General features: G+C 40.9%; 2 protein-coding genes across 5 annotated transcripts; both read right to left on the minus strand.

Annotated features, from left to right (window-relative positions):
* Positions 1–439: 439 nt before the first annotated feature.
* On the minus strand, positions 440–25,756 carry vps11 (VPS11 core subunit of CORVET and HOPS complexes). Its single transcript, XM_073029886.1, has 16 exons — positions 25,573–25,756; positions 24,645–24,789; positions 18,972–19,110; positions 18,456–18,619; positions 16,966–17,210; positions 15,786–15,987; positions 14,588–14,739; positions 13,679–13,865; positions 10,459–10,602; positions 9,518–9,715; positions 7,682–7,843; positions 6,912–7,051; positions 5,644–5,846; positions 2,046–2,217; positions 1,181–1,403; positions 440–690 (listed from the first exon to the last, which is right to left on the minus strand). The coding sequence occupies exons 1-16, from the start codon at positions 25,722–25,724 to the stop codon at positions 523–525; spliced, it is 2,796 nt and encodes a 931-aa protein (XP_072885987.1). The 5' UTR covers positions 25,725–25,756; the 3' UTR covers positions 440–522.
* A 5,030-nt stretch (positions 25,757–30,786) lies between these two features.
* hyou1 (hypoxia up-regulated 1) lies at positions 30,787–85,367 on the minus strand. Of its 4 annotated transcripts, none has more exons than XM_073029889.1 (27): positions 85,242–85,367; positions 81,763–81,875; positions 80,644–80,697; positions 66,071–66,159; positions 64,985–65,078; positions 64,824–64,902; positions 63,872–64,026; positions 63,453–63,529; positions 62,348–62,529; positions 61,514–61,629; positions 59,857–60,043; positions 59,351–59,485; positions 58,850–58,932; positions 57,448–57,580; positions 56,816–57,000; positions 53,364–53,502; positions 52,929–52,989; positions 51,857–51,939; positions 50,249–50,425; positions 49,614–49,792; positions 49,181–49,268; positions 46,941–47,063; positions 36,880–37,013; positions 36,394–36,478; positions 35,531–35,804; positions 34,981–35,100; positions 30,787–32,795 (listed from the first exon to the last, which is right to left on the minus strand). In XM_073029889.1, exons 4-27 carry the CDS (start codon positions 66,141–66,143, stop codon positions 32,740–32,742), a joined length of 3,018 nt encoding a protein of 1,005 aa, XP_072885990.1. In that variant the 5' UTR covers positions 66,144–66,159; positions 80,644–80,697; positions 81,763–81,875; positions 85,242–85,367; the 3' UTR covers positions 30,787–32,739. The 4 variants fall into 4 exon arrangements, with proteins under 4 accessions (XP_072885990.1, XP_072885988.1, XP_072885989.1 ...); XM_073029887.1 differs by lacking the exon at positions 85,242–85,367 and adding an exon at positions 82,900–83,158; XM_073029890.1 differs by lacking the exons at positions 30,787–32,795; positions 85,242–85,367 and adding exons at positions 33,522–33,662; positions 82,900–83,159.
* Positions 85,368–103,862: the final 18,495 nt, after the last annotated feature.

The raw sequence follows: 103,862 nt of genomic DNA on the forward strand, positions 1-103,862 counted from the left end.
AGATGACCCCAACAGACAAGTGAACTATCACATCACCTGAAAGAATCACTTCTCTTCACATTGAGATTTGCAGTACTTCTACTTGCTCATTTACATACCCCGTAAATATTGTCTGATTCTACTCTGTGAATTGACCTTCATCTAATGAATCTCTGTTACCTCAGGTGATGCTCTTTGAGCCACTGGAAAAGCTGCTTTTGGTAACTCCATCCCATTGTGTTTAGAAGGATAAAGCAATGAATTGCAGGCAACTTCACTGTATTAAGCAGCAAGGTAACTGGTCAGTCTGAGGATTCTCACTACAGTCTCATGCACCAGGCCTCAAGACCTAGCCAAGGTAGTTGCATCGAATTACTCAACACATGCACGATGTTCATGAATGCTGTGCAAGGTTATTCATTCACATCCATCTCATTCCTGTACCCATCAGCTCATTAAGTCAGCTTATTGAACTTTAATATTACAGCAAAAGTTAGACACAAAAAAAAAGGAATTTGATGACCGTGAGGTCTTGGGGTCTATTTAAGTTGATCTTTTCGTGTGCATCAACAAGTCTCTCTGCAGTCCAGCATCAATGTTTGCAGTGGCTCCTCTCCCTGGGAAGGCGTCTGTGATTAACGTCAATTTATTGAAGACTCCACGTCCAAAATAGTCGGCGATGACTGAGAATCCATCCTTTGAACATTTCAACTGGGAAGTAAACATCAGAATGTTATAGTTCTTATAAACAGAGGCAATATAATGTAAAAGGATCAGTCAAACATAATTGATGGTAAAGGCTCCATCAGTACAGAGCATCGATTGTAGGCATCCTGGCAAACCTCAGTCAGAGTCTGACTGCTGCAACACCAACACATCAGCCTGAGGCCAAGGGAGGTAGCAGAAAATAAGGCAGCCAGAGTTCTCAAGATTGATTATTAAAACCTCTGACTCCTGCACAGCTGCAGGTCAGGTATCTGGATAAACTGCAATGGCTCCCATAGTCAAGCAGCATGTCAGCAAACCCCTCAACCTTGTCTCAAAGGTTCAGACCCATTACTTGGACCTCAATACAGGTTTAATTATCTGGAGGCCTTAATGCAATCCCATTACCCCAAATCTTCAGACATTTCATTCCTGCGACCCATTAAAAATAAATCTTCCGTTAACTCGCAACCATCAAGTGATACATTCCTATTACCTGGTGCTGAAACTTCTCATGAAGATCCTGCTTCTGCTCCTGTGCTCGGATCATGTCCATAACTTTATGGTTTTCTGGCATACAGGTCGGGCATTCAGAGTCATGTTCTGCGTAACTCTCAAAGCAATGCTGGTGAAAAGAATGTCCACAGAGGAAGTGGACAGAGGGAAGTTCCAGGGGGCTGTTGCACATGCTGCATTTGGATTTCTGGAAAGTCTTCGCACTATTAAGAGAAAAACTGTTACTCCCTGCATTAAAATTAAAGGTCATGGTACTACTGATATCAACACAAAGTTTGACAATTATATATGCAAATACTTAAGCATTCAATATGGGGGAAGGAAAGAATAAGAACAAGGAAAAGACAGAATGAAAAGAGTTAGATTGTGTATACAATAAGTGCAGAAGCAGCAGAGGATTTCAATATTTGGGGGATGAAATACCTCTAACTTTGGTAAAACTCAATGCAAGACACTACTAAAAAAAACTATTGTACCAAAAATCTGTAAAACATCAACACCACTGTTTGAATGTGCCAAATATTAAAGAATAAGTTAAGAGCATATAAATTCTGAGATGTTTAGATTCATTTCAATTTAATTTTGATTTGGTCAGATGCTCCATCATATATTGTTGAATTAAGGAACATTGGATGTTTCATGTTGTTCCACTCCATGCCTTGTGGCACATCGAGCGGCAACCTTACTGTTTCATTTAGCATTTGTCTGTTTTCACGAGGCCAAGTTGCTCACTCGAAAGTGTGCAAGGAGTCAGCCAAATTCAAACCCAGGACCACACCACAAAGTCTGGTGCAGATGCCACTATCTGGCTTATATGATGTTTCAGATCTCTAGTATTTGTTTACCTGGTCTCTAGTTCTTCGATCTCTTCTTGGATCTTCTTGGTTTCATCTCTGTACTGTTTGATCCTTCGCTCGTCTTCTGCAATATGGTCACTCTCCTGCTGCAGCTTGTTAATGAGGTAATCCTTAATAACCGAGAGTGTGGCTGTGGAGTTATGAGCCAAAGTCTGCACAACTGCGAAAAAAAGTCAGGAAACGGTTCCAATTGATGAAGTCAAAACAGAACCTTTGCACATAAAGTAGAATTATGATAGCTCAAGAAAGTGAATGGCATCTAACAGCAACTCTTTTGCTTGCATCTTCGGAAACAGCTCTATTTCCATCTTTAATATCTCTATTTTTCCCTTTCAGGGTTTTTGTGAAGATCCTGACCTGGAGTCACACGCTGACTACGGTTCTTTGCGGGAATGGGATCCGCTCTCAAGGTTTCATAACTGGGCATTGTTCAGCAAACCGAGGGCGTGGCTTCACACGCCTTCGGAGGTCCGAAATTTTGTGGCCCTGGAGACGGGGATATCAGAGGTCGATGTCCGGGCAGGAGTTTGGCATGTCGTGGGAGTTGGAAGATCTAAGGCTGTGTGCTCAGAGACCTGAGATCTTTGGCCATGGAGCTCGGAAAAAGTGATGCAACAGACTTTTAACATCGTAAACCAGTGAGTGGTTTGTTATGTCTCCCCTCACGCTGTGAAACAGAGACACCTCTTTTTACCTTATTAGAGAGAGAGAGAGAGAGAGAGAGCCTGTGATATGTCAATTACCAGGTGAACGAGTAGTCTTTGGAGTCCCGCAAATGTGTGTTTTTGCTGTTGCTTTGCTCACACTTGACTGCTCAGTGGCGGGTGCCGATGCTTATTTTTGCCGGAGGGGTGAGAGGGGATCGTTGCTGGCTGCCGCTTACGTGCCAGAGGAAGGGGAGCTGGAGGTGGGGGGAAACTTTGGGGTTTTAACATTTAACTGTCATTCATTCCTTGGGGCACACCTGTTTTTTGTGGATGTTTGTGAAGACAAAGCACTTTAGGATGTATATTGTATACATTTCTTTGACATTAAATGTACCTTTGAATATTTTTCTTCTAAACTTATATCCTTCAAAGGTTTCAAAGGCTATGATAAAAGCGCAAGGGATTAGGCCTGAAATCTTTCAGTAAGCCAGCAGAATTTCAATAGGCTAAATGGAAATGTTATAGTATTGTAGGTGAGAGGGCATGTTGCAATGAAATTTTGCATTCTGCAGCAGGATATTGACAAGTTGAGTGAGTGTGAGAAGATAGGAAGTCATCATTTTAAGAGAAACCAAGAGCAGATATAATCTACATGGAAAGCGCTTGTAAATGGGTGGAGTCAAGATAAATCTGGGTGTTCAAGCGCACAAATCACAAAAGTTAGCAGGCAGGTAGAGCAAGTAGAATGCTGGTCTTTCTTGCAAAGAAATTGAACTTTAGAAATAGAAAAATATTATACAGGGTGTTGGTGAGGTCACACGTGGAGTACTGTGTACAATTTTGGTCCCTTTATTTAAGGACAAACGTACTAGCATTGGAAATAGAACAGAAGAAATTCATGTAACCATTTCCTGGAATGAAGCGGTTGTCTTAAAATGAATGACTAAAGAAATTTCACTTGTTTTGCTTGGAGTTCAGAAGAATAAGCGGTGATCTTTTTGAAACATACTAGATCCTAAGTGACATAGCAAGTCACCTTATGCAAGTCACATATGCTAAAACGTTCCACTAGTGGGAGAATCTTGAACGAGGGAACACAGTTACAAGGGTTGGCCATTTAAAACACAGGGTGTTGAATATCTGTTATTCTCTTACCCAGATGGTTGTGGAGATTAAGAATATGGAGCTATTTATAGAGGAGGCAACAGGTTTTTATAAGATTGTGGAATTGAGGGCAATGGGGGAAGTCTCACAAAAGAATGGCTGAGGCCTGGAGTGGATCATCCATGAATGTATTGAATGCCAGGGCAAGACTGCGGCCCGAGGAGCCTCGTATTCCAATTTTCTTGTGTTATAAAACCATAGAATGATTCAGCACAAAAACAAATCTTTCAAGAGCCTGATGGTTGAGGGGTAATAACTGCTCTTGAATCTGGTGGTGTGGGTCCTGAGGCTCCTGTACCTCCTTCCTGATTGCAATAGTGAGAAGACAGCAATGGCCTGGATGGTGGGGGTTCGTGATGGATGCTGCTTTCCTGCAACACCACTCTGTGTAAATGTGCTCAATGGTGGGGAGGGCTTTACCCGTGATGGACTGGGCTGTATCCACTACTTTTTGTAGTCTTTTCCACACAACAACATCAGTGCTTCCATTCTGGGCTGTGATGCAACCAGTCAATATACTTCTCCATCACACATCTATAGAAGTTGGTCAAAATTTTAGATAACATGCCAATCATCTTCCCATCATCTCTCCTCCTATCAATACCACCACTAATTTTAGTGCCACCTGTAAGCTTACTAATCATACCTTCTCTGTTCATATTCAAATCATTAATGTATATAACACATAGTAAGGGTCCTAGTACCAATCTGTTCCTGTCTATGACTTAGTACACACCACTTTCTTAAGTGAACATACTTGAGTTGAATGCAGGATAGTTTATTACTTGCACTTGATAAAGAAGAAAGTGAGGCCACTTCACAGATAAATCAGCTATTTTAATGGCTGTAAGCCTAACAGAGCTCTTTTAAGTTTAATTGTCATTCAACCATACATGAATACAACCAAATGAAACAGGGTTACTCCAGGGCCAAGGTGCAAAACACAGTCACACATAGCACCAGGCACTTATAGCACATATAAGATAGCAGTAAAATACAATCACATAAAAAAATATAGTCCAAGTCCCTGTACCCACGAATGTTGCAGCAGTCTGCAGTCAAACATAATACACTTGTCTTCTGGTGAGTGAACACCGAGGGCAGCACCGACACCACACTACATTGCCTGCGGCACTCCGGTGGAGCGCCTGACGCTGACACCACTCCCTGGGTGACTTTTAACTGGTGACACCATGGCTCGAAGCCTAGTCCCCACACTATGCAGCTCCCCTGCCATGCACCAGTAAGCCAATGAATTGGACTTGCAATTCCACACCACTAATATACAACAGGGTCTTGCGATCACAAGAGAAGTGACTAAGACAATCACTCTCTGTGAGACTGCACTCCTTCATGTCACAGGCAGCATCACGGTCCGCACCGTCCAGCTCCTCTGCCAATGAGCAACTCAGTGATGGGGTAGAGCTGCAGTACTCCTTAAGTTCTTAATGCCCAGCAAGGTTTTGCAATCGCAATACATATGACTAAAAAAGACAGTAACACCTTTGGTTGACCCCGTAGATCCAAGCGCACTGCCATCTTACCGGAAGAGCTCATATTAGATAGTTGAACCTGCCTTTCACTAGTCTGAATGGGGGAATCTGAGACTTTGCTTTGAAGCTAGATGACCTAACCTACTAAAAAATTAATTTATCCAGTGTTGTTTGTGTGTAGGTCTGTCCTTGGATTGCAGCAGTAGGTTGGGGGGGGGGGGGGGAGAGAGGGTATCATATGCTGTTATCAAAGGTTACTGTAATTATAAAAAGCATCCTTACCCAGCAAAGGGGGCATGAGGTTGTTCCTGTCGATGTGCCTCAGAACGCTCATGATGTATTCTTTACAATCCTCTTCCTTTCGTGCAAAGTATCCGAGTGCTTGTTCCCAAAGGCAGGCTTCCTGCTCACCATACCGCTCACAGGTCTCAATCACTTTGGCATACTCGTCATTCTGCATGTGGTAATGCATTATCTGTTGATACCTGGGTCACAGAATGGGCTTGTTGTGAGGAATAGAGAAACATATGAAGCAAACATATACACAAACTTTCAAAGCCTTTGCCAAAAGCCTCCATGAAATTTAGTCACTGTTGCAACATCCATCTTCCACTCAAGATTCCCAGAAGAGCAACAAGGAATTTTCCAGACAATCTGTTTTACTGATGTTGATTATGATTGATGGACAAATATTGGCCAAATACAGGGGAAGAAATCCATTCATAGATTTTCTCTGACCTAACTGAGAGGGATTATCAGGTCATCTGAAAGAACACACTCGAGTGCTGCTAGCCTAGGATTTACACTCATAACCCTGGTGTAGGATGTGAACCCACAATCTGAGAGGTGAAACAGCTGAAACATTCTATCCATTTCCAAAGGCCTTATGCCTATCACACTCCAGGAATTTGGTCTTTGTAATTTTTCTGGAGTTGGCAATCTTACTTTTTAATCTCCTACAGCCCTGCAAACCTCAAAGTTTGGCATTCTTTCCATTCTAGTCTCATCGCACTATTCCCCCCCCCCCCACCCCCCCAATCCATGTCAAACCAACCCCACTTCTCTTCACTGTTATTTCTTGAAAAATCCTCAGCAGCCCAGATACGAACTGCTGGACTTTTTCCTCAGAAACCTCCCAGTGTCTCTCTCCCCTCTTTTAAGGCACATATTTAAAATCTACAACTTAACCAAAAGCCTTTTCTAAGGCCTTTTAACCAGGCTTAAGATGCAATGAAAGTATTTTTTTAAAAAAATGCATATCCAAGCTTATTTACTCTAAATACTTCAATCAAAACATATTCCAAATTTTACAAACTTACATTATTTTGAGGCAAATTTCCTCATTAGTGACTAGCAAACCCCAGTTGTTTTCTTGCTCTCTTGCAACAAACTTTCAAATTCTTAATTTTTTATTGACTGTGTACAACCTAGATAAATACCTGCACTCAATTAACCTGTGCCTAGCAATTGTAAAGTATAAGACAACAGAAATCAATTTCATAATTGACAGGATGTCGTGACTATTCAGGATCAAACAATTTTATTCTTACAGTCGCCCTTGCTCGTAGAGGTACAACACTCCATCTTTGAAATTGTGCATCTGACACAGTACCAGGGCCTTGTCAAATACAGTTTTAAATAATCCACTCTTCAACAGGCCCATTGCTTCTTCCTGAAGTTGTTTCTTTGCCTGATAGGGAAGTATAATGAAATTTACTGAGTTAATATATAGTACTTGATCGTAGTAAATAGATGCTCAAGCATTAACGTTAACAAGTTGTATGTACATTCATGTCAAGTGTAACCTGTCCTCCTACTGCATCATTCCTATTGATTATTGTAATTATCCAATATTTTTCAGTGGCAGGATTATCTATTAATTTAGCAACACAGAGTAGGCCCTTCCAGCCTCGGTGCCCCAGCAACCCTAACCCAATCACAGGACAAGTTACAATGACCAATTAACCAATCCAATTTGTCTTTGGACTGTGGGAGGAAACCCACAGAAGCAATATTGGTTATGAACTAAGCCAAGTTTGCCATCCAGGGTCCCAACCTAGTCTGTAATTATGGGACATAGTCATATACAGCACATGGTTAGAGAGAAATAGGTCATGTCCCCAGTAAATCGATAGTTTCTACCTACTGTTGCCTAGACATGCAAATACTACTCTGGACCATTTTGGGATGTTAGAGATGAAACCGGATACATTGTTACAAGAAACCAAGAACCCTTTATCCTAGGCACGTTTGCACTAGGAGAAGAAATACAGATGGAAACTGAAAAAATATGAATAAGAGTAAAAGGAAACAGTCCGACCTTCACGTTCTCCTCATGGGCCCAGTCTTGTAATCTGAGCTCAAGCAATGTGTCATACACACCCTGTGGAGAGTTGTTCTGCACCTGAATCATGTGCTCTAGGAACAACTTCAGTTCACGTGAATTGTTGGCAAAGATTGGGATAAATTCCTCAGAATTTGCCTAAAATAAGAAAAAAAACAAGGCAAAACAGATTAAAAGCAATCTTTCCCTCGATGTCAATAAAACAAATGAACTGATCATTCACTTCAGGAAGGGAGGCAGTTTACATGCTCCTGTTTGCATCAACAATGTCAAGGTCAAGAAGTGAACATCACCAATAACCTGCTCTGATCCAATAATGCAAATGTCACAGCCAAGAAAGCAGACCTGTGTCACTATCTCTTCAGGAGGCTAAATAAATTTGGCATCTTTTGACTTCCACCAGTTTTTAATAGATACACCACAGAAAGCTTCCAGTCTGGATGCATTGCAGATTATATGGCAACTGCTCTGCCTGAGATCACAAGAAACTGCATAGAGTTATGATATAGCTCAGAACATTACAGAAACAAACCTCCCCTCCAAGGACTCCGTCTGCACTTTTCACTGCCTCAGCAAAGTAGCCAACATAATAAAAGACCACATCCACCCAAGACATTTTCTCTTCTTCCCCTTCCCACTCGTCAGAATATACAAAAGCCTGAAAGCACCCTCATCAGGTTCAAGGACAGCGTCCATCCAACTGTTACAAGACTAATGAATGATCACCTAGTACGATAAATGAACTCTTTACCTCATAATCTGTGCCATTATGACCTTGCACCTTATTGCCTGGCTGCACTTTCTTTGCAACTTTATTCTTTTCACTGTCTTCCCCTTGTACTACCCTCAATGCTCTGTTACAATGAAATATGTATGTTTGGCATGCAAAACCAGGTTTTTTGACTGTACACAAGACAAAATTTACCTATTTATATGAAAGTTATTAAAAATTAATGTTAGACTCCAGCTGTATTACAGTGACTACTTTAAGAAAAATATCAAAACCTTGGAAGAAAGTCAACTTACATTTGCCAGGTTTTCAATGCATTGTGCTGCGCAGCAAAAAATATAATTTTCACAACAATCATACAATATGTACGTATGTCTATGACAATAAACTAACTTGAGAATATAGGAGCATGGTACAAGATGCAAAGAATTCTCAGATTTTTAGAAAGATTGGAAAAAAAAACATCAAAAGGAGCTGTTCTCCTTAAAGCAAGAAAGGTTAGTGGGGACATTTAATACAGATGCTCCAATTTTGTGATTTCTCATAAGAGTGAATAGGGAGAAATTGTTTCCACTGGCAGAAACCTTGACAAATAGACAGCAGTGAAACAACAAGGGGAAGATGATTTTTTTCTCTTTACAAAACAACTTGTGAATCAAGATACCTTATCCAAAATAGTGTTTGGGAGTAGATTGAACAGCAGTTTTCAAAGGGAAGTAAATTAATGCATGAAGGGAAAAAAAGGTAACCAGTAAAGAGTAAGGGATCGGAAAATCATTGGATGTAATGAACTGGGGACCGAGGCTTGGCTTGGGCCCTATTAGTCTGGTTCTGGATACTGTCGGCTTGCTTCTAGTGTTTGCATGGTGTGTGTTTTCTTCTCTTTCTCTGGCAATGGACTTTGGTCTTCTTGCTTTATGGCTGCCTAAAAGCAGACAAATTTCAAGGTATATAATTTATACATTGTTTGATAACATATCCACTTTGAATCTTTTGAGTTGTCTTGTGAATGAAGGGTCAACTGACCTAATGCACGATAGTAAATGAAAAAGGACGATGTGAGGAGACTGCCAGCGCCTTACCTTATACTCATATCTGCTGCTGGATTCTCTCTCCGCTGGAGGCTCATTGCTGGGACGGTAGTCCGTACAGAGGATCTTCAATAGCTCAGTGGTCTCATTTGGAACATGATGCATCAGAGTTTTCCCATATTTCTTCATGTTCCTTTCTGCTTGGTCAAAGGGCAGTTTCCCAATGTAATAGAGGGCTTGTTGGTAGTTCTGTGAATACAGGTTTTGAAATCCAATTAAGGTACAAATCTCTATGTCTTTGGGCTGTGGGGGGGAGACTGGAGCACCCAGAGGAAACCCATACACCCACAGTAAGAAAATACAGTTTGTTACAGAAGACATTGAATATGAACTTCAACTCTTATACCCTGAGCTGTAATAGCGTCCTGCTAACCATAACACTACCGTTGATCTGAACCTCCACTTCATTTACCCACTTTCCTCAGTACTCCATCCAAGAAAAATATATATTCCAATTTAGTCTTTAAAGCTCCAACTAACCACAGCCATCAAAAGCAATGACTTCTGGTGCAGGTATCCACTACAGTTCCTGCTTATACAACCAAACGGTCTGTCAAAAAATTTTTAAGACCGCATCCCCTTGCCTTAATGACCACCCCTTCCCCCCCAGCAATAGTTTATCTGTATCTACTTTATAAAATAATGGTAAAACAGAACACCATATTTTATCTGATTGACATTTTAAGCACTTCAATAAGTAATCAAGGCAAGGTTCATCTTCTATTTCACTTTCTAAACTCTAATATAATTCTGGTGAATCTGCACTGCATGCATATCCCGGCCGATACATCTTTTCTCACGTACAAATCCAATGACTTAAGTTGTAACTCCAGAAAACCATGGCTCTATACAAATGGAGCAAACTTTTTTGTATTTCAGCCTTCTCAAGAAGAACATTGTGGAAGAGCAGCCGAACATTGACAAAAAATTACCTTGATATCCTCGAGCTGTATTTTGAGGTACCACTCATGATGGCAGTGCTTATCAGCCAGGTAGACGGCATGATTGTAGTAACCAGCCTGACGAAGGACCCTGATGGCAGTTTCAATGTCAAAATGTACCTCGCTCTCACTGGTCTGGCATGAACAAAGATGCAGGAAAATTAACTGTCAGAGGTCAATTTCCCTCAGTCAGTGCTGCTTAAATTCTTGTTACACAACTGCTTAAACAACAGAACTTCAAAATTCAAATGATCATGCATTCAGGATTCCTACCAAAATGGATCATGAGTATTCATGCATTGTCAGATCCAAATATTAGTTAACTACAATAAGTAATTGTTTTTAAGAATGTTTTATGCAGTATATATTTACATATAGAACACAAAATGGCATATAAATTAATTTTTTAAATTATATCAGGTATATTAAAACATCACTGACAAAGTCTGGGATCTGTAAGCAAAATGATTCTGTATTTCAAATACCACTTAGTTTCAATGGTGATAAAACAAGTGTAATTTGTCTAAAACAAGATCCCATTAATAAGTTCAGTAATAACCCAGAAAATATGTCTTCTTCTAAGCGATGTTGGAGCAATACTGACCAGGTCATGGGGGACAAACCTCTGCCCAATGAAGCAGTGGAGGCTACCTCAGTAAATATATTTAAGACAAGGTTGGATAGATTTTCGCATAGTCAGGGAATTAAGGGTTATGAGGAAAAGGCAGGTAGGTGGAGATGAGTCTATGGTCAGATCAGCCATGATCTTATTGAATGGCGTAGCAGGCTCGATGGGCTGGATGGCCTCCTCCTGCCCCTATTTCTTATGTTCTTATGTAAACCCCTTTCTGAAGGAAGAGCTACAATGCACCAAAAACTTCACACTCGTGTACCCATTCTCTAAGCGATTTCCAACGGACTCCATCCACTCTCAGAAATACCAGGTTCAGTGCAAATGAGGAAGGAGGAGAAACTGATATTACTGAAAGTACCTGACATTAGTACACACTGAAGTCGACATGCCTGAAAATTGAGAAATCTCAAGGACTCTTCTATCTACAACACAAGTTCTGAGAGCAATGATTTTGGAGGTAGTGGAAGTTCTAGTCTGATCTTTCAAAATTCAGGAGAATATGGAATAGCTCCTAAAGACATAGGAGCAGAAATTGGCCATTCGGCCCATCGAGTCTGCTCCACAGCAAATGTGATTCCACTATTTAAGAAAGGAGCAAGAGAGAAAACACAGAATTAGCTGACATTGCTAGATAGAAAAATGCTGGAATCTATACCAAGGAATATGAAATCAGTACATTTAAAACATAATGACATGATTCAGAAGAGTTAACAAATTTGGTAAAAGAAAGTGATGTTTGACAAATCTACTGAACTTCTTGTGTATATATCCAGTGCAGTAAATGGGGAGGGGGTGTGGATCATTTGGATTTACAGAAGGTTATCAATGTCAATGAATTTGTTGAGCAAGGTTAGAATATGTGGATGTGAGGGTAATATACAGTTGCAGATCGATGGTTGGCTAACAGATAGAAAACAACGCATGGGAATTAATGTACCTTTCTTGGGTCGGCTGTTGTGACTAATGGGGTAGCACAGTGATTAGCATTTGGACTCCGACTATTCACAATCTACATCAATGAAGTGGATGAGTGATCAAAAGAAACATTTCTAACATTGCTGATAGCACAAAGCTAAGAGGAACCTGACCTGTGGTGAGGATCATGAAGATTTAGACAAGCTTATTGAGTGGACAACAGGACAGGTGGGGTAGCATAATGAAATAAGATGAGATGTTATCCACATTGGATACAAAAAAAAAACAGATACAGTGTGTACTTTTCCCATGGTGAGACTCTGGGAAGTTGATTTTCAGGTGGTGGTTGGTGTCCTTGTAAACAAGCCAGTGAAAATTAAGCACTCAGCTTTAAATGGCACACAATTATAAAACAAGATTAAAGATGTTGGTCTATTATTATACTGGGCCTTGGTAAAACCACACCTGCAGTACTGTATTCAGTTTGGGTCTCCTAACCTGATACTCGATATGTTTATTATAGCTGATGACAGCAAAGTTTTGCTCAACTGATTATGCTCTGACATGTCTGTTGTAAGAACAGAGATCGAACAGGTCAGGCCTCTATTCTTCAGAGTTTGTGACAATAAGAGATGGTTTCATTGAAGGTTAGAAAATCTTACTGATTTTTACAGCAAAAATACAGACATTTCCCTTAAATAGGCCATCTGGAATTGAGTGTTGCAATCTGAAAAGAAGGGGGAAGTCATTTTGGACTGAAGGAACAAGAAATAGCTTCATTCCAAGGGTGGTGAATTCTATATGGCAGAGAATGTGTCATTGATTTTACTTGAAACTGAGAATGATGGATTTGTATATATGAGGAATCAGGGGATACAGGGATAGGGCAATAAATCATTGAAGCAGAAAATCAGCCATGATTGTGTTGTATGCTAGGCCAGGGTCAAGGGACAAATAGTCAATTCTTAATGTCATTTCTTACTTTTTATTGTTCTCACTCAGCAATAAACTTTCAAACCCAGAATGCTTATCTCAAGCTGCCTTAATATACCAAAACTACTTAAAAATCAGTTGGCAGCTTGTGCTTTATTTTTAGGTGGATGGTAGTGAAAGCAAAAGTGAGACCAATAAGTAGTCAGTGGAATCTGATAATTGCAATACCTTCAATGATATTATAAAAAATCTTTTTAAGAAAAGGTTTGTTTTATTTGTCTCACATATAGAATATTGAAACACTGAAACAGTGAGTTGCATCATATGTGTCAAGGATGCGCTTGGAGCAGCCTACAAGTCTCATCATGCTACCGACGCCAGCATAGCATGCCCAGAAATCACTAACCCTAACTCAAATATCTTTGGAACGTGGGAGGAAATCGAAGCACCTGGAGGAAATGCATGCAGTCACGGGGAAGAAGTAGAAACTCCTTAGAGACACAGTGGAAAATGAACCCCGATTACAGCCGGTACCATAAAGCATTGTTCTAACTGCAACACTACTGTATTGATAGGCAGTCCTTTGTACTAAGCCCAACAACTCTTCCCAACTCCATCTGATGAAATTCTGAGTGCTGATATGACACCATTGAGAGAAAATGGTTTGAGAGCTTCTGGCATGGGACTGACAGGAGCTGGCAAGGAGAGAGAGGAAGGGCTGATGGTTACCTTAATGAACTCCTCCAGTTTGGAGCTATCCTTTAGTTTCGTGTAACAGTTGAGGAGAAGAGTTGTATGGTCCTCATTGGCCAGTGACTGTCGGTGCAAGGCCTGCAGATACGCTGTTAGATTGTGGATTCGCTGTGCATCCAGGAACTTTCGTATCACATAGGACGGCTCCAACTTCCCGATTGTCCTACGGACAGTGGGAAAAGGTTTACTGCTATAGCAGAACAGTCAGTCTGAAACAATTAGGTTGCTTATAACGTTGTGACTACGTGATTAGTTCCTCCCGTCAATGTCAAAGGCATGGCTGCACTTGGCTGAATGGGTAGGGACAAGGCTGTGGCAAGGAGGAAGGGGCAGGTGGCAAAGTCAAGTTCAGCAGGAAAGAACAGCTTGGAATCTGGAATCATCAACTCACTCACTTGGTCTATAGGCTGAGCCAAGAATCCCAGTGATCTAAAATGTGCAGGCAGATTCCAACCAGCACGCTGGTGTGACAGTCACCAGCTCATTTATCCCTGTGGTAATGCAGCTGGATTACTTCTTCACATGCACTATCAGCCCTGCGGTAACTTCCACCTCCATTTATCACAAATTACCTCCAAAAGATAGCTTGCATCTACAGCCTACTCACGTTTTAATGACATCAAAATCAGGTTTGATCTTGCCTGTTCTGTTTAGGAAGAATCACATGATAGTATTCAAGATATTCCCTGTCTAGCCCAGGGGTCATTCCAAGTAAGAGCTCTCACTCAGTAAGATACCAAAAGTGGTTCTATAATTCTGTACTGATAATGGATGATGTTTAAAGACTGTGATAAGGTCTGCATATTTATGGATCGTTAAGTAACTCCCAATTTCCAAGGATCCAGGAGTGTCAGGAAGCCTAGATAAGTAAATCTAATCACATACCGGATGTACTGCTGTATGGCCCCATCATGATCTCCTTTCACATACAGGTGATCACCATACTGTCGAAAGATTTCTGCTAACCCATCATTATCCAAATGTTGGCTTTTTGCCAGATTGATTGCCATTACAAACAGGTTCTTCTTAAACAACATCTGTCAAACAGAGAAGATTATCAATTTGTGTAATGTAAACATTAATAAAAAAAGGTAGTCTGCAAGTGTAATTAAAAAGCTTCCCTTTATATATGAGCTTTAACATAGCAAAACATCCTGTGATACTTTACAAGTGTGTTATTGAACAAAAAATGACATTAAGAGATAGTAGGGAAGGTTAACAGAAGCTTAGGTGAAGTAGTAAGGTTGAAGGAGTGCCTTAGGGGAAAGGTCGAGATGTTTAAGGAAGAAATTTGTCAGCTGAAGGTACAGTTACCAATAGGGGAGTGGTGAAAATAAATAACTATCAAAGACCAGAACAGGAAAGCACAGAGATCTGAAGATTTTAGACTCTTCAAATGCAAGGAAACAAAATCTCCATGGGAATGAAGATATCTTTCTCGGCTATTATGGCCAAATCATTACTATTAGCTGCCAATTTAAACATTTCCATTCCTAAAGCCCAAACAATCAACCAGGCAATTAATAGAAAATATGCAATCAATGCCTAGCTGAATTACATCACACTGAAAATTGCTGGAGGCATCCCTGGTCACAATATCTGAGCAGCACCTGAAGCCCACCACTGTCTAGTTATCCCCATATACAGAACAGAAATTGCGTCGTTTCAGATTACCACAAAATCTCATAAGATTTACACAAATGAATAAGCCAATCACACATCTTCAATTCTGATTTTTAGATTAATTTAATTCAAGGTTATCTAGAGTAATTCACATTTATATTTAACTAAACTGTTAATTATTTTCATTATTTTAATACATTTTAAAAATACAATCCCATTACTCTAGTGCTCAGATTTTGGGAGAATGGAGGTTGAATTGTCAGTGGGACATTGGAGCCAGGTGAAATTTGCTATCTTTTATAGAAGTGACCTCTAAGAGGACCACAATCATGGGATCCCAACTTAGACAGTGCAGTGGAACAAGTTGTGCCCACAATAGGGTGAATTTTGAAATTATAACATTTTGTTGTTCATTCCTGCTTGTCTTCCACTGACCACATGAAAAATGTACAACAAATACCTCCAGTTTTGTCTGCGTGTCCTTCTCCTGCAGAATACTGATCTTCCGATCGCTAGTCAGCACATAGAGGGAACCCCACTCTGCCAGTACATCAACAATATCATCAAATGCCGCTGTGTATGCAATGAACTTGTTATCCAGGTCATAGATAGTCAGTATCTGCTTCTCAGAAGACTGGCCGTCACCAGAAACAAAGTCTGTCCTGGGAAAAATAAAGTACTGAGGATTGAGATATAGCAAGGGCAGTTTGGTAGTTACATCATCAAGTGAACAAAACAATATAACTTAAAACAAAACATCTGCAATTTATTTTCTCTCTGATCAGAATCATACTCCTAACTGATATGTAATGTGTTCAAATGGCAGATTGAAGCATGAACCCATAACCTTAATTACTCCATTCTCTGAGTGAGGGCAATGGTGACCAAAGCAGCATGTGTTCCCCAAGTACAGTTCCATCTTAAGGTGGTGGTGTCGTGGTGACTTTTTTTTTTTAAACTACTGGTTGGACATTCAGTACAAGCAGCTCCATAAGAATGTTCAATATGTTAAAGTACCATATTAAAAACTGAACTTTAAAGATTCAGTAACTGATGTTTGGCACAGAACTGAAAAATAACATTAGGGCCTGGTTCAACAAGTCTGTTGAGCACAGGACTTTATGCAGCCATATCTGTGCTAGCTGCTTGCAAAAGATTAATGTACTTATTTTCTCATCTGCTATTTTTTGCCAAAGCACAGTTAGTTCTTCATCCCCAACTCCCTATCAATTCCCTTTTAAAATGATTGATGGAATTCATCTCCACTACCTTTTCAGGTAAAGCTTTCTAGAACTTGGCAAGTCACAGAATGAGAAGATTTCCTATCTTATCTTTAGGTCTTGGCACATTATTTTAAACTTCTACACTCTGGTTAATGAACCAGCTCACAGAGATAACAACTTTTCTCTCTCTCCATCACTTTCCATCACAAAGCTTTCCTGTACCATATTATAGATCAAACATAACTGTTCCAGCTTACAATATCTTCCAACTTGCAGACAAAATCCATTCACGGACATTGGTAAAATCATAACTTGTTCATTACCCGGGGATGCACTGCTAGTTTTTCTTTTAAGCATTTGCTGACTGTCCATTTCAGTAATAATAGCCCCCATATAGATACAAAACAACTTTCATACTTGGATGCCTTCTTGTCCTTTGAGACAATGATGAGATAGCCACGGTACCAGTGAACGATCTGCTTCTGCCCCTCAAAAGCAAAGCAAGGCCCACGCTCGTCAGGCTGATAGAGATACACACAGTCATCCCCTGCAACTATCAGCTGGTTGTCTTGCGAAGGGTCACATAGGGCAGAGCAGTGCAGACTGCAGCCATGGTTATCGAGCTCCACTGCAGGGAAATCTTTCATTGAAACATTGTACGACTGAAAGTAAATACAAAGTGAGACCATGAAACACTTGGACTCGTATAGCAGTTTTGCAGCCTCAGTCCAACTTGAAGCATTTTATATACAAATACTGGGCGACAAATGGGAAGCACAGTAGCTGATTTCAAAGTTCAAAGGTACATTTATTATCAAAGTATGTCTTCTTTATACAACCTTGAAATTCATCTCCTTTCAGACAGCCACAAAACAAAGGAATCCAATAGAGCCTGTTAAAACAACAGAAGACCATCGAACACCACACTAACATCCCACAAGTTGCAAACTGATGATTAGCCCTTGTCGCAGTTGCATTAACGTGGAACAGTCTGAGTCTGACGTGTCATGCACGATCACTCCAGGAGCTGTATCTGTATAAATACTTGGAGCAGTGACACCACTGGATAATTTACTCTTTGCTGGTCTGCAGGTATCAATGTCACACCACTGTTCTTGTGAACATGACAGACAGGAATCAGATCTGTATGGCTTGGCTCCTTCCATGCCATGTAGTAAATTAAAATTCAGAGTTCAAAGCAAATGACGTATATGTCACAATATACTACCTTGAGATTTGCTTTCATGCAGGCATTTATGAAAAAATAAAGAAATACAAGATTTTATGAAAAATAATAAATGACAAAATCTGACAAACCAATGTGCAAAAGACAATCTGTGCAAATGATTTTTTTTTAAAAGTAAATGACTAATGCCAAATTGTAGAGTCCATGAATGTGAGTCTATAGGTTGAGGACAGTTACAGACAGATTGGTGTTAATGTGAGTGAAGTTATCCACACTGGTTCAGGAGCCTGATGTTGGAGGGTAATAACTGTTCCTGAATCTGGTGATGTGGCACCCAAAACGCCTGTACATCCTGCCTGATGGTAGCAAGAGCATGGCCTGGATGATGCTTTTTGGAGGCTTTTCCATTCCTGGGCATTGGTGTTTCCATTCCAGACCATGATGCAACCAGCTAATTACTCAATTCAACGGTTTCCCTGTCATGGCAGACAATCATTTTGCTTGTATATACCTCACTAACCCACAGAGCAGAATCAAAATCATATTTATTATCACTGTCTTACATGACAGTTGTTTTGCAGCTATAGTGTGCCAGACTACTGTCAGGCGATAGCTTCAGTGGACTTCTGTATAGTGATGGTGGAGGAAAGGAAGTTCTAGTCTGGCTAAATAGACAGTACAAACATTTCCCATCCACACAACCAAACCAAATCAGACCTACCTTCACATTCTCTGTGGTAACCACAAAGAGGTGGGTCTGTTTACCAGATTGCTGGAACCCGAGGCCAGTGATGGGGTAGGTTCCCTCTGCTATAACATCAGTTTTGCTGTGTCTGTCACGAGTGATGTCTCCTTTTTTCAGGACAACACTACCATCTGTGAATCCTGCAGAAAACAGAGCAGCTAAGGTAAACAACATGGTCGCATTAAAGGAAAAGACGAACACATATATGAGGAATAAAGCCTCACATTGAGTGTAAACCCCAATGTGAATCTGTTTCACCAAATGGCTTGTTTAGGTGCTGTAAATTACATGCAACTTTATGTAATAAAAACAAGTTGCAGCTTTAGAAAAGGCAAATCCAAAGAAACAAGACATTTTTGCAAGAATTGATATACAGTAAGAGATGCCTTGCTGAGCAAATACATTGTCTAATGATCAGAACTCCACAGACCACTGCTGAATTGGAAGTCCTGGGCACAATAAGTAAATTCTGTTTCTGACATTAGCAATTACCGATTGCCATGTGGTTGAGGTTTTCATGGACAGTGAGACATGAGACTTCTGTAGGCCTATTTCCTGGAATTGCAGAAAATATCCTGGTGCAGAGAGGATTTCCGCTGCCATCTCGCTTCTCCAGATTCCAGACTTTCACCTGCAATGTAAAGAAACAAAATAAAACAGATGCAAGAACTGGCTTATTTGACCAATTTACATGCCTTCAGTCCAACTGGCAGCCCTGTTCAAGGTGGAATTGTTCTGAAGAAATGCAAAAACACCATCAAATCCAACTGTTTGAACTCTGCTATACCAAGACTGTCCTCAACTACCGATCACTCTCGGAACTGACCGTTCAGAATTTGTCCTATTTTAGCTGATCCATTAACTCCACATTCTCTCCAGAGCTAAGAGTGTATATAAACTTAACTTTAATCCTCTACCTTGCTTCTGAAACCTTTATCCATCAATATTCTGGCATGTTCAGACTCTCCTATTACAAACTGTTTGTATTTGGACCCTATGCCCATACATGTCGTTCATCTTTAAATCTGCAATCTCTTACCCTTTCACTCTCTTCTTGCTTATTTGTTCTTCCAAGAGGACCAGAACCTTGTCATAGGGTTTGGAGGCTTGTGTGCCTCAATGACCCAGTTATGTTGGCTAGAATCAAGGCCTTGTGCTTTGGCTCTTGGTAGGGTCACCTGTCCCAAACAGATCAAAGAGTAGAGGAAAGACTAAAAATAGTCCATGGGTCCTCCAGGTTCAGGGGTTCAGCTCAGGGCTAACAATCCTGACCAGTGAAACAAAATTGTTATGGAAACAGTAATGGAGAAAACTTTCATTGCTGCCCTAAACACAAGCACCGTAACGGGCAGTAAGTAAATTACTTATTTCTTGAGTCAGGCTCCCAATCTCTGTAACGTCTTCCTTTCTAATAACCTGCTGCTAAACACTGAAATCATTTCCATTTCCCCATATCTTCATTGCATCAATAGTTGGTTTCCCTTCAGACACCTGGGAACCACACTCTACTATTCAAGTTGCTCTTATTTTCATTCACCTTTGTTGCAGTGTCCTTTTTAGAAATATTCTAAATTTGTAGAGCACATTTTATGTTAAAAGAGCTACATAAAACTAATTCACTGTTGATATTTTTAAATAAACCAGTATCCATAGTGCCTGTGGTTACTCTGACCCAATTAGTACATGCTCACGGACAACAAAGACAGCAAAAACCACCAGCCTCCACGTCCAGCACATAATTCTCCGAAACTTCTGCTACCTCCAATGGGATCCCACCACCAAGCACATCTTTCCCTCCACCCCCCCCCTCCACTTTCTGCTTTTCACAGGGAAATCGTTCCCTATGCAACTCCCTTGACCATTCGTCCTTCCAGGCACTTATCCTTGCAAGTGGAACAAGTGCTACACCTGCCCCTACACCTCCTCCCTCACTACCATTCAGGGCCCCAAACAGTCCTTCCAGGTGAGGCGACACTTCACTTGTGAGTCTGTTGGAGTCATTTACTGTGTTCGGTGCTCCCGGTGTGGAACAGCTGTATATTGCTTAGACTGACATAGATTGGGTGACCACTTCGCCGAGCATCTAAGCTCCATCTGCCAGAACAAGCGGGATCTCCCACTGGCCACCTGTTTTAATTCCACTTCCCATTCTGATATGTCCACCTATAGTCTCTTCCACTGTTGTGATGAGGCCACACTTAGGCTGGAGGATCAACATGTAATATTCTGCTTGGGTAGCCTCCAACCTGATGGCATGAACATCAATTTCTCAAACTTCTGTTAATGCCCCCCACCTCTCTTCACAATCTCCCATCCCCTTTCTCCTCTCTCACCTCATCTCCTTCCCCACCCATCATCTCCCTCTGGTGCTCTTCCCCCTTTTCCTTTCTTCCATGCCTTCTGTCTCTTTCACCAATCAACTTCCCAGCTCTTTACTTCATCCCTCCTCCTTCAGGTTTCCATTTGGTGTTTCTCTCTCCCCTCCACCCACCTTTTAAATCTACTCCTCAGCCTTTTTTCTCCAGTCCTGCCAAAGCATTTCGGCCCAAAACGTCAATTGCTTTTTTCCATAGATGCTGCCTGGCTTGCTGAGTTCCTCCAGCATTTTGTGTGTGTTGCTTGGATTTCCAACATCTGCAGATTTTCTCTTGTAAGCAAAAATTGATACATCCACACATACTAAGAGCAGATAAAACAGTAGGAGTCGGCCTGCTGGCCAGTTGAGCCTGTTCCGCCACTCAATAAGATCACGGCTGATCTAGCCACAGACTTAGCTCCACCTACCTGCCTTTTTTCCCATAACCCTCAATTTCCCTGCTATGCAAAAATCTATCTAACCGTGTTTTAAATTAAACAAGATGGCTTCCCTGGGCAGAGAATTCCACAGATTCACTACTCTCTGGGAAAAACAGTTTCTCCTCATCTGTCCTAAATCTACTTCCCTGAATCTTGAGGCCATGTCCCCTAGCTCTAGTCTCACTTCTTTTTCTCCTTGGGCCCTTAGCTCCCAGTGGAGCATAGGCCAGTGATGACTTCCCATCTCCATCATCCAAAGTCAATGGTATGGTTGGAGTTCATTAATATTTTTGTCATCCATTTTATCCACTGTACAGGGAATTGACCTATACAGCAGTCTCACTTACCGGTGAAAACATTTCCTGCCTCTACCTTATCTATTTTTTTTTAATGAATATATTTCTATAAGATCCCCCTCATTCTTCTGAATTCCAACGAGTATAGTCCCAGGCCACTCAATCCCTCCTTACATACTAACCCCCTCATCTCCAAAGTTGACCTGGGTGAACCTCCTCTGCACTGTCTCCAAAGCCAGTGCATTGTTCCATCTTTCCTCAAGAGACCAAAACTGCACACAGTACTCCACATGCAGCCTTTCCAGTACCCTGTACAGTTGCAGCATTCCCCCCACCCACTCTTAAATTCAATTGCCCTGTTGACCGATTGTCAACGGAACTAAGTTATAACTCACTACACAACGCACAATTAATGGAAGCTTACAACTTATTGTCTCTGCACAAACAACAATGTAACTACGTTGACCCTGGGCCAACAGCTTAAAACACAAATTCTACTATTCCCTCTGTACCAATACTCACTCAGACCAGACCACTTTCCCAATTTATAACACCGTAATAGGGGATCTCCGTTGGCCATCTTTTATTCTCCCAGACCCTGGAGTGGGTTGAGAGAGTTATCACTGATAGTGTAATCGAAGTGTAATCCCTTTTGGTTAGTCCTGACGAAGGGTCTCGGCCCGAAATGTCGACAGCGCTTCTCCCTATAGATGCTGCCTGGCCTGCTGTGTTCCACCAGCATTTTGTGTGTGTTGTTGTTTGAATTTCCAGCATCTGCAGATTTCCTCGTGTAATCTAAGTGTCCACTTTTATATTCACTAACAATTCAAATATTGCATTCCAGTGTCATTGGCTGTAGATCATGTGTCTGACCTTTAACACCTTTTTATTGGCTCTGCTCCAGGCCAGCATCCATTTATTGCCCTCTTCCCAGCAAGTGACAATTGGTAATTTATGGCTCTTGGTTCTCTTCAGCAACCAGCTTGACTCGCTCCAGACAGGCACAGACCACAAAATTCACAAACCTGCACATTCTATTATATCAAGGAATACCTCACAAAAAAACAACTTATTTGTAAATGATCTCTAGTCCAGATTACCTGAAGCAACATTGTGTTTACTTTAAAACACAGAAATCCAAGCAACTTTATCTCACAAAATGGAGGATGTTGTAAAACAGTTCCAGAAAATGGCAGCCTTCATCTCCAAAGACATGGCACATACAAAGAAAATTGGTCTGTCTGCTTCTGCTGTCCTTAAGCCATTCGAGTTTGATGTTTTCTTCCATATTTTAAACTTTCTATGACCAACACTCCTAGCAATGAGTGTTGCCTTCTTGATAACCTGTTGTACCTGCAAACCAACCTTTTGCGATTCATGCATAAGCACTCCAAAGTCTTTCCATACAAAAGCAAGCTGCAATCTTTCACCTTTTAAATAATAATCTTATATTTTCTCTTCCAAAGTGAATGACCTTGCATTTATCAACGTTGTACTTCATCTGGCAGACCCTTGTCCATTCACTTAACCTATCTATATCCCTCTGCAGACTTTCCACATCCTTTGCACAATTTGCATTTCGACACTATTTGCAAACGTAGATACACTACACTTAGTCCTCTTCCTAATTGTTAATGTTTTGAGCAGTTGTGGGTCCAGCACAGACCTTCGTAGCACTCTGCTCACCAAACTACCAACCAGCAAAGAACCCTTTTGTTGCAACTTTCACCCTTCTATTGGTTAATCAATCCTCTATGCATGCCAATACATTACTTCCGGCTCCATGCATCCATCTGACGGATAAGTGCTTTGATCAGCAACTTATTGAATACCTTCTGGAAATCCAGACATACATCTACCTGTTATGCTCTATCCACTGTGCACATTATATTCTCAAATAATTCTAGTAAGTTTGTTCAACAGTAAGGACATGCTTTTAATGAATCTATGCTGTCTCAGCCTGATGGATCAATTCTGTCCAGATATCTCGCTACTTCTTCCTTAATGATAGCTTCAAACATTTTACTGAATATGGACGTTAAAGCTAACTGGCCTATAGTTACCCACTTTTTGCCTATATCCACTGGGACCTGCCCAGAATCCAAAGAATTTTAGCAAATTATCATAAATGCATCTGCTATCACTTCTGCCAATTCTTTCATGCATCCCATCAGGACCAAGGGATTTGTATACATTTAGATCCACTAGTTTGTGCATCATGACTTTAGTGACAGCAATTATATCGAGGTCATAGATGCATCCTGTACTGTGAAGCCATTCAAGGCCTCAACTATTTCCACTTTCACCAATATTAATTACATATTATTCTCTCCTTCCAAAGGACCCGTGTTCACTTCAGCCACCCTTTTCCGCTTTATGTAATTATAAAAAGTTTTACATTTTGTACTAGTTTTATTTTTATAATCCACCTTCCCTTATTGCTTGCTTAGAGGTTCTTTGTTGCTTTTTTTTAAAAAAGCTTTCCCAGTTTCTCACTACTCTTGGCGACTTTGTATGAGCTTTTGGCTTGATGTCTTCGCTTATTTCCTTAGTTTTCCAAGGCTGGCTCCCCCCACTCATATTGCCCTAGAATATACTTTGTTGAGCACCGCAAAAAATCTTCCAGTTTCACAACTGTCGCACAACATAGCCTGTGTTCCTCCCTCATTTATAAGCGTACAGCCCACTTTCTCAAGGTCATCTGGAAACAGAAGGATCTTGGCTTGAAACATCGACTGTTTACTCTTTTCCATAGATGCTGCCTGACCTGCTGAGTTCCTCCAGCATTTTGTGTGTGTTGCTTGGAGATAAACAACCAGATCTCCAGAAATGAACTTAATACAGCACCAGAAAAAGAAAATTTGAAAGGGTAAATTTCATTTTAAATGGTTTATCAATTGTTTTTTTTGAGGTAAATTGAACTGTTCCACTTTCTTTACTCAATTATCATTTTCAAACTGGTCAGCAAAGGGGACAGAAAATAGGTCTAGTGCCCTGATCGTTCACCATTGATTTCACAGGAGTGAGCCATTCAGTACCAGCCTTACTGGCTAACAAGGTTTAGGTCACTTACCAAAGGGTTGATTCCTGGTTCATCCTCTCCCACTGAGACAAGAATACTATGCTGTTTAAGTTGAAACAAGTGTGTAACTCGAAGCTTATAGGCCTGAAAGGAGGTGAACTGCAAAGTCCGAGTGAGGAACCAGATATTCCCTTCAATATGTATTCTAGTGTTAAGGGACTAATTTAGTCTTAGGAAAACTACTATAGCGTATCGGTTGGCGCGAAATTATTAAGGCTCGGGGCGTTTCGGAGTTCGGAATTCAAATCCTACATCGAATGAACGGAGTTTGTACATCCTCCCCCGTGTGGAATGCATGGTTCCCCCCTCCCGGGTGCTTCCGTTTCCTCACACAGTCCAAAATCCTACTGCTAGGTGAATTGGTCATTGCAAATTGTCCCGAGATTAGGTTATGGTTTAGGTTTGTCGGTGGTCGGGAAGGCGGTCCTATTCCGTGCTGTATCGCCAAATAAACTGAAATCCAACGGGGACAGGTTACAGTAATAACCATTACAAAGAAGGCATCAATAATCAGAATTAATCTGATCTGTATTTAAAGTTTCAAGTAACCTTTCAAAACTGACTGCAACTAGCACCACAAACATCAGCAGCAATCGAGGCCACTGAACTGAACGCGAAATCTGGGATACGAGTCACATTTTGGCAGAGAATTATGTTGAACGGAAGAGCGAAAGAGAGCAACATCAGCTTTTTGCTGGAGGAGGCGATGTTGAACGATGGTGAGAAAAAGGTGGAGAAATCGGATGAGTTCAAGGAGAGGTGGGATTCAATAACAGAACGCACGATGGTCAAGGCTGGGGCTCTGAGTAGCTACGCCATGAGCAGAAGTATAAACCTTGGGCTTTAACGTGACAGGGCCGAGTCGAGAAAGCAGGGAACCGGCGCCTGACTGGCAAGCACCGCCCAGCCTATGTAAAGGATATCCCCCAGTACCAGGCTGCCTCTGCCACTCGTGCACACACTGAAAGCCGAGTCTCCTGGGCAGCGGAATTCCCGGTCCGGTTGCCCGGGCTCCTTCAATAGCTCCTTGTCGAAGAAAACGAAACGCCTCCATTGTAGAAAAGCCGCCATCTCAAGCCATCACATGACCAGAACACATGATCGGTCCCTTGTATCACCTGACTCTTCTTAAAAGGGCCTAGCCCTCAGTTCGGAACCTCTGATTAACCGAACTTTCCGCACGTATGCTCTGCATGACCACCAGCAATACACACAAAATGCTGGAGGAAATAAGCAGGTCAGCCGCATCTATGGAAATAAATAGATGTCGACGTTTCAGATCCGAAACTTAGACTGTACTATTATCCCCCTCCCCCCGCCCACAGATGCTATCTGGCCTGCTGAATTCCTTCAGCATTTTGTGTGTTGCTTGGATTTACAGCATTTGCATTTTTTTCTTGTTTGTGATTGGACCCTTCTACATAACCTCAAAAACGGCTTTGTGGCATGAAATATCCCCGGGTGCTCTAGTTTCTTCCCACCGTCCTAAAACCTACCTGGCAGGTTAATTGGCCATTGTAAATTATCCCGTGATTAGGTTGGAGTTAATCAGGTTGCGGGGTTTGTTAGGATGCTGTGACTCGAAGGATTGGAAGGGCCTACTCTGTTGAATTGCTAAATCATTCGATCGATCCTAGGATGTTAACAGCGGATACGTTAGAGGCACAGCTCTCCGGGTTAGGACAAGGTTCGTTTCCTGATTGTGGTGAACTAGATATACCTGTCTGACTGCTCCTGTGGCTCCTCCCACAGACCCCTGTATAAAGGCGACTGTGGGCTGCTGCTCTCCCTCATTTTCCCCAGGATATAGTGCTGTTTATTCTTCCAGTCAATAAAAGCCGATATCTCACTTCCTAAGTCTCAGCGTGAGTTATTGATGGTGCATCACTGATAAGTGTTCGTACCCAAATATTTTCACGTTGGAAGTGAACAGAAACAGCTGTGGCAAGAGAGCGAGTCTGCTTAGCTCTCCCTGCTCTGTTCAGCTTGATGCAGTCCTCAATTGTTGTGGGGCGGGGGTGAGGAGAGAAGGCATATGAAAATGCTCCGTGGAAGATGCCTGCAGCAGCCAACATATGTATTCCAATCAGTTCATTCATATGTATAGACTGTACACAAGTCCAGTGTTTGTCACCCAAGAAGGACCTATACTTCATTCCATCAGCTGGCAATTTTGTGAAATGCCAAGCAAATGCATTTTGGTCGGAAGTGCTCTCTTAAAACAAAATGCTAATCCGACAATCCATCTCGGCTCTTTAACATTATTGGGAGAGAAAAACAGGATTTGCGATTCAAGTCCAAGGCCCTAATCAGAATCAGATTTATTATCACCAGCATGTGACATGAAATTTGTTTCTCTAGGCATGTTGTCTGATTTTTTAGGTAAAGACATTTCCAGCATCTGCAGTATCCTGATGTTTAAAGATGAATGGCTGAGTCATCCCCTGTAACTGACATTTATACCAATCTGAAAAACCTAGGTGATACCACTCTACTGCACTAACTGACATTTGAAAAATACTGTGATACAAAATCAAATCTTCTCACCTTTCCATCTTCCAGCCTAGGCCAAGAACCTGAAGAATGTAATTGATTTTAAATAATTTAGCATTCTTGGGTGTCTACGCTGATTAAGATAAACACTATCATTGTCTGTAGATGTCACCTTTTCACTGCCCCCCTCTAAGTAATTACTATAAGTTAGTTTACATATTACTCTCTACAAACATGCAAATTAGGAAAAGGATTAGGTCAGCACATGGACCAGTTTCCTTAGGAGCACAGAGCAACACATTAATATGGATACTTGTTCTACATGAAACAATAAGAAAAGAATCTCGTCCCCTGAACATAAATTGAACCACAATTCAAAAGTGTGAAGGAAATATGAAAAATTATTTCACGGGGAACGGGTACCAAACGCTGGACTTTGAATTTCATTCCAATGTCTTAGAATAGCCAGATGAATGTATGATGCATTGGTTCCATTAGAATAAAATGTAGTAGATGTAACTTTTTAAAAAATCAAACAGGAAGGTTAAAAAATAACAGAACAAACCAGTTAACTCAACAACTGTTGTAATGAAAATGTTAGAACCTATTTAAAGTGTTCACTTTAAGTTCAAAATCAGGCTTGAGTCAAAGTGGTTTTGTGAAAACTACATTTGAAATAATATGTACTGTGGATAAAGTAGTATAGATCGCCAGAAGGCACTGGATAAGGTACTGCCAAAAAAGGCTGTGGTGAGAATTTAAAACTCATGGTGTAAGAAACATCGCAAAGGAACAGGACACAAGGATTGGAATGAATGGATTGTCATCTTGATGGCAAAGTACAAGTTTCTGGAGGGATCACTGTGGGGGCCTTTGTTTATTTTTACACTGCAATAGTTTGGCATAAATAGAAGGGAAAGTAAATTGTGACTGAGGACATTACAAGTTTTAATCCAGAACAATTGGGATCTCATGAGTACCAGAATAGCAGATTGTCTGGATTGTAGAATGCTTCTTTTAATACCAAGAGGTTTAATATTTTAGATGTAACAGAATAGTGAACTAAAATTTCCCAAGGAACCCTCTGAATTTAAAGAAAGAGCAAAATAGTGGGCTGCTGTGAGTAAAAAGTGAGCAAAATCTGGATTACCAGAGTTTCACTGCAGATTTCGTTTTGGCTTCCTTAAGAGAGTAGGCAAACATCTGCAAGTGGACTGTAATATGGGAAGAGGGTTTTTTTTGGTAAGGAAATCATAAAAAAAATGGCAAGAGATTACAGAAGGATCTGAGTTAACATCAGTGAATCACATACTATACATGGTAAAACTAACACATTTTATAGGAACCCTTTAGAAAAGGTAGACAGGTTATTCCTCAGGTTAGCTCAGGTATTGTCAAGACCACATTTGCAACAGTCTTGGTTTCACTAAAGAAAGCAAATATTTTGGAAGCAGTGCTGAGAGGTTTACTGGACTAGAATAGGCCAATTGTCTTGGAGGGAAGTATGCATTACTGAGTTTTAAAAAAAGAGTATTAGGGAACTTGATTCAAACATACAAGGAGTCTAATCACAGTGGATGTGAGAGAGGCTCTTCTAATGAGAAAATGTGTAACTGTGGAGTGGGGAAGGCACTGTTTATAAAAAAAAAAATCCCAGCCATTTAATACAGTGAATTTCCCACCCTTCCAAACACCCTCTCTAAAAAGGGTTGTGCATCTTTGAAATTCTCTTCCCATAGCTTCTGATATCATTTTTTTCTCATTTATCTTATGAATGCTATGCATTGGTAACAGAAAGAACAAGTATACACCAGCAACGTGAGTAGTTTATTTGTAACCAACTATCAGACTGTAGATCAATAACTACTGGTACAGCATGCTTCCTGCAAATTGCATAATATTAGCCAGATTTTTAGGTCCAGTAATGCAATTGCCCTGAGCTGTTGAAACATTTTACCGAGTAACTTTAGAAACTAACATAATAAAACAAGTTTCTGCAAGTTGCAAATTTAAACCAAAGCTCTTATTGCCAGAATTTTCAGATGCATATTACCTATTTAAAAATACACGTGTATACTGCCCCAAGCCATAACAATCTGCATACCAAGTGCTACCAGACCTCCACTGGATGAACTAATGACCCAGGCAGAACAAAGTGAGGCCTTGTACTGCAAATGAAATTTTTTTTTAATGTATGTTTGCTGATTGAACTATTTCTTCACTCCCACTGTGGCTAGATGAAAACAAGAGGTCAATAATTTCAGGTTTCAAATATTTTAGGCAAACTTTGTATTGAAATTGCTCTGCACATTACTAGAAAAATACAGTATAAATTCTGTCAGCCAGCTTATTCAACTCCAACCTTAAAACACTTTTTCCTTCAAGTCATCTGGACACCTGATCCATAAAGCCACAGACAGACTGAGTAAAAATTCTTAAAAGCTGAAAGGCCCAATTACCTAAATATTAGTAATACTGTTCCACATAGTATCAAATCTGTGGAGTTGGGTAATCAAGGGAAGAGTAATGAAGCCGTTATACGCAACAGTTGAGGAACACCGGGAAAGCAAGCTGTCAAAAAAAAAAATCTCAATAACATCAAGTTTTCCTAATGGACAGGATGATTCTTTCAATTGGCACAGAATTGCAATGCTATACTTTCAAAGGAATATGCAATACTGGGCAGATGATATCCCTATTCTGCCCATTTCTCCATCTTGCATTGTAGAGCCAATTCTAAAAAGCCACAATCCCCTTTAATACAAACTATTTTACATTCATGTACAGCTTAAAACAGAGTATCTGCATCTCTCAGGCTTCTAATGCAAGCGGTAGTCCGTAGCACACAAGGTGTGATGAACTTCAGCCAGGCCAGGAAGAAAGGGCATAAAAATAGGCAATACATTACTTCCAATGATGGAGAACAATGAGAGTCTTGTTTTGGGTACTGTAGTTTGGATAGGTGGGCTATGTTTAACCCAGACTGAAGTTGACAGGAACAAGTCCCTTTGTTCACTGTTGGGTCATGGTCCTAATCCATTACAATTGATTAATGCACGTGTATAGGCAGATATTTGCAAGCAAAATATCAAAGGAAGAGGTCATAACCCTGCAAAGTTATAGAAATATTAGGGTTTTTTTTAAACAGAAGAATTCATTATCGTAAAATAGATTAGTTCACCCTAATTTGAAATATAACTTAATCCAAGTTGGCAAGTGTATATCCAACCCAAAACAAGTTCACGTAAACACTCAACATAATGCAAAAGGTTACTTAAAGGTAGATGATCATATGGGTTTGAAAATTAGTAATTTTAACTAAGATCGGTCCAACTTTGCCAAATAACTCCTTAGTTGCCAGACAGTGTATAAGTGACACATCCTAAAATTGGAGATACACAAAGTATCAGCTGGTATGTTGTCAGTGAAGTACAGTACAAGGTATGGGCTTATAGATTAAATAACTAAAGATATAATTTCCTGTTAGAAATGTCCAGGATAATGAACTCACACCAGAAGAACAAGGGGTTCAGCAAAGACTAACAAACATCTCTACCTAAGTTCAGAGTATTATACAATCTCACTGATAAGTATCCTCACAGCTTGGATATGAACAGAAAGTACAATGTGTAACCAGCTATTAATAAATTCATAAAATTCATTTTATTGAGAGGGAACAGTGCAGATAAACATATAGGTGTCTTGGTGAGTCTAACTGTTTTTAGAACATTCATTGCAGAAATGGCAGCCAGCAGATTCTCAAACTGGTCCCGATTTACTTTTGACTCCCCGCATTCAGGTTATACCTCAGGGCAGCACCAACTGGTGCAGAGAGATCTGCCAATTTTTAATTATTTTTTTTTGAAATTATTCATTCAATGCCAAGTGCATGAGGGAAATCCACCCAAAATGTAACTTGCAACACAGTGATGAAGCACTGAACCTTAGTCCAAACCCACTATAGTGGTACCACCATCCAGTCTCATCTAATGAGATTAGGTTTCAAGCCATCATTTTGGAGGAGGAAACTGGGTTACAGTAAAATTGGAGACGTTTCAACACTGTTGGTTGGGCAATAGGAGACCAGCCTCCAGTGACTCTCCTTCAGTAAACTAGATGCAGTTGAAGAAAACAACAAACTTCTGTAATGGAAAGGTGATGGACAGGGTACTGCTGAAGTGAACTTTTCCCTGTCTTAACAACAGTTGCCAGACCTCAAAGTAGACTCTGAATAACCTCAAATTATTAATTACTGAACACAAAACAGAAACACATACACAGGTTACTGACCAAATAAAGCAGCTTAATGGAACATATTATATCTATTCAGAGCTGGCAAAAGGCAGCACTCCAGCAGCAAAACAATCTTTCCATTGCTACATGTACTATAAAGTAGACTTTCAGTGAATCCACAACTTAGACTGGCAGTTCTAAAAATTCAGATGTTGACCATTAGCCCAGGGCTTCTTGACATCAGATCCATACAAGTACACTATTCAAACTTGTTTTACAATACAAATTAGAAGTGAACAACAAACAAGATAGATAATCCAGGGTGTTTTTTAAACCTACATAGCAACATATACTGGAAGTAATTGCAACAGGCTTCATTTTAAACGATTAACGTTAAGAGATTTATCTCCGAGTCAAACTGGTATTAAAAAATCAATCTCACACTGGTAACTTCAGGTGACTTGATGGACATCACTGGGGGGGGAGAGAGAACAATTCACAAAGGTTGAGAACAAATAGTGAAGCTGAGCCAGTCTTACTCCCTTTACCCACCAAGATTGCAACAAGCATCAAATGTCCCAGCATAATTCTGGGTTAATACATTGATATCAACATATCATTGGCCAGGTGCATAAGTTGAAAAGGACAGCACTACCGCTCTGATTCTATTCTACTGGCTGATATGGGACACACTGAAAGAACCCTGGGACACAATACTGTAAAGATCAGGCCAGTTTATGAAGCGTCAAGAAAAATACTCAGTCTCTATCCATGGGTTAGATAATAACAGAAGCATAGCTGTATTAAATAATGCCATTATCCTCACCTACATTAAATTGTCAGATTTTGCCAGCTTGTGGTGCCATTCATTTTTGTTTAAATGTTATCAAGTAAAATAGATCCCAGGGAAGCTGCTTTTTGATTTACTTATGCAGTTTTATACCAAACCCACATCCCACTCCAAGTTAAAGCAAAATTAACGTTCTATTCAGTGCAATAGGTTCAGTTAAAACCATTTTTTAAAAAAAGGCAGGAGAAAAAGAGGCAAAATGAACAAGAACAAGATACACACTAGTTTCCAATAACTCAGGTCATTTTGAAATCCCTTTGAACATCAAACATCCATTCTGCATACATTGCTTCCTACGTGTCCCTAATTGTGGTTTGAACTGTACCTGCATTACAAGTAAAACTCTCCAACAAAGTCTGTCACAGGGAAATCCAGTTCTTTTTTTATATAAAAGAAAAATGTACACCTCTGCTCCAATCACAATTCATTGTCTGTTAAATTATGGCAAAGTGGTCCATTACATAAAAAGTAATGTAATATAAATAGAGCTGCTGAAGGTCCCAGGTGGGGTTACAACTCATCAGGAGGATGTTTGTCTGACTTGCTTTCTGGTTTCTTCTCTGTATCTGGAAAAAAACAAAATTATTAAGTACACACGGTACTGCTCAGGTGAAAAATAAAGTGACTTATAAGAGAATGCAAAGTAGATTGACAAAATTGATGGATAGACTTTGGGTAGTTATGTGTTGAGTTAACTCACCGCAACATGCATAGCTTCTGACCTGCTTCTGGAATTGCTTTGTATATGGCGACTCAATGACAACACCAGAATAGTGATAGTGGGGGATACAGTGATAGTAATGCCATTGAATATACAGAGGGTCTTGGATTTTGCTCTGTTGGGTGTTGTCATTACCTTAGGTGACAAGCGACATTCATGCCTGGAGATTGTCCAGGTCTTGCTGCATTTGGATGTGGACTACTACTTCATTTTGAGTTGTGTGAATGTTGCACATCCCTACTTCTGACCTTTTAGTTGAAGGAAGGTGACTGATGAAGCTGAAGATTGTTAAGCTGGGGACATTACTGAGGAACACCTGCAAAGATATCCTGTGGCTGAGATGAATGACCTCCACCCATCTTCCTTTGCATCGATACGATTCCAATATGATTCTTCTCGCTGCTGCCATCAGGAAGTTGGTACAGGAGCCTTAGATCCCACACCACCAGGTTCAGGAACAGTTATTACCCATCAATCATCAGGCTCCTGAACCAGTGAGGGTAACTTCACTTGCCTCACTGAATTGATTCCATAACCTATGGACTTGGTTTCAAGGATTCTACAACTCATGTTCTCAGCATTATTTATTTATTTAATCAATTAATTAATTAATTTGCACTTTTTGTCTTCTTTTGCACATTGGTTGTTTGTCAGTCTTTGTGTGTAATTTTTCTTTGATTCTATTTGTATTTCTTTGTTCTACTGTGAATGCCTGTAAGAAAATGAATCTTAGGGTAGTATACAATGACAGGTATGTACTTTGATAATAAACTTACAATGAATAACCATTGGAAAAATATTTTGGAAAAGGAGGGTGGCATAGGATATAATCTGGAGAGCTATTTTGTATTATAAGCACTCAATACACATCATTGCTATAAACAAACAAAACTCTGGTGGAAACTTATAAAGTAAACCATCCAGACACAACATCAAGGTCAATAGGAACTTAGGAGGATGATTGTGCCTAATGGCAACTCCTTTGCTTGCATCTTCAGAAACAGCTCTATTTCTATCTTTGATATCTCTACCCCACCCCTCCCACCAAGGTTCTTTTGAAGACCCTGACCTGGAGTTACATGCTGACTTCGGTTCTTTGCAGAAATGGGACCCACTCTCAGGGACTCACAGCCGGCCTGTTTTCAATATGCCAAGGCTGCGGCTGGAAGACTAGCGTGCCTTCAGGGTGCTGGATTTTCGTGGCTCTGGAGACAGGCCGATTCCAGGCCACCTGATGTGCCGTGGGGGTACACAGAAGATCAGAGGCAGCAAGCTGGCTGTGTGCTCAGAGACCCAAGTTCTTTGGGCACAGAGCTCGGGAAAAGTGATGCAACCCACTCTTAACACCATAAATCAGTGAGTTGTTTGTTATGCCTCCCCTCTGGCTGTGAAATGGGGACACTTTTTCCCTTACTAGGGAGAGAGAGCCTCTGGGACGTTGACTACCAGGTGAACAAGTAGTCTTTGGGGTACTGCAAGTCTGTGTCTTTACTGATGCTTTGCTGCACACTTGAGTGTTCGGTGGGGGGGTGCCGATGCTTTTTTGCTGGTGGGGGGGGGGGTCATTGCTTTGCTGCTGGTTATGCATGGGAGGGGGGAGTTGGGGAGGCTTTGGGGTTCTAACATTTAACTGGCATTCATTCTTTGGGGCACTCCTCTGTTTTTGTGGACGGTTGCAAAGAAAAAGAATTTCAGGATGTATATTGTATACATTTCTCTGACATTAAATTTATCTATTGAATATTTTTTGAAAAATAGTAAATGGTAACATACAAGCAATTAGGAAGTAATGGAGGACAGAAAAACCAGTGTTTCAGGTTGAACCTTCTGATGTAACTTTAATTGCTTCCTGACCAGTCCAAGAGTTATCATTTTCTATTCACATGAGCATATTGATATTAAAGAGCAATCTTTATTTCTGATTCCAGCATTAGCATTATTTTAATTAACTATCTCTGAAACTGTGCAGCAGGAGTGCTGATATCCTCCCGGGTACACGTGAAGAGTCACAAAAACTCACTGATCCTCACCTTCACTAGATTCTACTTCTACTGGGTCGGGTAATGTGGTCTCGTCCTTAGAATTGGTTTCTTGAGCTTGGCTTGCCGTGGGTGGAGCCTCACCAGGTTTTACCTCTTCCTTATTGGCCGCTGAGAAGAAATATTTGCCATTAGTGAACATCACTGCCGCCTGTGCAAAACTAAACTGGTTAACATCCCACAAGTTCAAAACATTTTTCTTTGCTTTTCTCTGCAGGGCTAATTCTTACTCTAGTTCCTGATCAATAGAGCCAGAAACAATAACTTCCATAGGTCTACAGCATAATTCAGTAACTGATATGCATTTCAAGCTAATTTCCCACTAAACTATAAGATTTGTTTTCAATTCTCTTTCCTCTTAACGCTCTCCCCTTTTAATGCTAAATAGATTCAGACCTCATACCTGCCGAATTAGTGGGAGCAGAGGTTAAATGTTATTTGTGGCCCTTCTGCACATAACCCAGGGAGACCCTAAACAAGGGTCTGACCTTTCAGTATTGAGATTGAATAACACTCCTCCCCTACTTTCCAGTGAAGTCACCTGTGTCTTCCTCTGCTTTTTTCTCAGGTGGTACAATCTTATCACCATCAGTAGCTGTTGCATTCTTGTCATCCTGCGTTGCATTTTGCGCTTCTTGTGTTGTGGCGTTCTTTTCTTTCCGGGGCTTAGGTTTCGCAAACTTGGCTTTGTTAAGCAAGTATTTGACTTCTCGGTCCAAGAGAGCCAGCTTTGCTTCTATGTCTTTAGAAAGCAGGATGGGCATTTCTGTAGACGGCAGATTATTCTGCTCCTTTACAGTCGTGTTCTTCCATGTCTGAATGAAGAAATAATACATCAAGTGTAACAGAGCAATCCATCTCATAGCTTGTCTTAGAATACCTTTGGTGCATTGCTATTTTATGCTATTTCACATGCACTAACAGCTTCTCCTGATATTTCAAGAAATATGGTTTGAGATACTGATCCTCTCCAACCACATTTTGAGTACAATTTCAGGTATGTGACAGGTGCCTCATACTGGTAATCATTCTCTTTGCATGAATACAAGATGTGTTGACAGGCAATTAGTTAGTTACAGAATGTGTCAGCAGAGTCTGGTATCTCCTCACTGGATATCTACATCCATTATGTTTTTAATCAAAGTCACTGGACAGCAAGAAGGTTATTTGCCCTGATATCATTGGTCCTCTCCCTTCTTCCCAAGATCAAACACCTTATTAATCTAGCTAGCAGAACAGGAGTCAGGATGTTCAGCCACAACTAAATTTTGGGACAGGTGCACAAAGCTAAAAGTGGTGGATTTAAGCAATCCCACCAACGTCATGCAGGACAAATCAAACTCATTTTTTGAAGATGCTAAAAATGTAGATTCAGTATCTAGGTGGAGATTTAATTGCACTTACTGTTGTTTCTGTGATAACCTTTTCCAGAGAGCTTAATTCCACTTCTGTGAAAATCTGGTCATCTTCGGGTAAGAGTCTCGCTCCCCTAAAGACACAAAAATTACAGTCAACAAAAACAAACAAAAAAAAACTTTGCCTCCCCTACTGACCCACCTCCACTTGCTGGTGTGATTCATTCCTGAGAAATTTAATTCCCAGAAATTGCTGTTAATTTGAGCCATCCTACATCCTACAGGACAGGACATACAACATCAGAACTGGATAGAAATAAATCATCCAATGGCCCGCATATTAGGATGGAGAACACAAAACTGAGATAAAGTATGATTTATCTATACCCTAATCAACAGCAGATCACACCAATGCAAGTTAAGCCAGGTTTTAAGGCTTGGTGGCTAATGAAACCATTCCCCAATTGTGATCAATTAAAAGATCAGAAATGAAAGTATCGTTTAGTGCAGTTCCCTGCCTCACTTGAATACTTACTTCAAGAAGATGGTAGAGTGATTGAGCATGCTATCTAGTGCAGCCAGGCGATCTGGCCACTTTCTCCTCTCTTCTACTTTAAAGAAGAGCTCCTTGCACAGTTTGCGTAGCTCAGAAAGCTTTGTTTTCAGTTCCTAAATTCAGGAAACAACAACTTTACTGGTTTTGCTCAATACTGCATAATATCCCCATCTACAAACCAAGTACAACACCAAACGTTCCTCAGTGTTGAATAATTAACAAGACCATATCTGAGATACAAAGTAATAATACCATTCTGCTTATGAGATGGCACCAAACTATACACACAATTTGGTAACATGATTAAATGAAGCTGTAGTTTAGAATTCAGGCTCACACTTGCCTGTTTGTTTTTGCTCAATGTGCATGAATACTCTATGGATCAATACTGTCAGTTGGTGGATTAGATAACAGTACTAGAATATGCACTGGATTGCATTGAGGGAGAGTGTTTAAAAGCAGCAAGTGGGGCAATTGGTACAATTCCTAAGGAGGCATTCAGTTGCGCATAATTAGGCACTTGGCAAGATTCAATAACAACTTAAGTTTCAGTGGAGTGGGCATTGTGCGAATGGACCAACATTAGTGTGGACAGTTGCGGCTTTGGCTCATCAAGGCATAGGCAGTAGGTAGATATTTTTTCATTGTTTCTTTGTTATTGTTTAGAGCAGTAGGGTTCTAAGGCAAGATAGTTGAATGCTCCTCTTGTGGGATGTGGAAAGACAGGGAGACTTCTGGTGTCCCTGACGACAACACCTACAAGAGGTGCATTCAGCTGTAGCTTCTAAAGGAGTTGAAGCTGGAAATGGATGAACTCCAGATCATTCAGGAGGCTGAGGGGTGATGGATAGGACATACAGGGTGGTAGTTACACCCAAGCTGCAGAACACAGGTAAGTGGGCAGCCATCAGGAAGGGAGAAAAGGGGATAGGCAGACAGTGCAAAGTCCCCAGTGGTCATTCTCAACAACATGTATACTGCTTTGCATACTGTTGTTGGGGTGGGGGGGAGGAAATGACCTAGCAGAGGTCAGGTCTCTGGTGCTGAATCTGGCTCCATGGCTCAGAAGGGAGGAGAGACGAGCTGTAGTGATAGTGGACTCGTTGGTCAGGGGAACAAAAAGGAGGTTCTGTGGATGAGAATGAGATTCAGGGATATTTTGGATCGAGTCCACAACATTCTTAAGTGGGAGGGTGAGCAACCAGAGGTCGTGGCCCATCAGTACCGATGACATAGATAGGATGGGTGACGAGGCCCTGCAAAGTGAGTTCAGGGAGTCAGGTGCTAAGTTAAAGGACAGGACTTCCAGGGTTGTGATGTCAGATTGCTACCCATACCAGGTGTTTGTGAGGCCAGAAATAGGAAGATCATACAAGTTTAAAACTTGGCTAAGCAGTTGGTGCAGGAGGGAGGACCTCATTTTTTGGATCATTGGGGCCTCTTCCAGGGAAAGTGAGACCTGTACAGAGGGACCATTTGCACCTGAACTGGAGAGGGACTAATATACTTCTGGGAAGGTTTGCTCGTGCTGCATGGGATGGTGGGGGTTTAAACTGGAGTTGCAGAGGGATGGGAATCAGAGTGCCGGAACAGATAGTGCAGTGGTTGTGGAGAAAGATGTTGTTAGGCCTACATACATATTCAGGAAACGAAAGGTTGAGCACGATGGGACTAATGTTCTGAGCTGCGTATATTTCAATGCAAGGGGTATTGCAGGAACGGTGGATGAGCTTAGGGCATGGACCAGCACGTGGAACTATGACATTGTAGCCATCAGTAAGACTTTTTTGCAGAAGGGGCAGGACTGCTGCTCAATGTTCCAGGCTTCCATTGTTTTAGACTTGATAGAGTGGGAGGGATTAAAGGGGGCATCATTAGACAGGGAAAATGTCATGGCAGTGCTCAGACAGGACAGACTGGAAAGCTCACCTCGTGAGGCTTTACGGGCAGAACTGAGGAATAAGGAATACATAACCACATTAATGAGATATTATAGAGTCAATAGGATTTAGAGGAGCAAATTTGTAGAGATCAGACGGTTGCAAGAAACATATGGTTGTGATAGGTGATTTTAATTTTCCACATATGGCGGAGACTCCCACATTATAAGACGGCTGGATGGGAGAGAGTTTGTCAAGTGTGTTTAGGAAAGTTTCCTTAATCAGTACATAGAATTCCCAAAGGCAGAATGTGTGATACTTGATCTCCTATTAAGGAATTAGACAAGGAAGGTGACAGAAGTTTGTGTAGGGGAACACTTTGCATCTAGTAATCGTAATGCCATTAGTTTCAAAGTAAATATGGAAAAAGATAGGTCTGGTCCATGGGTTGAGATTCTAAATTGGAGGAAGGTCAATATTGATGGTATCAGAAAGGATATGGCAAGTGTGGATTGGGGCAGGCTGTTTTCTGGCAAAGGTGAACTTGGTAAGTGGGAGGCCTTCAAAAATGAAATTATGAGAGTACAGAGTTTATATGTACCTGTCAGAATAAAGGTAAAGATAACAGGTTTAGGGAACCTTGGTTTCCAAGAGATATTGAGGCCCTGGTTCAGAAAAAAAAGTGGAGGTGCATAACAGGTATAAGTGGGTAGGAACAAATGAGGTACTTGAGTAGAAGAAATGCAAGAGAACACTTAAGAAAGAAATCAGGTGGGCTAAAAAAAAAGGCACAAGGTTGCTCTAGCAGACAAGGTGAAGGAGAATCCTAAGAGCTTCTGTAGATATCTTAAGAACAAGAGGATTGCAAGGGACAAAATTGGTCCTCTGGAAGATCAGAATGGTAATCAGTGAGTGAAGACAAAAGAGATGTGGGAGATTTTGAGTACATAAGGCATCAATTTGCGGCAGTTTCATCTTTTAAGCGGCCACCAATCAGTATTCTGAAGCATGAGAAGACACAGCTCACCCACATTTGCTGATTGAGTACATATGGTATCAATTTGCAGCATTTTGGTGCTTTGAGCAGTAGCCAACCAGAACTCTTTGGTGTGAGATGACACAGCTCACTCATGTTCAACGATTGCGCACATATAGCATTGATTTGCAGCAATTTGGTATTTTGAGCAGCGGCAATCGGCGACCTGAAGCATGAAAAGACGTAGCTCACTCGGGTTCACTGACTGAGTACATAAGGCATCAATTTGCGTTAGTTTGGTGTTTTGAGCAGTGCCCAGTCAGAGATCCGAAGCGCGAGAAGACGTAGTTCACTCAGGTTCACCAATTGAGTACACAGGCATTGAATCATGATAGTTTAGTGTCTTGAGCAGCAGCCAATCAGCAATTGGAAGCATGAGAAGACACAGCTCACCCACGTTGGCTGAATGAGTACATATGGCATTGATTTGCAGCAGTTCAGTGTTTTGAGCAGCGGTAAACAGCAAGTGCTGTAACTCAGATTCACCGACTGAGTGCATAAAGCATCAATTCGTGCCAGTTTGGTGTTTTGAGCAGCCAATCAACGATCGGAAGTATGAGATGATGCGGCTCACTCATGTTCGCCAATTGAGTACATATAGACATTGATTTGCGGCAGTTTCAACTTCTGAACAGCAGCCAGTGTTCTGAAGCGTGAGAAGACGTAACTTCATTCAGGTTCACAAACCAAGTACATAAAGCATCAGTTCGTGGCAGTTCAGCATTTTGAGCAGTGGCAAATTAGCGACCTGAAGCACGAGAAGGCACAACTCACTCGGGTTCACCGTTTAAGTACACAAGGCATCAATTTGCGGCAGTTCAGCATTATGAGCAGCGGCAAATCTGAAATGACACGACGCAGCTCACTCACGTTTGCTGATTGAGTAAATAACGCATTGATTTGCAGCAGTTCAGCATTTTGAGCAGCAGCAAACAGCGACCCGAAGCACGAGAAAGGCATAACTGGCTGAGGTTTGCCAATTGAGCACATAAGGCATCGATTTGAGGCATTTTGGTATTTTGAGCAGTGGCCAATCAGAAATCTGAAGTGAGATAACACAGCTCGCTCATGTTTGCCAACTGAGTACACAAGACATCAATTTGCAGCAGTTCAGTGTCTTGAGCAGGAGCAATCAGCAACCCGAAGCGTGAAAAGGCTTAACTCATTCAGGTTTGCCAATTGCCTTGTATACTCATTGATTTGCAGCAGTTTAGGGTTTTGAGCAGTGGTCAGAGATGCAATGCATGAGAAGACAGAACTCACTCAGGGTCACCGATTGAGTACGTAAGACATCGATTCGCGGCAGTGCGGTATTTTGAGCAGCGGCAAATTAGCAGTCCAAACTGTGGCAATATGCAGCTTACACATGTGCGCCAAACTGAGTACACAAAGCATGGATTTGCGACATTTCAGTGTTTTGAGCAGTGGCAAAACGGAAATCTGAAGCGTGACGCATCTCACCCAGGTTTGCTGATTAAGTACATAAAGCATTGATTTGCGGCAGTTTCACCTTTTGAGCAGTGGCCAATTAGCAATCTGAAGTATGGCAAAACGTAGCTCACTTGGGTTTTCCAATTGAGTACGCAAGGCATTGATTCACATCAGTTTGGTGTCTTGAGCAGCAGCCAATCAGTAATCTGATTTGGGCCAAATTTGGGAACAGCTTCTTTCCAACTGTGATAAGACTGCTGAACAGATCCTGACCCGGATTTGGGCCGTAGCTTCCAAATATCCGGACTTGACTTGCACTACCTTACTTTCCCTTTTCTTATTTTCTAATTATGATTTATAATTTAAATTTTTATTATATTTACTTTGATTTGTACTTCAGGAAGCACGAAGCGCAGAATCAAATATAGCTGTGATGATTGTACGCTCTAGTATCAATTGTTTGGTGACAATAAAGTAAAGAGAAGGCGTAGCTCACTCAGGGTCACCAGCTGAGTACATAAGGCATCGATTTGCGGCACTTTGGTATTTTGAGCAGCGGCCAATCAGAGATTGGAAGCATGAGAAGTCACAGCTCACTCACGTGCGCCGATTGAGTACGCAAGGCATTGATTTGCATTGTTTTGAGCAACGGAAAATCAGCGATCCAGACTGATTGGCAAGAGCAAATTAATGTACGGCAGGGGCAAGCGTGCGGCCATTTTCAGAGCACCCATTGTTGAAAAGGAGAGTGAGAGAATGGGGATTTTTAAAGGCTTTAGCTCTTCGAGGCTTGAGTGAGAGAAGGCAAAAAAGCTGTAGGTAGATTTCTTTCCCGGTTATTTATTGTTTCCCTTCTTTATATTTACACAGTTAGAACAGTAGGGATACCAGACAGGATAGCTGAATGGTCCTCTTGCAGGATGCAGGAAGGCAGAGAGACCTCCACGTGTCCGTGACGACCACACCTGCAAGAAGTGCATCCAGCTGCAGCTTCTAACACTCCACGTTAAGGAGCTGGAGCTGGAACTGGATGAACTCCGGATCACTCGGGAGGCTGAGGAGGCGATAGACTGGACAGAGAGAGAGGCAGTTACACTTCAGGTGCAGGACACAGGAGACTGGGTGACAGTCAGGAGGGCGAAAGAAGTTAACAGCCAGTGCAGAGTACCCCTGTATCATCCCCTTCAACAGGTATAATCGCTTTAGATACGGTTGGGGGGAATGATCTAGCAGAGGAAAGTCACAGCAGTCGGGTCTCTGGTAGTGAGACTAGCTCTGTGGCTCAGAAGGGAAGAATTCAAAGTACATTACATCCCTGAGGTTTGTCTTCCCAAAACATCAAACCCCCAACGCACAAAATAAAAGAACAAATCGTGCAAATGGCAAGAAAAACAAGTGAAAAAACACAGAAAAACAGAACAAGTGAAAAAACAGAATACAAAACACCAAATCACAAAGACATGAAAGAATCCAGGCATATTCAGCTCAGCTCACTTCAATCCAACGCCGCGTCTCTCACTATCCTACAGGCTAGTCCGTCCCCATCAAAACACACAAAACAGTAACAACAACAAAAAAAGGAGCCAACCAGAGACACATCCATAATGTGAACTACAATCCACAAACAGCGACGATTACACCTTGCCCAAGACTCATGTACTCTGGCACCGTCCTCCGGCAGCATCCAGCGAGAGGGAGAGAGAAACCATTCATACAGTATGTAGGCAAATTTCTCCAGGAGCAGTGAGCAAGGGGGAGTGAGAGTCCGTTCATACGCAGGTAAACGGCGCTAAACACTCGCCCCTCCCATCATCACCGGCTTCTGCTCTCGTCCTCGTTGATTTCAATCTTCCTTATAAAGGGAAGGGGTGGGGGGTGGGGGGGAGAGAAGAGGTGAGCTCTGGTAATAGGAGATTAGGGGAACAGGAGGCTCTGTGGACAAGAACGAGATTCCTGGATGATATGTTGTCTCCCGGATGTCAGGGTCCAGGATATCTTGGATTGAGTCCTCAGCATTCTTAAATGGGAGGGTGAGCACGTCATGGTCCAATGACGTAGGTAGGAAGTGTGACAAAGTTCTGCAAAGTGAGTTCATGTAGTTAGATGCTAAGTTAAGGGCAGGACCTCCAGGGTTGTGATCTCAGGATTGCTACCCGTGCCACATGCTAGTGAGGCCAGAAGTAGGAAGATCATACAGTTTAACATGTGGCTATGGAGATGGTACAGGAGGGAGGGAATCAAATTTTTGGATCATAGGGCTTTCTTCCACGAAAGATGGAACCTGTACTGAAGAGACAGTTTGCCCTGAACTAGATGGGGACTAATATCCTAGCGGGAAGGTTTGCTAATGCTGCACGGGGGGGGGTTAAAACTAGAGTTGCTGGGGGATGGGAACCAGAAGGCCAGATAGTGGAGAGGTTGTGGAGACAGTTGTTGTTAAGACCGCAGTCAAAATCTAAAGGTTGAGCATGGTGTGACTAATGTTCTGAGCTGCATATATTTCAATGCAAGTAGTATTGTAGGAAAGGCAGATGAGCTCAGGGCATGGATCGACACGTGGAATTATGGTATCACTGAGACTCGTTTGCAGGAGGGACAGGACTGGCAGCTCAATATTCCAGGGTTCTGCTATTTCAGACATGACAGAGCGGGAAGCATTAAAGGGGGAGGATGGTGCTACTGGTCAGTGAAAATGTCGCAGCAGTGCTCAGTTAAGACAGAGGTGAGAACTTGTCTAGTGAGGCTTTATGGGTAGAACTGAGGAATAAGAAAGGTATGACCATGTTAATGGGGCTATATTATAGACCACCCAATAATCAGTGGGGTTTAGTGGAACAAACTTGTAGAGCGATTACAGGCTGTTAAAAAAAACACAAGGTTGTTAAACTTTCCACATATTGACTGGGACTCCAATACTGTGAAATGACTAGATGGGATAGAGTTTGTCAAAGGTGTTCAGGAACGTTTCCTTAATCAGTGCATAGAATTCCCAAAGAAAGAATGTGTGATACTTGATCTCCTATTAAGGAATGAGACAAGGCAGGTGACAGAAGTTTGTGTAGGGGAACACTTTGCATCTAGTAATCATAATGCCATTAGTTTCAAAGTAAATATGGAAAAAGATAGGTCTGGTCCATGGGTTAAGATTCTAAATTGGAGGAAGGCCAATATTGATGGTAGCAGAAAGGATTTGGCAAGTGAAGATTGGGACAGGTTGTTTTCTGGCAAAGATGTACTTGGTACACAGGAGGCCTTCAAAAGTGAAATTTTGAGAGTACAGTGTTTTTATGTTCCTGTCAGAATAAAGGGCAAGGATAGCAGGTATTGGGAACCTTGGTTTTCGAGAGATATTGAGGCTCTGGTTAGGGGAAAAAAAACAAAGAGGTGCACAACATATAGGCAAGTAGGAATAAATTAGGTTTGTAAGAAATACAAGAGAACACTTAACAAGGAAATCAGAAGGGCAAAAGAAGGCATTAGGTTGCTCTGGTAAACAAGGTGGAAGAGAATCCCAAAAGCAAAAGGACAGCAAGGGACAAAAATAGGTCCTCTGGAAAATCAGCATGGTCAACTATGTGCGGAGCCGAAAGATGGGGGAAGATCTAAAATTGATTCTTTTTTGCATCTGTATTTATTTACTCGGGAGACAGTCTCAGAGTCTGTAGAAGTGAGGCAATGCAGCAGCAAGGTCATAGACCCTATACAGATTACAGAAGAGGAGCTGTTAGCTGTCTTCAGGCGAATTAGGGTGGATAAATCCCCATGCCCTGACAAGGTGTTCCCTCAGACCCTGTGGGAGGCTAGTGCAGGAATTACAGTGTCGTAGCAGAGATATTTAAAATATCCTTAGCCATCAGTGAGGTGCAAAAGGACTGGAGGATATCTGATGTTGTTCCATTGTTTAAGAAAGGCTCCAAGAACAATCCAGGAAATTACAATACTGTGCAAAAGTCAGGCACATGTAAAAAATAATCTGTAAAACAAAGATATTTTCAAAAATACTCAAATCAATCAAAAAATCACTATATAAAGAGCAATGAAAAGTAAAAAAAAAACTAAACCACATCAATATTCGGAATGACCACCCTTTGTCTTTAAAACTGCATCATTTCTCTTAGATACACTGTTGTGCAGTTTGTTCAGAAAATTGTCAGGTAGGTTGTTCCAAGCATCTCGGAGAATTTGCCACAGTTCATCTTCAGACCTGGCTGTCTTGTTTGCTTCTGTCTCACCAGGTAATCCCAAGACAGCCTCTGTGATGTTGAGATCAGGGATCTGTGAAGGCCATACCATCTGAAACCACATAAAAATTCTAGGGTGCCCAAGACTTTTGCACAGTACTGTATAAGCTGGTGAGTCTAACATCAGTAGTAGGAAAGTTGTTGGAAGGTATTCTGAGGGACTGGATATACATTTATTTGGATAGACATGGACTGATTAGGGATAGTCAGCCTGTCTTTGGTTAGACATAAACTACCATGCACAATTGTATAGTTTTTCAGGGAAGTTACCAAGAAAATTGATTAAGGCAAGGCAGTGGATGTTTCCTAAATGGACTTTAGCAAGACCTTTAACAAGGTCCCACATGGGAAGTTGGTCAAGGTTCAGTCACTTGGGGTTCAAGGTGATGTAGTAATTTGGATTAGACATTGGCTTCACAAGCGAAGCCAGAGAGTGATAGTAGATGGGTTGCCTCTCTGACTGGTGGCTTGTGACTAGTGGTGTGCTGTAGGGAACAGTGCTGGATCCATTGTCATTTGTAATCCACATCAACGATCTGGATGATAATGTGGTAAACTGGATCAGTAAATTTACAGATAACATCAAGATTGGGGTGGCAGGAGGGTGTAGTGGACAGCGAGGAAGACTATAAAATCTTGCAGCGGAATCTGGACCAGGTGGGGAAATGGGTTAAAAACTGGTAGATGAAATTTAATGCAACAAGAGTGAGGTATTCCACTTTGGAAAGATCGACCAGGGTAAGTCACTGAGGAGTGTAGAACAGAGTGATCTGGGAATACAGATCTATAATTCCTTGAAAGTGGCATCACAGGTAGATGGGGTCGTAAAGAAAGCTTTTGGCACATTGGCCTTCATAGATTAAAGTACTGAGTACAGGAGATGCAATGTTATGAAGTTTGTGAGGTCTAATTTGGAGTATTGCGTGCAGTTTTAGTCACCTACCTACAGGAAAGATGTAAAAACGATTTTAATAGTGCAGAAGAAATTTACAAGGACATTGCTGGGACTTGAAGACCTGAGTCATAGGGAATGGTTGAATAGGTTCAAAATTTATTCCTAAGAACGTAGAAGATTGAGAGAAGATTTGAACGAGGTACACAAAATCATGAGCAGTAAATACAAACAGGCTTTTTCCACTGAGTTTGGCTGGGAGTACACCTTGTTAAGGGTGAAATGTTTAAGGGGAACAGGAGGGGTAACCTTCACTCCAACAATGGTGAGGGTGTGGAATGAGCTGCCAGTGTAAATGATGGATGCAGGGTCAATTTCAACATTTAAGAGAAATTTGGATGGGTGCATGGATGGGAGGTGTATGGAGGGTTATGGTCCAGGTGCAGGTCAATGGGATCAGGCAGTTTAATGGTTTGGCACGGACTAGATGGGCCAAGGGCCTGTTTCTATGCTGTAGTATTCTATGACTGTAAAAGCAACTAAAGAAAATAATATTAAACCTTAGTGGTGGCAGTATATCCATCCTCATCCAGCCAGTTGGAAGCCTCGCTAAGCTTGGCAGAGATTTGGTCACGTTCATCTTGGGTGGAGACTAGCTGATATTCCTCCTGATACAGCTTGTCCTGGAATTGGAATTGGTATTGGTTCATTAGTATCACACACATACAGGTACAGTGATCAAGGAAAGGTGGCACCAGTGAACCACGGCGACATTCAGCAGGCAAAACTTTGAAAAGCCTGTCCTACATACTGTTCATACAGATCAACTCATTGCTCACTAAAGGTCATAGAAGGTAAAATAAATTTTGGAAATCCTAAAACAAAAACTTATTATTGCAATTAGCTATCGCAGGATTAAATCAAATCCAAATGGGGTATCTCAGTTGCAGAAAGGTTCTAAAAGCTGCAGAAGACATCAGGTCTTTGTTGATGTAGAGGACAGTTGGAACAGAGCTGGTATGGGACAGAGGGTTATGGCAGTGTAACAATGAACACCCTTGCTGCTACTGCCACTGCAACTCGGCTCTCCCATCCCACCAAGCCTTAGGTCAGAGACTTCCTTTAGCTGGAAAATTTAAATCTTAATACAACATTAGTTCTAAGGTTGAGAACCTCCTCCTTGTTAAAAGTATGTCTTTAAAACCTTACCAAACACAAAACGCGGTACCATTCAATACAAAGTCAAACTAAAGGAGTTAGTGTTATCATTCTGGTAACATACTGGCTTACTTTCTCAAATTTATTCTGCAAGTGTGTTGAATAAGTGCACCTTGAATAGGAAATCAATTACTGTTATTGCAATTAGTTATAATGTAAATTGTCCCAACTAAATCTCGTTACTTTCCCCTTTTCCAGCTACCTTTTTTTAAAAAAAAAATTAAACATTTTCCTTACAAGGTCCAACTTACAGGACATACTATAATTACAAAACTGTTAATTGTTTTTAAAAGATTCACAAGACACCATCAACTCATGATTTGTAGTCTATGATTAACTGATAATACTGCTGACAATAATGCTATGTAGGATCCTTAAGGTTATGAAAGCTGGGAGTAGAAATGGGGACAAGCTCCCACTACCTATTAAATTCCTCCCTTCTTTATAGGGCCCCTGCCCCCTCCTTCTTCAGTCCTGACGAAGGGTCTCAGCCCGAAACGTTGACTGCTCATTTCAACGGATGCTGCCCGACCTGCTGAGTTCATCCAACTTGTTTGTACTACCTATTAAATGCTCCCAATGACATGTGCCTCAAATAGCCTCTGACAAACAAGTCCAGCTCCTGGCCTTCATGCGTGGCTTAACTACTAGGCCCAATAGAACCGTTTCTACTGACAGAAGGGACCAAGGTGGGTTACTGGCACCTTAAAACCAGTCACATCGGGTAGATGGGGCTCATCAGCTTTGGTTGGCAGCTCATCTAGGAGAAGGAAAACTCTGATCTCAAACCTCCGCTGCCTTGCCACTATACCCACTCATGGGGGAGGCTTTGGGAGTAAACCCTGAGGGAGAAATCCAGAGCTGGAGTCCCTATGGCAGTCCTACGTTGAGTTCAACGCTGATTGGCAACTCCTGTAACACTGCTGGTACCAAACTGTATGAATTTCTTCTGTTCCTTTGGGTTAATCAGATGCATGGGGGGGGGGGGGAAGAGGGGGAGCTTGCTACATGGGCAACAGCTTGCTCTCCATATCGTACTGCCCAGGCTTGTGTATCTGTACAGCTATGACACAATATCCAGGGTCAACTCTGACTGATGGAGGCCGCTACAGAAAAAAAAATGTAATAGACAGTGGCACCAAGGTCTGAAACATAAGCATGTGTAAAACAAAACCCAAACCACTTACAATTACTGGTACTACACTATTATAGAAGTGGAACTCAGCAGTCTTGAAGCTTGGTGAATTCTTGTGACATATTCAACGAAACATAGGCTATGGCAATGGATTTTTGAAACAAAAGGGAGGCACCTGCCAATTAAGGTTTGATTCTCGACAATTAGATGCATAAATGACTACCATGGAAACTGCAAATTGATGTAGTTAGTTGTGTGATTCTTATATTGGCAGCAGAGTTACCATCTTCTTGGGCTTCAGATGCAGACCGATCATGAAGCATGTCACCATGTCCCACATGGCTGACCAGAGATCAGTCCCTTTAAAAAAAAAACTGCTGAATATAGTGGATATTACATCTGTACATAAATCAGGACTACCTGTATGCAATCAAGAACTATACTTACCTGAGTTTCAAAGATGAAAGCCTCTAATGAATTAGCTGCTTTTTCATGTTCTTGTTTCTGGAAATCCCGATCTGTAAGATCCTGAAGCCTAGATATAAAATACAGGAGCTGTGAGTGGCTGCAGAATAATACGGAATCAGCCTTGAAGTTCATGAAGCTAAAACTGGGTTGACAGTTTTTATAGTGCAGTATATCCGTAACTGAGACAAGGAACAAGCTGGACTGGTCTCAGTTAATGGACATATTACAATAAGCTCCAAGGAAACACCTCTCATTAGAATTTTTCAAAATGCAATAAGATTCTAATGTTCAACCAGGAAATATACAGCCAGGAAATTACAGTTCTGAATGCTTTGTAACATTTGTAAATTGTTCCCATTATCTCACCGATGCAAAATGATTTTTAACAGCAAAATCAACAAATAGTCCTTACTTCTTTTGTGACTGACTCATTTCCTCTTGTGACAAATCAGGCAAGTCCTTTATTTCTAAATTAACAGTCACATCCTCACTAATCTTCACCCTCTTGGGTCCTTTTGGCTTTTTAACCTCCTCAGTTTTATTCAATTCCGGATCCTTTACCTCCTCCTTCTCAGCATTCATTTGCACATTCTGTACAAAACAAAATGGAACCCATAATGAATCACTTCCACATTAGAGGAACATTTATAGCAAAAACACAAACATTGGGCCAATATTCAAAGCAGATTTCAAAACCCCCAATCAACAGGATAAAAAGCTTTCTATACTAATTACATAAACATTTCAGCACTGGGAACACATGCACCAGAGATCACTGCATTCCTACTGTGATGGAAATAACTGGTTATGGAAATAAGAGGCACTCTTCTAGTTGTTGTACTGGAGAATTTGAATCCAAGTACAGAGCAAAAATAGAACAGAAGCTAGGCTTATATGAAAGAATAGCCCACCGAGATCTATTGTCTTGCCTCACACAGAACTGTCATTTGGAGAAATGCCCAGGGGCCATGAAGCAACCCAATAAAATTCTGATATCTAAAAGAAAAACAGAGCCAATATCTGGCCTAGAGCAGAACACATTCTTACTGGAGTTTCAGATTTGTTCTCTCCTTTTTCAACCTCATCTGGTTTTCTCCCGTTGTTTTTTTCTTCATCTTGTTTCTCTGGGTTGCTGCTGTCCTGTTCAGAGGGTGTTGCTTTACCCGGAATCTCAATTTCCTCTGGAACTTCTTTCTCACTTTTACTCGTGATCTCCTCTTCATCCTGCCAATAACCATAAAATCTCAGTAGCGACATTATATTTTCCTGCCCTTCACAATTAATCTTCAAATGCCTGTCAAATGCTCAGCAACTGAATGGATGGGGAGCTGAAGAACTCCTGCAGATAATTCAATGCTCATCTCCTGGAGGCTATTAGCCAATGACTGGCTTCCAGCCATGTGCAGCCTTATTTGCCTTCCCATAAACAAAGTCACCACTGTGTCACAGTTCTGCATGCACAATGTGGCTTATGCCATAATTATTCTCCAACTATTCCACTTCAGAACCAAGGTCTCGCCAACCTCAAAACTTTAACTGGCAGTGCATACACTAAGCTTTCAGACTAGAAAACACTCAGAAAATCAAGCTCCAACTTATACACTGAAGCACCAAGGGAATGGGCCTCACACCAAGCACCCACAAGTCACAGATCAATTAACAAGCTAAACCTACTGCACAACTTTCCCCCTCTATGAAAGGTCCATAATAAATACTCTGAAATTACAGACCATGCTCCTCATCTTGGGGGCCGCATTTCAGCAAAAAGACATGCCAATGAAATTCATCATCACCTCCAGTGTCAGTCTAGCCTCTGGCTGTCTGAAGAAGGGTCATGCAAAGATCAAAACTGAAAACCCTAAAAAGTTCATATTGTTCCTAGTGGCAGTAACCTCTGCTCGCCTATAAGTTTCAAAGACATGGACCTTTTACAGCTGGCACCTCAAAGCACTGTGCTGTATCTCTAATTCTACCTCTGCAAAATCTTCCAAACCTACTGTTAGAATGAGCAAGCTAATGCCAACATCTTCTACTGAACTAACATCCCCAGCAACAAAAGCAGCAAGGCTGATTAATATGGAGAGGGAGATGGTAATGACCTCCAATTGATTATCAGAAGTATAGGGAAGTCCAAAACTGGTGAAAGAATACATTACCTCTTGCACTGCAAACCAAATACTGCTCCATCCATAGCAAGAACTTACACGATGGCTTCAACCAAGTCGGAGTCAGGTAAATGGAAGTGGATACAAAGATCTTGAAGTATCAAGTAGTACCAGTTAACAAAATACAAGGTATACTTTGGACAATGAAGAAACGTACTGTAACTAATGTGCAAATTATAGACAATCATTTTATGTTGCCATATTTTCTCTGCCTGCTGACACAGAGGCAAACTGATGTATAGTATATGGATGTTAAACTAATGCTTTCATATGGTTGTAAACTTGAACATCACCTAGCTACCATTAAACACATCTTTACTTGACACGCACACTTTTCAGCAGAGATCAGGCGCGGATGATATTTTTGCCATGTCCCTTGTTAGCCTAATTGTCTCAGCTGAAAACAGAAAGATACAGAAACTAGAAAGCAAACCAAAAATCTTCTGATCTTTATGTATATGGATGGAAACTTGCTTAGGCGTACACTTACCTGCACAGATTCTGTCAAATTCTCCTTCCCATCTGTTTCAGAGCTTCCACCTCCAAACAAACTAGAAATGGTGTTTCCAAGTTCTGCAGTTGAGATCAGATAATAAGCACATTGTAAATTGACACCAGAAACAGGGCAATTTTCCAACAATAAAAAATTATTTTTTATTGCTGTGCCTTTTGAAGTGACCATACCTCACTGACCCTTCCTGTGACTATGCAAGGTTACAGTGGGAATTTTAAATGCCATGAACAAAATTATTAGTTCATTCAGCAGTAGAACACAGCACAAAGAACCAAATCCATCCATACATAGTCTCCTCCAAAAGCAAGCAACTACTGAATAGTGACTAGACATACAATTTTTTTTAAAATACAAAAGAAACACTAGTTGAGAAACTACTCCAGTTTAGACTGGCTATAACCGTACAGAATTAATCTCCAATGCAGTTGTGATGACCTCTTATCTTTCATTCACCAACTGGAAAGAAAACAGGCATCATGAGGGAACAGAGCTTGAATGTACAGGACAATGGGCAAGGGCCAAATGAATATTGTAAGTGGATGTTTTACATGTGGGATTTGGACAGAGATTACAGGGTCTTTTTTATTGCTCACTTCTAGTTGCTCAAGCAGGTAAAGAACCCTTGAAGTTTTGCAACAACTTTTTTTTTAAAAAAAAACTGTAGTTTGCTGGGCTCCTTCACAGGTATCAAAATTAGGTGGGGAAGAAGTGGACTTGCTATATATAAAAAAAGGAATGTCTATTTAAGACAGTAGGGAAGAAAAACAATAGCTACTCTTCTTTATGTTTCATTCTCTTCTTGTATCTAGACTCAAGTTCTGCAACAGTGTCATAGTTCCTGTGACTGCTTGGGGATATATGAATGGAAGTTGTCCTTGTCATCTATCACCATTCCTCACAAAAAAAATTTTTCAAATAAGAAACACAAGCCTGAATTTAGCAATTTACCATCTGAAGTATAAAGCCACCTATAAACACATACTGTATATATGTAGGATATATATGTTTAATGGTCAGGGATATCACTGATGCCGATTAGAATACTCACTGGTCAAGGTTGACTCTTCCTCTGGTTCTCCATCCTGCAGAGTCTCAAAAACAGCCTCTACCTACACCAAAAAAAAAGATACAAGTTCAAATAATCTCAATCTAACAAGCCAATGAGGGTAAATAACTATTATCCTGCTCATCAACTCCATTTTAACAGATTACTAAAATCCAAAACCTATACTGTTGCTGGTCCAATACTATTAATAGTCATTTGCAAAGCATTCATGAGTTTTAGCATTTAGTACACTTGATATTCACTTCCTTAGTTTTTGAATGTCCCTAGCCATTAAACATATATAGGACCAATTGTATCAACAAAACTTATCCAAAATAACCCTTATAAAGTATCTACAATTGTAAATAGGCCCATGTAGGCAAGCAAGTACTGACAAAGGAGGGGGGAAAAAAAACACAGGACTTTGTGCATACTTACTCTATCAAGTGCCAGTATTCCACTTTCATCCATGTTAAAATGAGCCTTAATACCTTTAGATTCAGCATTTGTATGCTTCTGGAAGCTTGAACCAACTCCACTCAATTGAACTTTAGTCAAGTTCAAAGATCCAAATATGCTGAATGAAAAAGACAGGAGGTGAATAATCGAACTCCATTTATGTATCACTAACTATATGAGGTCATGCTTACCCTCAGCCATTAGGCTCTATAATGAGTCAACCTATAGCCGGGGAAGTGATGACCCCCTCCTGTTAGACAGTTTGAGGCAACTTACTTTTTATTATTTATTACTTCTCTTCTAATATTTGTATATCTGTGCACTTGTAACACTGTACTTTCCTTTGGGATCAATAAAGTATCTATCTATCTATCTAGACATCCACAAAGGTAAGAGCAATGTGCTCAGTTTGCTAAAAACTTACAACAGCTTGGATCATGAACTCAGAAGAGCAAAATATCACTGACATGTCATTTCAATAAGATTCCAATTATTGTAGGTTAAAATGGAGCAGTAAATTCTCATGTTGACCTAATCAATATCCAACAGCTAACACCAAATGGAAGAACCCATTTAGGTCCTTGTGTGCGAGTCACTTGTGCAAATTTCTACCATATCTGTTCAAATAACCATGTGATACTCACATGAAATACAATACCTCATTTATTAGAAAAGATAGAATCCAAAGAAACAATCTAAAGATTGGTGGTTTTGTGGATAGCATAGATGACTGGCAAATGTAAAGAAACAGCACACTGTTAAGGTCAAGACCTTGAACAGTATTGATTAACAGAGCAACTCTGGGTTCCAAGTTCATAGTTCCTTGAAAGTGGCTACACAGATTGACAGGGTGGTTAAGAAGACTGATGAAATTCTTGGCTTTATTAGTTGAGGCATTGATTTCAAAAGTCAGGAAGTTACGTTGCAGCTATATAAAACTCGAGTTGGGCCACATCTGGAGTATTGCATACAATTCTAGACACCCCATTATAAGGAAGGATATTGAGACTTTGGAGAGGGTGCAGCAGTAGTTTATCAGGATGCTGCCTGGTTTACAGGGAATGTGTGATAATGAGAGGTTGGACAAACTTGGGTTATCTCTGCAATGACAGAGGCTGAGGGAAATCTGATAATATTTATAAGATTATGAGATGAATAGATAGAGGAGACAGATAGTATCTTTATCCCAGGGCTAAAATGTCCAATACCAGAAGGTATGCATTTACTGTGAGAGGCAGCAAGTTGAAAGGAGATGTGAGAAGAAAGCTTGCAAGTTGTGTTTTGTTTCCTTAAAAACACTGTGGTGGGTACCTGGAATGCGCTGCATGGGGTGTTGGTAGAAGCAGATACATTAGGGAATTTTAAAATATGTTCAGATAGGCATATGAATGTGAGAGAAATGGAAGGATATGGACATGTGTAGGCAGAAGGCATTAGTTTAGCTGGATATTTGATTACTAATTTAATTGGCTTGGCACAACACTGTGGGACAAAGGGCCTGTTTCTGTGCTGTACTGTTCTGTTCTATGAATGCGGCAAGTTGTATTATTAAGCCAATTTTGGATCCAAGGGCTAATGGTTGAATTACGTTGTCATTGAAAACTGTAAGGGTTCCTTCTGGGCTGGTACTAGGTTCATTTTCATTCTACTTGCTTCAATTTACAGGTAAGAACAATATTAGGTTTTGCAGACACCAAAAATTGCAGAGTGGCTGATTGCAGGCAAGGAAGGTGCAGGCCACTATATCATCAACCTATCAGTGGGCAAAATAGCAATGTAATTCTGTGAAAAGTACTTAATAATGTGCTTCTGCAGGGCAAACCATGGATACCAAATACAAAAGGAACAAGAGGGATCTTGAGCAACAACCTCCAAAGTTGAACAGGTATTCTGGTACTCAGGTTTCTGTTTATTTCATAACTGGGAACCTCAATTGCAAGGTGATCCATCTGCAATATTAACTCAATTTTTTCCCCCCCCCTCAGCAGACACCGACAGATCTACTGAGCATTTCCAACATTCTCCTTTTGTTTTGGTTTTCTTTAACATCTCTAACTTGCACTTTACAGCTTTTACATTTATTTCCCTCTGAAACAGATCACTTCACAAACTGTCCTGGAAGGCTACTTCCTCAAATGTTATCTAACATGCTGACTGTTTCCAGATTTTATTTAATTTACTTCAAAGATTCAAAACACATGTATTGTCAAAGTATAAAGAATACCACTAAGATTCGTCCTCCTGCAGGCATTTATAGAGCACTTTTCATACAATGGGATCAAGTGCAAACATAAAAATAAAAGTTCTACTGTAGGACTCCTGTTTATGGGGTACTTATTGGGATATAGAAAACAAGCTGAAGTCGTGCAAAAAAATGTATAAACCACTAAGTTAGGCCAAACTAAACTACAGTGTACACATCTGGTCACCAGAACAGAAAGGATGTGATGGTGAGGAGAAAGTTGCCAGAAGTGGAGGAAATTATTGAGAGAATCATAAGTAGCTCTTCTTTGGTCAACATGGACACCTTTATATATCAATGCATCAAGGTTCATTATATTCGAGGTACTTAAATGGAATATGCAATATTAGCATTCACTTCAACGGGACTAGAATATAAAAGCAAGAATGTGATGCTGAGGCTTTTTAAGGCATTGGTCAGACTGACAGAGTATTGAGAGCAGTTTTGGGCCCTTATCTAAAAGGATGTGCTGGCATTGGAGAGGGTTCAGAAGAGGTTCATGACAATGATTCCAGGAATGAAAGGGTTAACATATGAGGAGCATTTGATGTCTCAGGGCCTGTACATGCTGGAATTTCGAAGAACAAGGTGGTGGGATTTCATTGAAACCTATTGAATATTGAAAGGCCTAGATTGAGTGGACATGGAGAAGACGTTTCCTTTTGTGGGGAGTCTAGGACCAGAAGGCACAGCCTCAGAATAGGATATCCCTTTATAAGAGATGAGGAGGAATTTCTTTAGCCAGAAAGTGGTAAATCTGTGGAATTCATTGCTAGATGGCAAAGTCATTGGGTATATTTAAAGCAGTGGTTGATTGGCTCTTGATTAGATAGGGCATCAACGGTTACGGGAAGAAGGCAGCAGAAAGGGTTGAGAGAGATAATAAACTGGTGATGGAATGGTGGAGCAGACTCATTGGGCCGAGTGGCCCAATTCCACTCCCATGCCTTATGGAATAATTCTTTCATTAGAAAGATAATCATTTTTGCCCAACCAGATGTTGAACCAATTTGCTTGAACACCTGGATGGGTACAGACAGAGCAGGATTAGTTTAAGTAGTTCATGCTGAAGGGCACTCAGCCAGATTTGACTGAATATTGTTTCATTTCCACATTCTTTGATAATATTGGGGATATCTTTGTGAAACTTCCATTTTAAATGATCACCACCTTTCCTTTTCAACATTACCTGAGATCATGCTCACTGAGGAAATTTACATCCCCATAATTCACAAAGAATTCAAAGTCATCAGTGTAGCGATTGAAGGTGATAACCTTTCGTTGCGGATATGGGGACATTCTCTGGAATAGCACACGCTTGTTGTGTTTAATGCTTTTCACACCATCTTCTTCAATTGACCGGGTAAATTCAACCTAAAGAAGTAAAACACATTAAGAGGAAGTTTAGACTAGTAATTTTATGGTCTGGGCCAAAGGGCTTTTTGTTTCACTTGAAAAATACTAAGAAATGGGAAAGGAATTTCTTGAATAATGGCTTTCTCACACTGCTGTGTTTCCAACTTCAAAGTGACACATGGCCAAAATACATTTACAGATATCACACCCTCCCTACTTTCTGATCTCAGTACACCTACATCCATGGACTTTAGAGTTGGAGTCACTAGAAGCACAAACTCCAAGCTACTTTTCCTTAGATACTCCAAACAAACTTTTACACTCCACCACAATTCAAGCCAATCCAGTTAATTGCACAGATTGGACAATATCCAATTCTAGTTTGATTTATGACTCATTTGCATTATTGAAACTGTAACCTTCAGCAAACAAGTATGAATATACATAAAGCAGTATAAAATTTACCTGAATAGGATAGAGAGCTGCATCACGGATCAGGAATGGTTTGACCTTGAAGGCTTTGCTTAGAGCAGCAGCTTGATAGACTGCTCCCATTGCCGCTGCCTCATCAGCATTTATATTCTTGCCCAACTCCTTCCTGTAAAAGGAGAAACAAAACACTAGATACTGACAGACAACAAGAAATACCGAAGAGCCACAGCAAAATCCACCTTAACCACTTTCCATAATAGGTGGCAATGCAAATCCTCTTCAAATGACTGGTTCATTTCTATACAGTAAACACAACTAAGTTAATAGGACCAAAAAAATGGCAGTTTTCCTTTAAGGGGAAAACATTACAAGGAAATTTATCTCCTTTTTATTTCCCATTCAAGCACCACACCAATCTGAGATTTTTAGCACTTTCCACAAGATGTTCAAAATATTTCATATGTAGGATGAGACAAGACTCGGCAGCATGCCACAAACCAGCAGTAAGCTCAGTGCTAAAAGAAGAATGAGGTGTGCCAACGCAAGGTATTTAAAGATTCAAAATTAGGAAAATAATTATGCAGAAACAATTATAACTGAGCCATATAAGAGCAAAATCAAGTTTCAACAGAGGGTAGCAAAATCTGTAACTCGTGCTTCAGATACATGGTTGAGGGACAGCAATTTAAACAGCATGGATACATCAGTTACAAGTCCCAAGCAGGACAGCCAAGAAACTAGTGATTCAACAGTACAGGAATTGGCTTGTTAAAAAAAAAAATCAAAATAATCTATGGTTATCAATCTTCAGCCTTGTGAAAATGTCTCCCATTCAGCTAAATTTTTTTTGATAATTTTTAATCTTTTCTTTTTTTCCCCCCACCCTTCCCTTTCTCAATCGCAGTTTCTCTCATCTAACCACTAACAAAATCATTCATCCAAGAAGTACTTCACTTCTTTCCTAAGCTGTGATGTCCAATATTAGACACATTTTGCACATACCCCACGGAATCTATCTTTTAAACTTAATGCAATCTACAAATTTCAGTATTGCACCACTTTTCCAACCCCAAGTAGTCAATGTATGCAAGAAACTGTAGCCTAGGCACCTATTGGGATAATGAACAGCCCTGAAAAAAAGAAACAGAATTTGCCACAATTCTTTCCTAAGGCCTTTGACTATAAAGGGTTATGGCAGTGGGTACAAAATTACAGGGCATTAATTTTTATTAACATGAGTATTGTCTTTCTAAGTTTTAAAGTCCACAGGTACTACATGTAGATATCATCCACTTTCTACCTCAAACCTGGGTAACCAAATACAAATCCATTCTGCCTCTTCCTTACTGACAAGAAATTGTTACGGTAAGATTATTCAAAAAGAGAACAAAAATGAAGACAAGACTGGAATTTAAAAGTAAAATAGAACTCTTACTTTCCAACAGCTTTTAGCAAGACGTCCTGCACTTTGGGAACTCGTGTTGCTCCACCCACCAGAATTACATGATCAATCTCTTCCTATAAGAGAGGAGATCTTTCAGAAAATGAAGCACCAGAAAATTTATTTTTGAAATTCAGCTGCCACTGTGCCCTATAGCAGGAGTTCCCAACCTTTTTAATATGCCGTGGACCCCTACCATTAACTGAAGGGTACATGGATCGCAGGTTGAGAACCTCTGCCCTATAGGGAATCCACAATAAGTCGCTGTATTTCTAAGCTGCTTTTTAAATACTGAATATAAGATATCTTATGCAAGGATAAATAGTTCAAATCCCTGAGACTTGTTACGTGGCAAATGTAAAAATTCTTTTGGTAGAATGTCAAGCAGGTTACCATTGAAGAAAATGGCAAAACTAAGTTAAACCCCCAATTACAGAAAATCACACAAGCACGAGAAAGACCTTTGGTCACATCTGGTTGTTTGGAAGCACTCACCATTTGCATCTCAGCTGTTTTTAAAGCCTGATGTACAGGGTCTGTAACTTTCTCAAACAGATCACTACATAGTTCCTCAAACTTTTGTCTTGTTACTTTAGCCTTGAAGTCAATGTCATCAAGAAGTCCCTCAATCTGCAAGAAAACAGAAGACTTGTTAAAAGTTCAGTCACCATTGGATTGATTTAAAGTAACTGGCCAAGAGAGCCAGAGATGAGATAAAGAGAAATGTTTTACAGTTTATGTTATATTTAAAGGGTGGTGAAAGCATATTTAATGGAAACATCCAAAAGGAGACACACACACAGGTGGTAATATAGAAAATGCAGATTTACACTGATTTAAATCTATTCAACAAGCGTAAAAATTTGAATGGCTTTCTCCAACAGATTTCAGCATAGTGTACAGAAGATACACAGTTTAAAGGTGGATGATGTAAAGTCCTGAATGTACATCGAGGAAAAGCTACCGAGCCTTCCAGAGGTAGCAAAGCTAGTAATATATACCTGTGCCATGTGATCAATATTTGCACTCAGCACCGTTTTCAAACGATTTGCTTCTTTCCACAGTTTGGCCATTGCTCTTGGGTGTTGACGGACATCTTTGGACGTCTTCTTTTGTGCGTTGAAGAGTTCAGCAAGGTGGTCCCGCAGGCGTAATTCCATTTCAAGTCCACCCAGATTTCGGTTAAAACTAAGGGTACAAGAATGAAGAAATCTACAAAATCCATCTTCAACTTATGGGCCAGTAAGCCAGAAGATCGTGAAATAAATTACAACTCTCAGTGGTACTAAGGAAGCACTTCACTGGAGATATTCACATTTTGAGAGAATACAGTGCCAAATCCAACACCATTTACTGCTCTTCTCTCCATTGCTCCCTCTGATTAGCATTTCCCACAGTGGATATAAAAGGAAATATCCATGACAACAATGTAAAGAACAGGATATTTTTGTCATATCCCAAATAATATTTATCCATTACTAACATTATAGGACCACGGCACCTAGTTGCTTTGCTGTTAATGGGCAAATTAGCTGCCACATTACAATTGTAACATTTCCAAAGTACGTCATAGCACATCAAACTATTAAACAATGAAATTGGTATGCAATTAATTAATTTTTATATAAACGCAAGCTTGTTGTTGTAATCATCCAAGACCATCAAGAAATCAACTAGCTGATATAGATATACTGATAAAGTGCCAAAAAATCCATTCCACTTCATACTGCTACATATATTTATGTTACCACTACTGAGGCCAGATACTTTCTGGACCTAGATCTTAATAGGGAAACGAGTCCCCTACTCAGAAATGTGCCATCTACTCTGTTGTGGAGTTGCATTTATAGCATCAACTTAAATTACTAAAACTGATAGCTATTTGATGTAGAAAAATGAAAAAGCAGAAAAGTTTAAAGACTAGAGCCACTAGGGGTTTAATAACTAAAATGGGGATAAGTGAGCAGTGTATAGCACCCCATTGACGAGTAACATAATAAAAATGAGTGCAAAGTTGAGAAGGTTGCTGAACAATGAAGAAAGACTCCCCCCACCCCAACTTATACAGGGAGATGTTTGAACACAATCCTTTTACCAAGTCATTCCCAAGACACAAAAAACACTAAGGAACTGGAAAACAGAAATAGGATAATACTCCAAACTAAGTAGCCTACACCCATGACTTCACCTGTAATTTATGATTCTATGGAAAATCTAAGAGGTTGAAATCCTAAAAACTATTAAGCTAAATTGATGCAAGTGTATATATATCTGAGCCCACCTTGTGTTTAAAAGGACCACCTGTCCAAAGGTTTGGGTTTCCTACTTTCACAGAAGAGTCAGGTTAGCAAAGCCACCTACTCTACACTACAGTCTCTTCTCCACCCTTCCTCCCACCACCACTTCTCCGGTTAAAAAGTGGACAACTGCACAATATTTAATTCAGGAATAACTTCATTTTACTCCATAAAAATAAAATGAATACTAGACTGTTTTTAAAGTGTTTGATAGTAGTAGGGCCTTCATCTTCTGATGATCAACCTCATTAAAGTCCATATCTTCAGTAAATTTTTGTACAATAACATTCTTAACACAAAACCCACACTGCATTACATACAATAACCATCAAAAATAGAGGTTTTGACAATAGATATTTACCCAATCCCTCTGATTTGGAGCTGAGGTTGTGTTCCCAAATCCTTTGTCTTCGCTGTCACATAAGTAACAATGGTGGCAGTGGTGCTGCTTGAACCCATATCGTAAAACATCACATTCTGAAAAAGCATTAGATACCAGGCTTAGGCTTGTCTTTTCAGAGTACAGTAAATCCAAAAGGTAGTTCTGTTCACTTCATTCTCCATCACCCCTGTCCCCAATAATATCCTAAAAGACACCTTGTCAAAAGGGCCTCTTAAAATCCATGTGTGGCACATTACATTTTTCCATTCACCTTTTCAGTCACCTCACAAAGAAAATCCAGGTTTGTCGAGCATGTTCTTCTTTTCTAAAATCAGCTAGCTATTTCTCTTCCCATTTCATTTGAATGTTTAGTAATTTTGCGTTTTAGTTTGAAATACCTAAACTTTCTTGTACGCTAGTTCATCTATGATACAACTATCTAGATCGGTTCTATCATCCAGTCTGAAAATCAGCTTTGTTCACACAAGACTCATTAGAACTAGAGTTCAGTATCATAGCTGTCAATGGTACAGTATCTTAGCTGTCAATGTAACACGACAGTGCCAGCAACATGATTTTAATCCCTCAGACCGCTGCACCTTCTCCTCATGACTGGGTGGGTTTCCTCTCAGTGCTCTGGTGTCCTAAATTCCAATGAGAACAGGTTAGTAGTTTAATTGGTCACCTGGGTGTAATTGGGTGGTGCGGGCTCGTTGGGTCGGAAGGGCCTGTATCTCTAAATAAGTAATAAAATACATTTTTCTTGCTTTGCTTTTGTATCCAATCCTGCGTTGTCACTAGCATGTCACCTACCTGGGCTGTGGCATTAATATCCTTCCTCCGGAAAACGCCATAGTTCAGGGCCACAGCTGTGTTATCATTGATGAGTTGAAGGACCTTGAGGCCTGCCATCCGAGCAGCTTGCAAGACTGCTCTCCTTTCTGCTTGGTTAAAATATACAGGCACAGTGATCACCAGGTCCTTAATGGGCTGCTCTGCAGGAAAATGAGTACACCACAGAATATCAGCTATAAAAACTAACTAGCATCTCAAAAGCATTGATCCAATTACTGGAGAAACTTTGTTACAATCCTCAATGAACATACATGTCAGCTCCTTCAGTCAGGTTAGTGATTTAGTTTGTTAATGACGTACTTTGGCAGGATTACTCCTGAACTCTTCTTGAACAGGGATACTAGTTTGATTCAATTGAGATCAGTGAACACTGTTACATTGGCGCCTGACAGATATATGCATTATTCAAAGTACAAGAAAAGGAATCAAATTCCAAGTTTCACTTTTGTAAGGGGTATCTTCGTAGCTAGCTAATCACAGGGACAAAGCACAGATGGAAGTGATAAGAAGCTGTAGAGCTGGGTATAATTACAATGTTTAAAAGACATTTGGACAAGTACACGAATAGAAAAGGCATGAAGAGATAGACTAAACTCAGGCAAATATGAGGTCAACAAATGAACTCTTCTCCAGGTGCCAGCTGGGGACAGGTATCGACTTTAACCGATGTTTCAATGATAATTTCTATTGTAAAATACTTTCCCTGGAATGGTATACAAAATTATAATGGGATGGAGTTAGGATTATGATCAGATTACCAGGAAGCAAAACTTGAACAGTAATCTTGACTGTACGTGGGTAGCAACACACCACTGTTTATCCACGTCAAGGTACAGTTGCTAAATCAATAGAATAAGCCAGGAACAAAAGACTACAAATTCTGAAAACCTGAAAGGACAACAGAAAATGCTGGAAAGTTCAGATAGCAAGTATGGTGGGACAAACTGAGTTAAAATTTCAGGTTGATGACCTTTCATCAGGATTAACATGATGATCATTTATGATCCAGTACTTGCTCAACCCAAGGAAGGAAATAATTTTAGTTGTAGAAAATTGGACCAACCTGCAAAATCTTGAGCCAAACTTCTTGAGTAATTCAGAACCATCCCCAATATCTCCTCAGGGGAATAAAATAATTCACTATGAAGAGAAACAAATATTGTGAGAAATAGTTCAAAGCAATAAAACCACCAATAAAAATTCTCTCAGATACTTCTGACCAGATGAAGTTTGAGCAGGCAATCTAGATAGTTTATCATGCGAACACACCTCAGAACTAGGTTGGTGCATGCTTTTTAACAACAACCATAGTGTCAGCTATTGGCAACTGCTTAGAATATCAGTCCCAGAAGTGGGCAAAACGTTAAAAGGTTCAGAATAAAACAGACAATATAATGTTATAACAAACTGGTGCAGTTTGTCACTTTGCTGAGCATCTACAGCGAGGAACGCTTCACTAAATAATATAGAGTGAATACTTACTCAGACACTTTGTACAGAACGGTTCCTCGCTGCTCGGCTGCCATCAGCCAATGTTCAGGAAAACGCTTCTTGTACAGATTGACCTGTGGGTTTTCCAGCTGCTTTCCCAGAAGATCCTGGAGATAGCGGAATACAACCTTTGGGTTCTTCGCTGACTGTGTAGCACAACAAAACGATATGTTAGACTCTAAGTCAACACTGATTCACCCTAGTTGCAAATCATTCACTGATTAGACATTAACTCTAAACCTTATCTGCACAAAATTTAGGAAATGCACAGATGAAAAATCTATTAAGCACTTCATCATGTAACTGTGAGGACCTTGGGCAAAACATGAAACATAACAATTCAAAGCCTAAAGCATAAATAGGAAGGAGATACATACCATTTTGTATGCAAATATCTGCCTCAGTAACAAATGTAAAATCATTATCGTTCTTTCACAAGGCTGAGGCAAAATCAGAAGATAAGGCCCAAAGAAAAATTGCATTGCTGGAAAGCTGAAGGAACAAAAAACTCAACACATCCCTTTCTCAGCTCTGATAAAGATTTGCTGAACTGAAAATGTTAACACTGTTTCTCTTTCTACAGATGTTTCCTGACCCACTGGATACATACAGTATCTATTACCTTTTTTTATAAAAGACAATGGCTGCTTGGATGACAAAAATAAGGAATTGAAACAATTTAGCTTGGATTCTAACAAAGTCATTCTTTTTGTTTTATCAGAATCAGCATTCACAGTTAATGAACACCATCTCCACTTCCAATGGAAGAATATCCATGAATACAAGATACAAGAGAGCTATAAGACAAAACTTTCACATTATCACAAGCAGGGTGTAGGGCAAGAAGAGATAACAACCTTAAGATAGCACTCATTCTGTTCTATATATACATAGATCAATTTTAACTTTGTTTATTTAAGTATCCGATGTACCAAAACCTCACCATTGCCACTGCACTATCCCCAAAGAGTCGTTCATTTTCTTTTAAAGAAACAGCAACTGGAGTTTTCCTTCTTGACTCCCTGCAACAACATACAAAAGCTCAGTACTTTTAAGGTTCCAATCAGGTGTCCTTGGATGTTAAATTAGGCTAGGTGCACATACTTGTTTAATACGATCTCCATAGGAACCCCTGGTTTCACAATGGCAATTTTCATCCATTCACTGCCCAAATCAACTGACATCACTGCAACCGATTCTGTATAAAGAGCATAAAGGCAGTTAGACATTCAACAGCAAGTGAAGAGGCAGAGAAGAATCCATTTTCACATTCCTTAACAATAAACATCCTCTTGAAGACTGACCTTCATTGCAAGAGGGAAAAAACACAATTGAGGAGATTGTTGAAGTTGCAAATGTATCTAATCTTTTTCACATTAGTCAATGACAACCAGATATACCCATGAACACAATTCATAGCTACAAGGTTATTGAGAACTTGTCTATGTTCCAACATAAAATTGTAAGACAATGGTACTGTTTTAAAATAACCTGGAGAAAATTGAACAGTAACTTATAAGCAGGGTTCAGAAACAACACTCATCCCTTCATGCACAGTCAAGACCAAATATTTCCATACTGGCCTGCAAACACTGCGTTTGGATGACTCAGTTAAAAGCTTTGAGCAAACCGAGACCAAATCTTATTCCACACTTCATTCCATTCAAACATCTTACGTTGAAGCTCTTCAAATCATTTCTCAAAACGGGTCCCACACCTGGCCTCTACTGTTGAGTTAATATTTCATTGTTAATGACTTGCTGCACAGCAGGTTATCAATCACCTTTACTTTATAGCAGCAATCTGCATACTGAATCAACAGAAGCCTCTCTCAGAAGCATCAAAATATTAAACATGCATGGAATTCACAGCTTCAACCAATCACTCCCAAATTATTTCTAGTTTAAATAAATTCTTTAATTATTGTTAAGCTTATTGACAGCAAAAAAATTACATATAGCATGAAGCTAAAATGCTAGGAGTGCTATTCTTATTCAACCAAGTGCAGGTTACATTCAAAAGTACAAGAGGTCTGTTTGATAAATTTCATGACAGCATCACTCACCCACAAGAGATTACACCTCCATGGCACTTTGCATGAAATTCAATCATACTCCATAAGATGCATCACCACAGTAATGGTCATTAAATGCATCAACAATGAATGAATTCAATCCAAGTTAGACATACCTGCATGCAAGGCTAGGTGAGCAAGTGTGAAGCAAAGTGAAGCCCAGATCAGCAGCCCCATCTTTCTGTTCATTGCTAAAAAGGTTCACCTGCAGAAGGGAAGTCGGGGATCAAACTCGCAATTTACGAACAGATTTTCTTAAATTTATATTGATGGATCATGTAGTCATACAAAACCTTTTCACCTTCTATTCTGCATACACACAGAACATAAACATTGGACACCTCTCATCATATAAATAACAGAACAAGCAGAATTTAATAATCATAAGAGTTGAAACACTCAGTGGCCACTTTATTAGGTACACAAGTACATCTGCTTATTAATGCAAATATCTAATTAGCCAATCGTGTGGCAGCATCTCAATGCAAAAAAGCACACATACGTGGTCAACAGGTTGAGCTGTTGTTCAGCCCAAACATCAGAATAGGGAAGAAATGTGTCCTAAGTGACTTTGGTCATGGAATACCGGTAATTGTTGGTGCCAGATAGGGTGGTTCAAAACTGCTGATTTCCTTGGATTTTCATACACAACTTTGTAGAATTTGCAGAGAATGGTGCAAAAACAAAAAAAAAAATCCAGTAACCTGTTTAGTAGATGAAAATGCCTTCTTAATGAAAGAGGTTAAAGGAGAGAGGTCAGACGCCTTCAAACTTAGAGGGGGATGACAGTAACTCAAAAAAATGTGCTGCAACAGTGGTGTGCAGAAGATCATCTTTGAACACACAACATATTGAACCTTGAAGTGGACCTAAAGCATTGTGACACAAAGTATTTGATCTGCACTTGCTAGTCAGAGATCATACTGGTTTTGGAAATAAATTCACCCAGTTGATGCAGATTCATCATCCAGAGCCCACAGAACTGAGTGAAGTTATCCTCTTTGCCTCTGATCTGACTCTCAGCAGATTGCAGATCTCATTGCTCATCCAGGCCTTCTGATTGAGGGAGACTGTTCGATGATTTTGTGGAGACACATTTGTCTATAACTGTTTTACTAAAGACAGTAACAACCAGAGTAACACACACAAAATGCTGGAGGAACTCAGCAGGTCAGGCAGCATCTATGGAAAAAAAACAGTCGATGGTTTGGGCTGAGACCCGAATTCATATTCCAAGTATCTTCCTGTAATACTCCCCAACTCTTTCTGTATTACACTGACTCCCACCGTTATCCCGACTATGCCTCTTCTCACCCTGTCTCCTGTAAAAATGCTATTTCCTTTTCTCAGATCCTTTGTCTCTGCTGCATCTGTTCCCAAGATGAGGCTCTTCTTCTCAGTACATCTGACATGTCCTTCAAAGAATGGAGTTTCCCTTCCTTCACTATTGAAGCTGCCCTCACCTGCATCTGTTCCATTTTCCAAACATCCACCCTCACCACATCTTCCTCCCATCTTAACAGGAATAGACTTGCTCTTGTCCTCATCTACCACCCCTTGAGCCTCCGCATCCAGCACATCATTCTCTGCAACTTCCACCAACTTCAATGAAACCCTACTGAAACACATCTTTACCTCCCCACCCCCACTCTATACTTTTCACAGGGATCGCTCCCTCCACGATTCCTGTATCCATTCGTTCCTCCCCACTCATACCTGCTACACCTGCCAATTCACCTCCTCTCTAAGCTCCATTCAGGGCCCTAAACAGTCATTCCAGCCGAGGCAACACTTCACCTACAAATCTGTTTTGGATGTCCCCATAATTCCCAAAAGTCGGTCCATGGCCTCAACTGCCAAGAGGCCATTCTCAAGTTGGAGGAGCAACCCCATATACTCAATCTGGGAGGCCTCCAACCTTATGGCACGAACATTGATTTCTTGAACTTTCCGCAATCTTCCCCCTCCCTCTTCTTCAATTCCCCACTCTGGTCCAACCTCACCCCTTACCTCTGCTCTTCTCACCTGCCTATCACCTCCCCCTTGTGCCCCTCCTCCTTCCCTTTCTCCCATGGTCCCCTTTTCTTTCCCATCAGTCTTACTTCTCCAGCCCTTTACCTTTTCCACCCACTTGGTTTCACTTTCATCTTCCAGTTTGTGCGCCTTCCCCTCCACCGCAGCTTATTCAGGCTCTTACCCCACCCCACCCCCATTTTCCTTTCCAGTCCTGATGAAGGGTCTTGGCCCAAAACATCGACTGTTTATTCATTTCTATAGATGTGCTGCCTGATCTACTGAGTTCCTTCAGAACTTTCTGCATGCTTCTTGGGTGTATTGTGTACAGTTCTGATCACCTTATTAGAGGAATGACATGGAAGCTTTACAAAGGGTGCAGAGCAGATTTACCAAGGTGTTGCCTGGATTGGAGCATATTTTATGAAGGATGAGTAAACTGGGGCTTTTCTCTTTGGAGCGAAGGAGAATGATAGAGGTGATAGATGTGTACAAAATGATAAGAGGCATTGATATTGTAGACAGCCAGTGCATTTTTCCCAGGGTGGAAATGACTAATATGAGAGGGTATAATTTTAAAGTGATTAGAGGAAAGAAAAGGGGAGATGTCAGAGGTATTTTTTTTTAAACACAGAGTTGTGGGTTCATGGAACATGCTGCTAGGAGTAGTGGTAAGCACATTAAGGACATTCAAAGAAGCACACAGATGAAATAAAAATGGAAGGCTATGCAGAAGGGAAGTGTTAGACTGACTTTGGAGTAGGTTAATAGGTCAGCACAATATTGTTAGCCAAAGTGTCTATACTGTGCTGAACTGTTCTATATCACTTCAAAGGGGATCCACCAACCCATCCATTAAGTAATGGAAAAAGAGTCACCATTCAGTTTAGTTCAGAAAACCAATGAAGGTAGAGCAAGATCAAGGGGCTGAATGGCCTAACCTGATACTTACTTACACAGTTAATCTTCACATTTGAAACAGAAGTCATCCTTGACCCCATGTGGCCAAGAAGAGCAGCGATGGAAGCAAGCTACCCATTCAAGGCCCAAGAACCTGCTGCCTTCACTTTTGATCTGCATATCGTGTACATACAGATAAATTTCATCACTGATATTTAACCTGAAGCTGGCAGTTACGTCGTGCTTTCTTAATCTCCAGTATATCTGTCTGCTTACTCTTTCCTCATTTCTACTTTTCCTTCCCAGTACCAAGGCTTGTTCCAAAACCCACCTCACGAAGTTAGCAGATGCAGCAAGTAGCACTAAAACTGGTTGGTCACCCAGATAAAGTGGTATGCATCCCAAACTACAGAGACCCAAATTAAGTTTCCTATCCTTTCTCAGTCTAAGAAATGACATATTATACACCTGTCTGAAAAAGGTGAATGGACAAACAATCCCATCACCAGCTTGGTTTTTTAAATTGCTCTCTTTTTGCACTACTTATTTAATTACATACAATTCTTATTGTAAGAAATAATGAAAGGGAGACCATATGAGAAGCATTTCATGGGTCTGGGCCAGTGCTCGCTGGAATTCAGAATGATGAGGGGGAATCTCATTGAAATCTATCAAATGCTGAAAGGCCTCAAAAGAGTGGATGCAAAGAGGAGGTTTTCTATAGTCTAAGACCAGAGGACTCAGAAGGGACATCCATTTAGAACAGAGATGAGGATTTTTTTTAGCCAGAGTGTGGTGAATCTGTGGAATTTGTCACCACAGGCAGCTATGGAGGCCAAGCCATTGGGGAAACAAGGGGTGATTGATAAGTTCGTGGCCAAAGGTAGGAGTCAATTTTAGAAAACCTAGTACATTTATTTTTCAACATAGTCCTCTCCTACATTTACACACTTAGTCCAGCGGTCGTGGAGCATATGGATCTTGGACCTCCAGAAAGTGTCCACAGATGGGTGATTGATAAGTTCATGGCCCAAGGTAGAAGGAGATGAGTTATACAGCTCTCGTTACATGCACATGCAGTTCAACTCTGAGTGAGTAGGCAGAAAGTTTGAAGTAACTTTTGTGGTATTTCATTTTCAGATAATTGAAAATTGCAAGTAAGCACTGTCTAAGAAAATGGACAACATCGGCCTTCGTGCAGTCATCCACTACCTTGGTCTCAAGGGCTTATCACCCAAAGAGGTCCACAAGGACGTGGTGGCAACACTAGGGGAGGGTGAAAAATAAGTGTGCTAGGTTTTCTAAAATTGACTCCTTCTACCTTAGGCCAGGAACTTATCAATCACCTGTCGTACTTAAGACGGAGGTGATAGATTCCTGATTAGTCAGGGCCCAAAGGGTTATGGGGAGAAGGCAGGAGATTGGGGCTGAAAGAGAAATGGATTGGCCGTGATGAAGTGGTGTAACAGGCTGGGTGTGCCAAATGGCCTGATTCTGCTCCAATATCTTATGGTCTTATAGTATTTAAGTATTGTACTGTACTGCTGCCACAAAACAAATTTCATAACATTGTCAGTGATACTAAATCTGATTGAGTTGGTCAATTTAACCTGAACGCTAAAACCCTGGAGACAAGGGGTGGGTGGGAATTGAATTTCATTTGTAGAAAAACCCCATATTTACAAAAGGGTGACAGCACTTATTTCCTAAACCCAGATGGAGTTGTTTAATGTTGCAGTAAAGAAAGTCTGATTAGTAAAATTGGTGCCTCCTTTATTAAAAGGGACAGCACAGACAGGAAGGCGCTTAAGGGCCTAAAGCCTTAGTGAAAGGTTAGTTTAGACTGAGGAAAGACCATGATTTACTCTAGGAGACAGTGTTAGGACCACTACTATTTTTGAGAAATCAGTGACATGAAAATAGACACGCTGGCCAAACCATTAATATTTACAAATGACAGTGTGTCTATCACATAGCAAGGAAACAGACCCTCCAGGCAACAACCACCTGTTCTGGCCAGCAACTCCATGTCATACCCCGCACCCCCCCCCCCCCCGCCATTGATTCCCCTTACTCGCACCTCCACCCACCCCATCTCTCAATCGACCCTATTCTCCATCTCTCAACCTACCCCATTCCTCCACAGCCTCCCACCTCCACCCCATCCTTCAAATTACCCCGTTCCCTCACGGCTTCCCATATCCACCCCATCCCTCAACCAGCCATTACCCTTCCTCCCACCCAACTACATGAAATTCCCTACCAGTTTCCCCTGCTTTCACAATTTCATCCACTTCCACCTGCTCCTTCTGTTCCGGTACCCTAGTCATTCGCTTCCCACCGCGGCCGCCCACACACACACACAAACCTTCACCCTCTGCCTCCCGAGTGACGTGGTCGAATCGAGGGGCGCGCGCACACACACACACACGCCGTGTCGGGGTGGCCTGTGTTCACCAAGCAACCCCAGATCTCAAGCGCGGGAAGCCTGGGCTGACTGTGGCCCAGCTGATGCAAATAGGAACCCGACGAGTTCCGGCTCCTCACCCTAGGCAATAAAGCTGCAAACTCATTACCGAATACTCACCCGGTATCCGGGACGGAGCCTCAGGCCGCACGGTACCGGTACTCGGGCAGTGAGCCTCCAAACGGGTTTGCCGCCTCCTAAGTGATGGATCTAGATCGCGCCAATCTGCTACTCTCTTACGGCTCACGGGCAGTTTCACCGATTGCCGGATAATAAGCCTCTGGCCGCACGGCTCCAACTCCCTCACACCGGCTTCTCGTCGTGAAACGCCGGCGTGATCAGCTCGCAAGCACCACCCCGCAGGAACGCGGCGATCTCCTATTGGTTTACGTCACCGCTGAGCCTGCATCAATGTGCCTATTGATTGGGCCACGTCTTACAGGCGGGGCTAGCGCTCAATTAAAATGATTCGTCCAACAGCGTGGTGACTGGTCCACGTCTGTAACAACAAACGGAGGCCGGCATGGAGGATAAGATTTCGCCGTATTTTCATTCATTGACAAGTTGAGGCGGTGAAGGTTCTTGTATTGTCTTCATCTGAGATATTCAGCACCTCTCCCCCCTCCATAGTTACCCAATTTTCACCAGTAGTACAACCACTGGAACTGTTATTGCAACCATAGTGCATAATGTCTTTGACTATGAACATTCATTAATTATAATTGCTAGTCTGCATTTTGGCTAGAAACTTATGAATACAGACGTAGAAATTCGTTATCTCCCTACAATGAAGCAGCACCATGCAGATTGAGACCCGAGTACAAGCAAACACAAACATGACTACTCCAGACCGAATTTGAGCAACACATACAAAATGACTCTGGATCCAAAATGTCGACTGTTTATTCCCTCTATGGTTGCTGCCTGACTGGCTGAATCCAGCATTCCTGAATTTTCTAACCCAATTGTCCAAATACTGCTTCACCTAAACAAATACAGCATTGATGCTGCACATGCAATGTTTGGAATCATCCAAATTTATTTTTTATTCTTCTACTGCAGTTGCAGTTTTCCATACAAGTATCAATGGGACACATGTTTAAAGACAGACTAACTGTAATAAGTAGCTTCAACCCCTTCATCTGCTTGTGTATGCACTCCCCAAACCACATCCCCTTGGAAATGAGGATCACTCACCCTTCCTACAACGCAGAACCAGTTTGTAGCAACTAACAACTTGAGGTCTGAGGGCCTCCGTCAGGTAGAGTTGACCATACCTGTCTAGCTACACAAGCCCGGGCAGTACGATATGGAGAGCAAGCTGTTGCCCATGTCGCAAGCTCACCCTCTCCATGCATCTTCTGAACCCAAAGGAACAGTAGGGACGGATGCAGTTTGGTACCAGCAGCAATGCAGGAATTGCCAGTCAGCGCTGAATTCAATGTAGGACTCCTGCTCCAGATTTTTCCCTTGGGGTTTATTCCCAAAGCCTTTCCCATGACTAAGTAGTGGTAGTTTGAGATCAGAGTCTTCTTTGTCCTAGATGAGCTGCTAACCATGGCTGACAAGCCCCCTCTGTCAAAAGCAACTGGTTTTAAAGGCACCAGTAACCTGCCTTTGCCTCTTCTCCTGTGAGTAGAAACAGTTCTGCTGGGCTTATTAACACATGAAGGCCAGGAGCTGGGCTTGGTTGTCAGAGGCTATTTGAGGCGCATGCCATTGGGAGCATTAAAGAGGTAGTAGGAGCTTGTCCCCATTACCAGCCCCAGCTATAACAACCTTGAGGAACTACTTGAGGTCTAACACAGCATTATCTAGAACAGCTAGAATGTTCATACTTGGCCTTCAACAGTACAAAGTCATGTATATTTACACTGTATATTTACAAAAAGTGAAAACTAGGCAATTCATTGTGATAATCTTATTGTTGTTTATGCACTTATTCCATACAATTGCAAATATTTCAAAGACAATTCAGGAAATTTTTGACAGGACAGAGCAACAACTTCACCAGCAAATTAAAGTTCAGCACAACATATTTAACATTTTTAATAGAAGTAAGGATAAACATTAGCTTAATTTGTCACACATACATCGAAACAGAGTGACTGATCAAATTTATCAGCAACCAAGCTGAATCCTTGACCAAACCCAGTTGGAACTATCTGTTGCTGATTGACAATCAAAATAAGATTTCTTTTTAAAAATATATATATATTTCCCATTTTATTGGAGCTGAAGGAACAGAAAACAGATTGAGAATAAAGTGCAGAAGGAGAAGCTGGTCAACTCCATCACTCCTGATGTGAGCTGGTCTCCATACTCATCCAAGAGCTGCAAAACCACTCCATTCGTCCATCCGAACCCCACCTGAGGATGTAAAACAAGGTTAAACAGGAATCCAATTACTTGAACAGATCAGGGCTTTTCTCAGCTTTCTCATGTGATGGCTATAATGATCTCACCCACACTTCAAAAATGGAGTGTTAAGGAATCAGTGAGAGGAAAGTTTTGTAATAATTAAATTAATCCCCAACGTGCAATGGAAGCATAAACTACAGACATTTTGATTTGATTTTAAAACAAATATGTGAACACATCTTCAGTTATCCAAATAGTTGGGATGGACTTAGCTGGCCAATGCATTTTTAGGAATTATGTGAATGCCTTGGGGGGGGGGGGGGAGAAACGCAGGAAAGATTTACTAGAATCCCCTCTCCCTCCTCCCATGTAGAGGCTGGAATTCTCCCTGGAGCAGAAGTTGAAAGGATAACTGAAAGGTTGATTTCAGTAGGGTGAACAGAAGGAAATTGTTCCCAATATTGGACAAAGGATACAAATAAGGAATGCTTGTTTTTTTAAAAAATAGCTCAGAAGTTAGGAATTAGAATCTAATGTTTTCACTGCCTTTACATGCAATGAATCAACTTCGTTGAAAAGGGGTTTTATTTATTTATTGAGATACAGCATGACCTTTTGGGCCACACCGCACATCAATCCCTAATTACGGGACTATTTACAATGACTGATTAACCTACCAACCAGTAGATCTTTGGACTTGTGGTGAACTACCGGTACATATACCTGCCTGGACACGCACCCCCCCCCCCCCCCCACACTGACTGCTCCTGTGGCTCCTCCCACTGACTGTGGCTCCTCCCACAGACTCCGGTATAAAGGTGATTGGAGCCTGAGCCCTGGTCTCAGTCTCCAGGATGTAGTATGGTGGTCAATTGCTGCTTGTTCTTTCTTCCAGCCAATAAAAGCCTTTATCTCGCGTCACGTCTCGGAGATTTATTGATGGTGCATCAGGACTGTAGGAGGAAACCAGAACACCCAGAGGAAAGGTACCCACACAGTTAACAGGGAGAACATATAAACTCCTTACAGGTAACAGTGGGAATTGAACCCAAGTTGCCTGTATTGTAAAGTGATCTGCAAACCACTACACTAACATGCTACCCCGAGAGAATTTTCAGAGATTTAGAGGAAATAAAAGCAGTGGTATGGAACAAACAATATAGCAATAGATGAACAAGTATGACTCAATAGGCCAAATGGCTACTTTCTGCACCATATTTGGTACAATTATTCTTACTTCTTCACATACTCTAAATTGGCAAACTTCCAACATACAGACCACATAGGAGCAGAATTAGGCCACTCAGCCCATCGAGTCTGCTCTGCCATTCCATCATGGCTGATTAATTTTCCCTCTCAACCCCATTCTCCTGCCTTCTCCCTGTAACCCTTGACACCCTTACTAATAAAGAACCTAACAACTTCTTTAAAATATACTCAATCACTTAGCTTCCACAGCCGTCTGTGGCAAAGAATTCCATAGATTCACCACCCTCTGGCTAAAGAAATCCCTCCTCAATCTCTGTTCAAAGGGGACGTCCTTCTAATCTGAGGCTGTACCCTTTGGTCCTAGACTCCCCCACTATATGAAACATCCTCCGTATATCCACTCTATCTAAGCCTTTCAGTATTTGATAGGTTTTAATGAGATTCCCCCCTCATTCTTCTAAACCCCAGCGAGTGTAGACTCAGAGCCAAGCACTCCTTATACATTAACCTTTTCATTCTCAAAATCATTCTCATGAACTTCCTATTGACCCTATCCAATGCCAGGCCATCTTTTCTTAGGCAAGGATCCCAAAACTCCTCACAACACTTCAAGTGCAGTCTGACCAATGCCTTATAAAGCCCTAGCATCACATCATTGATCATATATTCGGGTCCTCTCAAAATGAACGCTAACATTGCATATGCCTTCTTTACCACCAACTCAACCTTTAGGAAATCCTGCAGAAGGACTCCCAAGTGCTTTTGCACCTCAGATTTTAGAATTTTCTCCATTTAGAAAATAGCCTACACCAGGGGTGGCCAACCTTTTACACGCCATGCATCAAATTTTTCACATACAAGTTCAGATACACCATACAACTCTTGTACCCCCATTCAATTCTTGTAAAAATATGTAAATATAGAAATACTTAGCATTTTACATGATATATTGATTTAATATAAAAACAATATTAACATTACTTACCTTAATGAGACTTTTAACAAATATATTTTGTCTTCTTTTGATTTCTTACTTTTTCTTAATCACATATTCTTTCCGTAACTCAGACCCAAGCACAAGCTTCAGTTTTCCTTCTATTTCAGTCTGATGTTGTGTTTTATAGTGTCTATTAAGATTGTCTTCTATTATGTGAGAAAGCGTTTTCAACAAACAATGCACAATGGTTTTCCTGACGGCCCCACTATAAACAAGAACTCTTTTTCCCCACTGTTCATTGAATTCACGCTTACTATCACTTTCTGCTTTTCTTTTGCACAGTGATGGGTAACTGAATGCAAAATCAAGGCTTAGTTTTTGAAGAAGTACAAAACAGCAAATGTTCACAAAGGACGAACAAAGCACAACTCCGTAGCACACGAGTGTCAATTGTAAACTAACTGGCAAAAACCTGCGACGCACCGCTGGTGCAGACGCCTGGCGCCTCAGGATCAAACAAGTATCAAACGTGTATTGAACAGTTATGGAGCGACTGCAGAACAAAAGTCCTTCTTTCCTAGTTTGACTCATTGAACAGTTTTTTAAAAATTGAAAACAGATTAATGTGGAAGAAGATGGCATTCGCCAAAAGATGTGCACGAAATAATAAAAAAACACTAAAAATAATTCTTTGCCTATTGTCCCTATCTGCCCAAGTCCATCTGCAGATTACCTGCTTCCTCAATGCTGCCTGCCCCTCCACCCATCTTTGTATAGTCTGCAAACTTGGCCACAAAGCTATCAATTCCATCATCCAAATCATTGACATAACATGAAAAGAAGCGGTCCTAATACTGACTTCTGCAGAATGCCACTAGTCTACGGCAGCCAACCAGAAATCCTACTCTTCGCCTCTTGCCAGTCAGCCAATCTTCTACCCATGCTAATATCTTTACTGCAATACCATGGACTCTCATCTTGCTAAGTGGCTTCATATGTGACACCTTGTGAAAGGCCTTCTGCAAATCCAAGTTAATATCATCCACTGACTCTCCTGCCTGTTATTTCTTCAAAGAATTCCAACAGATTTGTCAGGCAAGATTTTCCCTTAAGGAAACCATGCTGACTTTATCACTTTATCACATGCCTTCAAGTACCCTTGAAATCTCAAACTCAAATATATCCAACATCTTTCCAAAAACTGAAGTCAGGCTAACTGGCCTATAATTTCCTTTTTTTCTGCCTCCCTCACTACTTTAGGAGCAGAGCAACATTTGCAATTTTCCAATCCTCCAGAAACATTCCAGAATCTAGCAATTCTTGACAGATTATTCCTTATGCCTCCACAGTCTCTTCTGCTACCTCTTTCAGAGCACTGGGGTGAAGACCATCTGGTCCAGGTGATTTATCTACCTTCAGACTTCTCAGTTTCCCCAAACACCTTCTCCTTCATAATAGCAATTACACACACTTCTGCCCCGACACTCTTGAATTTCTGCCATACTGCTGCTGTCTTACACAGTGAAGACTGACACAAAATACTTATTAATTTCTTTGCCCCAATTACTACCTCTCCAGTGTTATTTTCCAGTGGTCCAATATCCACTTTCATCTCTTTTACACCTCAGGTATCTTTTGGTATCCTCTTTTATGCATGAACATAAGCTAACCAATAACTTAATCTTTTCTTTCTTTATGATTTGTTTTAGTTGCTTTCTGTTGGATTTAAAAACCTTCCCAGTCTTCTAACTTCCCACTAATTTTTGTGTTAACTGATCTAGTTCTGGATGGTTAGATATTTGCTTTAATAAGTTATTAAGCTTAAGGCTTTGGTTTATGTTACAAACTCCATCCCGGTCTCTGACACACATCTGGAATTGAAATAGAATATTTGTATTCTGATAAAGTGTCTTTGATCAGAAACATTAAATCAATTTTTCTTTCCCTGGATCTAGTCTGCACTACACAGTGCTTCTGATATAAAAAGAAAATGTTGCAATCATTCAGTGGATGGGGCAGCAAGGTAGTGGTTAGCACAATGCTGTACAGTACCGGTGACCTGGATTCAATTCCCACTGTCTGTAATGAGTTTGTACATTCTCCCTGTGACCACATGGGTCTCCTCCCACATTTCAAGGATGTACCACTTGGGTAGGTTAATTGTTCCCCTTGCTGAGGCTGGGAAGCGCAGCTCGAAGGGCCTATTCTGCACTGTATCTCAATAAATAAATAAATCATAGTGCTGTAATTTGAGAGATCCAACAGATAATTGTGCTTGCCTATTTCAAAACCTAACGCATCATCATGTGCTGCTATGAGCAAAATCCTTGCCATGCTCTCTCCAAATATCCACAACTCTCCAGTCAAGCAATTATCCCTGAAGCTCCACACAATCAAAAACTGGCTACCTATAATCATTTTCTTTGGAAAAGATGAGACTGAGAGGAGATTAAATTGTGAACAAAATAATAAGGGGCCTAGAAAGGATTACTTTTACCCCATTGGCAGGGAAAATAAGTAGAGGACACAAATTTAAAACTAAAGAGTTAGAATTTTGAAGGAATTTGTCAGCCAGAGCCCAAGTCATAGCTGAGATAGAAGTCATTGTCTGAAAAGAGGAAACAGCACACTAACTATGCATTTCAAAAGGTACCAGCAGGTACCAGCATGAGCTCTCAAAGAGCCATAACTTGGCCAAAGTCAAAAAGTGGGAAGTGGGACAAAAAGTTCCTTGTTTTGCTAGCATAGTCAATGGACCAAATGGCCACCCTCTGTACATCAAAACATTAAGATCTTACTTTGATTCAAATTAGTAACTTGCATCGAATCCTATTCACCTGTTGGACATGAACTCAATAGCTCACACTGGCTCCCAGCTAAGCAATGCTAATGAAAGGTCAATTATGGAAAACCCTGAACATCCTCTACATAGCACCATCCAGAGACAGAGAAGCAGTTTCAGCGACAGGTTACTGTCGATGCAATGCTCCTCAGACAGGATGAAGAGGTCAATACTCCCCAATGCCATTAGGCTTTACAATTCAACTGCCAGGACTTAAGAACTTTTTTTTTTAAAGCTATTATTAATGCTTTTTGAGTTAGTGATTTAGATGCATATCATATTATTACTGAGTTAAGTATTGTATGTAAGGAGTTTTTGCTACAACAAGTGTATGGGACATTGGAAAAAATGTTGAATTTCCCCATGGGGATGAATAAAGTATCTATCTATCTATCTATCTATCTATCTAAAGAAAATTTTCTTGAATTATATCAGAAGAGCGAGACTTTTGATTTGTTCTCCAAATGGCAGAGAAAGGCAAGAAGAAATTTAATAGGGGATCATTAAGGATTTCTACAAGTAAAAGGTCTAACAACCACAGAAACAAAATAACTAATAAATGCAGGGAAGAGGATTTTTTTGTTGAGGTGTAAATAGGGAATTGTACAGACTGGAATGATCAGGCTAAAACAGAAGAAAGTTCGTAACAATTTTCAAGGTGAATTGGTAAACTGAAATTCCACAGGGAAGGAGCAAGGTGCAATAGGGCTACAATAGCTCTTTGAAAAAGACTTGTACAGGCCAGATGGGCCTAATGCCTTTTCTGTATGGAATTCCTCCGGTGGAGTACTGGCACAGATAGTAGACCTGCTGCCTTACTGCACCAGCAGCTCAAATTTGATGATGGCCTTGGGTGCTGTCTGCATGGAATTTGCATGTTTTCGCTGTGATTGTGCCACTTTTCTCTGGATGCTCTGGCATCTTAAAGATGTGCAGCTTGGTAGGTTAATTCAACACTAATTTACTGTGTGCAGGAAGTAATGGAATTGTGGGGAAAATAGGGAGAATAGATTACTAATATGTCTGAACTCTGAGCCAATAATACTATGTTAAGTTGTGTATGGAAAACCATATATGGACAGTTTACAATGGCCAATAAGCTACCAACCAGTACATCTTTAGATGTTCTATTAGAGAGAAATTCTCCAAGCTTGTAGCCTTTTGTAATTTAACATGTTCTTCATTGGACAATATTGCTTGTGGCTTAAACAGTCCTAATTTTTTTAAATTTTAAACATTTATTTCTCATAAGGCATTAGCGACACACACAAAGTGCTGGAGGAATTCAGCAGATCAGACAGCATCTTCAGGCCGAGACTCTTCTTCAGGACTAAAAAGGGGGAAGACACCAGAATAAAAATGGTGGGGGGGAGGGGAAGGGAGGACAGCTGGAAGGTGATAGGTGAAGTCAGGTGGGTGGGAAAGGTCAAGGGCTGGAGAGGAAAGAATCTGATAGCAAAGGAGAGTGGACTGTAGGAGAAAGGGAAGGAGGAGTAATAGGCAAGTGAGAAGCGGTCAGGGTGACGAATAGAGGATTGGGGGGGGGGAATATTTTTTTTAAACCACAAGGAATCAATGTTCATGCCATCAGGATGGAGGCTACCCAGACAGAATACAAGGTGTTGCTCTTCCACCCTGAGGGTGGCATCATCTTGGCACAACAGGCAGCCATGGACTGACATGTCAGAACAGGAAGTGGAATCAGAATTCAAATGTTTAGCCACCAGGAAGTTCTACTTCGCCAACTGTTCATTCATTTCCACAGATGCTGTCTGACCTGCTGTGTTCCACCAGCATTTTGTGTGAGTTGCTTTGGATTTCCAGCATCTGCAGACTTTCTCATGTTCGTGTATTTCTCATAGCTGCTGCTCAACTGGCTCTTGCAAAGGCTGTTTAGCATAACAGCTTTTTGAAAGAAGCTGAAAACGAGGAAGGAAGTTCAGAAAAAATGCTGACTGACCTGTACATCATATTCCCCACCTCCACCTGGTTGACTGTCACCATTCACATCATACTGAAAAACAAAAAGACAAATTGAGCCTGACAATGGCAAAGTCAATATTCTTTTACTACTTAGATTGGGTATAGTGAGCCATCAGAAATTGCAGCAATTAACACTATATTGAATTATTGTCATCCAGGAAATAACCCAAACTTCTCATACCACATCAGTGCTCAGAGGGGTCGGTGATGGAAAGGGCGAGCAGCCTCAAGTTCCTGGGTGTCAACATCTCAGAGGATCTATCCTGGGCCCAACATATTGATGCAATCATGAAGGAGGAACACCAGCAGCTCTAATTCATTAGGATTTTGAAGGGATTCAGTATGTCACCAAAGACTCTTGCGCATTTCTACGTATGGTGGGGTGCATTCTCTCTGGCTGTATCATAGCCTGGTATGGAGTCTAATGCACAAGATTAAGAGAGGCTGGAGAGGGCTGTAAAGTCAATCAATTCCATCATAGCCACATGGACATCTTCAAGAGGAGGTACTGCAAAAAGACAGCATCCATCATCAAGGACACTCATCATCTGGGATATGCCTTCCTCTCATTACTACAGGAGAGATGGTACAAGAGCCTGAAGATCCACATTTAATGTCTTAGGAACAGCTTCCTTTCCCTGCCATCAAATTTCTGAAGGGTCTATGAGTCCCTGAACACTAGTTCGTTATTCCTTTGCTCTATTTATGCTTGTAATTTGCAGAGATTCTTAATGCTTCCACTGTACTGCTGCCATGAAACAAATTTCATGACATATGCCACTGATGATAAACCAGATTCTGATTTCTGATTATCTGCACCTCATCCCCACCCAAATTCAAACAAAAAGATATGATTCAGACAGATCTGTCCAGTCCAATTTTTCCATTCTTTGTGACAGAACACTGCGGAACTTGGAGATCTGATTTTGCACCTATCAGGAGCCATGGGACAGAAATGGAGTCTGCACCCAGCAGAGAAGAGCGAAAATGGTATATCACAGCACATTGAATAAGAGGAGCAGTGTGCATACCTGCCCTACACAGGCATTTTGAGGGCAAGACTCGGTTGTTCAATTAAAGAAAAACTCAAACTCACCTTCTCGTACATGGCTTGGTGCTTCTTGTACAAACCCCAGTTTGATTGAATCCACTTCTGGGCTTGTTGAAATGCAATTCTCTGACCCCTTTCTGATTCAGACTTTGCCAAACCTAAATAATTCAAAATGATAAAAGTTTATCATATGGCCATCCAGATCATTTGGCTCAAGATCCTTGCTTCACATATTCATGTTCAAATAATTTAGTACAGAATTAACACATTTTCCCCACAACTAATCTATCCTTTCTCCATCTATGCCAAACTTCTAATCTACCTCACTTTTCAAAATTAGTTATTGAAAATCCAAGATTATAAATCTGATGTATGATTCTTTGGGCTTTGTGCCATCTTGGATTCTCAGTCACCTCTTCAAAAGTTGCAGTTGTAATTTTCATTTTAATTTTCAAGTCCACAGGGATGGTCCCCCTTAGAATGAAAGCTATGTATGGTTCCTCAATTAAATATTGAAAAACCCAAAGCCAAAATGTCCATTGTAAAATACTCAGTACCCCTGTTACTAATTCCATCCCACCTTTGGCTCATTTCATGCTGAACCATAGCAACACATACAAAATGCTGGAGAAACTCAGTAGGAGGAACTCGAGAGCACAGGATATAACTGATGACTCCAACAGATCCACACGTGAAGTGTTGCCTTACCAACGACTGTTTGGGACTGTCCAGTGCTCTCCAGTTTGAGACCCAATTTAAATTGGCCAACTGCTTTGTTGAGCACCTCCAGTTGATCTGCAAAAAGTGGAATTTCCCAGTGGCCAACCATTTTAATTCCTATCTCCATTCCAGTTCCAACATGTCGGTCCATGGCCTCCTCTTTTGTCACAATCAGGTCACTGTCAGGTTGGGGGGAGCAACACCATCTAGGTATGGTATGAACATTGATTTCTCCTTCCGATTAAGAAAAAAATTCCCTCCCCCTTCTCTCCTCCCTTACCTTTGGCCTCTTACCTCTTCTCTTCATCTGCCTATCCCCTCCTCCTTCCCTTTCTCCCATGGTCCACTCTCCTATCAGATTCCTTACTCTCCACCCGTTTACCTCTCACCTGACTTCACCTATCACCTTCTAGCTAATCCCCCTTCCCCTCCCCACACTTTTAAAAAATTCTGGTGTCTTACCCCTTCCTTTCCAGTCCTGAAGAAGCATGAAACAGCAACTGTTTATTATTTTCCATAAAATGCTGGAGGAACTCAAGTCAGGCAGCATCTGTATGGGTTGGTCTAGATTTTCAGCATCTGTAAAACCTCAAGTTTCTGGTCACACTCATGTTTCAAGTGCTGCCTATTTCCACCTCTTCAACAATGTCCGTCTCTGTCCTCACCTCAGCTTTTCAGCTACCAAAATATTCAATTTCTTTACAACCTCAAAGTTCAAGCATCCTGTGAATCAAGTGACCACACATCCTGCACTTTTGATTAACACAATGTTGTCACCAGTTAACTGGACTCTGATACTGATAACTTGTACTCATTACTCAATCACACTTTAATGGTTTTGTGCACAAGTCACAAGACCATAAGATATAGGAACAGAATTAGGCCATTTGGCTCATCACATCTGCTCCACCATTTCATCATGGCCAATCCAATTTTCCTCTCGTGCCCCCCCCCCCCATCTCCTGCCTTCTCCCCATATCCCTTCATGCCCTGACCAGCAAGAATCTATCAACCTCTGGCTTAAATATACGAAATGACTTTGCTTCGCAACTGCCTGTGGCAAAGAATTACATGGATTCAACATTCTCTGGCTAAAGAAATTTCTCCTCATCTCTACTATTTTAAAAGGACACCCCTCTATTCAGAGACTGTGTTCCCTGGTCTTAGGCTCTCCCACCATCGGAAACACCTTCTCCACATCCACTCTAATAAAGCCCTTCACCATTCAATAGGTTTCAAAGAGGTCACCCCTCATTCTGAATTCTAGTGAATTCAGGCCCAGAGCAACAAGCACGCTTCATATGTCATTCAATCCAAGACTCTGTGAACCTCCTTTGAATCCTCTCAAGGAGAGCAGCATGGACCCGGTCACTAAACTGTTTTGAAATTGGATCAAAGAAATGCCAGTCTAAAACAGAATTGACTAGCAGATAGATATTGGCCAAAGAGTAACCTTGTACATATTCAAATACTTATTTGCATAATTAAGGACTATTCACACTACAATAATACATGTGTTAACAGGCAATAGAAACTACAAACAACCAATGATATTTCTAACCCAAACTTCTTTGGAACGTGGCAAGAAGCCAGAGCACCCAGAGGAGACCCACACAGTCACAGGAGAATGTACAAACTCGTTATATACAGTAGCGGAATTGAACCTGAGCCACTGGTGCTGTCATAGCTTTAGGCTAGCTGCTATGCTACTGTGCTGATCATCTCTCGACAATGACCAAGGGATCAAAATTTCTGGTAAGTAGGGCTTAGTGAGAGTGGGAATGACGTTCAAAGCAGTGGACTTGGTTCTCCTGATATTTATTTGAAAGAAACTACTTTTTTAAAAAAAAGTATACAGGACTGCACAGGACAGGGCTTGTGAACAAAAGGGAATAACTACACTCAACTTCACTTGCCCCATCATTGAAATGTTCCCATAACTAATGATGTCACTTTAAGGACTCTTCATCTCATTATCTTTTGTTCAAAGTTCAAGTTCAAAGTACATTTATTATCAAAGTATACGTTAGACAACCTTTGTATTTATATTTGCATTTGCACAGTTTGTTGTCTTCTGCACTCTGGTTGATCTTTCATTGATCCTGTTACAGCTACTATTTTATAGATTTGCTGAGTATGCTCACATGAAAATGTATTTCAGCATTGTATATGGTGACATACATGTAACATTGACAATAAACTTTACTTTGAATTGTCAGAAAAGCAATGGCAGTGCTTGATAGCAGTGGTGAGCTGGCAATAAGTGTTTGTGTACAACAGGAATATTTAATCCAGGCAATGGCTGCATGGAAGATATTCAAGGGTATTCTTGCAGCACTGACTCAGACTTTAAATGAGTCATGGTGACTACTGCCCTCTGTAGTCACACATGTACTGACTTCCTTTCAGAGGGACGACAGACACACGCCCCCCCCCCCCCCCACTAGGGATCAGAATCAGACACCAACAGATCAAACCTCAAGAGCATTTGCTTTTCATGACAAAGCAAACACAGTGACCCTCCATATTCATTGCAAATTAATTGCTCATCAGAAAAAAAACCTGAATGAAACAAGTTTAATTCTGTATTATCAGAGTTCAAATGTGACTATACTTCTGTACTATTATTGTTCAAACATTACTGCATTTTTAAAAACTAAAAATATTTGGCAGTTTGACCTAGAAGGATTGTCACTGACAAAAACTCCCAGTGGCCTGTACTACAAAATAGCAGCTGAAATAAAACTGAATTAAACAGGTTTAATTCTGTACCATTAAAGTTCAAACATTACTATAATTCTTACTATTATTCTTCAAATATTACTTGCTTGCTCAAAAACTGAAAGGTTTTGGCCGTTTGTCTGAGAAATATTGTCACTAACACTCTCAGTGGCCTGTATTACAAAATGGCAGCTGAAATAAAACAGACAAGAAAAGCTGCAGACGATAGAAATCCAAAGCGCCACACACACAATGCCGGAGGAACTCAACAGGCCAGGCAGCATCAATGGAGAAGAGTACAGTCGATGTTTTGGGCTGAGACCCGTCAGCAGGACTGGAGGGGGAAAAGAATGAGAATTCAGAGTGAGAAGGTGGGGGGAGGGGAGGGATAAGTACAAGGTGATTGGTGAAACCGGGAGAGGGGGAGGGGTGAAGTAAAGAGCTGGGAAGTTGATTGGTGAAAGAGATAGAGGGCTGGAGAAGGGGGAATCTGATAGGAGAGGACAGAAGGCCATGGAAGAAAGGGAAGGGGAAGGAGCACCAGAGGGAGGTGATGAGCAGGTAAGGAGACAAGGTGAGAGGGAAACAGGAATGGAGAATGGTGAAGGAGAGTGGGGGAGAAGGAGAAATTACTGGAAGTTTGAGCTATCAGTATTCATGCTATCAGGATGGATGAAATACAAGGTGTTGCTCCTCCAACCTAGTGTGGTCTCATCATGGCAATAGAGAAGGCCATTGACTGGCATGTCAGAATGGGAATGGGAAGTAGAACTGGAATGGATGACCACCGGGAGAATCCGCTCTTTCTGGCAGATGGAGCAAAGGTGCTCAATGAAGCTGTCACAATTTTTTTTTCCAAGCTGCAATAAAAGTTTGCTTTACCTTCAATGATGATTTGCTGAAGAGGTGGCCAGGCATTGGGGTAGTCCCACTGCTCACCACTTTGCACCAGAGAGGTTGGAATTCCATTCCTATACTCAAGGAGATGGTGCTCCTGAAAGTTAAAGCAGAGTCCAGTTTATTTCCACCACCCAACAGATGGTTTCTGGCTATGCTAAACATTCTGACCTAGCCCAACCCAAAACAGACAACCATATCCAGTAATACCATCAACTCTGCAACCCTTTGTGACAGCTGCTACTGAAATGAGCTAATGTACTGTAAAAAAAAGTGTCACAGCATGGTAGTGTAGCAGTTAGCATAATACTTTTACAGCACCAGCTATAAGATTGGGATCAATTCCCACCGTTGTCTGTAAGGAGTTTGTACATTCTCATGGTTTTCCACATGGGCGTCCTCCAGGTGCTCGGATTTCCAAAGATATATGGGTTAGGGTTATTAAGTTGTGGGCATGTTACGTTGGTGCCAAAAGTGCAGGCTGTCCTCAGCACACATTCAGACTGCGTCAGTCATTGACACAAACGTTTTGATGCACATGTAACAATAAAGTTAATCTTAAGATAATCTTAAATCAATCTCACCCACCTAGCACAACACCTCCTTCATTCTGCTCAAACAGCCCCATAACAGTCCATCTGAATCCCAATAATAATAATAATAATAATAATAATAATAATAATAATAATAATAAAGGCTAGTGTCCATGGTCCAACATGTCACTGATTATTTAGAATTCCTCAGAAAACGGATAACTGTGAATAACCATCTTTCAGATGCCTGTGTTTTAATGTAGTCAGCAGTAGCATTTAATCACTCAAGACCAAAGGCTGTTGCTCCCATTCTAACCATCTACAGTAAACAAATGAGTATGAATACCTCAAGGTAACGGACCACCATCTCTGCAGTTTGTCCCGGTACTTGTTCAAGAATGCACTTAGCCCAGAGAGGAGCCAAGTTGGAAGCATAGAATGCAGCATTACTCCTATTATTTATCAAGTTGTAATCAAACCAAATTCCTTGTTTATTGTCCCAGAAAACTTCATGCACAGCGTCAATCCGTTTGTTCATGGCCTCCTTGTAGAACTGGGCTTTGGAAAAGTTACCTAGGAAACAAAGACAAGTGCATTGGCAGGGGAATGAAAATGGGGTGAGTACATGAACATCAAGGGATGTCATAGTGAGATTCTGACACACACAAGTACCACAGGTATGGGAGATACAGAGAAGTTGAGCTTGCTAAACACACACAAAATGCTGGAGGAACTCAGTGAATTAAGCTTATTCTGGCTTCTGCCTCCTTTTCCAGTCCTGAAGGAAGGGTCTTAGCCTGAAAAGTCAACTGTTTATACACCCCCCTCAATGGAGATTGCTTGACCTGCTGAATTTCTCCAACATTGTGTGTTGCTCAAGATTTTCAACAACTGTAGAATCTCCTGAGTTTAAGTACATGCTACATTTGAAACAGTACAACATGCATAGCTTTCAATGAATTACCATCTCTGGCATCAAATATCTCTTGTACTCCTTCACAAAGTAAATTAGTCCTCTGCAACATGTTCAATGCTCTTAGTTTTATTGACTAGTATTTGAGATACCCAATAAAGTAGCTAATGCTGGACACACTACAAAAGTCAGGTAGCATCTGTATTGAGAGAAAGCTGATTAAAATGATCATCCACATGATAGATGCTGCCTGACCTTCTGCATTCCAGCACTTTTTAAAATTTCAGATTTCCAGCATCTTAAGTTTTCTTTGGCATTATGATTCACAATTCCCACACATGACTGGAGAGACCAGACAAGGATTAGACAACAAGGCCTTTCAATTCCATTCTCCTTTCAACACACAGAGGCACTGGGATCATCTTTAAAAAACAGATTAACCCAGTACTGGATAGGGAAATCAAAAACACCCAGATTCACTCCACATCCTTTGTAGGTACCGAGTTAGATACACTGCACACAACAGGCAACACCATTTCAGCCTTGGGCAGAGTCTTCATTGGGCAAATGTAAAGCAACATTTGATTTCAGGCCCTTGAGCTGTGATCATTCCCCTGGTCATACCAGTAAAATTTGAGTTAGCTCTGCACCTTATTAACATCTCTCTGTGTCAAAATTCACAAGGTTTGCTCTCTTTGGAAACATACTCCAAATAATGTGAATCCAACACATGCAGGGAAATATTTTTAAGTTGGAATGAGATAACAGCAAGCACATCAAGATCCAACAAACCACAGTTAACTAGTATCAGACACCATTATTGATCATAAAGGGAAGTAAATGAGGAATGGCACTATAACATAGCAGTTAGCATAATGCTACAACAGTGTCAGTGACCCAGGTTCAATACCACCACTGTAAGGAGCTTGTACGTTCTCCCTGTAACCACGTGGGTTGCCTCTGGGTGCTCCAGTTTCCTCCCACAGACCAAAGACGCACAGGTTAGTAGGTTAATTGGCCGTGTGGGCTCATTGGGCCAGAGGGACTGTTACCGTGCTGCATCTCTAAATAAAATTGAATACAAAATTCTCTGCCAAATAAATTATTGGTACTGACCCAGCTGCTCGTGAAACAATGCCAAGATTCGCTCGTTCCTGCAGAGGATGGAGTTCAAGTCAACAGGAACGATTTGCCTGGTTTTTGTGTTTTTTAATGTTCCATTATTCTTTCCATTGGAGTCAATGAACCAGCGCGATGAGAAATCCCAGCCAGACTCTGCTCCCGTTTTCAGCTCCACCCACAGGTCTTGCCTGGCAGCTGAGGGTGACAAACACTCAACATCATCTCAACAGTGAGAATCTTCACAATAAATCATTATTGTTAAGACAGTAGCCCAGTTCCTAAAACGATGATGCTGGGCTTCAAGACCATCTACAGCGTCACTGCAGGAAGTATACATACAACTGAAACTTTAGGGTATCCATAGATGGGTTAGAAATCCTAGCTATACAGTGACTGCCATGATGTTTACATCACATTATAATAATTTCATCCATTAATAATTTAATAGAACAGCCATGGTGCCAGTAACAGCATACAGTAGGCAAGTGAATATAGCTATGGAGCATAGAACCAGAGGTACACCACTGAAACTGGCCCTTCGACCCATCCAGTCACTGCCAAACTATTATTCTGCATTATCCCATCGATCTGCATAGCCCCCCCACCACATCCCTCCCATCCATATACTTATCCAAACTTCTAAATGTTCCAATCGAACCCACACCTACCACTTATGCTGGCAGTTTGTTTCACACTCACAACATCCTCTGAGTGAAGAAGTTCCCTTCATGTTCCTCAAACATTCCAGCTTTCACCCTTAACACCCAACCTGTAGCTCTGGTCTCACCCAGTTTGAATATTGTTTTTAAGAATATACAAACTTGCCTTCTTTTAGATTCCGTCCCAAAGCTACATCCTTGCTGAAGGACTCAGGCCTGTTTTTGGAAAGAACAATAACAAGTTTTCAACAACAGTAGAATATTAATACAAAGGTATTCCAGTCAATGTTCTATCCCAAGGAGCTGGTCTGTCTGTACAGCTTTTATTGGCTCACCAGTCAGTAACATTTTCCTTTTGCACAATCATGCTGTCCTATAACACTGAAGGGAGGAAATTCACATAAGTAATGCCTGTTGAAAGGCCCATGCTGGCACTGATTAGGGTCCAGAGGTTTACGAGAATGATCCCTGGAATGAAAGGGTTGGCACATGAAGGGTTTGGGCCTGTACTCACTGGAGTTTAGACAAATGAAGGAGGATCTCATTGAAATCAACCAAATATTGGAAGGCCTAGATAGGGTGGACATGGAGAGGATGTTTCCAATAATTGGGGGGGGGGGGGGAGGGAAAAGGGGGTAGAAAAAGAGTCTAGAACCAGAGGGCACAGCCTCAGAATACAAGGATATCCTTTTAGAACAGATGAGGGAGAATTGCTTTAGCCAAAAGGGTGGTGAATCTGTGGAATTCCTTGCCACAGACAGCTGTGGAGGCCAAATTACTGGGTATATTCAAAGGGGAGGTTGACAGTTCTTGATTACTAAGGATGACAAAGGTTATGGGGAGAAGGCAGAGGAAGTGGGTTGAGAGGTCAAAATAAACCAGTCATAATGAATAGCAGAACAGACTCAATGGGCTGAATAGCCCAATTCTGCTCCCGTCTTATGCATAGTTGCTGTACTGTATGTAATATTTATGCAAGGAACATTGTATAAGACATAAAAAGTAATGGATACTGTACCCACCTGGGGCCAGCTGCTTCAACATTATAGTTATTCAGATAATGAGTTTTATCGCCCAAGATGACAGGCACTGATCGATTCTTCATCCAGTAGTCATACTCCTTGTCCAAAAGATCAATGCATTCCCTAATTGAAAAAAAGGTCCACAACTTATTACTTTAAGGCATGGAGCTATCATAAATACCAACACCAACAATAATCTTGATCCAGTTACTTTTTTCTGTAAATGATGAATAATTATGGTTACTGATGCATCACTGGCTGGACCAACCATTCTTACCCAACCCTAGTATAGGGTAGTTAATAGACAACTACTTCAATGCAGAATTGCTGTTAAATATTGGCACAAACCAAGCAAAGATGACAGACATCCTTCCATAAAAAGGACTGAGAATAAACTTGGTTTTAATGCAACCTGACACCTAGTATCACATACTGTTTCAAATAAAAGCTAAAAATTTAAAAAAGCTTGTCTATCCAGCAAGGCAAGATAATAATGCACAATACTATACAGCTTTTATTCATGGTCAAGGATGACAAAAGTTACTGTTCATTCAGAATAAACAGTTGCTTGTAACAAAACATATGTGGATATTCAGCAAGTCAGGCAGCATCTATGGAGAGGAATAAATAGTCGATGTTTCAGGCAGAGGCCCTTCATCAGGACAGGGTTATGTGTTGCTCAAGATTTCCAGCATCTGTAAGATCTCTGTTGTATACATGTTGATGCTTGATGAAGAGCCACGTGAAAATTAAAATCCCATTGGGATCCATAGCAAAAGGTGGCAAGTTAGACCCCAAATTGGCTCAACACCAGGTAGTGACTGACAGATGTTTTAGTGAATGGATGGTTGTGTTTAAAACAGAGTTCAGCAAGATTTGATGTTAGATCCCCGGCTCTTGTCGGTGCATGTCTGTATGTGTCAATATTTAATGAAAGTGCTAGAGCAGTTTGAGAAAGTGACTAAAACAACATACAGGACCCTGGGTGTTATAAGTAGGAGTACATACTACACAAGCAAGTAGTCCTGACACACTTTTATAAAACAATCTTTGCCAGAACTGAGGTACTATGTTTAGCACTAGATACCACACTTTTGGAAAGGCTTTGGACAAGAGGTTTGCAAACAAAAACCATGGATGAGAAACTTCAGACTGGGCAGACTGGAGAAGCTGAGATTGTTCTTTGTGGCACCACAGTGCTATCAGAAGTTTTAACAGATATTTAAAATCATGAAAAGTAGAAACTGAGCAGAGAGAAAAATATCTATTCCCAACTGGTGGATGGCTAAAGAACCAGGGGACAGAAAATGAAGGCAATTGGCTAAAGTATGAAAAGTGATGCAATAAACTCCTATTAAAAACACTCATCAGTAAGGGTCCAAAATACACATCCAGGATACGGGGGGGGGGGGGGGGCACAGATTTAATGTCATTCAAATGGGACCTAGAGAGACATCTGAAATGTATAGGGTAATGGGTAAGGAACAGGCTGGATTGTTCTTGCCAGAAAATTTGGACACAACAGGTTAGATAGCAATTCTGTAAATAGGAAGGAGCTAGCTCCCTTAGCAGAGTTTAATGGCACATAATTAATGTAATGGACAGCAGGTTAGGGGAGGATTGTTTTGTTTTCCAGTTAATAATGGGTGGTAGAAGTCTAGAAACACATCAGCAGAAAGGGTAATGGAAGCAGAAACCGTTACCTCATTTTATTTCCATTTGATAGAACCTACTAGGCAGTTGTCTAAGAGTCAGAAAGTGGGATTGATATTTATAGTTATTTTCAGCTAGAAGGTCAATCATGGACCAAAAAGCCTCTCCATATAATATAGACATTTACGATGCCAAGAACCATACAAGATTAAATGCTTGTTTTACAAAGCAGTAATAATTAGTGAGAATCAGACCATACTGGCTTGTTGAGAGATGCATTTTACATTTTCTCAGTAAAATCAAATTGCATTTCTACTACATCTTCTGAGAAGCAAAAGTACCAATATTTTATTTAACACTTACCTGCAGGGTCACTTATCAGTGATCAATAGCAAGAGCCCCAAAACTTTTGTTACCCAAATCCAGAGGTCATTTGTGGCAAACCCAGACAATGTTACCAAACTAGCAGAATTCAGGGATCAATGGCTAGTTAGTGCACATTAGCATCAACTCAGAACACGCACCAAAGATCATAAACTTTAAAAGTAAATGTCAAGGTGTTTTTGGGGTTAGCGTATATAGAAAATAACTTCAGCCACCAATCTTTAAAATCTGAAGATGGACTATAGATTAAATTTAAATTGCAGCTCTGAACATGGGTTCCTAAGAGCTGTGAATCACAGTTAATGGGAAGACCAGACAAAGCTGATTAAAATTCATTTGTGCATCTGTGGTGTGGTTGCAAAGTGGGAGGTGTGAAGGTTGTGAGTAGTTCAAAAAAAGAATGGTGGATGCATTGTAAATATGGAATTGTTCTTTGATCTTCAGCATATAAAATGTTATGTAGTGTTGGGTCAGGCAGGCCTCTTCTTCCGAAGGGGGTCTCGATACAATGCCTGCTGTGTCTCATTTCATTGAATAAAGACCACTACTTCATATCTACCAGCTGAATCTCTCCAGAGACTTTGTTTACTCGACAACTGTAAAACCAGTTATGTGTACGAGTATCAGTGACAATGACAAGGGTCAAGAGAAAAATAACCCACTAGTATTGTATGTTGACAATAGTTCTGGAAAAGTAGAGAAGTTTTTTTGCTGCCTCAATACTCCCAATATACTTCTTGGTCAGAAATGGATGGTGAGAGTGTGGAAAGTAATAAACCCTCATTAGAAGTTCAAGCAGATATCACTTTGCAGCAGACAAATAACTCACGTCAAGAAGGCCGTGTCATTTGTAGCAAGGATGTAGCTCTCTACCATTAACGCCAGGAATGGTGGCTGGCTTCTGCGCTGATAATACACTCGTCCTCCATTTGGGATGAAGCCAAACCTTCAATACAAAATGTCAACAGGTAAAATGTTTCTATTTGCTTCCTTCTTCCTGTAACCTAATTTAATTGAATTGACTTTATTACTTACATCCTTCATATACAGGAGTAAAAATCTTTACGTTACATCTCCATCTAAATGTGCAATTCTAGTAATTTATAATAATTATGTACAACAGGATAGTCAATATAACATAGAAATACAGTTACTGCAGCATGAGTTTATCAGTCTGATGGCCTGGTGGAAGAAGCTGTCCCAGAGCCTGTTGGTCCTGGCTATTATGCTGCGGTACCATTTCCCGGAAGGTAGCAGCTGGAACAATTTGTGATTGGAGTGACTCAGGTCTCCAATGATCCTTCAGGTCCTTTTTACACACTTGTCTTTGTAAATGTCTTGAACAGTGGGAGGTTCACATCTACAGATGTGCTGGGCTGTCCGCACCACTCTCTGCAGAGTCCTGTGATTGAAAGAAGTACAGTTCCCATACCAGGCAGTGATGCAGCCAGTCAGGATGCTCTCAATTGTGCCCCTGTAGGAAGTTCTTAGGATTGGGGGGCCATACCAAACTTCTTTAACCATCTTGAGGTGAAAGAGGTGCTGTTGTGCTTTTTTCACTACACAGCCAGTACGTACAGACCACACAAGATACTGGGTGATGTTTATGCCTAGGAACTTAAAACTGTTCATCCTCTCAACCCCAGATCCATTGATGTCTTATAGGGGTTAGCCTGTCTCCATTCCTCCTGTAGTCCACAACCAGCTCCTTTGTTTTTGTGACATTGAGGGAGAAGTTGTTTTCTTGACACCACTGTGTCAAAGAGATGATTTCTTCCCTGTAGGCCACCTCGTTATCATTTGAGATTAAGCCAATCAGTGTAGTGTTGTCAGCAAATTTAATTAACAGATTGGAGCTGCGGGTGGCGACACAGTCATCGGTATACAGAGAGTAAAGGAGGGTGTTAGTACACAACCCTGAGGGACACCTCTGTTGAGGGTCAGAGGTGAGGGAGCCCACTCTTTACCACCTGCTGGCGATCTGACAGGATGTCCAGGATCCAGCTACACAAGACAAGGAATTTTGACTTATTCGACAGAGTTTGTAATGTTTAATGGTGGTCCCTGTGATTGGCAGAAACAGGAATGTAAAAACGAGGCTGTGTACAAATGAGGAAGCACACAACTTGGAACTGGAAAAAATATAAGGGTCAAATGTCAAAATACTAATTTCCAAGAAGTCCAAGATGGAAAAAGGTTTAATCTCATTTTACCGAATGAAGTTTTGATCTTAACCCAGATTATCCGATGGATAATGCACGGAGTCCTCATCAGAGACCTTTTACCTTTCCTCACCTGCCTATTACTTACCCTTAGGTTCTCTCCCTCCTTTTTTGCTATGACCCACTCTCCTCGCCTATAGGATTCCTTTTCCAGCTCTTTATCTTTCCTACTCACCAGGTTTCAACCATCACCTTCCAAGCTATTCTCCTTCCCCTCCCACCTTCTTATTCTGGCATCTTCCCCCTTCCTTTTCAGTCTTGAAGAATGGTCTCAGCCTGAAACATCGACTGTTTATTCACTTCCATAGCTGCTTCCTGACCTGCAGCTGCTCCACAATTTTGTGTGCATGTTGTTTGGCAACAATTAGCTTGCATTTATAATAGCGTCTTTAACATAGTTAAATGTTCCAATGGGGTTGGGGGGGGGGGGGAGAGAGGGTGATCGTGGTGAGGGTGTAGAGGGTGGTGAATCAAAATCCTTGGCAAATGCTTTTGAACTATTTAGGAAATAAAAAGGTCAAATCAAACACAGAAAATGGATGGGGAAAAAAAGCTGGAAAGAGATAAAGGTCAGGGACAGTAAAATCTCCCAGTACCAAGGTGACGTGCATTTGCTGAGCACTTAAAAGTAAAAAAAAACAACAAGGCACTTTGCTGGAGTACAATCAATCAAAATCTAACACAGGGTCAAAAGTAGATAGTAAGGAAAGAAACCAAATATTTGAGGTAGGTTACAAGGATCACCTTAAAAAGCTTTATGGAGGTAATTCTAGGTCAAAGGATGCCAATAGTACAGCTGAAATGTGCACAAGATTAAAGCTAGCAGATAGTAAAGAACTTAAGCTTTGTAGTATTGGAGATGGTAATAAAATCTCAGAAGGCTGGAGGTGGTTACAGAACACTCATTTGAAGAAAGATTCTACTCAAAAATCGACACTCATAACTGCTGGAGAAATAACCATTTTATTTCGGTTTAGGAAATGCACACAAGTCCTCATTCTATCCCACCTCAAGTTCTATACCTGATACAATGCAGCTTTCCCCCAACCTACTATAAAGACATTAATTCCATCAATGCATTTTCCCAGTGTGGAAATGTCAAATATTAAAGATCAGAGTCCTAGAGCACTATAGCCCAGAGGCAGCCTCTTTGGTTCATCTACACCAGGGGTTCCCAACATTTTTTATGCCGTGGGCCAACACCATTAAGCAAGGTTCTGTGGACCCAGATTGGGAACTCCTGATCTAGTCCACACCGAACTGTTATTTTGCCCAGTCCCATCGACCTGCACCTGGACCCTAGCCCTCCATATCCCTCCCATCCATGTACCTATCCAAATTTCTCTTAAATGTTGAAATCGACCCCGCATCTACCACTTCTGCTGGCAGCTCGCTCCACACTCTCGCCACCCTCTGTGTGAAGTTCCCCCTCAGGTGACCCTTAAGTACTTCACTTTCACCCTTAACCTATGACCTTTAGTTCTAGTCTCACCCAATCTCAGTGGAAAAAGTCTTCTTGCACTTACCCTATCCATACCCCTCATAATTTTGTATACCTCGATCAAATCTCTCCCCATTCTCCAAGGCTCCAGTGGGGAAAAAAAATCAATCTGTTCAACCTTTCCCTATAACTTGAGTCCTCAAGTCCCTGCAACATCCTTGTTAAAGTTCTTTTATTGATATCTTTCCTGTAGTTAGGTGACCAGAAATACACACAATACTCCAAATTTGGCCCATCCAATATCTTACACAACTCCAATACAAGACCCCAACCTCAGTAGGCAATACTTTAGTTATGAAGGCCAATATGCCAAAAGCTCCCTTTATGACACTATCTACCCATGATGCCACTTTCAAAGAATCTGTATTCCCAGATACCACCCTCTTTGATGCCCTGTCATTCACTGTGCAAGTCCAACCTTGGTTTATCCTCCCAAAGTGCAATGCCTTGTACTTGTCTGCATTTCATTCCATCTGCTATTTTTAATCCATTTTTCCAGCTGGTCCAAATTCCACTGCAAGCTTTCTTAGCCCATTTATTGGGTTTAAGATGAGAAGGAAAAGTTTAAAGGAGATTTGTGAGGCAAGTACCTAGAACATGGTGCCAGGTGTTAGTGATGGAAGCAGTTACCGTAAGAAAATTTGAGGCATTTAGAAAGCCACATGAAAGACAGGGAATGGAGGGTCATAGACCACTTGCAGGCAACTGCAGGTTTAAGCTAGCATCATGATCTGCACAGACATTGTAGGCCAAAGAACCTGCTCCTGTGCTGTTCTGTTCTGTTCTGTGTTAATGCATTTATTGCAATGTTAGTGATGGTTAATTGTGTTTGCCAATATCCTTCACTTCCATCTCACCTCTGAAATTGCAAGATACAGGAGTACCCCTCTCCTGATAATACAACATGCACACTGCCCCTCACATTTTACCTGTGGACGAGATGCAGAAAGTTTTCAATCATTCCTTTAGCAGTTTTACTCATCTCAGAGATTAGAAGTCCTTTTATTATCCAGTAAGAATCCCTGAGGAGAAAAAAATAAATAATGTACAGGACACCCAACACTGTATTGACACTCCCACATGAGACAGGATTGGCCTAATGTTTCCATACACACACAAGCAAGCTGCAGTACATAAACTCCCCAATCATGAGAGAACTACTGAACTTGTCTACTTGCATGGATATTTCAGGAGAAACTTTGTACATTCCCACAACTGAACTTCTGCTCCAGCTCTGACAGAATTATTGCCATATTTGCCACAGGTTGATGATTTTTAAACACAAGGCTATAATGGAATGGTAGTATCATTAAGCAGTTTTAAGGATGGCAGGGTGGAGATGTGTCTCTACCAGAGGTGGTGTAAGGTGCTCCTTCCCTCTGCTAGCCTGCAGGTCACCCTTGGGCAAGGTGTAGCACCTGCTTAGCCCCCTCTTCAGGGTCACATGAAGTCATGGTTGCATGAGCAGCTGGTGCACATCACAAGTCCTGGTTATGCGACCACTGAACATTATTGATAATGGCTGGGGTCACCTGTCTTGTAACGACACTGCCCAGAAGTCATTGATGTCATTAGAAATGGGGATTGTGCCGGAGGATTGGCGTATTGCTCATGTGGTTCCATTGTTTAAAAAGAGTTCTAGAAGTAAGCCTGGCAATTATAGACCTGTCAGTTTGACATCAGTGGTGGGTAAATTAATGGAAAGTATTCTTAGAGATAGTATTTATAATTATCTGGATAGACAGGATCTGATTAGGAGTAGCCAGCATGGATTTGTGCGTGGAAAGTCACGTTTGACAAACCTTATTGAATTTTTTGAAGTAGTTACGAGGAATGTTGACGAGGGTAAGGCAGTGGATGTAGTCTATATGGACTTCAGCAAGGCCTTTGACAAAGTTCCACATGGAAGGTTAGTTAAGAAGGTTCAGTCGTTAGGTATTAATGCTGGAGTAATAAAATGGATTCAACAGTGGCTAGATGGGAGATGCCAGAGAGTAGTGGTGGATAATTGTTTATCGGGATGGAGGCCAGTGACTAGCGGGGTGCCTCAGGGATCTGTTTTGGGCCCAATGTTGTTTGTAATATACATAAATGATCTGGATGATGGGGTGGTAAATTGGATTAGTAAGTATGCCGATGATACTAAGGTAGGAGGTGTTGTGGATAATGAGGTGGGTTTTCAAAGCTTGCAGGGAGATTTATGCCGGTTAGAAGAATGGGCTGAACGTTGGCAGATGGAGTTTAATGCTGAGAAGTGTGAGGTTCTACATTTTGGCAGGAATAATCCAAATAGAACATACAGGGTAAATGGTAGGGCATTGAGGAATGCAGTGGAACAGAGAGATCTAGGAATAACAGTGCATAGTTCCCTGAAGGTGGAGTCTCATGTAGATAGGGTGGTGAAGAAGGCTTTTGGAACGCTGGCCTTTATAAATCAGAGCATTGAGTACAGAAGTTGGGATGTAATGTTAAAATTGTACAAGGCATTGGTAAGGCCAAATTTGGAATATTGTGTACAGTTCTGGTCACCGAATTATAGGAAAGATATCAATAAATTAGAGAGAGTGCAGAGACGATTTACTAGGATGTTACCTGGGTTTCAGCACTTAAGTTACAGAGGAAGGTTGAACAAGTTAGGTCTCTATTCATTGGAGCGTAGAAGGTTGAGGGGGGATTTGATCGAGGTATTTAAAATGTTGAGAGGGATAGATAGAGTTGACGTGAATAGGCTGTTTCCATTGAGAGTAGGGGAGATTCAAACGAGAGGACATGATTTGAGAGTTAGGGGGCAAAAGTTTAAGGGAAACACGAGGGGGTATTTCTTTACTCAGAGAGTGATAGCTGTGTGGAATGAGCTTCCTGTAGAAGTAGTAGAGGCCAGTTCAGTTGTGTCATTTAAGGTAAAATTGGATAGGTATATGGACAGGAAAGGAGTGGAGGGTTATGGGCTGAGTGCGGGTAGGTGGGACTAGGTGGGATTAAGAGTTCGGCACAGACTAGGAGGGCTGGAATGGCCTGTTTCCGTGCTGTGATTGTTATATGGTTATAAGAAGGCAATGGCAAACCACTTCCGTTGAAAAAATTTGCCAAGAACAATCATGGTCATGAGAAATGGCACATAACAAATGAAGATGAGCAGTCACTCCGTGCTTTACACATTCCTGCTTTTGAATTGGTCTTCTGTCGTTCAAATCAAACATCACTTCAGAGGCAATGTGAGCAAGTGGTATACCTGTACAACGGTGGAAGAGCAACAGCAGATCCAGTGATAAGAACCCAACTCTACAGTAATCACTGATTTTGCATCTTTGTGTTAGCCGTAGCTATTCCAAACAGGACTTTTCAGAATCGTACATGTATCATTTGATGGCAAATTAGCTCAATGAAAATATAAGGTAAAATGAAATACCTCAAAACAAATATGGATGCCTATCTTCTTGTAGAATATCAGCTCCAGTGTCATAATATTAGTATCAGCAGGCAACCCAACCTTCCTCCTCACTATACAACACTCCACCCACCTCTTATAAATGCACACCTTTGCAGCAGAATTCTATGATATATAGAATGAAGATCAGAAAATCAAGCTAATGTTTGCCTCCCTAAAATGACAGTTTCCAAGGTAATTGTGTCAAGCAGGGACATGGTGAGACTAAACTGAGCTGTGGCTTCTCTATCTGATGCCACCGAGACAAGAATGAGGAAGGTCTTTGGGGGGGGGGGGGAAATGTGTCACAGAATAAAGAAATACAGGGTATCCTGCAGAAATACCCAAAAGCAAAGTGAAAATGCCCATGAGTTCTTACCAGTAATAATATTCCCTGAAGCGACCACCTGGCACAACCACCGGATTGGGCACGTAGATCTGGGAATACAGCTCTGGGTGTGACTGTACATCTGCCTTAATCTGAAAGGATTGACAGTTTACTCAAGTTCAGATGGAATGACATCTGCTCAGTCTAATAACAGATCTTGCACCAGCCAAATTATCACCCCAATTTACTCAAGGTGACAGAATGGAAGTTGAACAGAAAAAGCCCGCGAATCTGCTTCAGCATACAATAAGCCTATTGCTGCTTCTTACCCAGGTTTTCCACCCAATCATGTGTACCTTGATTATTTACTGCAAAAACAACAATCAGCCTTTAATATACCATTAACCACCTTCAGTTCTCAGTACTGTGAAGAATTTTCTCCTCACGTAAGCCTAAAGAGCCTACTTCCGATCTCAGGATAAACTCTAGAATGCAGAACACCTCTCATTATCTACACTACCAATCCCTTACGTTCTAATAAGCTTCCTTCTCACTTCTCTCGATCACAGCTTGAAGCAGCTAACTTTATCCATTCCTCCTCTCTCACTGTTGCAGGAGCGATATAGTGAGAGTGGGCCTGTTGAGGCGTTGGGATGAACAGTAGTTTTTGATGGACTATAGATTGTGGTCTTTGGGGGCTTGCTGTTACTTGTGTGATGGGTGGTGGGGGGGGCTGATGCTTTCTGCTGCTTATGGGAGGGAGGTTTGGGGTTCTAATGTTTTCTGTCAATTTATTTTTTCCTCTCTCTCTTTTGTGGATGTCTGCAAAGAGTAAGAATTCCAGGTTGTATACTGTATGCACTCTGATATTAAATTGAAGCATTGAATCATTGACAGAGTTACCCCTTTGTACCAGTGAGCTAGATACTAGCAAATATTTGGTTTTGCTGGGTTCCAATTAATTTTAAAACTGTGTTCAGGTTCAGGCTATTACTTATCCAAATAGATGCCTAAATTATGCAATTCATTTTTATAAGAATTGGGCTGTCTCTCACACTGCATAATGTTGCTGGCTAGATGTGCAAAATGCCTTAAATTCCTTTAATGTTACAAGACAACTGTCTCCAGGAACTGGAGTGAGGGGTGGGGTGGGAAGTTGATTTCTAGAGCTTGCAGGCAGGAGGAAACTCAGGAGTTTATACGGCACATGAAGGATGTATGATATTCCTTCAATATGCTTGGGAGCAATGGTGCTTGAATGCTTCTTGTACCAATGACTGTTGGATCACTCTGTTGGATGTCTATTTCTTTTCCTCTGCAGTCTGTTCAGAGAAAATCCCACAAACAAGCTGTAAATACAACTCCATGTTACCTTTCTCCCAAGAGATTTCCATAAAGTGTGCAGTTTTGTAGCCCAAATTTGCAGATTCTCATCAGAAATCCTCTGGAGGACTTGCGGCCTGCAAGAGTGAATTTTTAATTAAAGTGTGAGACTCATGACCTACATTTACAAACATAATTTCTCAACCTTCTCTCATGTTCATTTATAAGGCTTCAGGGCCCTTTTATCATTTATTGAATTGGTTTCCCCAAATTTGGATCCTAGACTTATAGAATTGGAATTTGAAGAGAGGAAAGAAAGTCAAAGCCACAGAATACATTTAGCAAGCAAGAATGAGAATTTTAAACCCTACATGGTACTAATGTAAACTAATGAGCACAAGAATACTAATGTATATATTGGCAAATAGCTTTATTCCTGCATTTTATCTTCTTTCATTCCTTTGCGTATCTATTCCAGTTGTTACCCTACAACCATCAAGCTCCTGAAGCACAGTGGGTGACTTCACTCACCACAAATGAACCTACAATCTACAGACTCACTTTCAAGAACTCTTTACAACTCACATTTCCAATGTTTATTTCATTTCAAAGGTTCATTTATAATCAAAGTATGTATGGCATATACAGTTCTGAGATTCATCTTCTCCAGATAGCCACAAAACAAAGAAAACCATGGAAGTCAGTTCAGAGAGAAATAGCAAACCCACATTGTACGCAGGTTGTTTGTCAGTCTTTGTTCATGTATAGTCTTTTGAAAATTTCTATTCTATTTGTTTCCTTTAAATGCCTGCCAGAAAATGAATCTCAAGGTAATATATGGTAACTTTGATAATGACTTTACCTTGAACTTTATAGCAGTGAGCCACATCTTATTACAGGCCAGTACAAAGCTAACCGTGATTGCTAAATGGCAGTATAACATGTCTGGGTAGAAGTCCACGTGCCAGTTCATTTCAGCAACGTATCAGTGCACCTTTGCTCCTCAGAGTACAACAGTTACAGTTTCTTATGGTTCACTGATATGTTTTTTTTAATAAACTGATTTCATATCAGACTCTTGCGCAAGGTACAAATTTATAGTGTCTTATCACATTTCAAAAAATTGAAATATTTCATATTATTCCAATAGATTGCAAATTAAGCAGAAGCAAATGCCATTTTGAAGCCACAAGGATCCCACAGACATTGGGGAGAACACATCAATTTTGTTTTGTAACAATTCTGTTCTTCAAAACGTCAGCTGAACAGACAGCCATGACTTCAAACAAACCACAGCATTACTGGCTATTTCAACTGCAAGTAAATAATTTCTTGCTGTTATTTTGAAGAGCAGAGAAGTTTCTCAATGATTTGGTCAACGTTTACCCTTAACCACATCAAAACAGCCATGTGTTCATAGAATTTTGCTGATCACATGCCATAGTGACTATAATTCAAAAAACACTGTTTAAGTAGTTGCAAAGTTCAGACTGTGAAAATGCACTGTAGTTACAAATTTATTAACATCTGAACTAAAGGATTGCACGTTCAGCAGTCCAGCAATCCTTTATTACATGTTGAACGTGTATCTAGATTATCTGGACTTAATATTAAATTAACTTTGGGTGACTCATTGTTCTTCTGTATCAGAACTGCTACTTCTGTGATCATTTTGGTTCCGTATTTCTTTTGCCACCAGTTTGGCCTGCTGGGAATATGCCACAATCCTTCCAGTAAACCAGAGGAAGGGAAGGACAATCTGATTACAACATTCACTTATTTGGTCTCATCCAGATCTATACCTTTAGTTTGACCCACCCTTTCCCCTACCCTTTCCCCACCCCACAACTGAGAACTAACTCCTCTCCTTTTCACAGTTCTGATGGAGATTCAGACCCGAAACATTAACTGTTTCCTTTTTCATGGTTCTACCCAACCTAAATGTTTCCAGCGTTTCCCATTTTTATGTCAGACTTCCAGCATCTGTAGCTGTTCTGACTTTCATGTGCTGTGTTAGGATTCAAATTAAAACTTCATAAGAAAGACAAGTGCTACCAGTTGAAACAAATGGGTCTTAAAAAGAACATAATGAGCTATTTTTAAGCATTCAATCTGATGGACAAAACTGGGCACATTAGGATATAGAAATAGGATACTTGGCCCTCATGCCTGCTTCATCATTTACCATTTGTGTTACTCAATGATACAGCTGTAATACTGAGCCAGGAAGCAAGAATTACTGTACTACTTTGTACCCACTTGTCTCTCCAGTCATCCGGTATCCATTTCTCAAACTCCTGTCCGGGAGCGTCAAAGTATTCTTGGATAAAATTGTTCAGCTGCTGCTTCGTTGGCTTCCTGACAGGGGAGGCAGTGGTGAGGTTTTGGAAAGCTTCCCAAACGATGTCTTTACATTTTCAATGAGGGAAGAGGAAAAAAAAAGACGAAAATTACATTCAAATTTTAAAAACTGAATTATTAATTCTGTGGGTCTGACCTGAGTGAAGTGTTAGTGTGCATAACATTACAACAACAGGTAGATGCTAATTAGTGTTATATAGAAATGCATAGACTTGCATCACAAATATATTAGCTTCACAAGTAATCTACAATGAATACTTATGCTCTACATACAAACCTCCTCACACTATAACTTAGTGTTACTTATCAATATTACCTTATCAATGTGTTACTTCCTTTTACATTTTTAATATAGCTTC

The sequence above is a fragment of the Hemitrygon akajei genome, chromosome 26 (assembly GCF_048418815.1).
Source record: "Hemitrygon akajei chromosome 26, sHemAka1.3, whole genome shotgun sequence".
NCBI classification, from domain to species: Eukaryota; Metazoa; Chordata; class Chondrichthyes; order Myliobatiformes; family Dasyatidae; genus Hemitrygon; species Hemitrygon akajei.

Coding starts and splice junctions, on each gene's coding strand:
- hyou1 (XM_073029889.1), bottom strand. CDS start 66,143: ATGAACAGAAAGATGGGGCTGCTGATCTGGGCTTCACTTTGCTTCACA. Junction 63,530..63,871: donor GTTCTGTACAAAGTGTCTGA/GTAAGTATTCAC, acceptor TTCTCTTCATAG/TGAATTATTTTATTCCCCTG. Junction 57,581..58,849: donor TTGCTAAAAGCTGTTGGAAA/GTAAGAGTTCTA, acceptor CTCCTTTTACAG/GAAGGAGTTGGGCAAGAATA.
- vps11 (XM_073029886.1), bottom strand. CDS start 25,724: ATGGCGGCTTTTCTACAATGGAGGCGTTTCGTTTTCTTCGACAAGGAG. Junction 13,866..14,587: donor GCCATACAGCAGTACATCCG/GTATGTGATTAG, acceptor CACTGTCCGTAG/GACAATCGGGAAGTTGGAGC. Junction 10,603..13,678: donor AACTGGAGGAGTTCATTAAG/GTAACCATCAGC, acceptor TGTTCATGCCAG/ACCAGTGAGAGCGAGGTACA.